General features: G+C 43.9%; 3 protein-coding genes and 2 pseudogenes across 3 annotated transcripts in view; 4 read left to right on the plus strand and 1 right to left on the minus strand.

Moving 5' to 3' along the window:
• The window catches only part of S100A11 (S100 calcium binding protein A11), a 5,732-nt gene extending 980 nt beyond the window's left edge, over positions 1-4,752 (plus strand). The window contains exons 2-3 of the mRNA XM_019432997.2: positions 3,115-3,267; positions 4,423-4,752. Of these exons, the coding sequence (XP_019288542.1) occupies positions 3,115-3,267; positions 4,423-4,578 (309 nt within the window). The 3' untranslated portion in view covers positions 4,579-4,752. The remainder of the gene's footprint in view (positions 1-3,114; positions 3,268-4,422) is intronic.
• Positions 4,753-26,178: 21,426 nt separating this feature from the next.
• LOC109257031 (phospholipid hydroperoxide glutathione peroxidase-like) lies at positions 26,179-94,581 on the minus strand (annotated as a pseudogene).
• Positions 31,092-41,171, plus strand: S100A10 (S100 calcium binding protein A10). Its single transcript, XM_053889498.1, has 3 exons — positions 31,092-31,223; positions 37,581-37,733; positions 40,750-41,171. Exons 2-3 carry the CDS (start codon positions 37,602-37,604, stop codon positions 40,909-40,911), a joined length of 294 nt encoding a protein of 97 aa, XP_053745473.1. The 5' UTR covers positions 31,092-31,223; positions 37,581-37,601; the 3' UTR covers positions 40,912-41,171.
• Positions 94,582-94,672: 91 nt separating the features above from the next.
• On the plus strand, positions 94,673-119,866 carry THEM4 (thioesterase superfamily member 4). Its single transcript, XM_019432891.2, has 6 exons — positions 94,673-94,993; positions 102,750-102,933; positions 109,349-109,505; positions 110,104-110,214; positions 116,084-116,208; positions 119,254-119,866. Exons 1-6 carry the CDS (start codon positions 94,832-94,834, stop codon positions 119,292-119,294), a joined length of 780 nt encoding a protein of 259 aa, XP_019288436.1. The 5' UTR covers positions 94,673-94,831; the 3' UTR covers positions 119,295-119,866.
• A 20,330-nt stretch (positions 119,867-140,196) lies between these two features.
• LOC109257032 (golgin subfamily A member 7-like) overlaps positions 140,197-142,214 on the plus strand; it is a 3,081-nt pseudogene continuing 1,063 nt past the window's right edge.

Genomic DNA, 142,214 nt, shown 5'->3' on the forward strand with positions numbered 1-142,214 from the left:
GAATAATACTTTGTGACACCTGAAGTGATACGAAAATCAGACTTAATTGACCATAAATAAAATTTTATTGGCACACGGCCACGCCCGTTCACTTATGAGCTGTCTGTGTAGTTGCTGTCCCGCTACAAAAGAGTGACAGAGACAACATGGACCACAGTGGCCTAAGATATCTACCATCTGACCCTTTACACAACACATTTGCCAGCCTTTATCCCTGCCCACTCTTCCCTCCTTCCTTTCCATGCAAGAAGGGAGTAACAATGTCCCAAGGAACCTTGAAAAGGCAGACCCAGCACCAATAGGTGGTGAAGACTGGGAAGGACTGCCCTGAAGGAAGGTGGATGCCTCCTTGGATCCTCGCTGGGGTGGGGCTGGGGGAAGCACTTTGGTTAAGAATGACAACAGCAATGCTGGAATCTTTCAAGTGTTACTTCTTTTTCACATTCCTTTTTCTTCCCCCTTTCCTCAAATGTTGAGTATTCGGAATGCATTTTTAAAATTCTTTCACTGTATCCATTTACCTCACACCATTTTCTCCTTCCTATCATGGTGCCAAATACAACTGTGAGGGTGCAGTGAGCTGTGGGGAGTGCTGGCCTCCAGGCAGGAGATCTTGTTCTCCTCTCTTCAGCCTCTCTGCTTCACCTTGAGCAAAGCTTTCCTGTCTCTGGGCCTCCCTTCTCTGGAACCATCTCCCAAACTCCCTCCAGCTTTACAAATTTTACAATTCCATTTTAGTAGTAATTCGGTAATTGTGTTTCTTTCTTTCACTCTGGAAAATTACTTCTGAGAAGAAATACAGAGGTTTTAATTTTTTCCATGTGTGGCTGATAGCAACAGTTTTCAAGAAGGGGAAAAAAATGGTCTAAATTATAGTCCTGGTGTTAAGGAGGAAAAAAAAAATAAAGCAGAAAGCCACTTTGAAACTAGAGAAGCAAAGCAATCAGAATTCCCCAAGGTAAAGGGGCAGAGGAGCATCTGTAGGCCTAGAAAAAGGTCACAAAGCCCTTAATCCTCAGCCTGGAATCTTTTACCCTATATGGCATGTCCTTCCAGCTGACCTTCTTCCTGTCATCTGACACATTAGGACAGTGAAATTTTAGTCCTGATAAGGAAGACTGTTGTGCAAAAACCTCTGTTTCTAGATTATGGTATTCTATTTCACTCCCAAACCCCGGACATTTTTCTTTCCTTAAAAAAAAAAAAAAAAAAAAAAAAAAAAAAAAGTTCTCTCTGAGAAAAAAGAAAGCATTCCAACAACATGACTGTTGGGAAAGAATCCATCTCCAGAAGAGTTCACTAGAACCCACCTCTGGACAGGGCTTTACAGATGCTCCCACCTGCAAAGGGCAGCAGTGAGCTCAGCTAGGCTGGTAAAACACATCGTGGAGACACTGCAGATGAAAAGCCTGGGGCGGCCGGGGCAGTGGGGAGGAAGGAAGGAGCCCAAAGCTGTGCCCCTAAGGGCTCGGATCAATCCGAAGCATGTTAATTATGGGTCCCAGCTCTGAGCTCCAGGAAGTCCATGCAAAGACCAAATTAAGGGGTAAAAGCTAATTGTAAATGTCACCATCCAAGCAAAGATCATTATTAATACCTGAAGTTTAGTAAAGCCCGAGAGGAAGGGTGTGGCTGGCAACTTTTCCAGAAAGCCTGTAGTTGATGTCTGAACCACCAGGGGGCCCTAGATGAAGGCAGAAATGACCTGAAGACTCTGCAAAATAGAAAATTTCCCTCAAGAATTCTGTTGTAAGGAAGGCAGAGGCCAGCACAGAATTTGACCCTCCAGCTCCTCCTGGTGCAACCACCGATGAGGTCCAGCTCTGTAGATGCCAGGGGAACTGATGAGTGGCAACCTGAGAGCTCCCTTCCTGAGATCAACCTTTGTGGTTTGACGTGACCAGAGAAGTTCCTCTGGCCATTCCTGTAAGAATTAGTGGCATCTGGAAGAAGGAACAAAGACCAAGGATTGCAGATAGGGACCTGGAGGCTGAAATTCTAGGGGTGGCTCTACTGTGTCAATTCCCTTCTCGTGGCTCTTGTTTCCTCCCATGTAAAATTAATGGTTCTTAACCTTCAATATGAAAGCTGCTTTTGAACATCCAAAAAGCTCCCAAATCTCCTACCCCACACACAATAATAACTATGCATTTAGTTTTCTTCTAGAAAATGCAGGAGTCCCAGGAATTCGGTATTGCTTTAAAAAGAACTGAATTTCATTTATCACAGTAGCCTCTATATTTGCTTAGAAAACAGGAAATTGTTGGGGCACCTGGGTGGTTCAGTTGGTTGAGCATCCGACTTCGGCCCAGGTCATGATCTCAAGGTTCACGTGTTTGAGCCTCGCATGAGGCTCTGTGCTGAGAGCTCAGAGCCTGAGCCTGTTTCAGATTCTGTGTCTCCCTCTCTCTCTGCCCCTCCCCAACTCATGCTCTGTCTCTCTCTGTCTCTCAAAAATGAATAAATGTTAAAAATTTTAAAAATATATATTAAAAAAAGAAAATGGGAAATTATTTAATCTCCAAATAGTGCTTGGTGCACATATGGATTTGTGGGTGTATAGTTATACATGTTTACCCACAGATTCTAGAAACATCAGTAAACCCTGCCGCAGTCACACTCATCCAGACAGTCTACTGCTTTAAAAAAAAAAATTTTTTTTTAATGTTTGTTTATTTTTGAGAGACAGAGACAGAGCATGAGCAGAGGAGGGACAGAGAGAGAGGGAGACACAGAATTGGAAGCAGGCTCCAGGCTCTGAGCTGTCAGCACAGAACCCACTGTGGGGCTCGAACCCACAAACTGTGAGATCATGACCTGAGCCGAAGTCGGGTGCTTGACCGACTGAGCCACCCAGGCGCCCAGTCTACTGCTTTTAGACACACCCATGTGCTCCATGTGTACCCTCACTATATTTCACCCAGAATAAACATGTGATATGGGAGGGAAGCTCATGGAATGTGACCTTCAGTGTTTGTCTTGGGCTCTTCTGCCCCCTAAAAAACAGCCTAGTCTTTTAGTAAACTCCTTTAGCCCAAAATGAAGGTATGAGATTCTCTGGAGTGTTCTCCAGCATCCAGCCCTTGTCTGAACCCTGACTTTTCTTCTCTCAAGGCAAAAATGTCCAGCCCTACTGAGACTGAGCGGTGCATCGAGTCTCTGATTGCTGTTTTCCAGAGGTATGCTGGAAAGGATGGTAATAGCTGCAAACTCTCCAAGACAGAGTTCCTAACCTTCATGAATACAGAGCTGGCTGCCTTCACAAAGGTACTGCTCCCAGCCCCTCCCCCCAGACTACCCATAGCTCAAAACAAAGACCCTGACAAAATGGCTGGGAGTGAGGACCCAGCAGCTGACTCCCCCACCCCTGCCTCCTCTTCATTCACTCCAAGCCAGGGACCTGCACGGCAGAGGCGGAGCCCTCAGGCCTCAAGTGAGCTCTGAGTAACCTTTCAAGGACCTTTCCTTCTTTTCTTTGAACACGGTGTTTTTTTTTGTTTTTTTTTTTTTTATTTTTGGGACAGAGAGAGACAGAGCATGAACGGGGGAGGGGCAGAGAGAGAGGGAGACACAGAATCGGAAACAGGCTCCAGGCTCCGAGCCATCAGCCCAGAGCCTGACGCGGGGCTCGAACTCACGGGCCGCGAGATCGTGACCTGGCTGAAGTCGGACGCTTAACCGACTGCGCCACCCAGGCGCCCCAAACACGGTGTGTTTTAAAGATCAAAGTTCTCAAACTACATGACCCAAGGAATGTTGATTTGTTTCTTTCATTTAGGGAAGGAGCATATGAAACGGTAAGTGGTGTAAAAGGATAGTTTTCAAATTTGATTTCTCCATCCCAAAGCTTCTAGGGAAGCCCTGTCCCATAGAACTTTCTGTGATGTTGGAAATAATGTTTTGTATCTATCTGCACAGTCCGGTGTGGTAGCCACCAGACACAGGTGCCACTCAAGGACAGATTTCTAAGTCCCTAATTTAAACAGCCAGTGTAGCTAGTGGCTGTAAGTGTGTATATGTGTGGGGAGCTCAGAGGAGAAGATGAGGCAGATCAGGACCTGCGTCTTCTTTCCACTTCAAATCGCTTCACTTCTGTGCAGTTTGTATACTGGAGTGGCAGGTGACACTTGAAAAAGTGTGCCACTACTTTTATACCACTGAATAACCCCTGACTGTCACAGAGGAACCCGGGAATGGGAGCCAGAAAACTTGGGGTCCAGGCACAGGTCTTCCTCTTAGGCGAGTCACTTCCCTGTTTGAGTCTGTCACTGTGTCTGGGAAGTGGGAGTGTTACTAACCCCTAGCCTGTACCTCACACTCTTGTGAGAATGAGATGTGGCAACATAACTGAAAGTATCTTAGAAAGTGCAAGGTCAGGTACCATTAATAGTATCATTATTATGGTTATTATTACCTTTGCAGAACCAGAAGGACCCTGGTGTCCTTGACCGCATGATGAAGAAACTTGACACCAACTCCGATGGGCAACTGGACTTCCAAGAATTTCTTAATCTTATTGGCGGCTTGGCCATAGCTTGCCACGACTCCTTTTTAAGGTCTACCCATTTCCAGAAGTAAATCTGAGGGGGGCTCTTGGGCCTGGCCTGCAGACCACCCCCTTTCCTTCAAAACAGCCTCCCAGTCATCATCTCCTCATCACATCCTACACGTCCTTGAGCCCAGAGCATCCACTGCCCCGTGCAGGCCAGTCCTGCTGGTGGTAAATAAAGAAATGGCGTTTTTTAAAATTTACGCTAGAGAGTCAGTACATTTGTGCCAGGGAGGAAGCAGCGTGGGAGGGATTAGCCTGATGGAAGCAGTTCCCAGAACTGCACAGTAAATAGTGAAAATACACCTTGGGTGTATTTGTAAGTATGACTCACGGTACCAACAGAATCATTCCAGATCACTCAGACTGATGGAGAAATGTCACTTGTTACTCAATAAGTGTCTATTCACCCCTCCTACAGGCACTACCACAGGCTCTGAGGATACAGTCGGCAAGACAGACAAGGTCCCTCATTCACCGAGCTGACTTTCTGGGGCAGGGGGGAGAGGGGAGAGGCAATGAATAAGCAAACAAGACAACTAGATAAATCCTATGGAGGAAAGACTACAAGGTGGTATGTTACAGGTTACAGGGGCTGGGGAGGGCATTCTTCTGAGATCTCATGTGTGCTGACATCTGAAGGATGAGACAAAGCAAGCAGTTGGAAAGATGGAGGAGGGACTTCCACAAGAAGGAACAGTGAGGTTCTGAGGTGAGAAAGAGCAGGACGCTGGAGGAATGAAAAGGAGGCCAATGTGGTCAAGGTCTTTGTATTGGGATGTGGGTTTCCTTATTTACATCGGACTTGAGCCAGTGTCAACATTAGTCTTCATTTTCTAAGCCCTCTGATAAAGCAGCAGGGAAAGAGCCTAGAAAAAGGGACCAGAAGGCTGACCCAGGGTTAAAAATAATATGGGGCGCCTGGGTAGCTCAGTTGGTTAAGTGCCCAACTTCAGCTCGTGTCATGATCTTGTGGTTCATAGGTTCAAGCCCTGCATCGGGCTCTGTATTGACAGCTCAGAGCCTGAAACTTGCTTTGGATGCGGTGTCCCCCTCTCTCTCTACCCCTCCCCCGCTCAAGAGAAGTGTGTTTTTGCATCCCTAAGCAGCACAGGTGAAAGCAATTGTTTCCAGAGGCCTTCAGATTCCTTATCCATCTGTGTGAGTTTTCTTAGTAAAAATCTCTCTGGATTGCAGTTTCTTCCCTCATAAATTAATAGAATGAATCAGACCATTTCTGGGACTGCTTGTTTGGTTCTGACATTCCAGAATGAAGACCAGTGCCTAGGCTGGCAAGTCCCTAAATTTTTCGAGTAGAATTTGTAACTACTTCTTGGATAAGTTCCTTAATTCATTAAAAAGTGTTATTATCCCAAAGAACACTGAGCCAGGGAAGAGATGGAAAAACATCAGGCACCCTAAGTTTACTGGCTGATTTGCTGTTCTACCAAGAAATCACTAGCCGTGGCTTTAGGACATCAGGTTGAGGGAACTAACTGAGAAATCTTTACTTGCTTGGCTCCTTCGAGTTTTGAAAGAAGACAGACCCAATCTGTACCAAGCTTCCAATTCAAGATTGAAAACAACTACCTGAAGTGTCTGTTTGGAAGGTGAGTGATGGAGAGAGACCTCACTCCACATCATGGAGAGAGACAGAAGGCACTGGTTGGGGGAAGTGGTGATGAGCTCAGTGAGGGTTGCTGTATTTAAACTGCCCTTAGTAGGTCCAGTTGGCATCTGCATTTGAAGTCTGGGGAGAAGACCTGTCTTGAGAAACAGGAGGGCTTGGCGGCGTTCCCTCGGTTAAGGGTAGGAGGAAGTAAGAGGAAGAAGACTGAGCAAAGGAGAACAGAGGAGAGTCTGAGAGGTCGGGGAAGAGGAGCAGGACAAGATTACGGTTAGGAGCCACATCAATCACAGTCCTTCAAAGCTGCTGCTTCTCCACACCGTGTGCAGAGCCTCCCCCCCAGGCCTCACACTCTGCCTGCGCATCTCGCCTCCTCTGGTCTTCATTTACTAGTAGAGGCCAATGACCACGCGAATCTGTTTCCTCAACCCACTTCTAGCTCCTGAGCTCCAATGCTGCCTCCTAGATTTCTCCATATAAAATAATACAGGTTTGGGAGCGCCTGGGTGGCTCAGTCGGTTGAGTGCCCGACTCTGGCTCAGGTCATGATCTCAAGGTTCATGAGTTCGAACCCCACATCAGGCTCACTGCTGTCAGTGCAGAGCCCACTTCAGATCCTCTGTCCCCCCTTCCCTCTATCTGCCCCTCCCCCACTCACACTCTCTCAAAAATAAACATTTAAGATTAATAATACATGGGGCACTTGGGTTGGCTCAGTTAAGTGTCCAACTTCAGCTCAGGTCATGACCTCATGGTCCATGGGTTTGAGCCCTGGGTCGGGCTCTGTGCTGACAGCTCAGGGCCTGGTGCCTGCTTCAGGTCCTGTGTGTGTCTCTCTCTCTCTGCCCCCTGCCCCCAATCACACTCTGTCTCTCAAAAAGAAACAAACATTAAAAAAAAATTTTTTTAATAAAATAATACAGGTATCTTTCACGTACTCAAGTATTAAAGATTTACTTAAAATGTGTAAGACTGTTCTGTGTATCTGTGTATTCATTCCCAGAGTGAATAAGGCAGAGAAGAGTCTTGTCTTCAAGAAACTTGCACTCTGGTTCATTGTACCCCAAACTGAACTCACCGTGCTCCCAAGCCCCCAACAGGCCCCTCCTCCACTGCCCCCATCTCAGGAAATGGCACCTCCGTCCACCTAGCCACCCTGGCCAGAAACATGGAAGTCACTCCTCACATTCACCCAAGCCCTCAAGCTCATCGAATGCACCAAGATAGCCCTCAAACCCGCTCCAGCCTCCCCCTGACCCCAGGCACCACAGCCTCTGTCTGGATACAGCAGCGCCTTCCTCTGCGGCCCTGCCCCTCTCCAGACCCTCCTTCCTGAAGCCTCTGATGCCGTTGCTCTCCAGCTTAAAGCCTTTTGGCAGACTCCCTGGGGCTCTTGGGCATGTAAGGGACACAATGCGCCCCCACTCAGCTTGCTGCGCATTGGACCTCCCCTGCTTTGCCCTCACAGGGGCACCCTCTACATTCCAGCCATCAGGACCCTTACTTTTCTCAACACACTGGGCTGCACTCACATCCTGGCCTGAGCTCTCTGCCTGGAGCTGTCCTACCCTCCCCACACCCATTCCCAGGTATGGTTCCACTTACCCTGGCTTCTCAGCCTACATGTTTTTTTCCTCCAGGAAACCTCGCAATACGAGGTAGGGATGAGGGGGCCCTTCCACGTAGGATCATGCTGTGTGCTTCCCGTGTCATGGCACTCAAACTAACTGGCCTCTGTTTTTCCTGGTGACCTTCAAACTCATGGCATTGACCTATACGCTCATGACTTACATTTATATATCCCCAGCCCAAATCTATCTCTAGAATTCTCAAGTCATTGGTTGAACCCAACATCTCTACCTGGCTGTCCCACAGCCAGGATTCTTGTTGCAGCTGACAGGAAATTCAGTTTAAACTGTAAGCAGAGCAGGAATTTATTGACTCATATAACTGAACAGCCAAGGGACAGCTTTAGCTTCAGCACAGCCAAAAGGATGGTGTCTTTCTAAATTCCTGGGCTGTTTCCACCCCTAGGTGAATCAGTGGGTCTGCAGGCCTGCCATGCAGAGATCATTGGGAGCCTGAACCGTGTACCTGACCTTAGTTGGAACTGGGGTGGGGTCCCACCCAAAGTACAGAACCAAGAGTTGGGGAGAGTGGGTCAGGTGGGGGAGACGGATGCTACAAATACAAGGCGCACACCCACTAAGGAACACGTATCTCAAACAAACATGTTTGAAACTGGACTCTACGGTCAACTCCAGAACAACACAGGAGTCAGGGCACCAATGTGCACACAATCAGAAACCCACATGTAACTTTTTAAAACAATGTTTATTTATTTATTTTGAGAGAAAGACAGAGAGTGCACGTGTGTGAGCTGGGGAGGAGCAGAGAGACAGAGGGAGAGAGAATCCCAGGCAGGCTTGGTGTAGCCAGCCCAATGTGAGCTCGATCCCATGAACTGCAAGATCATGAGCTGAGCCAAAATCAAGGGTCAGACGCTCAACTGACTGAGCCACCCAGGCACCTCTGAAAATCCACATAATTTTTGACTCCCCATAAACTTAATTACTAATAGCAAGAACCACAAGAGATTACTTTTTACTACAATACACAATCTACCAGCCAGGCAACTGTTCAGGTGGTGGTATTAGCATCACACAGTGTTTTGTGCAGATACTGGGACACTCAAAACATTTGGGCTCTCTGCAATGACAACAACGGGTGGCTACAAAATTATTACAGTAGCGTATATACTACAATGAGTTCTATGACGTTTCATACTGCATTTTTACACTTTACATTTTACGCTTTACATTTCTCTTGGTGGTGCCACATACAGTCTGTAAGTGTGTGTAAGTTTTGATAAAATTCAACTTTTATAATAGATTTCTGTATACTTTATGCAGGAAGTAATAAAATAGACTAGTATTTACATATATTTTATGCACTTATGACATACCTCTTTCTTAACATTTTTGATATTTCGGCTATGCAGTTCATGAGTTTTTTCAAATTGTTACAAATCTCTAAAAAAAATTTCCAATATATTTACTGAAAAAGATTCACATGTAAGTGGACCCCGCCCAGTTCAAACCTGTGTTGTTCAAGGCTCAACTCTACATCTTTCTCCCGGAACCCGCTCTTGTTTCATTCCTGGTTTCAGTGAGTTACACCACCATCACCCAGCTGTCCAAACGAGGCACCTGGAGATAATCCTAGGCGTCTCATGCTCACAACCACATCCAGTCATCACATCTTGGGTTTTACTTCTGGCACATGCATCTCCTCCTCTCCACCCTTGTTGCCTTCTTTCAGACTTTCTTGTAACTGATTCATTTAACCATCTCCCCATTCTTTCTAAAAAAACTGCTGACTGATGACCAAAGAACCACAAATGTCCAAGGGTAATGGATAACTCTAGGGGAGCCCCCATCAGTGAAATCATGTGTTCGCTAAGAACGTATTTGTGGTTGTTCCGAAACCTGTTTATATCAGTTGTACTTATTCTTTATAACCTGAAATTTAATTAGTCTATAAACCAATAAAATATGGGTATAGATAGTTGTTTTATGAAAGTCAAATTGAATTCTTTTCAAAGACTTGATTAGGGAATTTCACTGAAGATCACTGTAGTTGATGTAGTTGTATCTGAGACAACCATGAACAAATGAGGAAGAAACTGGTAAAAATCTAGAAGCATCTTTCACTCAGATTGCCCCATAAGTATCTTTAAATTTTCCATTAAAAAAAAACTAAAAATCATTATGAATATGATTTACACTAGAAAGATAACATAGCAAAATCCTGGTAAACGTACTTTTTTTTTAATGTTTATTTATTTTTGAGAGAGACAGAGACAGAATGCGAGTGGGTTGAGGCAGAGAGGAAGGGAGGCACAGAATCTGAAGCAGGCTCCAGGTTCTGAGCTGTCAGCACAGAGCCGACGCGGGGCTTGAACTCACAAGCTATGAGATCATGACCTGAGCTGAAGTCAGACGCTCAACCCATGGAGCCAACCAGGTGCCCCCATACATGTTTTAAGTAAATGTTTGAAATATTGTTACTTTTATAAATACCCATTTGAACTGATTTCTTTTTTCTTTTTCTTAATTTTTTTTTTAATGTTTATTTTTGAGAGAGAGAGGGAGGGGAGGGAGGGGCAGAGAGAAAGGGAGACACAGAATCCAAAGCAGGCTCCAGGCTCTGAGCTGTCAGCACAGAGCCCGATGCAGGGCTCGAACTCACGAACTGTGAGATCATGACCTAAGCTGAAGTCGGACGCTTAACCTACTGAGCCACCCAGGCACCCCTGAACTGATTTCTTTTAATTAATCAGCTAATTACTGGTCCCTCTCCTTTGGAAAAGATAGCCTCTACTATTTTGCAATAAGCTCTCTTACTCTTCTCCCTGTCCCCAGTTTGACCTCTTCCACTCCTTTCTCCACCCTGTGATCAAAGAGGTTTTAAAGGCAGACTTGATGGGGTCACTCCCGTGGTAGAACAGCATTGGTTCCTCTCAACATGCAGGATAGAAACCAGACTTGTCCTGGGGCACTCAAGAGTCATCGCGGTCTGGTCACTGCCTGCCCTCCAGTCTCGCGAAGCTTTATGCCTCTATGCCTTCATAACTTCTTCTTGCTGCCCTGCAGGCCCACTGTCCCCTTTCCACCTCTTCCTGCTCATCCTCTAGAGCAGCACAAGTGTCATCCGCCTTGAGAAGTCTTCCCTACACCCACCTGCAGCCAAGACTGGTTTCAATGTTCTTATTCTATGTTGTCACAGCACTCTTGTTTACCTCTCTCATAAGCACTTACCACTCTATTGCAATGGTGCTTTTACTTGTCTGTCTTCCCAGACTTGCCTGAGAACTCAAGAACAAGAACCTTGTTAAATGCACCCTGACATCACTAGTACTTAATGTGGTGCCCAGCATTTACAGTAGCCCTCTTTATCCACGGTTTCAGTTACCTGCGGTCCAGAAGCACATGATCCTCCTTCTGACACACCACCAGAAGGTCAATGGCAGCCCAACACTATGTCACAAGGCCTGCATCATTCACCTCACTGCATCTCCTCATGCAGGCATTTTATCATCTCACATCATCACACGAAAGGCGAGGACAGTATAAGAAGATATTTTGAGAGATTACATTCACATAATTTTTATTACTGTATATTATTGCAACCTTCCTATTTTATTATTGTTGTTAATATCTTACTGTGCCTTGTTTATAAGTTTAGCCTTATCAAAGATACGTATGCTTGGAAAAAACATAGTATATATAGGGTTTGGTACTACCCCTTGGGGTCTTGGAACATATCCCTCACAGATAAGAGGGGACTACTGTAGTAGATCGGGAAAAAAAAAATAGATAACGCTATAAAATCAGATTTGGTGTGCTTTATCAGTCAGGGTCCCCATAGAAAACACAGGCACACTCAAAGGGTCACTAAAGAAAGTTTAATAAACTATCACAGAGGTGTGGGCAGGGATAAGAGAGGCAACGATGGATAGCAAAGCACCAGAACTAGCAAAGTTAAGAAGCTGTTTCCACCACCAGGCCTGACTGGGAAAGGCAAGGGAGCAGTCACTGGAAGCCAGCAAGAGCCACAGGTAAGAGAGAGGGGTCCCTCCCAGATGTTGTGGCCTTAGGTACAGAAATGCATCCACTGTCAGAGTACACGAAGCAGGAAGGAGCCAAGGGAATAAACATCAATTTCTTTCTCTTCCCACCTTCTGATCTCCTGCCAGTGTCTTCCATAGGACAACCCAGGCTGAAGACTAAGCAGGACAGAGAAGCATAGAAAGTGAATCTGGAAGGACAGGGAGGATATCCGATACATTGTAGAGTGGGGACATCAGTATTTCCCTACCACATGGCCATTCCTGCCGCAGAAAGAGGCAGAGGATAAAGTGCCACCACTAATGCACATAGATGATTTTTTTTTGGAAATTTTCTTAATTTATTGAATTCTTTTTTATTTTATATTGTGTTTAAATATATATAACATGAAATTAACATTTTAACCATTTTTAAATACACAGTTCAGAAGCATTAAGTACATTTTTCACATTGTTGAATGTGAATTCACCATCCATCTCCAAAATATTTTCATCTTCCTCAACTGAAACTCTGTACACATTAAATATTATCTCCTCATTCCCTGCTTCTCTCATTCCTGGAAACCAACATTCTACTTTTTATATCTATGAACTGACTACTGCAGATACCTCATATAAGCAAAATCATACAATATTTGTCCTTTTTATAACTGGCCTATTTTACTTAGTATAATGTCCTCAAGATTCATCCATATTGTGGGATATGTCAGAAGTTCCTTCCTTTTTAAGGCTAAATAATATTCCATTGTATGTGTATACCTCATTTTGTATATCCATTCATCCATCAACGGACACTTAGAATGTTTCCACCTTTTGGATATTGTGAATAGTGCTGTTATGAACATGGATATACAAATATCTGCTCAAGCCCGTTTTCAATTCCTTTGGATACATATCCGGAAGTAGAATTGCTGTATTTTTTTTGGAACCATCATACTTTTTTCCATAGCAGCTACACCATTTTACATGCTCACCAGCAATGCTCCAAGGTTCCTATTTCTCTACATGCTCACCAACACTTGTTATTTTTCTGTTTTGGGCATGAAGTGGTATTTCATTATTTTGATCTGCATTTCCCCAATAGTTATTGATGTTGAGCATCTTTTCATGTAATTCTTGGCCATGTACATATCTTCATTGGAAAAATATATCTGGGTCCTTTACCCATTTTTTTCCAGCTTTATTGAGGTACAATTAATATAGAAAAACTGTATATGGTTTATGTATATAATTTGGTGACTTTGCCCAGTTTTTAATCAGATAATTTTATTGTTATTGAGTTGAATTTGTAAATAATAATCCCTTATCAAATTCATGATTTGCAAAATTGCTCACATTTTGTGGGTTGCCTTTTCACTCTATCGATAATGTCCTTTGATGTACAAAAGTTTTTAATTTTGATGAAGTCCAGTTTCTTTATTTTTTCTTTTATTGCCTGTGATTTTGCTGTCATATCCAAGAAATCATTGCCAAATTCAATGTTCTTCTTTTTTAATTTTAAAGTTTATATATTTTTGAGAGACAGAGAGAATGAGTGAGGGAGGGACAGAGAGAGAGGGAAAGAGAGTATCCCAAGCAGGCTCTGCGCTGTCAGCCGGGAGACCAATGTGGGGCTCGAACTCACAAACCATAAGATCATGACCTGAGCTGAAATCAAGAGCTGGACACTTAACCGACTGAGCCACCCAGGCACCCCAATGTTGATTCTTTTTTTAATGAAAAGAAAAAAAGAAAAAAATTCAGCCCAAAGCCATTCCTTTTGATAAAGATCTGGACCATGATGCTAGGACTTCTGTCAAGATTGAAGATGGAGCAGATACAGCAAGACCTACTGCAGACAATGCTAGATAAAATGGAAGCTATTCCCTGCAGAAGTTCAAATATTTGGTCAACCAAAAGGCAGAAAGAGCAATATCCAGATGCCAAAAGCAAAAAGGGAACTCAGAGCTGTAACAGTACCCCAGAGTGGAGGCCATGTGACCCAGAGCTGCAGTGGAGAACAGGAAGTGAGCCCTTACCTGAAGGAGACAACTACTAAAAAGTTGCACTGTCCCTGATAGAGACCGGAAAACTCATCCTACCATCCTAGACAGAGCTCAGAATAAGCTCCAGGGTCTGGGGAACAAAGTCATCAGAGAAATCAGAGTCCCACACCTGTGCTTCCTGAAGCTATAGGGCTCTCACACACACTGCTCCCTAGTACCAAATCCCTAGGCTAAGAAGTTATCTAAAAAGTGCTCTGGGGCAGTAAGAAACACAAAAGTCAAAGCAAACCACCGCGTGAAGACAACCCAACCACTTGGAGGATTTCTACAGAAGACAAATCCTGCTCAAATGGGCTCACAGACAAACATTATATTGCCCATGAGGGACAACCATCAGTTTATCCAAGAGGAGAGACTTTGCACCCAAGAAATGAGAGAGACAGAGAGTGAGCAAGCTGGACAGGACTTTAACATGAGGATGTTTAAAATGTTTATAAAAATAAAGCAAAAAATTGCACACATAAAACAAGAACACATGAAGAAAAAAAGAACCAAAGAGAGCTTCTATAAATGAAATATATAGTCATGCAAATATATAAAGATGGTGAAGCTGGGCGTCCCACCAACAATTCATGGCCCAGCTCCAGTGTTGGGGGAGAGGCTCTTTCCCCGCCCACTGCACCTCAAGAAGACTTCAGTGCCTCACCGCCCCACCCACCTCACAACGACCCTATTGTACTGTCCACCAAGCGAACCGGTGAGAGAGATACTGGGAATTCAGGCAGAAAGACAGCGGGCAGGGACCACACCTGTGCTGGGACAGTGATAATTCATGCTTTGTTTCTCTGCCCTCTCTAATCCACTAAATCTCCCCAAGTCACCGTGAAGAAAGCATTGCTGCACGACTGCAGCCAAGAAAGAAAACCCTGGATGAAAAGACAAGTCTGCACTGGCTGGGAACTAGTTTCTGTGATCCCGGGCCCCGGTGAACAGAGGCTGTGAGAGCAGAGAGAAGCAACGGTAATCCTGAACCCAAGCCCTACCTCTCTCAGCTAAGAACTTTCCCAAAGAGAAATGCTCCGGTTACCAGATTCGTATTTTATGCCCACAGCAACTGAGTGTCAACACTGTCGTTACCCATGATCTGTGGAGTCATCACGGCTCCTGGAAGGAACGCAAAACAAAGACAATGACACAGGAACGTTGCAAGTCCAGTCCATAAAGAGATTAACTTCTGGAAGAGGAAGAAAACCAAATATGCAAGTCAGGGAGGGTGTAAATTAATAACCAGGCAGCAGGGACTGCTTCATCAATGCTAGTTCCCCTGCTCCCCATTTTCTCACCACTAAACCTCCTCAAGCCGCTTACAATCTGCTCTCTCCTCCCCATGCCTCAAATTGCTTTCCCCCAGGGCCAGACAAGTCCTTACTGTATTAGCAAATCCAGTAGCCAGTGTTCTAACTCTGCAGTCCTCAACTTGCAGCACTGTGGGACACTGGCGACTGCTCCAATGTCAACAGAAGCCAGACCCTCCCTGGATCCTCACTGCACCACACAGTCTTCCCCAGGTCCAAGAACGCGCGGAGTCTGGTCTTGGACACCACACACCAGTTGTGTGATCTTCAGTAAGTTCTCCAAGTCTCTCCTTCTTTAGCAATAAAGTAGAGATGACAGCACCTACCCTACCTCCCGACAGGGTGGTTGTAACACTGGAGGGAAATAATGAGTGTGAAAGTGTGTTTAAAAGGGAATGCTAGGCACAAATGATTGTTTTTACCTCCTGTCCCATTTTTCTCTTTATCACGGAAAAGATCCACAAAAATAGAACAGTATAATCTGACTCCTGGGTGCTGTCCTGTTTAATTTATAGCCCTATAAGCTGCCACCCCAATGCTGGATTGTTCTTAAGTAAATCACAGACAACGTATTTTATCCATAAATATTTCAATATAGATCTCTAAAGGACAAGGACTCTTTTATTATTAAAATATAATTGAGATGTACCTAAAAAATTAGTAAGAATTCCATAGTATCCAATGTTCAAATGTCCCCCAATTATCTCATAAAGGTATCTTTTTAGTTTGCACAAATTAGAATAAAATAAGGTCCCCTTAGTGCAACTGATTGATCTGTATCTTACAGCTCTTTTAATCTGTAGTCTCTCTCTCTCCCTTTTCCTCCCTGTCCCTTGTTATTTTTTTATCGAAGAAGCAAGATCATTTGTCTTGTAGGATCCTCATAGTCTTTTTCTAATATATTTCTGTGATCATATGTTTTTTTAATGTTTACTTATTTTTGAGAGAGAGAGAGAGAGAGAGACACAGAGCATGAGCGGGGGAGGGGCAGAGAGGGAGACACAGAATCTGAGGCAGGCTCCAGGCTCTGAGCTGTCAGCACAGAGCCAGACACAGGGCTTGAACTCACAAACCCCGAGATCATGACCTGAGTCGAAGTCTGATGCTCAACCGACTGAGCCACCCAGGTATCCCTTGCTGTGTTCGTATTTAACGTGTTCCTCTTTTCCTATACTTTCTAGGAATTGGAGTCAGATCTGAAGCTTGATCAGACTCGGGTTTGAATTTTTTGGTAAGAATACTTTAGAGCTGATGTGTCTTTCTTCAGGATACACATAACATGTTTGCTTTTCCTTTTGTGAGGTCATTGATGTTCACTGATGCTCATTATCCCAATCCGTTATTTCATTAGTTGCAAAACCAAAATAATTTTATTCTATTTTCTTCATTGTTAGTTATAATGCTTTTGTAAAGAGAAACTTTTTGGTTATGCTAAAGAACAGTTTACACAGGAAAAGTAGGGCAAATCTTGATTCTTTCCCTTTATTTACTAGTTTTCAAAGTAACCATTGGTTCCCAACTGTGATATTGTGATTTATAATGAGAAATATATATTTGGTCTTTGTCTCCATTTCTGGCACAGAGTTCCTAAAACTCTTGGGACTAGTCCTTTGTTATGTTAATGAGGCGACTTTTGGAAAGACCCTGAGGTTGGGGCTGGTTACCAGGGGAACAAACCGCGTGATCAACAATTGGAATTTTTCATCCAAATCCCTGACCTCCAGAGATGGACAGGGGCTAGAGATGTTCAGTCACCAAAGGCCAACAGTTTAATCAGTCCTGCCTCTGTAATGAAGCCTCCACAAAACCCCAGAAAGACAGGGTTCAGAGAGCTTCTGGGTTGCTGAACACGTACAGATTAGGGGAGAATGGCACTCCCAGAGGGCGTGGAAGCTCCACGCCTCTTCCCACATACTTTACTGAATACATCCCTGCCATCTAGCTGTTCTTGATTTATATCGTTTTATAATAAACCAGTAATCTAGTGAATAAAATGTTTCTCTGAGTTTTGTGAGCCACTCTACACTCTAGAGAATTAATCAAACATGGGGAGGGGGCTGTTGGAACTTCCAATCTATAGCCGGTTGGTCAGAAGCGCAGGCGCACCCTGGACTGTCAACTGGCTTTGAAGTTGGGGTTGGGCAGTCTTGTAGGACTGAGCCATTAATCTGTGGGGTCCCATGCCACCTCCAGGGAGGCAGGGTTAGAATTCAATTAAATTGTAGGACACTCAGCTGGTGTCAGAGAATTCCTCGGTGGTATGGGAGAAAAAACCCACACACTAGTTGGGTGTGTGGCATCAGCATCAGAATCACTGATCAGAATCAGAATCAGCATCAGAATCACTACCTAGCATTCTCTAAAAGTGAGCAATGAAACCACTTTGTTTAGTTTCATTGTTACTCGTGGATTTAGGCATATTTAATGTGTTTCGGTTATGTTCTTGGTGCTCATATCATCCCATGTTTGGCCAATGGAAGCTCTGCTGAGTTGGGTCCTAAACCCTTCTGACAAGACCCCGGTAGTCTTTGGTAACTTCCATGCTTTCTGGTAGATGTTCCTGGCTCACCTGGTACATTTCCTGCACCAGAGCTTTCTTCAGGGACCCCTTTTTCACTTTAGCAACCGCTCTCATTCTTTGTTTCCTTCACCAGCTCTTCTCCCTGTGCTTTAACTATGGTCATTGTCAGACTCAGTCTTTGACCACCTCCTCTTGTGTCCCTATCATCTCTCCCATCAGCGGAAGTCTAACCAGTCATGCTTCAACTAGAGCTCCATGCTGGTCTCTATTTCTACATTCCCAGCAAGAATAAGCTCTTCAACCTGGTTTGAAGGCCTTCCACTGCCTCTGTACCTTTGATATTCCTCCCTTCACACGGAACTCAATTTGACATAATTCAACTTCAATTTATTGAGTGTCTTCTAATGTCCTAGGTGTTGTACCCTTACTGTTGATATTGGTAGTAACACTGGTAATAGTTAATAACTTATGGAGTACTTATTACATGCCATACACCACCTAAGAGTTTCAAATACATTATCTATTGTATTCCTTTAATAATCCTGTAATATAAGCTCAATTATTAACACCTATCTTACAGAGACAGAAACTAAGTCACAGAGAAAATCAGAACTGTTTCCAGGTCTCAAAGCAAATAGGGGAGAGACAAGGTCAGGTTGGCCTGACTCAAGGTGGTGGTTAATATTATGTGTCAACTTAACTGGGCAAAGGGATGCCCAGAGAGCTGGTAATACATGATTTCTGGGTGTCTGTGAGTATATTCCCAGAAGAGATTAGCATTTGAATTGATTGAATGAGTAAAGCAAATGATCCTCCCCAATGTGGGGTGGGAATCATCCAGTCTGTCGAGATCCTGAATAGAACAAAAAGGCAGAGGAGGGGTGAATCTATCCTGAGCCGAAACCGCCATCTTCTCCTGCCCTCGGACATCGACGTCTGCTTCTTGAGCTTTCGGACTCAGACCAGGGCTTATATCATCAGCCCTCCAGATTCTCAGGCCTTTGGGTTTGGCCTGAATTATACCCTGGCATTCCTGGTTCCCCAGCTAGCGGACAGCAGGTGGTGGGACTGCTCACCTCCATTACCTCGTGAGCCGATTCCTACAATAAACCTATTCTGTTTCTCGGGAGAACCCCAAATCCGATCTTGACCACTACACCATCCATCATTTCTCACCTCTCTGTTTGGCCAAATCTCACATATTCTACAGACTCTACCTCAGGCCTCATGTCTTCCAAAAGCCCCTGCACCCGCTCTGAGCAGCATGGCTCTCCCTCTCCTCAAACTCCTGCACCACCAAGAAGCACTTCACAACACGCTGCCACACATCTTTGTTTCACTCCAGCTGCGGATTTAGATTCCCTGGGCCCGGGGTGCAGCCTGAGGTTCTGCATTTCTAACAAGCTCCCTGCTGCTGGTCCATGGACCGCACTTTATGTAGCCAGGATTTAGTAGACATGTCCATATACCTTAATCAAGTATATTTACCAAAATATGATTAATGGTTACCTCTGGTTGGTCCTCTTTTTCTTTATATTTCTGTATTTTCCTTTTTTTTCTATCAATGGTTACAGTTCACTTTTATAATCCAAAAAACATAGTGTTAAACTTTCAATATTCTTTACAGTATTCAAAGTAAAGTTCAAGTTTCTTCTCTCAGCACTGGAGGCTGTTTGTGATCTGGCTCTTCAAGGATTCCATATCCTGATCTCCAGCAACCTCCAAACACACACCACACACAACCACCAAACCTTCCAAATCATCTGTTATTTCTATTATAGATGCCTCTTCCTTACTCCCTCATTCCCCAACCTTCCTCACCTGGACAGCTCAGACTCGTCCTTCAGATGAGCCTGAAGGGCTCCCTCTGCAAGAAGCCTCCCCTAACTCCCCTCTGCTCTCTGCTCTGCACTCCAGCAATGACCAGGGGCACCTGGCCATGACGTCTTTCACCTTTCCATGCGGTTTTGTCTGCCTGTCCTGCTAGACCGGGATTCCCAAAGGCAGAGACACTGGATCCACAGTATTTAGATAGTGTTGGGCATAAAATTGATGTTCAGTAAGTATCTGAATGAATATACCAAGTGATCTATAAAATGGGTTTTCCAAATATTGGTTATTGTTATCCTCACTTTGAAGATAAAGAAACAGCTTCAGAGAGGTTAAGTGACTTGCCATAGGTCTCAAAGCTAATAAATGGGAAAACCTGAATTCAAACCTTGATTTTCTGATCTGCTTTCTACTTCACCACAGCTGCCACCATTAAATACTAACAAGGAAAAACAGGTATCATGAGTTGGGTCAAGTTGATGGACAGCTGTCTCACACTGGAAGATTTTCTGTCATTCATAGACCTTGATGACACATGTGGCTAATGCATCTACTGTTAACTTTTAAGAACAAATGGACGGGGCACCTGGGGGGGCTCTGTCAATTGAGGTCTGACTTTGGGCCAGGTCACGATCTTGCAGTTCATAAGTTCGAGCCCCATGTTGGGCTCTGTGCTGACAGCTCAGAGCCTGGAGCCTGCTTCGGATTCTGTGTGTCCCTCTTTTTCTGCCCCTCTCCCGCTCTGTCTCTCTCTCAAAAATAAATAAACATTTTTAAAAATTTTAAAAAAAACTAGATGAAGCTGAGAAGCATGAATGTGTTTTAAAACATGAAGGGCTTTAACTCTTTTATGTGCTAGGAGACAGAATTTTTTTTTTTAAGTTTGTGTATTTATTTGAGAGAGAGAAAGAACATGTGCATGCAAGCAGGGGAGGAGCAGAGAGAGAGAGTGAGAGAGAGAATCCCAAGCAGGCTCCATGCTGTCAGCACAGAGCCCAATGCAGGGCTCCAACTCACGAATCATGAGATCATGACCTGAGCTGAAACCAAGACCCAGGAGCCCCTAGGTGACAGATTTTAAATTACATTTTTCACAGAGAGGAACTGGGCATGCTCAGCTGAGATGGGCTACAGGGGTTTTCCCATCGACCCCTTCTCAGATGCCCTGGCAGGGTTCGTAAGCAAAGGGCACGAAGCTCCAAGCCAGGGCCCCTGTCCTCGGCAGCCCGTGCTGACCCGATTTACACTCCCTGCCAACATCCACCGTGTTCTGCTAAGAACACACAATACATCAGGACAAATCTCTGTCCCCAAGGATCCTACAGGCACTGAGGGAGACAGGTGCACAGGCAATTTCTACACCCTGGGATGAGGGCCATGAAGTGCTAAGGGAGGCCTGAGGACCAGCACCCAACCCTAGGCTGGGGGGATTCAGGGAGGCTTTATGGTGGAAATGACATCCGACCAGAACCTTGAGGGTACCCAGTTCTGTAATCAGCCAATAAGGCCACCTTCTTATCGCTCCTCACTTCTTTCCATCACGCCTGTGTCCTCACCCACAGCACTAATTCCTCCACACAAGGAACATGTCCCCTTCATCCCTGCATTCCCAGAAGCACCTGGCCCAGCAGCTGTGTCCTGCTTTCCAAATCCCAGTCTGAAGCTCCCATCAATAGATGCCTGAGCCTGGCCAGGAAAATCTCTGTGGGCACCGGGCATCCTGCCACGACCCCAGCCTGACCACGAGCCTGTGCAGGAAGCCATGGGGCCTTGTCCAGGGAAGCGTTCTCTGTACAGCGACAACTGGGAGAGCCTGCGTCTACACACTCTCCCAGGTCACCATACCAGGGGTGGATCTGACGATTTGGGACTAATCACAAAGCAGGTCGTTTCCACCTGGAATCCCACCAGCAGCTTGTTCAGCACCCTCCTTCCCAAACCAGTGTCTCTTCCTTGCATTTGGCAGGCACCTCAATGACACAGGTGCCGGGCTGGAAAATTCCAGTGGTTGGGCTCCTTCCTCTCCCTTGGGCCCCCAGCTCAGTAGTGGCAGCCCCACAGATTGTTCCTGAAGATTTTTCTCAAATCTGCGTCCTCCTGGCCACTATCACAGCTGTCATTCCAATTCAGGCCTGCATCATCCCCGCCGTCATCTCCTAGCTCCTGTTCTCCTGCGCCTCCAGTTGGTGACTCCACCTTCTGTGATTAAATTATGTCTGCAATTTAAATCTTTAGCCTGGAGTTCAATCTTGAGAAACTTGCTGTTTCTGCAAATGCATCCTGATGTTTGACCCTGTGATTCTATTCCTCTTACTCCCTCTGGATCACCCTCCTCTCCATGCCCGTTCCACATGCCCCATCAATGCCTGTCAGATGGGACAGCACCCAACCCTCAAGGCTCACTTCAAACTCTGTGTCTCCCATGAAGTTATTCCTAAGGGTCCTAGCCAAAAGGGAGCCTACTGTTCTGAATCCCACTGGTCTTACTGTCTACACTTGTGCAACACTGGCCACACACACGACTTCCATCAGGTCTACTTGTGAACACTGCTTATGTTCCTGCCTAGATTCTGGTTACATCCCAAAGCAGCTGTGGTTGATCACCGAGAGGGGTGGTGGCAAGACAGAGGCTTTGAGACTAGTCTTGTGTGGGTTCTGATGGGGCCACAATATGCCTGTAGGTAAGTACATCATACGGGGTGTCTTGTGACACTAGAGATCATCTATGCAAACCTCGAGAACTTACCATGACCACAACATTAATCAGTCTAAAATACTTCTTGAGGTGACTACACAGAACAAATAAGTCAGAGTATTGTAGACTATAAAATTATGTTAATTTTTAATATGCAAAACTTGGATTACATTTCTGTTCTTACAATATGATCCATATAGACCTCAAAGATGCCCCCACTGATTACCAGCAAGCACATTCTCCAATAACTAGGCACTCTGGACTTGAAAATGTCTTGCTCAAAACCATGAGAATGAATTTACTTAGGGGCACCTGGGTGGCTCAGTCTGTTAAGTGTCCAACTTCGACTCAGGTCATGATCTCTGCAGATTGTGAGTTCGAGCTCTACATTGGGCTCTCTGCTGTCCCTGTCAGCATGGAGGCCACTTCAGATCCTCTGTTCCCCTGTCCCTGCCTCTCCCCAACTTGTGCTCTCCCCAAAATAAATAAATACTAGGAAAAAAAATGAATTTACATAAAAGCCAACCAATAAAACTGGTTGAATTCTATGCCCTAATTGGGTTCTGATCCATATGGCACCAAGCACTACTTTAACCTAAATCTCTATTTTCATTTTTTGTTTTGCTGGTTTCTTGCACCTTGTACATGGAAGATTACTGTTCCCACTGCCCAAGCCCTGAGAAACGCTACCAAAGGCATGAGCAAATAGGGGAGGGCGCCAACCTATATCACAGCCTCCATGTCAAGCCAAATGGGGAAAACTTCCCAGCTCCATATTCACTCCACGGCTTCCTGTCCCTTTTCTACCAGAGCCACACAGGAAAAAGCCAACACCACAGCAGAGCTACTCACTCCACAGCCACCAGAGGGTCCCACAGCACTAGCTAGGAAGCAAGGACACACCCTCTCCCTGTGCAAATCCAGGAGGGCTCGTCACAGCAACCTCCCCTTGCTTCCAGGCTGGAATCGGATTGCCAGGAAACCCCAGGGCTAGCTGCCGGCTGACTGACGCTGTTGAGGCTTCAGCTCTTACCAAGCAGCCAGCTTTTCACAAAGAGTCGGAGTCCCCAGGGCTCCATGGGCCTGAGCCCTCCCCAGCCACATTCTTTCTTGCATCACCAAAGAACACAGTACCTGTGGCTTAAACAGCATTTTTCAGACAGCCCCCAGAATTGCTGCCTGAAGTACCACTTGCTGTCAAGTGTTAATAAAGGAAAAGGAACAGCATGTCTGACAGGCAGGTTACAGCCCATGAGAAACAGGTCCTATCTTGCCCCCAACACCAAGCATTCTTGGGGTTCAGACAAGCTGGTGTTCTATTACTTAACTCAAAGTATGAGGTCTTTCTTTCTTCCTTCTTGCAAGAGACCAGGGAAATCAGGGATCCTCATGATGAGAAAAAGGGAAAGGAAGGCTAAAATGCCCAGGTTTTTCTCTGGCAGCTACCTCAATCCATAATACAAGCAGTCACAAACTTATAACAGATGCTCATTCAGGTTTTGATTGTCTCTTTTGGGGTATTTACAAAGAGGCTGGAATATTCAGACAAATATGTTTTTTTAATGTTTATTTATTTTTGAGAGAGAAAAAGAGAGAGAGAGACATAGCATGAGTGAGGAGGAGCAGAAAGAGAGGGAGACACAGAATCCGAAGCAGGCTCCAGGCTCCAAGCTGTCAGCACAGAGCCTGACGTGGGGCTCGAACTCACTAACTGTGAGATCATGACCTGAGCTGAAGTCAGAAGCTCAACCGACTGAGCCACCCAGGCGCCCCTTGGGACTATGCAGGAAAATATTTTTAAATAATTATGACCTTAAGGGCTTGGTTCCTCCCTTCAGGATGACTGCACATAAATCATCTCATATAATTCCCATAATAATCACCCCGCAGGATAGGGATTGGAGGAATTTTATAGATGAGGAGACAGAAGGCATGGAGACTTACCTGCCCATGGCACAAAGCAATGCTGTAGCAGAGCCAGGATTCAACACGGGTCCATCTGGCTCCACCCCACCCTCCACTTAATAATAATTATAGTTAACAGAGTGTGGCACTTACTATGTGCCAGACACCCTGCTAAGCACTTACATGCTTTTTCTCATTTATATTCCAAACATCCCTAGGAGGCAGGTACGACGATCAAGTTCAAGTCCCTTTTCCAAATGAGAAAACTAAAATTTGAAACAGCTGGGTGACATGTGCCACATCACATGGTTAATGAGAGGCAAGGAAATTGGATTCACCCCAACCTTGTGCTCTTAACCACTATGTTGAGACACAGCGGACTGCATCTCCTACCTCATCTCCTGTCACTCTCCGCTCGGCTGCAGGCACCTTGCTGCAGGCACACTGATGGCTTTTCAATCCCACCCCCCACCCCCAACCCACCCCCCCCAAGCCCAAGCCCCTCCCTGCTTCCTAGCCTCTGCACCTGCTTTTCCCTCCACCAGGAAAGCTTCCCCCTAGTCCCTGCTGTATTTACAACCTTAGTTCCTTCTCTTCCTCTAAGTCTAGGTTTAAATGTCCTCTCTTCAGCGCCTGGTGGCTCAGTGGGTTAAGCATCCGACTTTGGCTCAGGACATGATCTTGTGGTTATGGGTTCGAGCCCCGTGTCGGGCTCTGTGCTGACAGCTCAGAGCCTGGAGCCTGCTCCAGATTCTGTGTCTTCCTCTCTCTCTGCCCCTCCCCTGCTTGCACTCTGTGCTCTCTCTCTCTCAAAAATAAATAAAGATTAAAAAATTTTTTTAATGTCCCTTCTTCAGTGTACTCTTCTCTGACTTTTTACCTAAAATGTGTCCCCTTCAATTCTCTCATTCAGACCCTTGTTCTTCCCATCATGGCACTCATTACAATCTACAAAAATTGTACAATCTACAAAAATTTTTATTAGTTTAGTTTTCCCCTTCTATTTTATTTGTCTTCCCCCTAGAATGTAAGGCCTGGGAAATCTGTCTGTCTTGGTCACTGATATATCCCCATTACCCAGAACATGCCAGATATTAGAAGGTACTCAGTAAATATTTGCTAGATTATAATCATTAGAATTTGCAGCTCACCTATGGTTTCCAAACCAAAGCTAAGAGTTCTGCATTTAAAAGGAAGGAATGTTGGGGGGAGGGGGGGACACTGGATGGCTCAGTTGGTTAAGCATCCAGCTCTTGGTTTCGCTCAGCTCATGATCTCACGAGTTCGTGAGTTCAAGCCCCGTGTTGGGCTCTGCACGGGCAGCGTGGAGCCTGCTTGGGCTTCTCTGTCAATCCTCTCTCTGCCCCTCCCCCCCACACACTGTCTCTGTCTCTCTCAAAATAAATAAATAAACTTAAAACAAAAGAAGTAAAAGGAAGGAAGGCAAGCTATAGTCCTTCAGCTTTTGCTGCCCCAAGAGATAAATGGGCACAGTGAGCATAGCCTCTACGAAACCCTCCAGCACTCCAGAAGGAACATGCTCAAAGGCATTTAACCACAAATCACACAGACCTTGAGCCATGGAAGGGCCCCGCTTGGCCTCCCCAGAGCTTCTGCTCCACAGAGGGAGGGACCACACAGAAGCTGGTTCTCCCGAGTAGAACCTGCTGCCTGCTGGGCAAGGCTGGGTGCCTTCACGGTCATGACCTGCCCAGAGCCTGGCAGCTAGTAAGTGGGACAGCCACTCACTCTCCTTTAAAATTCTTCAGTGGCTCTGTGTTACCTTCAGAAACACACTCCAGACTCCTCGGTAGAGTATCTCAGGCACCCCAGGAAAGGTACCTCCTCTCAGGACCAGGGCAATTCCTGGGATGGAGGTGCTACCTCACAATTCCACGCTCTGGCACATGCTTTTCCTTCCTTTCTGCCCCCACTCAATCTAATCCCTAGTTGTCCTTTAAGATTCCTGATAGGAATCCATCCTAAGAAAATAAATATGTGGGCAGAGATGTTTATTCAAAAGTAGTCCTACTGTATATCATTATTAAGTATGGCAGTAACAAAAACTGCTAACAACCTCAATGTTCAAAAAATATGGCAAAGGTTTAATAAACTATATTTCCCTTAAACTTAGGGTTACTAGTTGAGCCACACTTGGGGGTTTGCTGTTTTGTTTTGTTTTCTGGATCGCCAGCACTAGTCTTGACCAGGCAACTGTAAATCTGTGGTCTCCACCTGAAGTGCCATGGAGGACCGCTGCAACTCCTTGTGAGGGGCGCGAACTTGCGGTGCTAGAGGTAGCAGGGCAAGCCTTTCTCTGCTTCCAGGGGCTCTTCCAAGGGACCGTGCCGCTCCAGCACACAGCCCTTTTGCCAGCGAGGAACCTGGTGAAGTTCGGTTTGATGGCATTTCCCAGGATGCCCCTCCCCTCGGGCTGGACTTTCATCCACTTCCACAGCAGGTGAGCATTGTCCCATTCACACAGATCTTGCAGAACTAATCGAGTGTGACATTATGGCCAGCAGAGAGCTGCCTGATCTCCACATTGCTCCCTGGCTGCTGCCTCCAAACTGGTTGCAAGGGAAGGCCAGGATCCGTAAACCGCATGCAGCAAGCATATCGGGCATGCAGGTCGACAAGCTGAGTATAGTTGACGTCTGTTTTGCCTCACCGCGAGGCCACACTGGTGACGATGCACAGGAAGCCCTGGTACTTGCCCAGGTGAACCGTGTGCCCACCGATGACCTCGTCTGAGAACTCCTGCAGAGACTGAGCACAGAGTCAGTGGTCTGGGGACACGCACATGGTGCGGGGCGGGCTGGGCTTGGCCAGGGCCCTGCACAGCAGCGCCGGCTTCAGCAGGCAGCATGGGTGGCTGAGGTTCACATCCACAACCGCATCTTTCTGAGTCTGCTGCCAAATTACCAGCACTCGAAAGAACGCCATTCTATTTGTTAGGATTATGCTGTAACAAATAACCCCCAAATTTCAGAGTTTTTTTTCCTCACCCACATAAGTATTCCAGTGAAGGTGTGCCCGGCTAGCAGGTAGTTTTCCTCCACTCAGTGATTCAGGAACTCGGACCCCTTCCAGCTGTGATTCTTCCAACCCTAAAGCCTCAGAGTCTAGCAGATGGAATGAAAAAGTGTGGTAAAGTCGCCTCTTAACCAATTTGGTCTGCAAGTGACACACATCGCTGCCAGTCCCATTCAGTTGGTGACTAGTCAGAGTCCCACCTACGTGTAAGGGCTGCCAGGAACGTAATTCTCAGCTGATCGGCCACAGCCCAGCTGAACCTCTACACTCGGATGGGAAGAAAGCATCTTTCTGGCAGACAGGCTGCCCTCCACGCTACAGCTACAAACCCCAGAAGTTAAGTACCACTGGGTACCAGGTTTTGCTTCCACACGGAGAAGACGGACTACTGCCTGAGCAGTGGAACAATGCCCCCTGTCCCTAGCATTTAGTGCACTAGAACATACCAGAGGCCTGGTGGCTTAAACATGGCCTTCACTTTGCTCCAGGGACCACACTGCCTCAGGTTCCCATTCCTTGGATGGCTGTTAACCTAAAAATAAAAGGGCCAATTTTATTACCAGCAAAAATGGGTTTATTTGGGAACAGCAGAGAATTACAAACCAGGACAAGCAAACAGTAGGCAAGTCAGGAGAACAAAGGAGAGGACCACTCTTTTATAAAGGAAATTAGAAGTTCAGAAGGGCTGTTATAAACATCAAGTCCCTTGGAGTAAACTGGAGTTTGAAGCGTAGTGGCTTTTCGTTAGCTGAGTTGTGACAGTCTCTCACTGGCTGGGCTGTTGCTGGGGGAGGAAGAAAACCTTCCTCTCTCCTGCCTGGATGGTGAAGTGGTATCCACCTGCGGGTCCCTCTCCCTGTTCCATCTGCAATCGATGAATGCTAGGGCATGAACACTCCTCCTGCTGGCCTCCCTACTCCGTTTTCAACACGATATCTTTTTATTAATTTTCACATGCCCATTCTATCTGTTCTCTTCCCACAACTCCCCTTCCCCCTACGGCCCCACCATCCTTGCTGGGCAGCTCCAGCTCAGGCACTGCTGCCTGATCTGATTGGTTGTCACTAGTGACACAGAGTTGACTCCACTGTATGCATGTGGTTTACAAGGCACAAGTACGTTCTCAAGAAAGAACTGCCAGGGACCACTTCTTCTAGAAGGAGATTTATAGCCATGGTAGATATTTAGGATTTTACCAGTACAAAGTCACAAAAAACTGCACAAAGGCAGAGATAGCAGCCATCCTACTGACCATTTTCACCACTGTATCCTCAGCACTTAGCAGTGTTTCAGAAACCCAGGTTCTTCTGTCTTTGGAGCTGCAGCTACTAGGACCTGGGAGCCCTCAGAGTCTGGCACCAGCTGGAAGAAGAAGAGAATAAAGAAGCTACCGTGTAGTTGAATAGTTACTTGTTGAATGGGGAAAAAAGAATGAGTGAATAAATAAGCATGTTCTTGATAAATATTTAATGACAAAAGAGTAAAGTATTATGAGACAAAAATAGAAAATGTAATTCTATAATCATAGTGATCACAATTTAGAAATCTCACATCAAAAGCAAAAGTATATATATTTACTTTTTTTTTTTTTTTTTTTTTTTTTTTTACAGTCTTCAGCACTTCTTACCCCTTCACTAAATAAATACTATCCAGCCCACCAAAGGACTAAATAGCAGTTGTCACATGGCTGTTTGCCAGTTCAGGCTCATGTGTGACAATTCTTCAAGGAAAAGTGGATGTACTCCATTAGGATAGAGAAGGCTTCTGAGTTCATTCTTCCTACTGCATTGCATCTGGAACTTTTTCTTTGCTGCCCACTTTTCTAGTGAGCAAGTTTTATGTTTGGGGAAAGGTGAGAGAGACAGCCTGGATCCAACTCATTCTTTCTGAAATCACTTTAGGGATCAACTTCAAGAATAACCCTGGGTTCAAGTTTTAAAATCCAAATCCACCCCACTCACCGCAAATCCCCAACTTATATATAATAGATGTATAAAAAGACTAGAAAAAAAGACATAAAAAGTACTTATCTTTGGTTAATAGGTTTACAAATAATTGTATTTTCTTTTTCATACATTGCTATATTTTCTAAACCTTTTATAAGAATGTAACCTTTTTGCAATTAGATTTCAAAGTCACAATAAGTGTCTTTTTTTTTTTTTTAGGTTTATTTCTTTTGAGAGAAAGAGTGCGCACACACCTGTGCAAGCAAGGAGAGTGGCAGAGAGAGATGGCGAGAATCTCAAGCAGGCTCCGCACTCAATTTCACATGCCCTGAGCCAAAATCAAGAGTTGGACGCTTAACCGACTGAGCCACCCAGCTGCCCCAAGTCATTGTTATTTTTAAAATTTTTTTTTAACGTTTATTCATTTTTTGATAGAGACAGAGCATACGTGGGGGAGGGGCAGAGAGAGAGGGAGACACTTCTGTGAAGCAGGCTCCAGGCTCTGAGCTGTCAGCACAGAGCCTGACTCGGGGCTTGAACTCACAGACCGCGAGATCATGACCTGAGCTGAAGTCGGATGCTCAACTGACTGAGCCACCCAGGCGCCCCCATCATTGTTATTTTTTAAATGGCTGTCAAATGTTGCCTCCTCCAGGAATTGTTCTGTGACTACTCCAAGGGTTAACATTCTCAAAGTATCCCCTAGTGTCCTCTACCATTCACTGGGAACACTGGATTTTGACTGCTTATCTATCTCCTGACAAGACTTGAAGTTCTTTAAGGGAAGAAACTGAGTCTTTAATGTCTGAGTCCTCAGGGCCTACCTAGCACAGAAACTAAGCATTTGTAAAGGTTTGTGGATCAAATGAAGAACTCAAGTAAGTGGGAGTGTAGAAACAGGTTGTTCTCATACTAAATTCAGTTGCATCTTCCCTGGGACTAACAGATCCAGGATTTTCTCACTCTTGACTGTGCCCTGGGGCCTGGGAAAAACTTGGGAAGCATACAGCAAGATTTTGAAGAACAGCCTCCCTAAACAGTCAGCACCAGGGTTGCATGAACCTAGCGTGAGCGAGAGCTGAAATTCAAATTGGGGTTTCCTAGCAAGAGCCAAGATCAGTCACATGGTGGCACTTAAAGGATTCCCTGAGTCTGCTCATTCCTTTGGGATCACTCACTCCTCCCAGGACCTCCCCTGGGAACAAAGGAAAACCCAGGACTTGGGACTTTTATAGCTGCTAGTAGTTTGCATTTAACCCTAACCACAATTAAAATAAATGGGGGCGGGGGAACACTATCCATCCAGTAGGAGACACTTGGGTTTTCTCTAAATTTCTTCCAGAAATTTCTCCTAAAGGGCTTTGAGAACCAAACAAGCCAATTACAGGACAAAAAGGAGACTTAGAAACTTTGGTCTTAACAATGTCAAGCTGAGTTTTCCACCACGTAAAGCCATCCCCAAGGAGGGGTAAATCCCTTGTTGAACAAAGGGTTTGTATCCACGGGGACAGGGGACAACAAGCCGAGCGGCACTCTTCATACCCCACCCAGAGAGACGGGCACCAGGAGTAGGTGGAGCGGGGCGCAGGCCACGAAGACCCTCGGGACTGAAATCCTGGGCCTAACACGAGAACTACGACCATCCTGTGGCGGTTAGGACTCCACGTGCCCCTCCCAGCAGTGTTGTCTAGAAATTAATTCCTGGACCTGTAGGTTACACCGGTTGTGGGGCAGCGCGCCCCACCCGCAGAACGTCTGGATTGAGGACTGCGCCTTCCCTCTCTAAAACCAGACCCGAGAGGAAGGGCACGGCCCAGGGCGGGGGTGTCCTGAACCATCCGAGAGCCCTGGAGCGGGGACGGACGTGCACAAGAACGCTCTCCGCCGAGGTGACAGCGGGCGGAGGCTGGGCGTGAGGCCCACGGCATCGCCTCGGAGGGTGTGTGCCCGCTCGGGGCGCGGGGGGACAGGAAGAGGAGGGCGGGGAAGGGGTGGGGTGAGCAGGGACCGGGACACCGGCCCAGGCTCCTCCTGCCTCCCCTCCCCACCCCCACTCCCCATACTAAGGCTCCCAGCCCGCCACGCTCTGCTCACTAGCCCGCGCGTCCCAGCCGAGCGAGCGTCCCCGCCGCGCCTCCAGCCAAGGTGAGTTCAGCCCGCTGCTCCCGAGCTGCCCCCGCCCCGCCTCCCCGGCCGCGACCCCGCGCGCGGGGAAGCCCCCCCATCGGCTGCCCCAGCGCCGGGGTCCGCTGGGCGCCCGCCGCTCCGCGCCCTGGGCCACACCCCGGCGAGACCGGCAGCGCCCCTGCCGCGATCCTCGCGGAGTGGAGGAGGGGCGCTCGTCCTCCGTACCGGGACCTCCGTGTCCACGCCTGGGGCCTCTGCGCTCTCCTCCCTTTCCGTCGATCTCTCCTCACTCCCACTTTCCTGCTTTTCCACTCGTCACCCGAGCTATTCGTCCCGTCCTGGCCGGCATATGCGCTCGCTCTGGCTGCAGGCTGACCTCTGTCCAGATGTGTGCGGCCTCCTCCGAGCTGGACTGCCCGGCAGCCGGCAGATCCCTTCCTAAAGGGCACTGCTCAGTCCCTCGCCCTGATGTTTCAGGTTGGGCTTCCTGTTGTTTGTATGCCAGACAGGAGAGGGGGAGGTCTATTTGTTTTCTTTATAAGCCTGGCTAGCGAGATTTGGGGGGGAGGGGAATATATGAAGGGATTTTTCTACTCAAAGGATTCCCTTCTTGTGATCTTAATTACACAAGTGGAACTATAAAGAGGGGGAAGAGTAGGTTTGATGAAGGACCTCCCAACCCAGATTAATCTGGCCCAGTGCAAAGAGACAGATAGACCTGCCCTTGGTACCTGGTCACCACTTTGAGCTTGGCCAAAGGAATGCAGCTTCCTCCAGCCCTGGACGCTGCTAACTGTCCATCTAGATTCCAGCTAACTGAAACAGGGACTCTGGCGTGTTGGGTGGGGCTGGGGAGGAAAGTAGAGCGGCTACAAGCTGGGCAGAGCCCTTAGCCCAGACTCTGGAACACATTAAGCCTACACCCCCTTCCCTCCCCAGGGGAGCTGAGAGCATTGCACAGGGCGTGGTTAGCACAAAGGGCTCCCAGATCCCCTTAGTGCAGGCGGGTGACTCAGCTGTGAGACCATGTGGGTGTGGTCGGAGATGGTTCCAGATACTCTCTGCAGATGGCCGGACAGAACACTCCCTAAAGGAAAAGGGGAACTGTGCCATCTCAGAGGGCATTTTCCAAGAGGAAGTGAGTCACACCAGGACTGGCTGGCAATCTGAAGGAGAGGTTTCTTGACTGATCCGTGGGTGAGGGCAGCAATTAGACTGGCAGAGCCATGGTAAGACACAGCACTGTCGGATGATTGGCCCGAGTGCCTGCTGGCAGGTGGCCTAAGCTTCACTAGTGAGGTAGCTCTTCCCGTCAAGAGGTTTGCGGTAATTGCTGCAGATTTTTTCCCCCTGCAGCTTGAGATTCAACCTGCAGTAGCGGATCTTTACATCCTGAACTTCAGGTGAGGCCAGGCTCATGGAAACACGCCGACGGACAGAGATCTTTGCCTCCAACATGTTTCGGCAGATTGCAAAAGATAATACCAGAGGCTGGGGCAGAAATGAGTTCATATAACTCATTTGAAATGTCTTCATGCATTCTGCCCCTACAGATTCCTATCCCATTTCTATTTAATTGTCTCTCCTAAATGGTATATGCCTTCCTTGACAGCCAGAAGCTACTTTCTTCATCTGACCTATTATTTAGAGTTTATTTCAGGTCTTCAAATTTTCTTAAAGGTGCACTGGACATAAATAAAGTACACTGATTTCTAGGTGATGTTTTTCCCTGGTTTCTCTTGCAAACAATGTCAGATGGGCCCTCTTCCTCCCGTGCTTGGCCTCTAACCTTAGTCTCTTAAGCAGCCACCCCAGTGAGGTCAGGCCTTGGGCTGGGTGGAGCTGAAACTGGGTGCCTTCCTGCTTTCCAATGACAGTTCCAAAAATGTGGCTTTTTAAGAGCACTACCCACTTGGTATGCCCTTGGACACAGTACAGTCTTTCAAAGTTGAGGGAAACAATGGAATCCTTTCAGGTTATGATGTATAAATTAGCACTCTGAGTGCAGGGAAAGCTGAAATGAAGTTTTAGCATCTTTCTTAAGCTTCTCATTTTCCTGGGGACTTAACGATTTAGGAATCTCGTATCAAAAGTAAAAAGAATGAACTCACTTATTTTTTTAAACAATTTTCAACACTTCCTACCCTTTCACTAAATAACTACCACCCAACCCACCAATGGATTTGATAGCAGTTGTCACAATGGCTATTGTTTGCCAATTCATGCTGATTGTCTGACAATTCTTCAAAGAAACATGGTTGTACTCCACTGGGGTAGAGAAGGCTTTGAGGTTCTTTCTTCCTATTGCATTACATCTGGAATTTTCCCTCTGCTACCTCCTTTTTTTTAGTGAGCAAGCTTTATGCTTGGGGAAAGGTGGGAGAGACAGCCTGGATCCAGATCCATTGCCTCAACTCATTTTTTATGAATTCTCTTTAGGGATCAAATTTAGGAACACTTTCTGTGTTCAATTAAAAAAATTTCTTTTCTTTTCAAAATCTCCACAGCAAAAGAAAGGAAACCCTAAACACATTTTAAATAACAGATGTTTGTTTTTACTGACACCCTGCCAATTATTTTCTGGGTGGGCTGCAAGAAAACTAGGGTATGGACAAGACACAGAAGAGCAAAGTAAATCAGGCCTCTTGCTCTTTAGAAGTATCCTTTTTGAAATTACGGTCTGGATCTGGGCATGGATCCAGAGCAAACATTTGGGATTGCTCAGGAGCAGACACGTTTCTAAGGAGGCTCCCTGCTACTCCCAGGAGAATCAAAATGTACATTGCTGTCAATTTCATTCTTACCAATTCATTGAGCAGGCTGTGATGGCAGGTTGCTACCTACTAGGACCCTGATCAAGGAGCTCACAATCTAGTAGGAGAAGAAACAGAAACACAATTAACTAGACTTTTTAAATAGTATGCCATTAGCTGGTGAACTCCCCCAAAGGCAAGCACCATGGAGAGAGAGAGAGAGAGAGAGAGAGAGAGTGTGTGGGAACGCACCAGCCTAACACCAGACATGCACAGTAGGTGCTCATTTTAAGAGGACAAGAAATGGAAAGTTTAATTCCCATCACTGTGACTAAATCTGTGGAGTCCAGAATTCTTTTCTATAAAGAAAAGTACACTTGGGGCGCCTGGGTAACTCAGTTGGTTAAGCCTCCGACCTCACCTCAGGTGAGATCATATCTCACAGTTAGTGAGCTCCACCCCCACGTCTGGCTGTGTGCTGACAGCTCAGAGACTGGAGCTAACTTTGGATTCTGCATCTCCATCTCTCTCTGCCCCTCCCCTACTTGCCCTCTGTCTCTCTCAAAAATAAACATTAAAAAAAATTAAAAAAAAAAAAAAAAGAGAGAAAACTACACAGAGAAAGACTACAGAGTTCTGAGCCCCCATCTTACCAAGGCAAACAAGTAGGGAGGTTACACAGACATCAGAATAAAATGGTTCAATAAAAAATGAGAAAATGATGAGGTAGTTATAGCCTGTGGGGCTCACAGTGAGAAACAAAACACAAGAAAACAGCAGGAGTCAGAAAAGAAAGAAGTCCTGTTCAGGGTCTGGCCAGACCTGTTTAGCAGGACAGTTTTTCCCTGCACTCCTGGAATGCGCTTCCCTCTGAATCTACTGATGCATTCACAGGGCCCCTGGGCCCCTTCCCCAGCTCTTCCCAGCCTCACGTCCTTCTGCTGGGCTCTGAGCTACACAGTTTTCAGTCCAGACCTGAGTGGTCACACAGGTACTTCGGGCCCTGCCAAGGGGTTTGTCTGACTTATTCATTTAGCAGATGCTTATTTTGTGGTTCATAGACAGAAAAATTCACAGTTCTTGACCTAGAGGATCTTAAATCTGAGAGGCCAACAGGAAACCGATTAAAGGGTGTTTCAAATACAGGAGTAGCTTGTCTCAGGCACAGAGAGGACACTGCCATCCTCTTGCCATCCTCTCAGCTGCAGGCCCAGGCCCCCATGAGAGCTTATCAAGCTCTTGCCCAGGAGTGGAGCATGTCAGGCAGCTGGGAAGATCCAAGTGCCAGATTCAGGTCCCTGGGCTTGCAACTTTAGCAGCCAATGGTCAGCCCTACAGTCTGCCCCACCAAGACCAGAGGGCTGCCAACTCCGTGGGAGAGCTCTGTGACTCCTCCACTGGCCAAGAGAACACTTCTAATCCTCACTGTCCCCGCTTTTCCTTCGTCTTACTTTAAAACCAGTGCACTGGCTCCTCCTTCAGAACAATAAGTTGCTCGTTGCCCTTTTCAGTGCTCTATGGGCACTGGTCCCCGATGAGACCATGGGCATCTCCTCTGGTGTCCAAAGTCAGTTATTTCACCTTCATGAACTTAGATTCCTGGCTAGTCACTGTTCTGCATTCTCATTTCAAAAGGTCTACCTGACAAATAGGGAGTCAGCTGGGTGCCTGTCATACTCACATACTCACGGCCCACGTGCTGAATAAAACAGCAAGTGGGCAAGGAGGGGTAGGACTGGAAGGACCCAGGGCGGGGGACTGGAAGGACCGGAGACCTGAGCATTCACTCAGGGAAGACCGGCCTCATTTTCTTGAAGAAGATACTCTAGGGTGGCCAAGATTTCTTCCTGCTTACAACTTGTGTTTCTTACAAGTTCCTAAATCGGCCTGTTCCCCTATTATAGTGGTCCTTACTCTACTACTGCGTCCCCTTTCTTTGTCCTCTGGCTTTGCAGTGCACTTTCCTTCTGCTCTGTTCTGTGAAGAAGGTGAACAGGGTGTCTGGCAGCCAGTGCAGTTTCTGGCATCTTTGGGAACTGGTTGTGAAATACCCTCCCGCTCTGAGCTTAGACACAGGTATTTTTACACCTCTGGTCTCCGACTTCTTTCCTGAGTTACTTCAGAACTAGGGTGGGTTCCCACGTCTTTCTTCCGTAGGTGGCTCATTTGGTTCAGATCTCTTACACTGCTGGACTTCCAGAACAATCCAGGCAAGGGCAATTCCATCTCAGCACTGTGGACTGCCCTCTGAAACCACAAGGGCTGTGTAGGAAGAGAGGGGAAAAGGGTGTGTCTCCCCTGGAATTCATCTCACAGCAAACGCTGAAGCATTAATTTGCTGATCTCTCCAAGAGAACTGACTTTCAGATGAATCATCCCAGATCCTGGCATATAGCAATCTCTAGAGTAGCACATTCTTTGGCATGCTGGTTCCTGCATTTTTCTGGGGATTAAGGGGGTAGAATTTACAATTCCCTAAGTATAATTACTCAATCCCTGGGGTCACCAACTAACTCCACCTTCTCTGTAAAAGGCAGCATTTAGGAATCTGTGTTGAACACAGATCTGTCAGCAGCAGGAACCAGACTGAAATCAGCAGGGAAAGGTACGAGCCTCTCCTTCAGCCTGTGCTCAAAACCTATTCTTGTGAGGTGTTTTTGTTGTTTTGTTCTATTGTAAGTGGTATACTACAGTCTCTATTCAAGTTAAACTGTTATCTATCCACTAGTGATCTTAGGTGGTGTTAGCCAACAGTGCTCTGTTCTGGCCATAGCATTCCTTCCAATTAAGCCAAAACTCACCGAGTTCCTATTAAGTACCGGGTGTATGCCCCCAGATCATTATACATGACTATAGTGATCTGATATGCTTCCCTTCCCTCCTTTCAAACACTTTCTGATGGAAAGCTCTTGCTCTCTGTCCTTCCTGCCAAAAACCAGGTCCCCAAAGGAGTCCTGACTCCTGTTACCTGTTCCTTTTCAAGAAACTAGATAATGAGCTTTGGGTAGCTTTGAGTAACAGCATTTTACTGCCGGAGATGCAAATATCTGTACTGCAATCAATAACAAGTTCACACCTTTGGTAAAAAATACACGCCCAGCAGACAAAATTCATTTGTAAACGGGTTGCTAAACCTAGACTTACACCGAACCAGGTTACCTACTTAACCGTGGAGGGTTGAAGTTTTCAGTATTAACCAGGCTTGACTGTGTGGGTGGTTGGTATCAGCCATGTCTAAGAGTCCCATCTGCCAGTGCCAGGAGAAAAGATGAAACGCCTGCTCTTTCTGCAGATGCTTTGTCTGTTAAACAGAGGGACGCGGACCTTGCTTTTCCAAATGATCCAAATGATTAGAGTTTTTATTCCTCATTAGGTGATTTATGCAGAATTAGTGGGCAACTAGACAAATTCCTCATTCAGAGCACCAATACCTGAGGTACCTGCTTCCATCAGCAGGGGGGCCCACCTGGGGTGAACTGGGCCTCAGAGTCATTGAACTTTAGAGCCGAAAAGGGTCTGATGGATGATCTACTACTTATCTTCCTTCTAGTTACCTACAGAAGACTGATAGTACGTGTGGCTTAAAAGTTAATGTAAACTCTTTCTTTACATCTTTTAAAAGGTTTCAACAGACCTCATCAAAATGCCATCTCAAATGGAACACGCCATGGAAACGATGATGTTCACGTTCCACAAGTTTGCTGGGGACAAAGGCTACCTAACAAAGGAGGACCTGAGAGTACTCATGGAAAAGGAGTTCCCTGGATTTTTGGAAGTAAGTGCTGAAAGGCTCAGAAAGAACCAGACACGAAAACCAGTGCTTCTAGCCCCTGGTTGCTTTTCCTTCCTCTTCCCATCCCTTCCCTGTGGAAGCCACTAGTAGAAAGGTGTCCTTGTTCATTTATTTATTAAACATTATTGAGTGCCTCCTGTTTGTAAGGTACTGTAGGGGAAACGGAAGGTAGAGAAGACGCAGTCCTTGCCCTCAAGGGGCTTACAATATGGAGCTGAAATAAAGTTGCACATGAATCGCCACAAGACAAGGTGGAGTCACCTGCGTCCACTGAGACAGAGTCACCGAAGAAAAGCCTCTTACCAGAGAGTCATCAGCTAGGAAATGGCCACCTCAGGTCATAAACCTGGCACTGGCATTGCCACATTCTGGTCATATCCACTCTGAGCAACTTTGCATCTCTTAAATCCCTTCAGATAAGGACTTTTTAAAAATATTATTCCTACTCTATAAAGGAACAGTGTTAAGCATCTGCTGACTGAAAGCCAAGCGTCACTCCAGAAATAACTGCTTTTCACATTGAAAATGCTATGAGATTTAAAAAAAAAAAAAAAAAGCTATGAGAACACAGGAGCGCAACTTGAGTTTGAAAGACCGACGGCTCCATCAAGACTGGAAGAAGACTCTGCCATCAGCTCTGACACCTCACTCAAGACATTAGGCTGCAAGGCACAGTTGTCCTTTTACATCATAGGCCCTCAAGACATGGTTGTTGCATTTAACGGAAGGTGAAACATTATTTGACAAAATATGAGCATGAAATGCAAGTCCCTCTTTCCTTGCACTACTGTGCTTGGTGCAGAAAATGACTTCAGCCTCTAAAGGGTGAAGGGAGATGATGGTAAAAGGCTGGGTCCTGTCTCCTGTCATGTGCCTGGTGGATAGCACGTTAGTCAAGCCCCGACTCCTGGCTCAGTAAACAGGGTTTTACAGTACATTCTGATTTACACGTCGTCAATACCAGTTAAGTAAACAGGTATAAAGCCTAATGACAGTCTCATAGCTGCAGTTACCACAATGCCATCCCAGAAAGAGCTAGAATATGCTGTTGCTCTGCTTTTGCACACCCTCTGGTATAGCCCCAGACCAGAAGTCTGTCTCTGCCCTCATACTGGGCAGGCAACTTTGGCTTTCTGGGCCTCAGTTCCTGCCCCTGAAAAATGAGAGGGCTGAGCATGATTACCTCCATGCTTCCACTTTCTGTGATCCTTCCAGGCAAGCATAAAATGCAAGGACATGTGTTCATTTTAAGCCTGCCCACCACACAAAGGCATTCCCCACGTATTAAACCCTTGTGCTTTCTTTGGTTTTTCTGGTTTTTTTTAAATGTTTATTTATTTTTGAGAGAGAGACAGAGCATGAGTCAGGGAGGGGCAGAGAGAGAGGGAGGCACAGGATATGAAGCAGGCTCCAGGCTCTGAGCTGTCAGCACAGAACCTGACACAGGGCTTGAACTCTGAACCGTGAGATCATGACTTGAGCCAAAGTCAGATGCTCAACCGACTGAGCACCTAGACACCCCCTAAACCCTTGTTAATTGTGCTGTTGCATATGTTAGAAGCCAAGATGAATATCACATGAGACACAGACCCTTGCTCCCTAAAGGCTTTGTAGCAGAAGAAACATAAAGGGTGTGTATAGTACTGAGTACTGAACATGGTAGTGTAATTTATTCCAGGCACGGGTCATAATTCTGGGCACACCCACACTCGCTGAACTGACAAGAGTATTTTGTTTCTAAAGTTGACCCCTTGTGTCATCCAAATTTCACTCCTTCAGACCACAACCAGGAAGCTGGGGGTGAAGCCAGAATTAGCTGAAACCCACCCAAAGTGAAGACAGCCACACAGAGGGGGTTGTAGTTGATGGCTTAGGATGGAGTCTACCATCCACGAGTAGGAAACATGCCTGCTTTACTGTAGGGGATTTCTGAGTGCAGGATGTACACATCCGGCATACCTGAGACACTGAGTGTGCGATTCCTCACTCATGTACGCGATCGATGGGATTACACAGACTTTCCCTGAACACTTGCACACCTCTAGGAGGCCATATTTCCCCCCCCCCCCCGGTTGATGGTCTGGACCCTGTGGCAGCAGCCACACTTTCCCACCTCACTAGGTAGGACAAGGAGTGATCTGAAACTTACTCCCTAAACTATCTTCTGAGATCTTTTTGTTTTTTTAATTTTTTAAATGTTGTTTTTTTAATTTTTTATTTTTGAGAAAGCGACAGAACATGAGTGAGTGAGGGACAGAGAAAGAGGGAAACACAGAATCCAAAGTAGGCTCCAGGCTCTGAGCTGTCAGCACAGAGTCTGACGTGGGGCTCGAACTTACAAACTGCGAAATCATGACCCAAGCTGAAGTTGGACACTCAACTGACTGAGCCACCCAAGTGCCCCCCACCCCACTTTTGGTAATTAAAAAAAAAATTTTTTTTAATTTTTTCTTTTTTAATGTTTAGAGATTTTTTTCCTTAAGGAGTTTCCTTTTTCAAGGATTTGACCACGCCATTGGGAATAAACACGTGTTAAGAGAATGTAGGCTCACACTACAAAATGGGAAGTTTAGGGTGGTTCTTAGGCAGACTCCTGTGATACTGAAAATTGTGGAAACAGCTGAACTAGGAGCAGAGCAGTTCACAAGGTCATACCAGGGTCACGGTGGCAAGCACGGTGGACTGAGAATTAAAAGGCTTGGGTTTAGCTTGTCTGACGTGAATCTCCTCTTTCTAGAAATAGGCAGTTCCTAAGATCCCTGTAGTTCTACGAAAGAATGCCACGGAAAACCTCTTTCTGAGTTTAAAATATCCATTTACTGAAATGCTCTCTCAAGGCAGAAAAACACATGTAGGGGACGTCCAAAGACCACTTACAACCTAAAACAAGAGTTCAGGTAATGGGAAGACTCTATTACTGGTTGTCAGTGGGACAAACCAGAGAAGCTGGCCACTGCAGCCACTGACTGATAGTTCTTGCCTTTGTTCTTCTTTGCAGAATCAAAAAGACCCCCTGGCTGTGGACAAGATAATGAAGGACCTAGACCAGTGCCGGGACGGCAGAGTGGGTTTCCAGAGCTTCTTTTCGCTGATTGCTGGGCTCACCATCGCATGCAATGACTATTTTGTAGTTCACATGAAGCAGAAAGGAAAGAAGTAGGTAGGCAGCACTGAGCCACACTCCCACCCAGAGAGTTCTCCTGAGGGCCTCTCAAGGAGTCTGCCCCGCAGCTGCCCCCCTCCACCCAGTATAAAGGATTCCATGAGCAGATTGGGACCCTCAGAAAATGTATACATAAAATGCAACCCCCATTTGAGAAGCAGAGAAAGTAAAGTCAGTGAAAGCCAGATAAGCTTTTGATTTTTATATTGCCTGCATCCTCTTGCCCTCAATAAACAAATTCTTTTTTTAGTTCCTCAGTTGGGACAAATGTTTGTTTCTCCTTCAGAAATGCTGGGTCCCCACTTTATTCACAAGAAGTCTGCATGCCCGTGGGCAGAGGGCACACCATAGAGCCAGCAGGGTAGGAAAGCCTTCTCCACTGAGGCCTGGGGTCTGACTTCTCTGATCCATCTGCCCTTGTAGTTATGACCTACCAGCACTTCCAGAAAATACCCTGATTTCATAATTATGGAGCCCAGTCTTGTCTAGTTAAGTCAGAGCCTTCCCAACAAGTACCTGGAACACCTGAGATGTCAGAGTCCAGTTTTCAGACAAAGTTTCAGCAAATTCTCAGGTAGAAATAAGTCCATAAGACAAGATCAAGACACAGAGTGTGATGCTTCAGTAACAGCTCATTAACATACACTGAGTTGGCACGAGAGGTCATGATTATATTGAGATGGCAGGAAACAGGCCAGCAAAACTTACACAGTGGGGCGGTCCTTTCCTATTGAAAATGAAGTGCCAGGGGCGCCTGGGTGGCTCAGTCGGTTAAGCATCCGACTTTGGCTCAGGTCATGATCTCGCGATCTGTGGGTTCGAGCCCCGCGTCAGGCTCTGTGCTGACAGCTCAGAGCCTGGAGCCTGTTTCAGATTCTGTGTCTCCCTCTTTCTCTGACCCTCCCCTGTTCATGCTCTCTCTCTCCGTCTCAAAAATAAATAAATGTTAAAAAAAAGAAAAAAAGAAAATGAAGTGCCAGTACTGATGTCTTAAAAGCCAGCAAAATATTTCCCCCAGCCCTGTCTGTCCCTATTTCAAGCTCCAGCATATGTGCAGTACATGCTGTATGCTTAATAATAACACAATATTCTGTTTTATGGAGAGATGATGTAGGAATTGGCACATGAAATTGTTCCAATTAAATAGGTCAGTGAAGATGGAAACCTTTGTTTTTATGATTGGACATATCAGCATAATTCTCGGGAAAAGTTCAGTAGAAGGAAAAGCATGCAAAAGGGAACAGGGTAGTCCAAAACTAGCTTTGGGAAAAAGAAATCTGTAATAAAATCAAGGTCAAAGATAAAACTCCAACCATTTTATTTTGTCTCAGGCATCACATGAACAAGGTAAGACAACTTGCAGCTTTGCAGCTATGGGATTCCATCTGGTTTACAAAGAGATTTATTACAAGATATTAAATGGAGGAGGGGAGTTGGCAATTGAAGAAACTGACCCCAGGAAGTCATCCTGTCACAGAACTCGGCCCCCAAGGGGGCTGCTGAACTGGGAAGCCCTGGCTACAACTGGCAGGTCCAGAACCACACAACCCAGACACCCATTCCCCTGCCTCCTTCCACACAGCACTAGGCTCCACATCCAAGGCTCAAAGAAGAGCATCTGGTTAGCAGAACCACAACCCTATCAGAGCCCTAGCTTCAAGGGAGCCTTGAACGTTAGCAGTTGGACGATCTACATCTGCCACACTGGTGATTCTTAATTCTAAGGGAAGTCTTCCAACCTGTAGGTTAAAGAAACCATGGTTCTCCAGAAAGGAGGCTCTAAAAGATAAACTCTGACAGGTACAGGGAACGGAGAAGAAACTGACCCATCACAGTCAAGCAAACCATCTCTTTGTCTACAGGAACGTGTATCAGCCCGTATTTACCCGTTAGTGTTCACCACCGGCCTCCTGGGGCAAATGTGTTTACTGGGGCATGATAAAATTGGAGTTCAGGGCGCCTGGGTGGCTCAGTCAGTTAAGTGTTCAAATCTTGATTTTGGTTCAGGTCATAATCTCAACCCAAATGATCTCATGATCTCACCTTGTGAGATGGAACCCCAGGTCGGGCTCTGCACCGACCGTGCGGAGCCTGCTTAGGATTCTCTCTCTTTCTCTCTGCTCCTCCCCTGCTAGTGCACATGTGTGAAATAAATAATAAGAGAAATTGGTGTTCAATTCACAAATGGGCAAGTGAAACTGTAACACGGAGATACTACTGTGGGCTCAGATGTCCCCAGATCCACAGCAAGCTTTCACACTCTAAACCTCTTTAGCCCAGGAGAGAGGATTCTGGGGGATAGGGCAGAGGAAGTATCCACTCATGTTCATAGTGGGTATGGAGATTCCAAAGAAACTCTCAAGCAATGTGTTATTCCTAGGAGATGACCCCAGACTCTCTGGCATTTCAAAAAGTACCAAGTGCCAGGGAATCATCTGGGCCACTGTGTTCAGCATATGTGTGTACATGTTGGAGCTGGTAGGGGAAGGGGAGAGTAACACACTTCGTTATGTTAGCCCCATGGCTCAAAACATATAGTTTTGAGCTAGTATAAGGAAAATAAAAACAACATTTATGGTTCAAAACCCTACAGGACTCTCCATGCCAACATAAACACACAGATCCCACAATCTGACCTACTAAAACAGCCGTCTAGGCTTCAAGAGCCGCAGCCTAATGACTCCCAGAGGGCAAAGCTGCGATTATGCCAACAGCCATCAAGAGGAACCTCTGGAAAATTCCACTCATTCTGCTACACAGCTGAGTTGTAAAAACAGATCCTGCCCCTCTCCACACCTAGTCATGAAGAAAGAATGGGTGACAGTGTGGAAAGTCAGTTTCCAGCATGCTGCAGAGCTGACCCTGAAACATAGCTCACTTTCTTGTACCCCATGCCCCTCTCCAAGCCCCCTGAACATGAGCCAATTACCTGTGATTTAATACTTTTCCAGCCAAGCCATCTCCATGGGAGACCAAGGGCAAGTATATAAACCTCTCTCTCAACGTGACCAACTTGAAAGTGACTGTTCAAGTATATTCCCCAGCTCTTAACCCCAGAGGGATACTTGTAAAGAGAAATTCATTCTTTTGGCAGATATTTACGAAGGCTATCTATGTGAATGACACTGAGCAAAGTTTTGTGTTGGATACACAGACGCCCACAGTGCCTGTTCAAGATTACAATCTGTTGAAAGATGACAAAGCAGACAAAAAATTAAGTAACAACACAACAGATCATCAGCAACAGTGAGATGTGACAGGCACCCATGGTCACTGTTGACAGGAATGTAATTTACACAGTCTTTGTGGGAGGCAAAATTTGGCAATGTGTACCAGCATCCTTTAATGTGTTTTCTTTGACCCAATGTCTCTCTTCCCAGGAGAATTTATCTTAACAAAGTAGCAAAAGATCGTTACAAAGATTCATACACAAAGATATTTGATGCAGCAATCCTTAGAATAGCTAAAATATAAATACAACTTCAAGGTCCAATAAGTTAAGTATAAATGTATCTGGGATGCTATATAACTCATGAAAACCATGACTTTGAAAAATATTAAATAGATGGGGAAATGTCTATGTAAAGTAAAGCAGGTTGCAAAATTGGTGTATAATGTGATTCCTTTCTTTTTAAAATATGTGTGTCTACCCACAGGCCAAAGACTAAAGGAAATATGCCCAGCTGTATTTTAGTTTCTAAAGTAGGAGTTACTGTTGGGGAAACTTGTCTCCAGGAAGAAGTTTATGAGATTATTTTAATTCCACCCCCCCCCCTTTTTTTTTAAAGTAGGCTTCATGCCCAGCAAAGAACCCAGTGCAGGGTTCAAACTCACGACCCTGAAATTAAGACCTGAGCCAAATCCAACTCTTGTTTTTGGCTCAGGTCATGATGTCAAGGTTCATGACTTCGAGCCCCAGGTCTGGCTCTGCTTAACCAACTGAACCACCCAGGAGCCCCTGTATGAGATACTTCTTAAGCGTTATCTTACTTAGCTCTCACAATAAACTTGTTAAGTTTTATAACATACATTTTTTTACAAAGGGCAAAACCAAGACACTAGTAACTACCCCAAAGCACCATAGAAAGTGATAATGTCAAAATGTGCTCAGTTGTTTTTCTTTCTATTGTGCAACTGTCTCAGAATGCTGTCTGCGTAAATTAAGTATCAAATAAGTTATACTATCAAAAGAGTAAGTGATCATTATGCGCGGGGCAAGACTAGGCAGAGAAGATTACAGGTAAGAGGTAGGATGCTATCTGGTCTTTGAAGATTAGAAAAAAAATCAGATAACAGTTAACATTTATTAAGCTCTTACTATGTTCTAGTGCCATACAAGTACTAACTCCTTCGTTCCTCCCAATAACCAGTGCTGTTACCGTTCCTACCTTGCAGGTGATTTGACCAAGGTATGGAGCTAATAAGTGGTGGAGGCAGAATCTGAACCTAGACCATCAACAGTTTTAGCCACTCTTCCCTGCCACCTCCCTGGACATAGTAATGATGGCATAAAGGAATGCCCATGACACAGTTCCTGGGAGGTTAGAATGGAGTATATTCATGTGAGAAATTACATGTGGATGAGATAGAAAAGGTAGGTGATAAATGAATGACAACTGGGAAATAGTAAATGATATGTGAAATGTGGTGAGTGAGGTCACTGGATTAAAAACTCTACAAATCTAAGGTTTGGATTATCTCTATTCCTTTGGGAGACAGAAATAATCCCCTTGTCTAATAGGGGGTGATTGACAATAAATATGTTCTTGTGAATGTTCTTCCCACTTTCCTCCAGCACTCACATTCCAATCACATTCCAGCTTACAAAAGATAAATAAGGGTAGGGACTTATATTTATCTTTCTAAGAAACAATGAAAACAAAGAAGAAAGGAAAAAAAAAACAGACCTCTGGCAAGTCAGGTCAAAATGAAGAGAGGGAGAAAATCAAGATAGAGCCACAAGATCTGGGTGAGGAAGATGCCTTCATGGAACACTAATTCTTGTTTCCTATCAAGATTCCCACTTGGCTGAAAAACGATATGTTCACTCTGACTATAACTACCCTATATATTTTTTATGCATGAAAGTGGGCAAAGTCTGGAAGGAGTTATGTAAAAGTAAAAATGGTGATGTCACTGGGGCACCTGGGTGGCTATCCAACTCTTGATTTCAGCTCAGGTCATGATCCCAGGGTCATGGGATCAAGCCCTGCACTGGGCTCTGTGTTGAGCTTGGAGCCTGCTTGGGATTCATTCTCTCTCTCTCTCTCTCTCTCTCTCTCTAATAAATAAACAAATAAAAATGTTTAAATGGTGACGTCATTAACACTTTCTTTAATATTGTTATGCATCCTTCCTTTAAATAAGATTGACCAAAGGAGGAAAAATCATTTCAGCTAGCTCTCTGGACCACAGAACTTGTACTGTTGAATCTAAAAATCTTATCTGTCATGTTTCCTGAGCAGCTAATCAATGATCAGCCCTGCACTGAGGCTTCCTCCTGCAAAGGTTCAACCTATTCATTTCAACCTCTTCTAGGCACATCCATCAAGGCTCTGAAGAGCATTAACAGTATTTAGCCTCAAGCCAGTTTCTATACAAGGAGCAGGATTCAGCTTGGGTCTCTGTGGGGAAGACTCTGTTCTGTCCTACCCTCAATCTGGGTGAGTCAGCACTCAGAGCCAGGTTTCTTGGCCTTCTTACAAATTTTTCAACTTATGAGGTAGGTACTGTTACTGTTCCCACTTTACAGGTGATTTCCTGTAGTGAAATTTCCTTTCCACTATGTGATTTAAAAGCACCGAGGAAGTAGCAAACAACTTAGAAAATGTGGTCGCTGGTCTGCACAGGGTTTACGGTCAGGTGGAACAAGAGCTACACATATCAACAGTGCGTGGGTGACAATGTGAGGCAAAGACACAGCCTGAGTGATGAGTGGTAAATGCCGCCATTAGCACCGAGTTGGGGGTGTCATGGAGAGAGAGGATCCAGGAGAAAAGAACAGACAGGAAGATCCACTTTGGGCACGGCAGGGTGGGAAGAGCAGAGAGGAACAGAAAACATGGAAAAGGCAAGAAAGAGCAAAGAGGCCTGGCTCGGCTGGGATGGGTGTGCTATCAGATGCAGGAAGAGAAGGACCTTGTCATTCCTGGAGGCGGGGGTGGGGGGGGAAGCAGGTAGGTTTGAGCAAGGGAGGGACATTTCAGCACAATTAATCTGACACACTATGACAGACCCGGGAGACACTGGAGAGATGCCGACCAATGAAGAGCCTGCTGCTTCCCCGGGCAATAGTGACAAACAACCCACCTCAATATGCTGATCTGCAAAATTCACAAGATACACGTTAAAGCAAAAAATAAAGCTCAGGACAGTGTGTGTCTCTCTGTGTGTTGTCAATTAAGCCACCATTTGGGGGGCGCCTGGGTGGCTCAGTCGGTTGGGTGTCCGACTTCGGCTCGGGTCATGATCTCACAGTCTGTGAGTTTGAGCCCCACGTCGGGCTCTGTGCTGACAGCTCAGAGCCTGGAGCCTGCTTCGGATTCTGTGTCTCCCTCTCTCTCTGCCCCTCCCCCGTTCATGCTCTGTCTCTCTCTGTCTCAAAAATAAATAAACATTAAAAAAAAATCTAAAAAAAAGCCACCATTTGGGGGGAAATGATAGTGGAGAATACATGTCCATAATTAAACAAGAAACTGATAAAACGGGATGCTTCCAAGAAAAAACAGGATAGCAGGGGAACAGGAAGTAGGAAGGAGAATATTTATGTGTCCTTCCATATCATTAGAATTTGAATCCATGATACAAAAAATTTAATAAAATTTTACTTTAAAAATTAATTGGTTGTGGGGCACCTGGGTGGCTCACTCAGTTAAGCATCTGACTCTTGATTTCAACTCAGGTCATGATCTCACTGTTAGTGGATTTAAGCCCCACATTGGGCTCTGTGCTGACAACACAGAGCCTGCTTGGGATTCTCCCTCTCTCTCTGCCCCTCCCCCTGCTTGCATGTGTGTGTGTGTGTGTGTGTGTGTGTGTGTGTGTGTGCACGCACACACACGCACACACTCGCTCTCTCTCAAAATAAAGAAAAAATACCTTTATAAAAAATAATTCATTGCTTTTTAAATGTTCTTGAGAACTATCCTGTCTTTAGTAAATATGTATTGTTTTAATAATTACATCACAATGTTGTGGGCTTTTTTTAAGGATTTTAAGTGCACATCATAATAACCCAAGTTAAGAGAAGCTGAGATCTGGGGGCGCCTGGGTGGCTCAGTTGGTTGAGCGTCCAATTTCAGCTCAGATCATGATCTCGCAGTCTGTGAGTTCGAGCCCCGCGTCAGGCTCTGTGCTGACAGCTTGGAGCCTGGAGCCTGCTTCGGGTTCTGTGTCTCCCTGTCTCTCTGCCCCTCCCTCGCTCATGCTCTGTCTCTCTCTCTCTGTTAAAAATAAATAAACATTAAAAAAAAAGAGAGAGAGAAGCTGAGATCTGGACCAGAGTACAAGAGATGGGAAGGTAAGAATAGGATGGAACAAAATACCCCAACTCCAGGTCCCTGAGCTGTGTTTCTCACACTGTGTCTTTGGGGGCTGGGGTGAGGGGCAGTGACAGACTACTCAAGTTACAGCATAAGCAGGGAACACCCACTTTACTTGATGCTGTCCTTTCAAACAGTTTTATGTTAAAATAAACAGATCTCCAGTATAAAACATAAGACCTCAAAGAAAATTCTCTCCTACAGGGTATTAGTTTTGGCTGAACTTTTCAGATACCCCCTCCCCCACATGTACACACACACACACACACACACACACACACACACACACACACATACGTGTTCACTTTCTTCTGCCGGGAGCCACTCTTTAGGGGACCTGGTTGAGAAGCCTGCATTAGGCAGTGAGGCTCACCCCATGCCATGCCAACAACCCCATGTGGCAAGTGCCCAGAGTCCTCATGCTCTGCCCTTGGACTCCCACCATTTACCCCACCTTCTGGGCTCTCACTCTCAGAGCTGCCCCCATTCAGCCAGCATCTAATCACACTTTAATTTATGGCCCTATTTCCCCTTAGGGCCTGAAGCACACCCACAGTTTACCTGTAACAATCCCGACTTCTCTCCTTAACACAGATTCTCTCTAATCTATGATTTCTCAGACCACCCTGAGAAATCTAGAACCTTCTACACTCCTGCAGCCTTCTGAGGAGCAGCACTGCTACCGGGAATTCTCAGGTCACAAAAAGAAGGGCCAGGACACAATAACAGAAATGTAACAGGACTTGGGGCGCCTGGCTGGCTCAGTCGGTAGAACATGAGACTCTTGATCTCAGGGTTGTGAGTTAGAGCCCCAGGCTGGGTGTGGAGATTACTTAAATAAGTAAACTTATAAAAAAAAAATAAAAAAAAAAAAGTAACAGGACTCAAACTGATTAAAAATGGATGAAAAATAGAAGTATTAGATGCACCTTCAAAATCTATGCAAAATCATCAAAATCTAGCCTCTAGGGCTGGGGGCTAGGATGGCAGACTTCCAAAAGACTGCCTGTGATGAATCATTATATACAAGGATTTGTCTAAACCAGACCCAAGGTGGACCTGACATTAGCCCATAGACTTTGCACATTCCTGCAGGGAGGGGCCAGCAACACTGTGGGTTAGGTGTGTGACCCTGGCCATGCCTGTGGCCTTGACTTATACTCCATGGACCAGGTCTTGACTCCTTATCCCTACTCCTCTGGTCTCCGACTCCCAGTCTGGTCCTGCTGCTGCCTTCTCTGCATTGATTGCTATCACAGTCGGACAGGAGGAGGGAGAGCCAATGGAGCCACCTGAGTGGACAGAACACTGACAGGTCCACTGACAGCATCCGGGAAGTCTACAAGCAGGGCCTGCTGAGCACCAGGATGAGGACGCTCAGGAGGTAATTGATATGGTAGAGGACGGGGGCTGAGGGGGGGGGGGAGGGAGTCAAGCAGACCCATGCTCCAATCCAGCTGGTTACTGACAACTTCAAGATACATTGATAACAACTACTGCCCATTATCCAATGCCCTGCATTCCTGCTGAGCTCTTAATAGGCTTTATCTCATTCAATCCTCACAAAGACTCTGAGTTGAGTATTGTCAGTGTCTCTATATTACAGATGAAGAAACTGAGCAGGTAGAGAAGAGAAGTAATTTGTCCAAGGTCATACCACGGTAAGTGATAGAGCTGGGATTCATACCCAGGTCTGACTCCAAAGTCTATGCCTCTAGTCAAATCACTAAACTGAGTGAACAGGGAAGAAGTCACAGAATCAGCTTTGAGAACCCAGTGTCGTCATTCTCCTGGTCAGAGAGCAACAGTGCCTCCCTGAGAGGCAACAGCCCAGACTCTGGGTTCTAATCCTGGCTTTGCTACTTACAGGCTGTGTGACCTTGAGTAAGCTTGGGCCTCTTTGTGCCTCAGTATCTCCTACATAAAATGGAGACAATAATAGAGCCTACCTCATAGTTTGCTCTGGGATTAACTTACTACACCTACAGCACCTGGAACAATGCTCAGTATGTAGTCGGCACTATATAAATATTGACTAGTATCAGTCCTGTAACACTTTCTCAGTTTAAGTTAAACAAGCTGAAAGGAGAAAGTCAAAATCCTGGTAGACAGGTTCTATGCCACGGCATATTACAGTCTTATAATTCATCCTCCAACTAGAAAGTCCCTCCCTACCTCTCAAACTACATGAAGCAATGCTTTGTTGAAAGAGCAAGAGATTCAGAGTCAGAGAGACTTGGGTTCAAACTCTTGCTTTGCCACCTACTCTGTGGCCTCAAGCAAGCTACTTGACCTCTCTGAGCCTCAGTTTTCTCATCTATAACACAGATCCCATTGTACCCACATGGTGGCAATTCAACATTGGGAAGAATGAAGAAGATAAGCCATGTAAGATATGCATGTTGGTGTTGCTCAGCCACACAAAGAGGCAGAAGCAAGGTTGTTTATTCTAGCAGTCTCGCTCAGAAAGAAAAGTCAGACCTTTGATACGGAGTTGGTCAAACATTAATCAAACATAACCTCTTTAGCTAGATCTCTACCAAACGGAATTGCATGTTTGTTGCAGTAAAAGCTCTTTGCATCCTAGCTTATCAAATCGTAAAACAAGGACCCGACTAGATTTCACTCATTTTCAGGGCACTTCCTTATAGGGAATTAAGCTTTTACACTATCACAGGCAAATGAGTATTACAGTTCGGGTTCAAAGCAACCTTGGGGTCAGAAGACCTAGGTTCTCCTGTGAGACTCTGGGCAGATTACCAAACTTTTCCAGACCTTCATTACATCATTTGAAAATTGGGGAAAACAACATCCAGCCCCAGAGAGTTCTGTAAAGATTAAAGGACATAATACATAACCTATAGCAATCTTATGCGCTTTCCTCCTGTTAAAATGGACTAGACATCCCTCTTCTCCTGAAGGGTTAATCCCTCCTCCTGTGCTCTCATTCTCACCACCTGCCTGCCTTCTTTGAGATTTCCTTCCATCCACCACCTACCCTCCTCTGTCTCTTCTTTCCATCACTCCCTCTTCCAGCTCACTCCACTCATTCCCATCAACATTTCTATTAGGAGGAAAAGCACTCCCTCAAATCCATATCTCACAAATTTCTTGAAAAAATTAATCTCACCTGCTCTCTCCATCGCCTCACCTTTTCCTTCTCAATTCTTTCTGATCTGTATTATACCCATACCATGTCGCTCAAAATGCTTTCATCCAAACTACCAGAAAGCTCCCTCCAAGAGACAGTTTTTAGCCCTTGATTTATTTGACCTTTCGGCAGCATTCACTCTTGTTGGCTATTCCCTCTTTTAAAACATTCTTCCCCTAGGTTCCATAAGCTCTCATTCTTCTGATTTTCCTCCTGCCTCTCAGGTTCATCCTTTTTTTAAAGATTTTATTTATTTATGGGAATGAAGGCTGGTGCAGCCACTCTGGAAAACAGTATGGAGTTTCCTCAAAAAACTAAAAATAGAACTACCCTACAACCCAGCAATTGCACTACTAGGTATTTATCCACGGGATACAGGTATGCTGTTTCGAAGGGATACATGCACCCCCATGTTTATAGCAGCATTATCAACAATAGCCAAAGTATGGAAAGACCCCAAATGTCCATCGATTGATGAATGGATAAAGAAGATGTGGTATATATATACAATGGGGTATTACTCGGCAATCAAAAATAATGAAATCTTGCCATTTGCAACTACGTGGATGGAACTGGAGGGTATTATGCTAAGTGAAATTAGTCAGTCAGAGAAAGACAAAAAAATCATATGACTTCACTCATATGAGGACTTTAAGAAACAAAACAGATGAACATAAGGGAAAGGAAACAAAAATAATATAAAAACAGGGAGGGGGACAAAACATAAAAGACTCTTAAATATGGAGAACAGAGGGTTACTGGAGGGGTTGTGGGAGGGGGGATGGGCTAAATGGGTAAGGGGCATTAAGGAACCTACTCCTGAAATCATTGTTTCACTGTATGCTAACTAATTTGAATGTAAATTTTAAAAAATAAAAAATAAAATAAAAAAGATTTTATTTATTTATTTTTAAATAGGCTTCATGCCCAGTGTGACGCCCAACACAGGGCTTGAACTCACAACTCTGAGATCAAGACTTGAGTTGAACACTAACTGACTGAGCCACCCAGGTGCCCCATCTCAGGTTCATTCTTATTCTGCCTTGTTAGCATCTCTTTTCTTTCCTTAAATGGTGGTCATTCTCAAGGACATGGCCTGGGTCCTCTTCTCTTCCCACATGAACCATATCCCTGGCTAATCTCATTTACCCCCTTCCCCATTCAGGCATCATTCATAGAGTAATAACTGCACTTGGATGTTCCACAAGCTTCTCGAACTAAGCGTAAAAACCACAGTCATGGGGTTTGGGTCCAGCAAGTAAGAAGCATGCAAGTCACTGCTTCACCCCAACAACAAGTAAAAAACCAAACAAACTAAAAACCAACAACCCTTCTTCTTTTTTTTTTTTAAAGTTGTTTGTTTGTTTTCAGAGAGAGAGAGTGAGAGCACAAGCAAGTAAAGCACAGAGCAGAGAGAGAGGGGAGAGAGAATCCCTAAGCTGGCTCCTCACCATCAGTGCAGAGCCCAATGCAGGGCTTGAACTCATGAACCATGAGATCATGACCTGAGCCAAAACCAACAATCAAACACTTAACCGAATGAGCCACGCAGGTGCCCCAACAACCTTCTTAATGTCCATATCCACCAGCGAAGTGAGGCCACAAGTCAAACTGCTGCCTCCACAACTGGAGAAAATCACCAGGAGGATACAGAGAACCACAACTGGAGCAAAACCCTCATGAGTGCCACAGCAGGGCAACCTCAACTGTAACTGACCAAGTGTGGGAGGCTCAGGGTGGACAAGTCTGAGAGAAAAAGTCCAGGGAGATTCAGTTACTGGGAACCCTCACACTTCTGAAAGTTTTACCTCCTGAGCTCTTCCAGGTTCTCACAGTGAACACTGTGTTTCCAGCAGTGGGAAGAGAGAGGGAACCATGTGGAAATACTCCAAGCATTCTGTTCTTAACAAGGTCTGCCCTCAGGAGAAGCTGTTAACCAGAGCCTGGGGTTCTGTCAGGGCCTTACTGACCTCTCTACCAAAGAACCAAAGAGAGAAGGGAAATACCCAATTCTAGCCCATTATAGCCATCCCGTCCCACGTAAAGCGGGGGGGGGGGGGGGGGGGGGGGGGGGGGGGGGGGGGGGGTTGACAGCCTGCAGCAAGTTCAGGAGCCTAGAGGCACAGGCTCACTGAAACTGATCACAGGCCTACAGAACACTCCTCCTCCCCTCATACCTCACCACTGTTACTAAAAGGCCTACTCACAGCAGTGCCTTTTACCCAATACATCATGTCTGGCTGCCAAAAAGAAATTAAGACACATACTAAAAGGCAAAAAAACACAGTTTAAAGAAACAGAGCAAGCATCAGAACCAGATTCAGACATGGCAGGGACATCAGAATTACCAGACTGAGACTTTAAAACAACTGTGATTAGTATGCTAAGAGCTCTAATGGATAAAATAGACAGCATGCAAGAACAGATGGGCAAAGTAAGCAGGGAGACGGAAATTCTAAGAAAGAACCCAAGAGAAATTCTAGAGATCAAAAACACGGTAGTAACAGAAATGGAAAAACCTCTGACGTGCTTAGTAGTAGACTAGACACAGCTGAGAAAGAATCTCTGAGCTTGAGGATAAGAATTACATTCAAATTCTCCTCAGAAACCAGGTAACCAAGAAGAGAGTAGAGCAAAATATTCAGTGTTCAGAGAAAAAAAAAATACCATCCTAAAATTCTGTACCCTGTGAAATTACTCTTCAAAAGTGTAGGAGAGGGACACCTGGGTGACTCAGTCAGTTAAACATCTGACTCTTGATTTTGGCTCAGGTCATGATCTCACAGTCGTGAGACTGAGCCCCACAGTAGAGCTCTTTGCTACCAGCACAGACAAGCCTGCTTGGGATTCTCTCTCTCTCTCCTCTTCATGCACACATGCTCTCTCTCTCAAAATAAATAAATAAACATTAAAAAAAAAGTGCAGGAGAAAGAGTTCTCAAACAAAAACTGAGGAAATTTGTTGCCAGTAGACCTGTCTTGCAAGAAATGTTATAAGAAATTCTTCAGAGAGAAGGAAAATTATATAGGTCAGAAATGTGGATCTACATAAAGAAAGGAAGAGTTTCTGAAAAGGAATAAGTAAAGGTAAAATTAAAGCTTTTTTTAAAAAATGTGTATTTATTTTTGAAAGCACAAGCAGGGGAGGCGGGGGGGGTGGGGGACAGAGGATCTGAAGCACGCTCTATGCTGACGGCAGCAAGTCTGATGTGGGACTCAAATTCACCAACTGCAAGATCATGACCTGAGCTGAAGTCCAATGTTCAACCAACTGAGCCATCCAGGTGCCCCAAAATTTTTATTTTTCTTATTTTTGGTTGATCTAACAGATAATAAGTTGCTCAAAATAATAACAGTAATATTGTATTGAATTATGCAACAGAAAGAAAATCAGTAAGGACATAGCTGAACTCAACAGCACCAACAATCAACTGGATATAATTGATATCTACAGACCATTTCATCCCATAACAGCAGAGTACATATTATACTCAAGATCACAGGAAGCATTCACCAAGACAGACCATATAAAAAACACCTTAACAAATTTAAAAGAATAGGAATCATACAATGTCTGCTCTCAGACCACAGTGGAATTAAACTAGAAACCAAAAACAGAAAGATAACTGGAAAATCTCCAAATACATGGAGATTAAACAACATACTTTTAACTAACACATGGATCAAAAAAGAAATCTGAAGCAAAATCTTGAAGTATTTTCAACTAAATGAAAATAAAACCCCTGTTTATTAAAATTTGTGGGATGCAACAAAAGTAGTGCTTTGAGGGAAATTCATAGCATTAAATGCATATATTTAAAAAGAAGGAAGATCTAAAATCAATCATCTAAGCTTTCCAAACTGAGCCTGGCAGAATGGCTCCCACAAAGAAGGGTGGCCAAATGAAGGGCTGTTCTGCCATCAACGAGGTAGTGACCAGAGAATACACCACCATCAACAGTCACAAGCACATCCATGGCATGGGTTCCAAGAAGCGTGCCCCTCGGGCACTCAGAGATCTGAAAATTTACCATGAGAGAAAGGGAAACTCCAGATGTGCAGACTAACACCAGGCTCAACAAAGCTGTCTGGGCAAAAGGAATAGGGAATGCTCCATACCATATCTGTGTGCGGTTGTCCAGAAAAACTTAAGAAGGATGAAGATTCACTAAACAAGCTCTATACACTGGTTACCTATGTACCTGTCACCACTTTCAAACATTTATAGTTAATGTGGATGAGAACCAACTGCTCACTGTCAAATAAAGGTATAAAACAGAAAATAAATAAATAAATATAATCAAATCAAATCAATTATCTAAGCTTTCACTTTAGGAAACTGGAAAAAAGAGAAGCAAATTAAATCCAAGGTAAGCAGGAGAAAAGAAATAATAAGAATTAGAGTAGAAAGCAATAAAACTGAAAACAGTATATCAACAGAAAAAGTCAATGAAACCAAAAGTTGGTTCTTTGAAAATATCAATAAAATAAAAAGGAAAATACAAATTACTAATATCAGAAATGAAATGGGAGATATCACTATAGATCCTAAACATCAAAAGGATAATGTAAGAATACTACAAAGAACTCTATGCCCACAAATTTTATAACTTAGATGAAATGGACCAATTCCTTGAAAGATACAATCTGCCAAAACTCACCTAGGCAAAGAGACAGACAATCTGAGTAGGCCTATATCTATGAATGAAACTGAATCAATAACTAATAAGCTTTCAAAACAGAAAGCACTAGGCCAAGATGGGTTCACTGGTAAATTCTACCAAATTAATTTAAGGAGAAATTATACCAAGTTCTATATAATCTCCTTCAGAAGATAGAAGCAGAAGAAATACTTCTCAACTCATTCTATGACCAGTATTACCCTAATACCAAAACCAGACAAAGGCGTTACAAGAAAAAGAAAAAACTACAGTTCAATATCTCTCATGAACATAGATGCAAAAATCCTCAACAATACGTTAGCAAATCAAATCGAACAATGTATGAAAAGAATTGTATACCATGACCAAGTGATTTTATCCCACATATGCAAGGCTGATTCAACATTCCAAAATCAATTAATGTCATCCATCAAATCATCAGGCTAATGAAGAAAAATCACATGACCATATCAATAAATGCATAAAAAACATTTGACAAAGTCCAACATTCATTCATGATAAAAATTCTCAGTGAACTAGCAATAGAGGGGAACTTCCTCAACTTGATAAAGAATATCTACCAAAAATCTATAGCTAATATCATAGTTAATTGTAAGAAACTAAAACCTTTTCCCACTAAGAGCAGGAAAAAGGGAAGGATGTCCCCTCTCACCACTGCTTTTCAGCATCATACTGGAATAGCTAATGCAATAAGACAAGATAAGGAAATAAACAGGGGCACTTGGGTGGCTCAGTCAGTTAAGCGTCCAACTCTTAATTTCAGCTCAGGTCATGATCTCATGGTTGGTGAATTTGAGCCCCACATTGGGCTCTGAGCAGGCAATGCAGAGCCTGCTTGAGATTGTCTCTCTGTCCCTCCCCAACTCGTGCATGTGTGCACGCTCTCTTTCTCTCTCAAAAAATAAATAAACTTTTAAAAAATAAAAAATAGGGATGCCTGGGTGGCTCAGTCAGTTAAGCGCCAGACGTTAGCTCAAGTCATGATCTCATGGTTCATGGGTTCACGTGGGGCTCTGTGCTGACAGCTCAGAGCCTGGAGCCTGCTTCGGATTCCGTGTCTCCCTCTCTCTCTGCCCCACCCCCACTCACGCTCTGTCTCTCTCTCTCAAAAATAAATAAACATTAAAAAATTTTTAATAAAAAATAAAATAAAAAGGAAATAAACAATATAGATTGGACAGGGAAATAAAATTGTATTCACAGATGACATGATCATCAATGTAGAAAATTCTAAAGAATTGACAAAAACTACCTAGAACTAATAAGTGATTATAGTAAGGTTGTCAGATACACTGTTTTGTTTTATTTGTTTCTATTTTGAGAGAGAGAGAGAGAGAAAGAGAGAGAGAGAGAGGGAGGGAGAAGCTCATGTGCAAGCAGGGGAGAGGTAAAGAGAAAGGGAGAGAGAGAATTGCAAACAGGCTCTGTGCTGACATGGGGCTCCATCTCATGAACTGTGAGATCATGACCTGGGCTGAAATCAAGAGTCTGATGCTTAACTGACTGAGCCACGTAAGCAACTGTCAGGTACAAGTTTAATATACAAAAGTCAACTGCTTTCATATACCAGCAATAAACAAGAGAAATTTGAAATTAAAAATATAATACCTAGGGGTGCCTGGGTGGCTCAGTCAGTTAAGCGTTCGCCTTCAGCTCAGGTCATGATCTCACACTCCGTGGGTTTGAGCTCCATGTCAGGCTCTGTGCTGACAGTTCAGAGCCTGGAGCCTGCTTCAGATTCTTGTCTCTCTCTATCTCTGCCCCTCCCCTGCTCATGCTCTCTCTCTCTCTGTCTCAAAAATAAATAAAAACATTAAAAAAAATTTTTAATAAAAAAATAAGAAAAAATACATATATAATACCACAATAGCATCCCCCCAAAATGAAATACTTAATTATAAATTTACCAAATATGTATAAGCTGTATACAAGTAAAACTACAAAGCTCTGCTGAAAAATCAAAGAACTAAATAAATAGAGAGATGTTCCATGTTTGTGAATAAGAAGACTGGCTATTGTCAAGATGGCAGTTCCTCCCAACTTGATCTATAGATTCAATGCAATCCCAGTCAAAATCCCAACAAGTTGTTTTGTGGATAGCAACAAACTGATTCTGACGTTTATATGGAGAGACAGACTCAGAATAACCAACATAATATTGAAGGAGAAGAATAAAGTTGGAGGACTGACACTACCCAACTTCAAGACTTTTCTATAAAGCTACAGTAATCAAAAGTAATCAAAATTTCAGGGCACCTGGGTGACTCAGTTGGTTGAGTGTCCAACTTTGGCTCAGGTCATGATCTCATGGTTTGCGAGCTCAAGCCCCACATCAGGCTCTGTGCTGACAGAAATAGACCCATGTAAATAATATAGTCAACTGATCTTGACAAAGGAGCAAAGGCAACAAATGAAGACTGTCGTTTTAACAAACACAGCTGCAACAACTATACATCTATAATGCACAAAATAATCCACACACAGACCCTACGCCTTTTGCAAAAATCAACTCAAGATGGATCGCAGACCTAAATATAAAATGCAAAACTATAAAACTCCTAGAAGATAACATAGAAGAAAATCTAGGTAAACCTTAAGTCTAGCAGTGACTTTTCACAACGCAGAGTACTAACCACTATACGATCACGGCCAGCAGAGACTTTTCAGATACAACACCAAAGTCATGATCCATGAAGTAAAGAATTGATAGGCAACACTTTATTAAAATTAAAATCTTCTGCCTGGCGTGGAAACACTGTCAAGGAAAGGAAAAGACAGGGGAGCCTGGCTGGCTCAGTCAGTAGAGCATGTGACTCTTTTTTTTTTTTAATTTTTTTTTAAATGTTTATTTATTTTTGAGCAGGGGAAGGCCAGAGAGAGAGAGAAGACACAGAATCTGAAGCAGGCTCCAGGCTCCAAGCTGTCAGCACAGAGCCTGACACGGGGCTCAAACTCATGAACCATGAGATCATGACCTGAGCTGAAGCTGGACACTCAACTGACTGAGCCAGCCAGGTGCCCTGAGCGTGTGACTCTTAATCTGGAGGTTGTGAGTTCAAGTCCCATGTTGAGTTAGAGATTACTTAAAAATCTGGAGGTTGTGAGTTCAAGTCCCATGTTGAGTTAGAGATTACTTAAAAATAAAACTTTAGAAAAAAAAAGAAAGAAAGAAAACGGGGGCACCTGGCTGGCTCAGGCAGTTAAACGTCCGACTTTGGCTCAGGTCATGATCTCACGTTCATGGGTTCGAGCCCCATGTCTGGCTCCATAATGACAGCTCCAGAGCCTGGAGTGTGCTTTGGATTCTTCATCTCCCTCTCTCTCTGCCTCTCCCCTGCTCATGCTCTGTCTCTCAAAAATAAATAAACATTTAAAAAAAAGGGGGGGAAAGACAAGACACACACTGGGGAAAAAATAACTCCAAAAGACATATTTGATAAAGGACTATTATCCAAAATACGCAAAGAACTTTTAAAACTCAACAGTAAGAAAACAAACAACTCATTGAAAAATGAGCTAACGATATTAACAAGTATCTCACTAAAGAAGATACAGAGACGGTGGGGCACCTGGGTGACTCAGTCGGTTGAACATCTGACTCTTGATTTTGGCTCAGGTCATGATTCCAGGGTCATGGTATCAAGTCCCACATCGGGCTCTGCACTGAGCATGGGGCCTGCTTGAGGTTCTCTCTCTCTCCCCCCCACCTCTGTCCCTTTCCCCTGCTTGTGCTCTGTCATAAATAAATAAATAAATAAATAAATAAATAAATAAATAAATAAATAAAATTTAAAAATTAAAAATAAAATAGGTCTTAATTCCTCTGCCTACTTCAGTTTCGCCCCAATCTAATCCACCCTCTCCATTCAGCCAAGATGAGCTTTTCTAAAATGCATTCTTGAAGGGGCACCTGGGTGGCTCAGTTGGTTAAGTGTCCAACTCTTGATTTTGGCCTGGGTCGTGATCTCACTGTTCTTGAGTTCAAGCCCCACACTGGGCTCTGCGCTGACGGTATGGAGCCTGCTTGGGATTCTCTCTCTCCCTTTCCCCTGCTTGCACTGTCTCTCTCTCAAAATAAATAAATTAAACATCAAAAAGATTATAAAATGCATTCTTGAAAACCCTGTAACAGATCCCATGTGTTCTTAGGACGAAGTCTAGACTTCTGGGAGATGCTGTAGGAGCCGTGCCCACATCCCCATGACCCACCCTAGATATCACCTACAGACTGTCCCATACACACAATGGCCTCCAGCAGCTCTGTCTCTCAGCCTGCCCCAGGTCATTCTCTGAGGAACCTGGGACTGGCCAGAAGTGGAAGGCGTTAAGGTTCCCAGATGCAACCTCCAACCAATGAGGGACGAGAGCACTGGATAAACGCCTGCCTTCCTGGACCAATGTGACAATTCAGAGGCATGTCCAACAGGCTCTCAGGTGTCTCTGGTGGTGCTGGCCTTCAGTTGCCTGCTGGTTAATACAGCCTTTGCGGGCTTCCTTCCCTTCCGCTTACTTTCCCATTCCTTCATCATGCTTCCTGGAACCAACCTGCAAATAAACTACTTCTACTTGCCTGTTTTTGCTTTTGGGGTACTCCAACAGAAGACAGTCCCCTTACATGGCTCATCACCCCTTCATCATCAGGTCCCTGTTTCCTTTTTCAACATTAGTCTTTGCCACTTCCCAATTTGTACTCTGTCGTCAACAGGCAAACAACTTCTTTTAGCTCCTCTAGGCCTTGGCACATACTATCTTTCCCCTCTTAGAACACTCTTCATCTAACTCCCATTCAACCCTGCTTTATCTGCTTAAATGTCACTTCCTCCAGGAAGGCTTCCAGAATTTCCAAGTTCAGGTTTTGTATTACTTCCATCTGTTTTCAAGACATCCCATTCTCCCCCCAAACACAGCACTTATCATATCATTTGGAATAGTTTCCTTAATTCTCTCCTGCCACCCATACTCTATGTTTCAGGAGAGCAGAGACCATGTCTTCCTTGTTCATTGTTGCACCAGAAAAATCTAGCACAGTCCCAGGCACAGAGTAAAACTTTCTGAATAGGTCTGGCACATGACAGGTGCCAAAAAATATTTGTGGAAATGAAAAGGAAAGAAGAACCAAAACAGTGCTCAAAACAAGGTGCAGTGTAACTTGTCTAAACTGACAGGACACAGTCCAGAGAGGGAACGAGTGACCAGGTTTGACATTCTTCAGCTTCCCGCCTGAGCCACCCTGTGGAACACAGAATGGACCCACCTCCAAACTCCAGAAACCATGGAGACAGCTTTCAATAAAAAGAACACAAACTACTATATGGGTAGTGTCACTGTGAAAATAATTCATAATCCATGAACTGACTCAGAGTTATCCTGAATAATTTAGCAGCAAGCCCACCAAGTCTAGTAACAAATTTCTACGATTTGGCTACAGTACAGACAGGCTGTATCAGGACAGGTTAACTGCAGAGTCAAACAGCACAATAAAGTCCAGTCAGGTCTGGCAGCTCTCCTTCAAGTGGTGACTCAGGGACTTCTAGTCATCAGGGGGAGAAGGTATGCAGGGAGGACAGAGAGAATACGGGAGCTCACACCTGATATTTAACCACCTCAGCCCTGAAGTGAACACATCCCTCCCTCTGCTGATAACTCGTCTTGTCACACGAGACCCACAGAGCTCCAGGGCAGGGGGCTTGCTAATGGAGCTCCCGGCTGGGTATCTGTTTCCCAACCCTGCTCTACACCATGGAAGGGGCCCACGGGTCTTTGGGGGTCAGCTAGCAGCCTCTGCCACACTGCCATAAGGGTTATTTTGTTTTAGGAAACTGAAGTGATCTGACAAGCGTTGGGGATCCTATCAGTACAGCTACAGTACCTTCATCATGTCAAATGGAGATAGAGTCAAAGATGGACATTGCTATCCCTTCTCACAGGCACCTCTACAATATTCTCGGCCCTCGCTGGTTTCCCTTTCTCCAAATTCACCCTGCTCCACCCTTAGCCTTCACTTCCAATTGATCATACTGAGTAACTGCTCTAAATTCAAACCTGCCCCCTTTAAGGCACCTTAGTGGCCTCTGGCACCTTTAGGATGAAGTGTAGACTCCTCAGCAGGGCATAAAAGGCCCACCAGGTTCTGGCTTCCACCTCCCCCCAGCCTCATCTCCCTACATTCCCTTCTCCTGCTCTATGCTCCACACTACCTGCAGCCCCACAAGGCACTAGGCCCCTTCATGCCTATGCTTGGGCCATGACCCTTTCTGGGACACTCTCTCCCCTTCTCCCGGGGAGCACCTGTGCTGTCCTTCCAGATCCAGCTCAAGTGTCTCTTCCTCTGTGAAGACTTCTTTGAATCCACCTCCCCCACAACCACAGTTAGACATTTTGTCCTTTGAGCCACCACCTGTCTTTATACATACATTGAGTATCACACTTGTCACATGACACTACACTAACTTGCTTCTATATCTGTCTTACCTATTCTATGAGACCACAAACTCCTTCAGTTCAGGGACCAACTCTTTTCATCACCATTTTCAGAGGCTGACGTGATACCCAACATGTACTAGGAACTCAATATATGTTTGATGAATGAATTACCAGATACATGCAAAGGAATCACAAGTCATGTAGAGCGAATCTTGAGAGGCAACATTCTTTTGTTGCTTATGGAAGCCAACAGATAAAGATAATATTTCCAAGCTAAGAAATATGCCTCTGGGGCCTCTAATTTCAATGCAGCTTGTGACCAGAAAAATTCATGACCAAGTTCATTCGGATTTCAGATTGGGCTTAGGAATCAAAACAGTACTTTCTCATTTATGCTGATCCTTTTTTACATGTTCATAAACTTAAAACCAAGCATGTGGAACTGACTCAGACACCCAAATGGGATAGCAAGCAGGAGCAAGCTCCTGTCCAATGAGAAATCATCCCAGTAGGGCACAGATGCCAAGCTGAACAACTTTTTATGGATGAAGATGAATTCAAATTAAAAAAAAATTTTTAATGTTTACTTATTTTTAAGAGAGACAGAGCATGAACGGGGGAGGGTCGGGGGGGGGGGGGACACAGAATCCGAAGCAGTCTCCAGGCTCTGAGCTGTCAGCACAGAGCCCAACGCGGGGCTCAAACCCAGAAACCATGAAATTATAACCTGAGCCAAAGTCAGATGCTTAACTGACTGAGCCACACAGGCACCCCCAATTTTTTTAATTTCCTCTTTATAATAAGAACCAGATAAAAACAGGTAAGCTGGTTTTATTAAAGAACTTTTTAGAAAATAAGCTGAATAGTAACACTTTTTCTCAATTAAAAAGTTAATACTTACACCAAAAATAAAAATTTCTAAGTATCAGATGATAATGAATTAATATAACTTTTCCTAGCCTGCCTATTAAATCTTTTATCTAAATCCTATGTCAAATTTCAATGCTTGCGTTTAACTATGTATTTGCAGTCTCGTCCTTTCATGGCTCAGACCTGGCAATTTTATAACCAGGAAGATGTAGGAAATACCATTGATTGGGATGTAATAATATGTAGCAGGTACTATGTGAGATGCTTTACATACATATCATCTTTTTAAATGTCCCTAACAACCAGATCCCTGAGTGGCTCAGTTGGTTAACCATCTGACTCTGGCTCAGGTCATGGTTTCACGGTTTGTGAGTTTGAGCCCCGTGTTGGGTTCTGTGCTGACAGCTCTGAGCCTGGAGCCTGCTTTGGATTCTGTGTCTCCCTCTCTGTCTGCCCCTCCCCTGCTCATGCTCTGTCTCTCTCTCTCTCAAAAATAAATCAATGTTAAAAAAAATTTTTAAATAAATAAAAAATGTCCCTAACAGCCTCCTAAGGAAGTGCACTGGACCCTCGATGGGTTTTACCCTGCCCAACATCCGGCCTCCTGTACACATTTAAGGAATTCCCTGTCCTGTGAGTCTCTCACTGCAGGCACTCTGTCTCCCTCTACAAAGACTGGAAAGCCAGGTACTCACTTTCCAAGACCCCCTTACAACTGGAAGTTAGCAAGAGGCCCTGGGCCAGACTATCAGACAGACTGACCCAGACTTGAGTCAGAAGCTAGTAACCCAGAGAGGCAGGGACTTATAAAGAATCGCTAATTAAATTCTTACCTATGGTCACATGGAATCGGGAACCCCCTAAAGGGAAGATCTGAGGGACAAAGAGCCACAGACCAATAGGAACAGTATACAGAATTCAAGACTGTGGAATGCAGTGGTTTCTTCTAATGTCCCTGCACAGAACAAAGACAAATTCTTACCTTTTACCCCTACAACATGCACTGAAATCCAAGACTTTATATAACTTAAAAAAATAAAGCTCTCTTATGTATATTCTCTCTCTCTCTCTCTCTCTCTCTCACACACACACACACACACCCTCAAAAGTTTGATTCTGTGGGTCACCAAATTAACTGTTAAATCCACACCCTCGCAGGATCTTTTGTGTGAAATTTAGGGTACTGAGGAGAAAGAATTTAACCCCGAGTACTGGAACTGGGAAACACGCCAGCATTTGGCTGACTCAGAACACTCAAAACCTCACTGAGTCTTATCAGCCACTCCCTCCTTGTCCCTTGAAATGCTTTCAGCGTCCCTGACGACCTGCACCTGGAGGGAGGCACAGCAAGGGAAGCCAGTTCATCACCCACTCCACCCACAAACAACACTCCTTGTCTCTGAGCCTCTAATGAGGGCAGATCTCAGATGCCCTAAAAGAGCCCATTCTAAGGCCAGTCTCCTGCGCTGCCAGGGAAACTAGCTTTATGCTTGGTCCAGTGTTGTTTGTGATGATCGGTCCCGAATATCGACAGGAAAGAGGGATGCGGCCACGTAATGAGGCTGGGAACAGGCCGGCTAGATCCCGGAGATCTTGGGGTAACTTCCAGTCCTCCCTGGGGTAGGAGTGAGATCATTTAAAATTATAGAAAGTATGGTTGCATTAGGTTGTGTGGGAGGAACTTATTCCTTCAAAAGGGTAAATACAGGAAAAAGGACTTAGGTGGAAGTTGGACCACCGAAGGCATGGACTCAAGCGGCTGCTTTTGTTTGGCCACCTGGCATCTGAGCCCCCTTCTCATGTTTGGAAATTTCCCATTTCCCAGTCTTAAAAAGAGTTTTGGTGGATGGAAGAACCCACCTCTCACTATAGCAGCTGAAATACTACACAGACTTCCCCTGACTCCTTCACCCCTAGGGAACAGCAGATGACCTAAGTTCTGGAAGCAGACACACCTTACCCCACTGAATGAGAAACCAGAAACAGACTGTAGAGAATCCACTGTATCACCAGGCAGGAGCAGCGCTGAGTTCCAGCAGCTAGTGGCGCCAACTAGCGGCCAGCACCCAACCGCCGGACACTGTTACTCCCAGTCCATGGGACCAGCTGTGTGACTCTGGCTGTGCTTCCACTTTGGTCCCAGCAGCTGCCTGACCTGCCTTGTTCATGTGTATTGTCCTTTCTTGAGATGAGGTTAGCTCTCCAATACCTTTCTAGCAAATTCTTTTTCTGCTTAAGTGTACAAGTAAATGTGTAGTTGGTTTGTTGTTAGACACTAAGAACTCTGGCTGAGACAAGTGGATGTTATCGCATTATAGAAATCAAAACTTAGAGAGGTTCAGTGACCCACAAAACAAGACATCCAAATAGTGGCAGGATTCTGTCTCTCATCTGTTTTCCATTCTGGCACACAGCAATACCCAGAACTGGAATGTTTCCCTCTGCGGAGGAACACCACTCCAATCAGAGATGCTGTTATACTAACGTGGAGAAAAGTCATTCACAACATTTTAATGGGACATTAGGAAAAATCATTTTTTTCCAGAAACATTTCCCAAATTCTGCTTATCAGAATCCACCACAAGAGTGGAACGCATTGAAATACAACACTTCCACCTTCTTTAAAACAAAATCTGTTTCCTTTCTCTGCCACAGCATGCCAGAAAAGTCCCCAAGAAAGCTAAAAGAAAGTCAAGGGAAAGCATCTTTTTCCTCCTGCTATACAGTGGAAACAATCTTTTGAATAATTAATTGACTAAAGGTACAGAGCTCCGGGAGGCTCAGGTTCCTGTCTATCATTAAACAATTGTGGGCGGGGCACCAGCTCCAAATCAACAGGCCCAGCCCTTTCACAAGAACTTGGAGTTGGCCTGATGATGGTTTTTGAATAAACAGCAGCCTGCCTCTTCCTCCCAGAGATCTCTGGACAGCTGGTGCCTGGCACAGAGTGGGCACCCAATAAACACCTACTAAATGAATTCATCTTCGTCATTCCTATACTAAGAGTTCAAAGCCATCTAACTTGGAGTTCAGACCCTAAGGACATAGAGGATCTGAAAAACAAATTCTTTTTTTGTTTTGTTTTCTGTCTTCCTTCATTTCTTTGCCCAATTTCCATTCCCTGATGTTCATTAGTGCTGAAGACAAGCTGGGAGCAAATTAAACATGACCAACAGAGCCAGACTTTCTAAAGTATCCCTAGAAAAGCAGAGAATTCCATGGGACAGGGATGAAAAGTTCTGGCCCAGAAGGGAGGGTGTTGTCACCGCTGCTGAGGGCTCTCAGAGAACAAATACTAATAGAATTAAACATGCTCTTTTCTCATCCCTGAAATAAAAGAAAGGCAAGATCCTACATCCTCAGTTCCAGGACTCCCCTCTACCTACTGTGGGGGGTGGTGGTGGTGGTGGTGGTGGTGGTAATAGTTTATATTAGATAAATATTCTCATCCTGTCCAGGATCAGTATTTAGTGACTCTGAAGAGAAACCAAAGCACCACTTTGCACCACAAGCTCCCACTTCGGCTTCTTATCTTTTTTTTTTAAGCTTTTTTTTTTGAGACAGAGAAAGAGACAGAAAAAGACAGAGTGAGAGAGTGGGGGAGAGCAGAGAGAGAGGGAGAGAGAATCCCAAGCAGGCTCCACGCTATGAGCACAGAGCTCAATGTGGGGCTGGAACCCACAAACCATGAGATAATGACCTGAGCCAAGATCAACAGTCTGACTGACACTCAACCGACCAGAGCCACCCAGATGACCCAGTTCAGCTTCTTACCTTTAAAAAACAACAACAGGGGCGCCTGGGTGGCTCAGTCGGTTAAGCGGCCGACTTCAGCTCAGGTCACGATCTCGCGGTCCGTGAGTTCGAGCCCCGCGTCGGGCTCTGTGCTGACAGCTCGGAGCCTGGAGCCTGTTTCAGATTCTGTGTCTCCCTCTCTCTGACCCTCCCCCATTCATGCTCTGTCTCTCTCTGTCTTAAAAATAAATAAAAACGTTAAAAAAAAATTTAAAAAACAACAACAACAACAAAAAACTACCTGGAGGCACAGGGTAGGCAGAGTAATCCCTTTCTCCCCTGTGCCCCCAGGTTCTCACCCTAATCCTTGGAACCTGTGAATCCTATGTGGCAAGAGACTTTGCAGATGGGATTAAGGGCCTCAAATTGGGGAGATTATCCTGGATTGTCTGGGTGGGCCCAATCTTATCACGTTAGTCCTTAAAAGCAGAGAAATTGCCCTGGCATTGGAGAAGACTTGTGAGACTACATCCGACTTCTGACCTCCAGAACGGTAAGATCTACAACACCCAAGCCTCCACTTGAGAGTTGTCACTCTCTGCCTGTTCACGTTCATTTTAGGAACAAGTACACAGACAACCCAAGGGAAGTGAGCCTGCTTTTGTTGTTGCTATTTGTTTTCTCATTTGTTTCCCTGACCAACTATAAAAGTCCCTGCCTGACTCTCTGGAGTGACTGCTAGCATCTTCTTTCCTGTGTGAAATTCCTCCGGACTGAGTGGGCCACTGAACTGCGGTGGCGGGCAGGTCAGTATCTGAACTAATAATGAATGGCCCGGCAGTTTCTCCTCCACGAATCACAGAATGTTGGAGCTAGTTGGAGCCTTGAGATCATCTATTCCAGTCTTATTTTACAGTAGGAAACAGATGCCCAGAGAGTTAAAAAGACTTCCCGAGAAAACAAAAAAACACTGATGCCCGGCCCCTGCCCCCAGAGATGCTGATTCGATTGTTCTGTGGTAGGGCCTAAGTGTCCATTATTTTTCAAAGCCCTCCTTTCTCATGGGACTTTGAAATTTGGCCTACTCTCAACACATACTGAATTCTACTTAAAGGTCCAGACTAACGATAATTAATTTCCAGTATCACAGAGACCAATACCTGTTTTATTCCTGGTCACTATAAGCTTTCATTCGATGCAAAGCAAAAACATTTCTGCATGTTCTTCCCTGAAAGTTCTCATTTTCCCTGTCCTTGTTTACCTTCTGAGAGAGAACCTTATGTGACTCCATTTCCTTCCCTGGGTCCTACGCTGTCAGTGTTTCTTTTTCCTCTCCATGCCTTGGGAACTGAAGTCTCCCCTCAGACCTCAATCCCAACAGTCGACAGACCTCTCCATGGTGCTCCCCACATGCCTTCATGAACCACCTTGGGCCTGGCGTGTGGACAGCCCCCTTGCCTCCATGCTGTGCTCAGGCCAACAGGAAGTTGCTGGTTCCTCCAAATCAGCAGTCATGCACGGAAAAAATGCTATTTGCAGATGCTTTGATTTTTAAGATTAATACTTCTTTTATTAAAGTTCAATTTAAAGGGTACCTGGGTGGCTCAATCAGTTAGGTGTCTGACTTCGGTTCAGGTCATGATCTCACAGTTCATGGGTTCAAGCCCCACATCGGGCTCTGTGCTGACAGCTCAGAGCCTGGAGCCTGCTTCAGATTCTGTGTCTCCCTCTCTATGCCCCTCCCTGGCTCACACTCTCTCCATCTCTCTCTCAAAAATAAATGAACATTAAAAAAAATTTTTTTAAGTTAAATTAAAAAATCCAGTATTTCCAGTGTAAATCTAGTTATTAACCAAGTGCAATTCAACAATCACTTTTCGAAGTGCCTTCACAAATTAATTTATTGCTATTAAATATTTAAATACTGACTTTGAAGATTTAGTATATTATAATTCTCTTTTTAATTCTTTTTCTGATTAAGACCTTCCATTTGGGTCTCAAGTCACATTCTTGATGGTATCATGATGCCAATTCATCAGATCCTGCTCACAACATGGAATCACACTGTAAACTTTTATACTATTGCATGATTTGGGTTGACCAAATTCTGTATCTCTCTCATCATTTCCTTCCTTGGCAGGGCCGTAACTCACATTTTTAAATAGCACCCAATTTTACATGGTTCTCCTGTTTTTTTGTTTTTTTGTTTTTTTGTTTTTGGCTCCACAGTTTTCAGGCTCTGTGCTAATGACCCCCCACCATATACTAATAGCACCCCACACCAATGCCTGATCTCTTCCCCAGTTTCTGACCTCCTTGGCCTGTCCTAACATCCCTACATGGACCAAATTCCAGTGCTGAGACCCGACCTCTGCACTGTTGCTCTTGTCTTCTCCCCTTCCTGAATGTTCTCTCCCCTTCTCCACCCATCCTTCAAGGCTCAAGTCAAATCCCATCTTCCTTCACCACAGCCCCTCAGGATTTCTCTCTTCTCCACACATGTACTGCCCATTGCTGCTGCCTCATGTTATTGCCTGTTAGTTTTTCCTGCTTTTTGTTTTCCCTCATCTATATCAGAAACTCTTAGAAAACAAGAGTTGTGTTTTAGAGGGTTTGTATCCCTGTTTATAGCCTAGCATAGGCATGATAGCATGGGCATGACAGCAACTCAATAAATGATTGCAAGGGTAGGTGACTTTCATTAGCATGTGATTCCCAGGTGTCTAATTCTGCTCCTGCCCAGTGTGCTGTGGGTAGTCAGTGATGACTGAGCAGTAGTAATCCAGGCTAACCACTTGAGGCTATGGCACATTCTATCAGCATGTAATTGTGCTTCTCAGCTTGCTTGATGCAGAATTACTGACTTCAACCAGCTAGTAAAGTCCAGAGAAGTCATATCTGGTTCAGATTTTCCATCCTGAAATCATGATGCCTATAGTTATCCGAACACTTCTATCTGAAAAATATACCCCTGTGTGTTTAACTCTTGCTAAAAAGAAAATGCTGCATAATATCCTTCAGCAAACCTTACTTATGGACAATGAGTATGTGGAAACAGGGAACAGGAGAAGCAGCTCATAAAAACCCTTTTGCTAGCTTTAGTTGTGTCAAGACATACAGGAAGACAGACCTTATTTTTACAAGAACTAAGTTTGCGGTTTCTTGATATATAGAGATAGATAGATAGATAGATAGATAGATAGATATGCAAAGGGGTATCCATAGCTCCTTGTATCCAGAGGAAGGAAATCAGAAAAAAATGTCCACATGACAAATGAACCAAGTACAACCAAACCGCAGACCCGAGATGTCTCTCTGATTTATTGCAGGAACCAGGGGAGTCTCCCAACCCAACTATTGGTCTGACAGTTTCAATTGACAGCAGTTGCCCTCTCCCCACCCAGCCAAGAGGATGACTCATCCCCCGTTCCCTGGGCCAAGTGTTTGACAAAATACTCTACATCGCCATGGGAACAGCCCAGTATCTGCTTTCACGTGGGTGTGGTTAGACTAAGTACCGCTGCCCTCCCCCTCTTTTTTGTACCTCTTTGACCAGTTATAAATTTGAAACATTAATCACAGGAAAAGGCCATTTGACACATGCCAGAAGAGAGCTGTCACACAGCAGTGCAAGAAGCAAAGAGGAAAAGAGAGATCCAAAATGACACAATTAACTTTTTAACTGCCACTCTTCATCATATGTCTCTGATGTCACTTTAGTTACACACAATACTGAACTACCTGTGGATCATGATGGTAGGTACTGAGGTCTGACAATGAGGTACTCTTAATGCTCACACATCACTTATTATTATTCCTATTTTACAGATGAAGTAAAGAAGACTGCACAACTGGTAAGTAGCAGAGCCAGGATTCACTCAGGCAATCTGACTCCAGGGACCCACACTCGACTGCTGTATCTGATTGCATCAGGTTAAAGACAGAAAGATCCTCCTACATTGTTTGCATGGGGGTTTTGTTTGTTTTTGCCAACTGAAGTTAGACCATATCAAGGCTTTAAAAACTAAAACAGGAGGGATTTCTAATTTAACAGCTAACTGCTAAGTAAGCAAAAAACTGACGAAGTGCCATAGGAGAGACCCAGCTACTAGGATAGAGATGCCCCACTCACAGATTCATGGAGAAAGTTCCGTGTTTGGTGCCAATCAGCCCCAATTCCTCCTTACAGCTGACTGCTTTACTCTCCTTCACAGCCACACATTCTGCCCACTTAGGTCAGGGGACTCACAGATCCTACCCCCCCGCCCCCAACAAGGGGCCGGTGGGGGTAGGGAGGGTTCTGCCAGGGATGGGTCAACACAAGTGTACCACCATTGCTAGAAACACAATTCACAGACCCTATCCCCCTGACAGAGGGCCATCAGGGACACCCAGGACAGCCTCATGCCCTGAAGAAGTGTCCCCATTTTCCAGAACACCCTCTCAGTTGTCTGAACTCAAAGAGGGCTATCAGCTCTGGGTCCAGAGCCATTATTTGAGAGGAAGATGAAAATGGAGGCAATGACTACAGTCATTTAATGCAAAGCTGAGAGTGGAGGTTTGGATGCACATAAATTCAAAAGCAAACTGAGAATTACAAGTAACCACTTTTTTGGGCACTGGAGTTAAGTATCATGCTGGCTAGCAGTTTTCTTAGGTCTAATTCAGGTCATTAAAGGTAATATGAAATTCCTCTGGGCTTATAGCATTATGCTGTCGTGATACTGTAGGGCCAAGGCAGGCCGCCCCAAAATGAGCCACTTTGGCACAAAGGTTATTTGGAGTTAAAAAGCAATCAAAACCCAGCAGGCTCAGGAAAAGCTCTTCACCTCCCCCACAACTGTCTGAAAAGAATTTGGACGGAGGACCTGCTCCAGGAAGAGAGCTGTCACCATAGATAACTACACCGTACCACGAACTAGGTACAGGGAGGAACCTGGCAAGGCCTGTCTGATCCAAGTCTTCTGTGTCCCATTGTTTCTGAGTGGCCCAGCAAACATCTACTCTTTTCTTTCTTTTTTTTTTTTTTAATGTTTATTTATTTTTGAGAGAGAGAGAGAGAGAGAGAGAGACAGAGGGCAAGCAGGGGAGGGACAGACAGAGAGGGAGACACAGAATCCGAAGCAAGCTCCAGGCTCTGAACTGTCAGTAAAGAGCCTGACACGGGGCTCGAACTCACAAACCGTGAGATCATGACCTGAGCCGAAGTCAGATGCTCAACCAACTGAGCCACCCAGGCACCCCAATGTTTACTCTTTTTTACCTTCCTGGGAATTGCATTCCTTCCCTTTGAAGTTCAAGACCCTACCTCCAGCTCCTTAACTCTGGACAATATATGTATCTCCTTTTGCCTGTTTTTAGAATTTCCATGTCTGTGTGGATTTCCTATAGCTACAAGATTAAATTTGATTTTTTTTTTTCTGTTAATCTGTATCATGTCAATTTGATTCTTAGTCCATCGAGAAGGACCTAGAAGGGGACAGGAATTTCTTGCTCCCAACACTACAAAAATTTCGTGCCACAATAAGCCAGTGTTGCAAGTATGGCCAACGTGTTAGGCCTGCCTCGGAGAGGTCAGCAAAATGTGATTGTCAGAAACCCATCTCATCCTCAGAGGAGTGTGGAGCATGCAGGAAGGCTGCCTGGGACTATCCCTCACCTCTGTGGTTGACTAGCTGTGGAACTGGGCAAGTTACTTTCCTTCTCTGTCCCTCAGTAGGCCCACTCATAAAAAGGGGACAGTAATAGCTCCTACCTCTTAGGGTTGTTACGAAGATCAAAGAAACTAATTCATGCCAAATGCCTGTAACAGTTCCTGGGACATCCTGCCACATATTTCAGCCTTGGCCATTCCTGTGGTGCCTGGCTGGCTCAGTCATAAGAGCGGCAGTTCTTGATCTCGGGGTAGTGAGTTCAAGCCCCACACTGGTGTAGCAATTATGTAAATACATAAACTTAAAAAAAAATCTGTCATTCAGTTGAGCTCACTGTATTTCCACATGAGCTCAGCCTGCCTGCTGAAATATGGTATGCAGGGAAGTCAATTTGCTTGCTAATTGGGAGGCTACTATGTAAAAAAGCCTTATTTACCTAACTGAAGAGTTTCGAGTAACTTATCCAAGGTCAAAGATCAAGTACATGGCGGGGAATTGTTCTGGGGCAGCCAGGCACTCCAGCTGAGGGGTGGGACTCCACTGACCCCTCAGACCTAATACACTAGGATCCTACCGAGTCCACGTCTCAGACTACGGGTTCTAACACATACAATTCAGAGTGGTCACACTGTATGTTGACCGTTTAGTGAAGGACAGCAGTGATAGAATTTTGCCAATAAATATCTAAAAGGAGCAATGTCTGGGGCACCTGGATGGCTCAGTTGGTTGATCGTCCAGCTTCAGCTCAGGTCATGGTCTCATGGTTCATGAGTTTGAGACCCGCGTCGGGCTCTCATTTGCAGAGTCTGCTTTGGATCCTCGGTCTCCCTCTCTCTGTGTCCCTCCCTCACTCTCTCTCTCTCTCAAAAATAAGATATAAACATACATACATACATACATACATATATACATACATGGAGCGACTTCAAAGCTACTGTGAAGCAATTTCATGCCATGGATTCAAATGATTGCAAATTTTGCAAAATTTGGCAAAAAGAATGTTATGAGTGGATGCCAAACATTAGGGAAGAGTGAGGGAAAGGTAAAGCACAGAGGACTACTGGATTTTTGTTTATCTGTGATAGTAGTGAGAACTACAGACTGTAAAAGAGGTGAAAAAATCTGTATGGACTTTTACCAAAGCCAGTTTTAATTTTTTAAAAAGTGCTTACAACAGTGCATAGTTACCAGGCAACTGTAACCAAGTTACAACATCAGTGGTGAAAATATGACACACACACATACTCATGATCTTTCCAACAAAGGGCCCCTGACTCATTTTCACCAGTCCTCAATATCATTGCTCACAGATCTGCAGCAGCCATGATATCATCATTTCTTCCAGTGAGCCAGAGGGAAAGAAGCAGCGTGTGTGTATGTGTGCGTGTGTGCGTGTGTGTGTGTGTGTGTGTGTGTGTGTGCGCGCGCGCATGAGAGAGAGAGACAGAGAGACAGAGAGAGAGAAATGGGGCGGGGCAGGGCAGCAAGAAAGAGAGTCAAATGATCTTCATCACTTTCCCCAGCAGCAGGCTTAGTTTAGGACACTGATAAATTTTAGGAGAATCATGATGTACTTTGAGGGAACTGATTGAAGACTACCTTCAACCATAAGGCAGTGTGGGTGCAGTGTTTACTCACACGGACTCTGGCACCAGACTGCCTAAGTTTGAATTCCAATTTCTTTACTTCCTTGCTATGTTTTCATGGATGAGTTGTCTAACCTTGATAAGTTTCAATTCCTCCATCTGTAAATGGGGGATAATAATAGACCCTACACTGTAAAGTTGTTGTAAGGATTAAATCAGTTAAAACAGATTGAATGTTTAGAACAGGGGGGTGGCACATAATTAGTACTCAACAAATGTCAACTTTATTATCTCTCCCAATGAAAATCAGAGGTAACTCAAAAATGCTAACCCTTTTGACCAGTGATTCTCAACAAGGATGAGTCACCTCTAAAAAGTGGGGGAATTTACAAGTGTGTTTTGGTTGTCACAAGAATTGGCAGGCACAGGGAGCACTCCATGGGTGGGGTCAGGGTTAAGGTTAGATGTTCTACAACCCATAGGTCAGTGCAACGGTGAGCTGCCTCAGGTCCTACACAACATTATGTATCCTCCCAGCCTTCATGTAGGTCAAAATTTTGTCTATGACTATCTGAACCTAGAGCCCAATTCCATTTTATGTCTAAATGCAAAGCAGTTTTCCCACACCTTGAACATTACTGAATTTTACAGGAATGCAACTGGCATGTAAATCAAGTAAACTTCAGTTGTTTAGAACCTTTCCAAGAATTGTTCACATTTTGTAAAATGAGGTTAACTAACAACAAATTTGAGTCACCAACATAACATACCTGTATCAGCCAGTAACTGTGCTATTGCCATCACGGTGATTTCTACGTGTACTTGCAAGATTCTTATTCCATCATATGTCTTCCAAGGTAGCTATGCCTGAGCAATCAGATGCTGGAATCGGTATATTTTATTATAAATTACTACCCTGTCATTTCCCCTTTATACGACTGTTTGGGTATTAGATTGGTTTTTTAAATTATATAACTAGACCATAATCAAGGGTCAGGAGACCCCTCACTCCACAAAAGACTTGCTGTACGATGTTATAAGAATCAGTAATCTTTCTGGGCCTCCAGTGTCCTCATTCAGATAACAAATATTTACGGAACACCTGCTACTAACCAGAGTGTGGGCTGAGCTTTATCAGGTCAATGGAACATTGTCCTTGGTCTCAAGGAGATTCTCGGTCACTCTGAAAGAGAAGAGAGGTGACTAGATGCTGAGGTCTCATTCAGCTTTAACAGTCTACGAATCTATGAATCTAAATAGAATTTAATGTTTACTACCTTTTAGGTACATGAGTGAGGTTCCCTGAGCTCACAAATTTTGTTATATCGCAGGAAACAGTTATTTGAAAAGTTTCTCCAAAACAGTAAATCACAATCTTTATTTATCTCAGTTCAAAGCATGTCTGTGAAACTTTCCTTTTTTCCCCCCAAACTAAGGTACAAGTATTGTTATCACTTTCAATTCCATTTAATTTTAATTCAGTGTCCCCTCCCTCTAAAAAGTCAGTGAGCACCTACTGGCCCTCTCTTCTCTCAGCAGTAATTATTTATTTTATCATACTGATGCTGCTGTTATCTTTACATGTACAGAGGCAATTTTAAATGAGTATATTTTAAGGCAAATTTAAGGTTTTTAAAAATAAGAGAGGGGCGCCTGGGTGGCTCAGTCGGTTAAGCGGCCGACTTCAGCTCAGGTCACGATCCCGCGGTCCGTGAGTTTGAGCCCCGCGTCAGGCTCTGGGCTGATGGCTCAGAGCCTGGAGCCTGCTTCCGATTCTGTGTCTCCCTCTCTCTCTGCCCCTCCCCCGTTCATGCTCTGTCTCTCTCTGTCTCAAAAATAAATAAAACGTTAAAAAAAAAATTAAAAAAAAAATAAGAGAAATAATCTTAAGGGAGGGATAGAAGCATAGGGAAGAGAGTCACAAAGAATACGGAACTTAGGTAAGAAGCACAATGTAATTATGGTGGACAGGATCAGGAAGAAAGTTAAAAGACAACACAAAAACAAAACAATTTTTAAAGAAAAGGAAGAGCAACGTGGTAGGAAAACAGCAGGGAGGAGAGCGAGACACATCCTCTTTGTTTTATTCTTGCCCCCAACAGCTGATACAGTGCCCCTTGGCTTCTCTCTGAACTGTGCCAAAGGCAAAGGAGCACCAGGGTCAATGGGCCTCTGATGCCCCCTGCAGGTCCTCAAAGCAACTTGCTTTCCCTTTTTTAAAATAGGACTGATGGCCCGTTATTTAACCTGTATAGAGAAACCTAGGTCCGACAAGGAGACAGAGCAAAGCCAAGTTTCCACAGTGTATATTTCTGCGATGACATCAAGATTATGCTGTGGCATTCCTCGTATTAATGAAATGAGAGATTTCACCTGGATTTATCCAAGACCTGTAGTGTAGTTAGTTGTGATTTAGTTAAAATGCATGAAATTTGTCAGAAAGACTGGGTTTGAATTCCTGCTCTATAACTTATTAATTTTGTAATCCTGGGAAAGCTAATTGATCCCTTAGAGCTGCCTCCTCACCTTTAGAATGGACATATCAAGGCAGACCTCATAGGGTTGCTGTGAAGAATTAAATGTGGCATTATGGGTATAAAGTGCCTCATTCAGTGTCTAGTACCTGGTAGCTCTCATCACCTCATTCCAAAGAGAAAAAATACATTAAGAGCTCTAGATCTCTGGTGATACCAGAAGTCAAGGAAACGTAAATAACTGTCATGTTCTTTATATTCTCTCTCTCTCTCCCTTTCTCCCCTATTCCTCCACGCTGAAGCTCATTGCAGCTCCTGTGGTTTCTGATCCGGAGTGAGAAATCCCACAGGCAGAGCCCATGTTTCCTGAGCTGCCGCTCCCCTGTGAGGACTATCCTCACTGTAACTCGAACCTCATTTCCCAGGAGGATCCTTAGAACTCCCAGTACTTCATTCTCGTAGCCCTAGAAACTTGGAGGAGCGTGCACCTACAGACTTGTCCCACAACAGATGTTTGTGCCTAGAAACCTGCTGTCTCCGACCTTAATCTCACTCAGGGGAGGACACAGACACTGTTCATTAGCTGACGCTCTTACCGTGTCTGCTGTACAGTACTACTTGGCAGAGCACCAAACAGCAACAATCCAAAAGCCATCCGCTCTTCTATGCCGTACGATTTGATGGCGACAAATTTTGCAGGCCAGGTTTCCAGATCTAGGACGGGTATTCCTAGCGGTCAATTTTGAGCTAGTCTGCATCACTAAACATACTTCATTGCCCTCCAGGCACATTTAGTCCTGCTATGGATGTAAGAACTGGAGAAAGAGGAAGGGAGTATCTTATCCTTCTTTTCACAGAAGAAGAAACAGTCCCAAGATCTCATTTTATAGATCTGTTGCCTCTTCTGTACCCAATTCGGAAACCAAAAAGGTTTAACAATTTATCACTGTGTAAGGCTCAGCAGACTAAGTTTTAAAGTTTTGCTAAGCCCTTAATAAGACAGTAGTCATCAGTTAAAGGGACAAACTATTAGGTACTGAGACAGACAATACTGATCAGCTAATTGAGGAAAATTAGTCACAAGTATATAGGGAAATAAAGATGTATAAAATCTTCCTAATGACTCAAAAGATGTTTATAAATAACCAAAAATTTTACCTACTGACCACAAATTGAGAAGATTTAGGATAAAAGTCAATGGAAGGTACAGATAATTGTCTAAAAACACTTGTAGGCAGAACAGAAGGTCCCCCAAAATGTCCACATTGTAGTCTCCAGAATCTATGAATGCTACCTCATGGGGCAAAAGGGATTTTGCCAGATGTGATTAAATTAAGGAACTTTAAATGAGATTATCCTCAATTGTCTGTGTCGGCCCAACGTACTCACAAGGGTCCTTAAATGTGAAGAGGGAGGCGGAAGAATCCAAGGTGGTATCAGGACAGAAGCAGAGGCTGGAGTGATACCGTTGCAGGCTGGGGCCTAGAACCAAGAACTGAGGGTGCCCTCTAGAGGCTGGAAAAAGCAAGGAAACCGACTCTGTCCTAAATCCTCCAACCCTGCTGACACCTCAGATTTTAGCCCCATGAGATCCATTTTGAGCTTCTGACCTCCAGAACTATGTTTGCACTATTTTAAGCCACTAAGTTTGTGGTGATTTGTCAGAAGCAATAGGAAACTAATACATGTTATTTTGGCTATTTCAGGTTAATGTGCAGTTTTGGTGAGAACATACTCAACAAAATTGTCAACAAATTCTATGATGTTCCTTTTGTGTGTACTCAATGTATCACAAGGTATTTTCAGAAGACATGAAAGGAAAAAAAAATTAATACATAAATGGAAGGCAGAGTTACTACAGCCTAATTGGACGTATTAAAACCACAAACTTTATGGAACGTATACCTGCAAACAGTTCCACACAAAGGCACAAAAAGGGGTAATAAACTACAGAAATCTGGTGTTTATTCTTAATGCATTCTTCACAAGCTGGCAAGATGTCAGTGGACTATTAACTATGCTTAAAGCCCACCTCTCCTCATCCAGAACAGTAGCCTAAAAACTGAGATTTTTAATTTCTCAAACGAAAGAAAGTGGCATACATCTGACAATGTCTAAGAAGCAAACAGAGCCACAATGTTGGTGTTACTTCTCAGTATCTATCAAAAATTTTTTTAACGTTTATTTACTTTTGAGGGACTGAGAGAGACAGAGCACCAGCAGGGGAGGGGCAGAGACAGAGAAGGAGACACAGAATCTGAAGCAGGCTCCGGGCTCTGAGCTGTCAGCACAGAGCCCGATGCAGGGCTTGAACCCACAAGCTGTGAGATCACGACCTGAGCCGAGGTCAGACGCTTAACCAACTGAGCCACCCAGGCGCCCCTCTATCAAAATTTTTTTGGAGGATTATCTGAAGTATATGTAAGTTGCAGTACATTTTTCTCTGAAATAGGCCAGACTGTCAGAAAGCTATATACCTGTATTTTATTTTTTTGCCTCCCCTACTGGGTCTCTCTGTTACCCTTGAATTTCTTTCCTTGGACTAGGGTACCATCAGCTTATGTTGAGGGACATTACATGGTAGAGCCCTGTGAGGCTTTTTCCTATCCATACAGTCAGGATGTCATCGAGAGTGTTATTCACTGCATTATATAGAATTCCCTCTGAGAACCCCTGTATACATCCATGCCTTAACATCTCAGTACCAGAAACAGGTGAACTGTTTCTAAGCAGAAAGTGGTTCTTTTGAACTTTTACAGAAATATAATATATATGACATTATACATTTGTCAAAAACCATGGAACTATACAACACAAAGAGCAAGCTCTAATGTAAATTATGGACTTTAGGTATGGCATTACTACTGGTTCATCAACTGTAACGAAGGCAAGGTATTAATAATAAGGGAAACTGTTTGGGGGAGAAGGGGTACATGGAACTCTCTGTACTTCCTGTTTAACTTTTCTGTGAACCTAAAATGCTCTAAAATGGAAAGTCTATCTAAAATATCTATACAGCAAAGGGCATGTATCTGCAGCATAGAGGATTCTGGAAGGATGGGGGCAGGGGTGACAGCAGCTATTTTTCAATCTCTGAATCTCACCTAAAACCAGACAAGCGAGTAGATAGCAAAACCAACACCTTATGGACATTCACAGTGTTGGGAGCAAGAATTTCCTGTCCCCTTCAAGGTCCTTCTGGCTGGACTAAGAATCAAATTGACATGAGACAGATTAACAGGAAAAATTCAAATTTAATTTTGTAGGCACAGGGAATCCCCAAAACGGTCAGGCAACATGAGGTGTATATGTGGTCCTGAGCTAAGGGGCAAGAGGTAGGGTCTAGAACTTCAAAGGGAAGGAATGCAATTCCCAGGAAGATACAAAAGAGTAAATGTTTGCCAGGCCACTCAGAAACAATGGGACACAGAGGACTTGGATCAAACAGGCCTTGCCAGGTTCCTCCCTGTACCTAGTTCATGGTACCATGTAGTTATCTATGGTGACAGCTCTCTTCCTGGAGCAGGTCCTCCATCCAAATTCTTTTTAGGCAATTGTCAGAGAGGTAAAGAGCTTTTCCTGAGTCTGCTGAATTGTCTTGCTGAATTTGATTCCTTTTTAACTCAAAATAACCAGACTGCTGTGTGAGGCACAGTCCATTCTTTATCAAGGTATTAAAGAAGCTGTATGAGTTTGCCACAACTTACCTGTTCTACTGCTGATGGCTATCGAGTGGTTTCCATCTCGGTACTGTTACCAAAGAAGCCACTATGGACATTCTTTCCCTCACTTCTGTTGGGTATAAGCCTAGGAGGGGAACCGCTGGGTCACAGAGAATGCGTATGTTCAGCCTTAGTAGATCCTGCCCAACAGTTTGCCAAAGTGATTTTTATCAATTTATACTCTTACTAGTGGAGAATGAGAATTCCAGTTGCTCCTCCAAAACTTGGTACAAATACAAAACTTGGTATTGTCAGGGTTTTTTTAGTAGCCATTCTGATAGGCATATATTGGTTAATCTGCATTTCCCTAGTGATGAATAAAGCTGGTACCCTTTCATTTGCTTATTGACCATTTGGATATCTTCTCTTCTGATGTGCTTGATCCAGGCACGTGGGGGAGGGGGTGTGGGTGTGTTGTTAGACCTTTTCTTATTACATAAAGGTGTTCTTCGTATACACAAAGCCCTCTGTCAGATGCATTTTGCAAGTATCTTCTTCTCTGAGGCCTGTCTTTTTACTCTTATTGGTTATCTTTGGATTAATAAAAGTTCTTAACTATAATGAAGTTCAACTTATCAATATATTTCATTTATGGTTAGAGATTTTTGTATCTTAAGAAATATTATTTCTCCTCTAAGGTCATCTTTATGACCTCTACTTCCATGTACTCTTTTAGAAGTTTTATTGTTCTACCTTTCCTGTGTACGCCTATAATCCATATGGAACTGATTTTTGTGCATGGTATGAAAGAGGGTCAAGGCTCATTTTTTCCCATCAGCTACCCAATGGATCCAGCACCATTTATTAAAAAGAACGTATCTAACCTGCTCTACTGCAATGACACCTTGGTTGTAAAGCAGGCGTCCATATATATGGAGTCTGTGTCTGCATGCTCTTTCCTATTCTGTGGGAAATAGGTTTAAGAATCCTGTAGGCTTGCTCCAATGGGTTAACAAGGCTTTGGGCGGAAAGCCGCCACAGGGTGAAAGCGCCCAAGGCCAGTCATTAAATAAGACAAAGCATAGAACCCCCCAACAGTTAGAGGCCATTAAGAGCCAAAACACCCAAGGTTAGCTAATGAAAAGGTGCCTTGTTAGCCTTAAGGCAGCATGCTCCAGCAATCTGACACTTTGGAGATAACAGCTACTTGACTGTATCCCCCACAGAGAAACACTGTCCATCTGGCATCTGGCACCAATATATCATTGTGCTTTAATCTCAACTTCTACTGCCACTCACCCCCCAAACCCTTTGCTTCTTACATACACAAATTAACGGTCACTACCTTATTGGTTTCTTCTGCACATTCATCACATGTGTAAAACCTTGAGAGCTCAATAAGTACAGAGACAAAACCCTTGTTTGGGTCTCTTGTCTCCTCCTGGACACTAGCCTCTCTCATATTCAATTCTGCATCCACTCTCTTGCTGGACAAGAGGGAGCTCCAGACTCAAAGTCTGTGACACTATTCTATGGATCTGTTTGTCTATCTCAAACCTAATACATCCAAAACTGAATTCCTGATCTTTCCCCCTTAAAACCTGCTCTAAGTCTTACTGTCTGCCTCGTCTCAGTTGCTGGCGGTTCCATACTTCCAGTTGCCCAGGCCCAAACCCTTGGTATCATCCTGATGCAATTCATCAGTGAATCTTGTTACCTTTACCGTCAAACTATATCTAGAGTCACTACCTCCATCACTCCCACCCTGGTCCAAGAGACCATCCTCTCTCATCTGGATGACCACATTAACTTTCTAACTGGTCTCCTTGACTGGTAGTAACTGGTTGGATGTGAGGCATGGGAAAGAAGGAGGAATCAGGATGCCATCTAGATCTTTTGCCATGAACGTTGGAAATTGCTTTTCAAAATGGGCTAGGGAAGAAACTGGTTTGGGAGCAGAGGGAAGAAAGTCCCCTGCTTCTGTTGACTATCTACCTAGTGGCCAGGGAAATACTTAAATTAGCTCACACGAGTTACATCATGCCCCTGCTACACAGAAAAGACTCCAGTGATGGTAGGAGTAAGAGTCAGAGTCTTTACAATCTCTCATAGCTTAGAGCTCTCATAGAGCTTAGATCTACAAAGCTCTATGTAATTTGGCTTTCATTAATTAGCTCTTTCCTTTTTTTTTTTTTTTTTTTTTTTTAATGTTTATGAGAGAGAAAGAAACAGAGAGAGAGAGTGTGTGCAGGGGAGGTGCAGAGACAGAGGGAGACACAGAATCCAAAGCAGGCTGCAGGCTCTGAGCTGTCAACACAGAGCCTTCCTTGGGGCTCAATCTCATGGACCATGAGCTCTTGACTTGAGTGAAGTCAGATGCTTAACTGAACCACCCAAGGCACCCCTAATAGCTCTCTCTATATTATTCTATCCTTTATTCACTGTGATATGGCCATAGTGGCCTCTTTGCTATTCCTTTAAAAACCAGGCAAATTCCCACCTCAGGGCCTTTACACTTGTCATTTTCTCCAAAACCTCATTTTCACCAAGCCTTTGCTCAAGTATCATGTTTTCAGGGAGTCCTTTCCCTGATTACTCCCTTTCTAGTACTCCCTATCTGCTTTTCCTTTTTTTTCGCCTTAGTTCTGATCACCTTGTAACTCTAAAGTCAACAAAATCAATGTTGAGAAAGACCAATGTTAAAGAAACACTTTAATGAAAACCATACACTACAGACTTCTGAGGAATGCATCAGAACATTCATAAAGGACTTCAAAAACTTTTTTTTGTATATTTTGTTTACTGCTATTTCTCCAGCACTTAGAAGAGAACTTAATATATATAGATGTTTAATAAACATTTTATAGTTTAAGCTAATGAAATAACTCAAGGCAGAGCCCTAGATATCTTCAGGACTGGAGAGCCTACCTTGTGATTGGAGGGCTAGAACTTTCTGTTGCACCCCGTGAGCTCTGGAGAAGGGAAAGGGGCTGGAGACCGCTCAAACACCAGTGGCCAGTGATTTAATCAATTGTGCCTACATAATGAAGTCTCAATTTTAAAAACTCAGACAGGGTCTAGGAGAGATTCCAAGTTGGTGAACCTGATGTGCTGGGCAGGTAGCACACTCAGAAAGCCTGATGTGCTGGATGGGTAGCACACTCAGAGAGGCAGGGAAGCTCTGAACCACCCCCTCCACCCACCCCCTGCCTTTATAATAAAATTGCCATGGTAACTATGGGCTGAGTTCTGCAAGTTGTTGAACTGGGTGGGGAGAGGGGTACAAGAACCTCAGGATTTATAGTCAGCTGGCAGAAGTGAAGGTAGCCTGAGTGCCCGGATCTGCAGGTGGTATCTGAAGTGGGGGCAGCCGTGTGGGATGGAGCCTTCATCCACCAGGTCTGAAAAAGAACAGTCACTCAGCCAGATTTGAACCCACGCTTTTTAGCAGAATATGGTTGAAGAATAGCCAAGGTTGCCAGATTGCACTCTGTAAAAACAGAGAAAGCAGGATAACATGTCCCAAGATGTAATGAGAAAGTTGATGACTCCACATAAAAGGAACTTTGCAGAGATTCAGGAGTTAAAACCTGGATGAGATGAAGTTAAGAGAACCAGAGACAAGGCACTTTAAAGAAAAGAGATCAATACTTTTAACTGCTGAGAAGACACCAAGTAGGATGAAGCCTGACAAATCCCCACTGAATCCAGCAGTGAATGACAATTCAGTATTACCTGGGGATAGAATACACAGGCTGAGAAGTGTGGGGTTTCAGAATTGTGGCTGTGGTGGAAGAGAGGAGGCAGCACTGGGAGTGAGGGCATCTGCCAGCATTATGGCATTTCATTTCGGGTGAACGAGCAGGTGGGGTGTGGGGTGTGTGCGTGCGTGCGTGTGTGTGTGCGTGTGTGTGTGTGTAGAGACAGAGAGAAAACGAGTTGGGGAGGGGCAGAGAGAAAGTGAGAGAGAAGATCCCAAGCAGACTCCGTAGAGCCTGAGGTGGGGCTGGATCTCACGACCATGAGATTGTGACCTGAGCTGAAACCAAGAGTGGACACTTAGCCGACTGAGCCACCCAGGCGCCCCAAAAGAGCAGGTTTAAACCAAAAGGGGCCAGATGTAGAAAGTGCCAAAGGGTAGGTGCCAGGCCCCCAGCTCAGAAGTCTGGTCACAAAGCAGGCTGACAAGTTGTTAGTTTTACTTTTATAACTTGTGTTGTTTGAATGTTCTTAGCTTGTAGAGTTGGTATTTTCTCTGCATTTAAAAAAAAAAAAGAAGAAGAAAGAAAAAAATGAATCTCATTTTTGAGAACAAACAATCCTCTCTAGTGCTACAGCTGCTGCCCCCCCCCCTCCTCACAGGGAGGCTTCCAAGGGGCAGTCAGCCCATTCCTACAGCATCCTGTCTACTCGCTCCCACCCCTGCCACCCACCCCTGCCACCTACCCCTCCAGTCCAGCCGCTGGCCCCGCTTCACCCCAGCAGCTCTAGTAGGGGCCTCCCATGTGTTCTATGAGAATAATTCAAAAGACACTTTCAGGTCTTCTCTCAAGCTTTTTCTATTTGCCAGTTGGACATCTCCATGGGTATCCCCAACTCAACAGATATTCCTTCTTCCCTTTGTCCCCAAACACACTTCTTTTTCCCACTCTGATGAGTACCTCCTACCATACCCCACCCAAGCCAGAAACATGGCATCCTGACTTCTCCTTTTCTTCAGGCCCTGGGTCGCATCCATCGCTAACCCCCCTCACTGACACCCAGCCCCCAGACAGCTCTCAAGCATATCCCTGATTCAAATGCAATTTCCACATAGCCTCCGTGGTGATCATTTTCTTTTTTAAATCTAGGCCAGATAATGTCATTCCTCTGCTAACAGGCCTCTTGTGGCTCCCCACTGCCTAGGGTAAGCACCACCACATTAGTGTGGGTGGTGATGGTTCTTTAGGATCCTGAAAGCCCCACCTGCTGCCCCACCCTCATCTCTTCCTACATCCCCTTCCTAACCGATGTCCAACCCCCACAGAAACCACTGATGGTTCCCTGGACTTGCCAAGTGATTCCATGCTGTCCTCTGGCATTGGGAACTGCTCCTGGAGACCCTGCACCTGCACCTGCCCTCTCCTGCTTCACCTACTGGGCCAACTCCCATTGGCCCCACAAGACTTACCTCAGACTTCACCTGCTCAGGGACTTAGTGACTTACACAGGGACAGTTTCATTATTAACCTATTGCAGCTTCCCTTTTCAAGACTCTTAAGGCATTTGGGCTAGTGTCTAATCCTAAATGGTTTCATACTGTAGCAAAGAAAGTATGGCCTACAGTAATCCCACAACTACGGAAGTAGATTTGTTTCTTTAGTCACATGTTGGTGCCTCAAAATCAATCCGTATTGAGTATTTATAAGTATTTATAAATGGTGCTTTTAATTAGTCATGGCATACCAAGCAATTTTAAGCTTTCTTAAAATACAATTCTGTAAAGAACACTGTTTATCCAGAGTAGTCGACCCCACTCACTACCAGAATCTTCATCTAAAAGCTTGGGTGGATCCATCAATCCAGGTGTCTTTACCATAACAAATCTTATGGGAGCCTTTAATTCTGAAATTGACAAAAGCAATGTTGAAAAAGACTGACCCAGCACTCTGTGAAAAGAACGACATGGCAGAACCTTTTTAGGAGTGCATCCTAACATCTAAGAAACCCTCTCTTTGATGATAGCACCAGGACATATAATTTTCTCTGTGTTTCATCTGTAAAATAGGGGTAATAATGGTTATCCCACACAATTATCCTAATGACTAAGTGAAGAGAGCTTTGAATCAGAGATAAAAAGTTGGAAGCATCAGCATATATATAGACAGTGTTTAAGTCCATGGGAATTGATGAGATAATCTAGAGAGGTGGGTTGAGAGAGGAAGAGTCCCCAGCCTCTTTCCAAATGTTTCCTGTTTATTTGTTCATCCAACAACTATTTTCTGAGTGCCATGATCTATCAGTAACTGTGCCAGGCGCTGGAGATGCAGGGCTGAGCTTGGAGACGGAGAGAAAGCACGGCCTCCTGAGGGAGGCAGAGGGCACACGAATATCTACTTAATTACAAACTATACTAAGTGCTTGAAAGGAAAAATCAGAGCTACTGTGGGAGAACATCATGAGGACCTAATTCAGATTAAATACTGACTGTAAAGCACCTAGCGTTGCCTCTGACACACTTGGTCAAGGAAGGTGTCACTAAGTGACAATTATGCTGACACCAGAGGATTAGCTGGAGTTAGCAAGGTGAAGAGTTGGGGGTAAGAGCACTGCCAGCAGAGGAACAACATACAAGAAGGCCTGAGGCAGGAAAGAACCTAGGGTAGTCCCCGAAAGGGGACCCAATATGACCAGAGCATATGACAGTTAGAAAATGGCAATAAAAAAAAAAAAAATACAATAGAAAGACAGAGTCCTGGCCACTGAGGACAGAACTCTTTCCCTTGCCACTTGGTTAAAATGACTATGAAAACCACCCAACACCTCTAGATACCACATCAACATAGTAATAACGCAACGTGAATTGCATCTGCCTGGAGTGGTCCTCTTTCTAACCACCCCTTTCTTCACCCCCTGTCTCCCCCCCCCCCCCATCAACGTGCACCCTTTGCCATCCAGAATCTCACTTTGGTGCACTGCCCTGGGGAAAACAATTCAAGAATGCATCCTTCCTAGGCAGGATATATTCAAAGTGCTGAAAGGGAAAAAGGTGCAGCAAAGAATACTCATCCAGCAACGCTGTCACTCAGAATAGGAGAGGTAAAGAGTTTCTCAGACAAACAAAAACTTAAGGAATTCATGACTACTAAACCAGACCCACAAGAAATATTAAGGGGATCCCTGAGTAGAAACGAAGACCATAAGTGAGAGGATGAAAAATAGGAAGCACAAAAGCAGTAAAAATAAAAAATTTGTAAAAATCAGTCAAGGGATTCACAAAATAAAAGGATGTAAATGACACCATATACCTAAGGAGTAAAGGTAAAGGAAAGGAGTAACGATGGGTTTAAACTTAAGCAACCATCAACTTCATATAGCATACTATATGCAGAAGATGGTTAACCAAATGGTTAACCAAAAATCAAAAACCTAATGGTTAACCAAAAATCAAAAACCTAATGGTTAACCAAAAATCAAAAATCAGTGATATGCAAAGAATAAGGAGAAAAGAATCCAAGTATATGACTAAAAAAGCCAGCAAACCATGAGAGCAAGAAAATTATCAGAGAAAACCTATAAAAACAACCACAAAAGAAGTAACAAAATGGCAATAAATACATATTATCAGTAATTACTTTGAATATAAAAGGATTAAATGCCCCAATCAAAAGGCATGTGGTGACAGAGTGGATAAAAAAACAAGACCCATCTATATGTTGCCAGAAGAGACTCATTTCAGACCCAAAGACACCTGCAGCTGTGAGGGGATGGAAAAACATTTCTCACGCAAATATGTGTCAAAAGAAAGCCAGGATAGCAATATTTATATTGGACAAAATAGAGTTAAAACAAAACTGTAACAAGAGACAAAGGATACTATATAATAATAAAGGGGACCATCCAACAAACTATACATACAACTGTAAATATTTATGCCCCCAACATGAAACCACCCAAATACATAAAGCAGTTAATAACAAAAATAAAGGAACTAATCAATAGTAATATAATAATAGCAGGGGATTTTAACATGCTACTTACATCAGTGGACAGATCATGCAAACAGAAAATCAACAAGGAAAGAGTGGTTTTGAATGACCCATTAGACCAGATGGATCTAACAGATATATTCAGAACATTCCATACTAAAACAGCAGAAAACACATTCTTTTTGAGTGCACATGGAACAGTCTCCAGACTAGATCACAGGTCACAGATATCAGGCCACAAAACAAGTTTCAACATATTCAAAAATATTGAAGTCATACCATACCATCTTTTCTGACCACATTATGAAACTAGAAATGAACCACAGGAAAAAAAAAACCTGGAAAGAGCACAAATACATGGAGGTAAAATAACATGCTAAGCAAACAATGAATGGGTCAACCAAGAAATCAAAGAAGAAATAAAAAATGACATGGTTAAAAAATAAATTAAAAAAAATTTTTTTAACTAAAGAAATAAAAAATTACATGAAAACAAACGTAAACAAAAAAATGGTCCCAAATCTTTGGGATGCAGCAAAAGGAGTTCTAAAAGGGAAGTTTAGAGGCTCCTGGGTGGCTCAGTCAGTTGAGCATCCAACTTCAGTTCAGGTCATGATCTCATGGTTCATGAGTTTGAGCCCTGAATCAGGCTTGTGGCTGTCAGTGCAGAGCCTGCTTCAGATCCTCTGTCCCCCTCTCACACTCATGCTCTCTCTCTCAAAAGTAAATGAACATTTTTTCATAAGTGAAGTTTATAGCAATACAGGTCTACTTCAGAAAGCAAGAAAAATCTCAAATAAACAACACAATCATACCTAAAGGAGCTAGAAAAACAAGAAACAAAACTCAAAACCAGCAGAAGGAAGGAAATAATAAAATTAGAGCAAAAATAAATGATATAGAAACTGAAAAAAAAATAGATCTGTTCAATGAAACCACAAGCTGGTTCTTTGAAAAGATCAACAAAATTGATAAGCCTCTAGCCAGACTCATCAATTAAAAAAAAAAAAAGGAAGAGAGAAGTCAAATAAACAAAATCACTAATTGTGGGGAATAAGCTTAGGAATCCCCTGGGCTTACACCAATGGGTTAACAAGGCATAAAGAAGTACAAAGCCATAGGATGCTCACACCTGAGTTTGGGTAAACAAGATCAAGACCCCAAGAGAGAGCAGGGGGTTGCAAAGGCACCCAAGATATAGAGGGGATGCAAAGGCCCCCAATACAAAGCTATATGAGGTAAGCAAGATCAGCCCTTCCAGGTGAAAATTACCCCCAATTTAGTACTACAGCAGAAAGCTGCTTTCACAGGAGGGAAGAACCAAGTTAGGTAAACAGTTAAATAGGGCTATAGACCACTGCACTGCGCTGTGGGTGATGCTGCCCACAGTAGAGATGATTAACAAAAGAAAGGTGTCTTGGGGCGCCTGGGTGGCTCAGTCGGTTGAGCGACCGACTTCGGCTCAGGTCATGATCTCGCAGTCTGTGAGTTCGAGCCCCACATCGGGCTCTGCGCTGACAACTCAGAGCCTGGAGCCTGCTTCTGATTCTGTGTCTCCCTCTCCCTCTGCCCCTCCCCTGCTCATGCTCTGTCTCTCTCGGTCTCAGAAATAAATAAACATTTAAAAAATTTAAAAAAAAATAAAAAAAAAAAGAAACGTGTCTTGTTAACCCTGAAGTCATGTGTCCTATCTGTCTCATCCCCTAGGCTAGCTAAGATAAACTGAGGTGGTGCCTCATGTCCACTGTAAACAACCCTATGCCCGGCTGCCTGGTGCCAAGATTTTGTTTTGTATTAACCCACACCCCTAATCCTGAATATCTTCAAAACCCCCTTTTTCCTCATGCCCATGAGTTAATTTTCACTGATTCATTGTCTCTTTGTGCATGTCCATCACCATGTTTGTAAGCCTTCCAATCCTAATAAAAATGGGGCAAGGACACATATTCCAGGCTGTTGTCTTTTCCCAGACAAGATTCTCACTTTTCATCCTGCGTCCTGCTCTCTTACTAGACCAGAGAGAAATTTAGACCCAGAGTCTATGACAACTAATGAAAGAAGAGAAATAACCAACACCACAGAAAGACAAACTATTTTAAGAGAATATTATGAAAAATTATACGCCAACAAATTGGACAACCTAGAAGAAATGGATAAATTCCTAGAATTACACAACCTACCACAATTGAATCAAGAAGAAACAAAACTTGAACTGACCAATAGCTAGTAAAGAAATTAAATCAGAAATCAAAAAAAACTTCCAGGAAACAAAAGTCCAGGGCCAGACGGCTTCACAGGAGAATTCTAGCAAACCTTTAAAGAAGAGTTAAAGTGTGCTTGGGTGGCTCAGTCAGTTGAGTGTCTGACTCTTGATTTTGGCTCAGGTCATGATCTCATAGTACATGGGATCAAGCCCAGAACCAGGCTCCACGCTATCAGCCCAGGGATGCTCTCTCCTCTCTCTCTACCCCTCCCCTGGGTCGTGTGTGCATACATGTTCTCTCTCAAAATAAATAAATAGTAAAAAAAATTAAAGAAAATAGAATTACTATCTATTCTTATCAAACTATTCCAAAAAATAGACGAGGAAGGAAACATTCCAAATTTGTTCTATGAGCCCAGCATTATCCTGATACCAAAACTAGAGAAAGACATCACCAAAAAAGAGAAGTACAGGCCAAATATCTCTGATGCAAAAATCCTCAACAAAATACTAGCAAATCAAATCCAACAATACGTTAAAAAAAATCATTCACAACAATCAAGTAGGATTTATTCCCAGGATGCAAGTGTGGTTCAATATTTGTAAATCAATCAATGTGATTCATCAACAAGAGAAAGGATAAAAACCATATGATCATTTCAGTAGATGCAAAAAAAGCATTTGACTAAGTACAACATAGTCAACCATCCATGATACCCATTCATGATAAACCCTCAACAGAGCAGGTCTAGATGGAATATACTTCAACATAATAAAGACCTTATATAAAAAAATCACAGTGAACATCATACACAATGGGGAAAAACTGAAAGCCTTTCTTTACCCTAAGGTCAGGAACAAGTCAAGGATGTCCACTCTTACCACTGTTAGTTAACATAGTACTGGAAGTCCTAGCCACAGCAATCAGACAACACAAAGAAATAAAAGATAAAGATAACTGGATTACAAGGTAAACTCAAGAGTATACGCTATATATACTCAAGAGTATATGCTAACTGGATGGGGAGAGGGGTTGTGGAACAAGGAGAGGTCAAAGGTGACTCCCAAATTTCTAACCAGGAAATGGTGCCTCATGTAGAGGCACCTGGGTGGCTCAGTCGGGTAAGCGACAGACTTTGGCTCGGGTCAAGATCTCGAGATTCGTGAGTTCCAGCCCTCTGTTGGGCTCTGTGCTGACAGCTCGGAGCCTGGAGCCTGCTTCAGATTCTGTGTCTCCCTCCCTCTCTGTCCCTCCCCTGTGCCGCTCTCTCACTCTCTCTCAGAAATAAATAAAATTAAAAAATTTTAACAGCAGATTAAATATTTCAGAAGAAAAAAGATTAGTGAACTTGAAGGCATAGCAATAAAAACTATAGAAAACAAAACAAAGAAAAGGGATTTTTAATAATGAGATTTGGAAAGAATAAGAGAGCATCAATAAGCTCAGAGACAATGTAAAGTGGCCTAATATACAAGTATTTGGAGTCCTTAAAAGAAGGGAAGAGGGGGGAGAACTGAAAATATACTTGAAGAAGTAACAGCTTACGATTCTCCAAACTTGATGAAAATTATAAATCCACAGATCCAAGAATCTCAATGAACCCCAAACACAAGAAATATGAAAACATTACATCAAGGCAAATCATAACCAATTTGCTAAAAAAAACAAACAAACAAACAAAAAACAGTGATAAAGAGAAAATCTTAAAAGCACCAATAGGCTTGCTCGATGTAGGATGGCCACAAAACTTCAATCTGTAAAAACACATCTACAAAGCCCAATAAAGAGAATCACAAAAAAAACAAGGTATGCCTGTATGGCAAAAGATGTACAAGACCCACATTACAAAACATTGCTGAGAGAAATTACATGAGTTAAATAAATGGGAAGATATAACTTTGTTCATAAGAAGACCTGCTGATGAAATACAACTTATTCATAAGAAGACTTCATTTGCTGAGACATCAAGTCAAAATCACAGCAGGTTTTTCTTTTTTGTAGATATTGACAAGCTGATTCTAAAATTCATATGGAAATGCAAAATATCTCTAGAATAGCCAAAACAACTTTGAAAAAGAACAAAGTTCAAAATAATTTTGAGACTAATTATGAAGCCATAGAAATAAACACAGTATGGTATTAGCATCGAGAAAGAACTGGCTTGGGGCACCTGGGTGGCTCAGTTCGTTAATGGTCCAACGCTTGGTTTCAGTTCCGGTCATGATCTCAACGGTTCCTGGGATGGAGCCCGCGTTGGGCTCTGCGCTGACAACATGGAAACTGCTGGGAATCTCTCTCTTCCTCTCTCTCAAAATAAATAAATAAACTTAAAACACACACACACACACACACACACACACACACACACAGAAAGTTAACTAGCTCAATGGCACAGAATACAGAGTCCAGCAATAGACCCAAAGGTATATGATAATCAATTTTTTATCCAAGTGCAAAGAATTAAATGAGGAGAGCTTTTCAACAAAGGGTACTGAAATAATGGGAAATTAGTGTCATAGATACCAATCACTCACCAAAAAAATGTAGAATGGGGGAGGGGTCTCTCAACTTAGCGCCAAGCTCAAAGCCAAGTTTATTTATCTCTGATAAATCTTTCCCCGTAATGGTCCCTCGAGTTCCACCTTTACTATGTGAGTAGTGACAGAAGTGTGTTGGTGGGAAAACACTATGTAATGAGCATGTGCTGGCTGTTCAGCAATTTTAATAACTATTACGAGTAACTTTTAGAGTCTTAAGTAACTTTTAGAGCCTTAAGACTTCAGGATGTAGGAGGACTGTCGTATATTGGTAAATGTTTAATAAAAGGGAGAGAAGAGGCCCTCATGTGCAGTGAGTGAATACTCCCAGGCAGTGGATTTCAAGCCGCCAGGTGATGTGACTGAAAGTGGATGTTAGGAAGATTTGTGCCTACTATTCCCCCCACACAAATAGGATAGAGGTGAACAACCCCAAGAGCAGATAGTAGTAAAATAATTAGGAAGTTACAGTTTTCAGTACCGAAAACCTTCGTTTAAAAAATAATTTATTTAGTGGAGTGCCTAGGTGGCTCAGTTGGTTGAGCATCTGACATCAGCTCAGGTCATGATCTCGCAGTTCCTGAGTTTGAGTCCTGAGTCAGGCTCTGTGCAGACAGCTTAGAGCCCGGAGCCTGCTTTGGATTCTGGGTCTCCCTCTCTCTTGGCCCCTCCCCTGCCTGCACTCTGTGTCTCTCCCTCTCAAAAATAAATATACATTTAAAAAAAATTTTTTTTTAATTATTTAATTGTAAGGCGACATAACTTAAGTTTTGATAATGGCAGTATTTAAGGATCGTCTAGCCAAACTCTGAATTTTTAAGTCTGGTCCCATGAGCCAGCGCCAGCACACCACTGGCCCGGGGCAGTTTCCTAAGGAAAGTACAAGGTAACTCCAGGTAACTTCTAACTTCGTGACTCCCAATTAAAGAGAAAGTTCTTCGGTGCACTTTTTTCAGTACGCGCAACAAACAGATGACGAAACAGAGGCCAGGTGCAACTGAAGAGTCCATACATGGTGTCAGGTGGGAAGGGGTTTGAGCTCAGGTCTGTTTCCAAAGCTAGCGACGAACACATCCTACGAGTTCCTCCATTTGAAAACAGCCTGACTTCAACTTTTAGTTCTGCCCCGGGATTTAAGGCGGCGCGGAACGAGGGGCAGCGGAAGAGGCAGAAAAGGAGCATTTTAAACGTATAAATGCCCTTTTAGCAGCCGGAAGGCTCTCTACAAATCAGTACCAACCCGATCCCAGGTACGTGTCTGTGGCCTACAAGCCCTTATTCCTACACTTCTCGTGTGCGCTCCTACCTGCCAAGAGTCCTAAGTCTTCTTAAGAGGAGGAGGCTGCTTGGGAACACGATTGCGCAAAGCGCCAAAGCGCGAAGCCGGAGGGCGCGGAAGCTGCAGGGGGATGGGCTGCAACCGCGGTGGAGGAGGGGCGGGGTGGGGCGGGGCCGCCCGTTCTCCCCGCCTCCCGGGCCTAGCGCGGGAGGCCGGCCTACCTCCTCTGCGCCCCAGCGGTCTGGCGGGCGGGGGAAGTGGTTAAGGCTGGCTGCCCCCTTGGGGGCGCCGAGTCTAACGAGATCAAAAGCCGCTGCCCCGCCCGCCTCTAGGCGCGCGCCGGGGTCACGTGCCCCTTCGGTGAATGGGGAGGAGCGGGCGTGAGGGGGCCCAGCACTAATCCGGACCCGAGCCTTGATCGCTGTCGGAGCCATGCTGCGGAGCTGCGTCTCACGACTGCGCACGCTTGCGGTTCAGCGCGGCCTGCCCGGAGGCGCGCCTCTGCCGGCGAAGGACCCGTGGTCGCCGCGGGTGAATCCCGGAGCCGGGCGGCGGGAGCGGGCGGCCAAGCCAGGCTGCGTCAGGGGTGACCCGGTGAGGACGACTGCGCCGGAATGTTGATCAGCCCGCTGACCGTAGAGTAAACGCTAACGTCAGCCCCAGAGGCGTCGGTTTTAGCAGGGGTCGCTTACTTACAGTCCTGAGGTTCAAAGACGGAGAGGGACAGGGAGGGGACTCCGGTATGAAGCAGCGTGCTGGATGCTGGATTCTGGCCATTAGGTCGGGAAATCCCGCTGCTACTGATGACCAATAAAGAAGGGGTCATGGTTCGGGCGAGGTCACAGCAGGCGCCTGGTGGAGCTGGAGTCTGACTTAGCACTCCGGCTCTTGACCATCACATTGTAGGGTCGCAAGAAGAGCAGTGTTTCTCCCTAGAGGTTCATCCTAATCGTCTCTGCTTGACGGAAAATTGTATCCTCAAACCAGTTTGTCACTTTTGGTGAGGTTGTTGTAAGATTAAAATGAGGTAATATTGCTTGTTCTGGTGTTCCTATGTTTTGCTTCACTGACATAGTCAATTAATATTAATTAAGCCCCAACAATATGCAAGGCATTAGTCTCTGATGATGTCTTTATGACAAGTAAGAAAACTCTCAGTTGAGTTTGGGAGAAAAAGATGAGATTGTAAAATTAAAAAAAAAAAATGTACTGGCGCAACTGGGTGGCTCAGTAGGTTGAGCCTCTGTTCAGCTCAGGTCATGATCTAACGGTTTGTGAGTTCAAGCCCCAAGTGGGGCTCACTGCTGTCACGGGGAGCCCGCTTGGGGTCCTCTGTCTCCCTCTCTCTCTGCCCCGCCGCTGCTCGCAACTCTCTTTGTGAGCTCTCTCCCAAAAATAAATAAAACATTTTTTAAAAATGTACTGTATGCTAAAATGAAGTACTAAAGGAACATAGAGGAGGGAACAGCTCTGTATTGAGCTCTTTCTTGTACCTTTTAAAGAATAACGTGGGCGAAGGTGCCTGGGTGGCTCAGTGGTTGAGTGTGGGACTCTTGATTTTTGCTCAGGTAATGATCCCAGGGTGTGGTATCAAGCTCTGCATAGGGCTCCATGCTGGGCATGAAGCCTGCTTAGGATTCTCTGTCTCTCCCTCTGCCTGTCTCCCCTGTTCATGTGCACTCTCTCACTCTCTCTCAAATTAACAAACAAACCCAAAAAAAGGAATAATGTGCAGATTGGTTATTAACCCAATACCATCTTTCACTTGGGAAAAGATAATGTCCAGTGCCCCTCTCACAACAACAAAGATAATTCCTTTCTTTAATTAGTCGGTGCCTTGTAATCTGTGTTGAGAATATTTAATAGTAGTATTTATAGGCTTTGTGAGTCTTTTCTTTCTGTTCAGTAACTGAATCTTAAAAGGAGACATATTAAAAAGAAGTCATAACTTGGGGCACCAGGCTGGCTCAATCAGTAGAGCATGCAACTCTTGATCTTGGGTGGTGAACTCTAGCTCTATGTTGGGTGTAGAGATTACTTTAAAAAAAAAGTCATAACTGCAGTTAACGAGCCCCACCTGAAAAATATATTACCAAAGATCAAGTAAGACTTTTCCTCTTCCAAGGGCTACAAAAGGTAATGTTTGTCCCTAACATTTATCCCTCATGTAATACAGTCTGTGCTGAAAATTTACAAGTGACTTTACATCAGGTATCTCTTAGTTTTCACCCCCTTGAACTGAAACTTTCATTGTTTTTATTTCTCACATCACACTGTTCATCTGAGAACCTAAACTCAACATGCCTGTAACTAAAATTAATAGATCCACTTCTACACTTCCCCCTCCTAACACACACAAACACTAACAAAAACCTCCTTTCTTCTTCCCACCCTAATCTGCAAAGCAGATTGCATCATCCAAGGCTCTCCTACTTCTCTTTCCCCATGATCAGTCTCTCTCCACGTTCCTTGTTCCCAGTATCTTAAATGTTTTTTAAATCTTTTTTTTTTTTTTTCATTTCTCTCCACCTAGTTCAACTTCTAATCATATCTCACCTGGATCTTGGCGTCAGTCTTTTAACTGCTTTCCGGGCCATTCTTCTCACCTTGGAATTCATCCTTTACAACAGAGAGAGGTTTTTGAAACCTAAATTCATGTTACTGCTTTGCTTAAAACTTTGTAAGGCTCCCCATAGTGGAAAAAAGTGTTTTATCATTCAAATGCCACCTTCATGATTTTTTAAAGACTACCTTTCTTTTCTTTTTCTTATTTATTTTTTATTTTACATCCAAATTAGCATATAGTGCAACAATGATTTCAGGAGTAGGTTCCTTAGTGCCCTTACCCATTTAGCCCATCCCCCCTCCCACAACCCCTCCAGTGCCCCTCAGTTTGTTCTCCATATTTATGAGTCTCTTATGTTTTGTCCCCCTCCCTGTTTTTATATTATTTTTGTTTCCCTTCCCTCATGTTAATCTGTTTTGTCTCTTAAACTCCTCATACGAGTGAAGTCATATGATTTTTGTCTTTCTCTAATTTCTCCTAGCATAATATCCTCCGGTTCCATCCATGTAGTTGCAAATGGCAAGATTTCATTCTTTTTGATTGCCAGGTAATACTCCATTGTACATATATACCACATATTCTTTATGCATTCATCTATCGATGGACATTTGGGCTCTTTGCATGCTTTGGCTATTGTTGATAGTGCTGCTATAAACATGGGGGTGCATGTGTCCCTTCAAAACAGCACACCTGTATCCTATGGGTAAAAGCCTAGTAGTGCAATTGCTGGGTTGTAGGGTAGTTCTATTTTTAGTTTTTTGAGGAACCTCCATACTGTTTTTCAGAGTGGCTGCACCAGCTTGCATTCCCATAAAGACTACCTTTCTTTAATGAGCTTTATCCTGAGGAATAACTTATGAAGTCACAAGTGTGATGTGTTATTTATGTCCTTTGATAATATGCATTTAAAAATACATAAGTCATTGTCCTTGTGCCACCTAAAATCATCTTTCATTTTGGCCTTTGGAAAACATTGACCTAGCAGATGAAATCTAAACCCTGTGTTAAGGCCAAAGAGCCTCTGCGGTGTGTTTCATCTTCCACGTTGCAGTCCACATCTGGCTGCTATTCTCTTTGCGCCTTACATCCATGAAGACTGAAATCCTGGCAGTGCCCCCAAGGTGTCACACGGTTGTTTGGTGCAACATTCTCTTTCTCTTTAGTGAACTTTGTATCCTTTAGAAATCACTCCATCAGTCCTCATCTTTTTGAAGTTTTCCCTGAGTGTCCCTCCTATGTCTGTATGTACCTCTGTTAGGGTATTTTTCACATCCGAGGCTGCAAGCACTTGAGGGCAGAGCCTAAGTCTTCTCTCTTTGTCTTAACCAGTTGCTGGCATAGAGCCAAGTGTATAGCAGATTTTAAAAAGTTACTGCATTTAGTTGAATCCCACACTTTCAAAGTTGAAATCAGGTAGGAGAGCCCACAGCCAACGGAGTCATTCTTGAGTTATCTCTATCACCCTGGTCCTTAAAAGGATGCTGGGACTGATCCATCCTACAGTTGCCTATTTAAGATGAGACCTAGGGATGGGCCAAATCCTACACATTCTATTCTACCTTTCAACTGATATATGTTGGTCAGTCCATATTTTATCTGTGATTACTTGTATCTGTTAGTTATTACCAGAATTCATGTGCTTTAATTTTTTTGAGAGAGAGAGAGAAAGAGAGAGAGAGAGTGTGTGTGTGTGTGCGCCCTTGCAAGCAGGGGAGGGACAGAAAAAGGAGAAAGAGAATCTCAAGCAGGCCCTGTCCTGTCAGCACAGAGCCCAACATGGGGCTCGAACTAAGGAACCTTGAGATCATGTCCTGAGCCAAAATCAAGAGTTGGTTGCTTAACCAACCAATTGAGCCACCCAGATGCCCCAGAATTCATGTACTTTAAAAGCCACGTGATTGAGACTGGATTCTAAGGAAATAATCCAAAATAGAGAAAAAGCTATTTTCATAATGTTCTAATGAACATTTTCATTTAAAGCAGCAAAAAATTGGAAAGTTTTATTTTTGTTTGTTTTTAAATGTTTTTAATGTTTGTTTATTTTTGAGAAAGAGAAAGAGAGAGTGTGAGCAGGGAAGGGTCAGAGAGAGACACACACACAGAATCTGAAGCAGGCTCCAAGCTGTCAGCACAGAGCCCAACAAGATCATGACCTGAGCCGAACTGAAGTCCGATGCTTAACCAAGTGAGCCACCCAGGTGCCCCTGGTAACACTTTAAATGGCTAAGTTAATTAGTTTAAAGGATTATATTCTGTTGAAAATGGTGATAGTTGAGATTAAGGACATGAGAAAGTGGGCACTAAATACTTTTAAGTGGTGAGGCAGAAAAAAAAATCTCTTACTGAAATTACAAGTTTATTAAGAAAGATTACATTTAACAAAAGTTGGTAGAGAGACATCAAAATTTTAACATTGTTTTTCTTAAGATAGATAATAGATAATGGGTGGATTTTTTAAAATTGTTTTTTCTTTCCCAAATTTTCTGAGCTGGGTTCTAAAGATGAGTGAATTCAAAGCCATAAGGAAAAAATAAGGGTACACATTTTGGGCCAGGGAGTGGAGCAGTCTGATCCTGCTCACATTTCCTCTGTGAAGTTGATGCTTTTTCTGTTCAGCCAAGACATTTTTAATTCTGTAGAGTTTTTGAGACAGGCCACCTATAGTGTCCCCATCCAGCCAGGATGAGAGCCAGCGAGGTGTCAGCAGAAGTCTGGTGGGCTGCTTCTGCCGTCATAGCACAGCCTTGCTGTTTTGGTTTCAGGGTGTTGTCCTAGTGTTGTAGATCCATTCAATCTGAATTGACATAGGTGGCTGGAAGTCTAATGCCACAGAGCTGATAGCTTCTGTGATCTTAAATGTTCCAAGATTTCTGCCAAAGTCAAAAGAACCAATTTCCCTTTCTGGTGCCTTTGCTTTGTCCTGCTCCTCTTAGTTAAGTCACACTTTGTCCCCTTCCAGGGCCTCTGCACCATTCCACTTGCTTCCTGGGCACAGGAGTGTTAGTGTTGCTCAGTGCTGCAGAGAAATAGCATGGGTGGAAGCTGTGGTTACTATGAACCCAAGCACCTGTCCCCCCAACCTCCTCCTCCTCTTTATATCTCTTTCTTGGTAATTGGTTCTGTCACTCACTGTGTTGCACAATTCAGAAACCTGGGGTGGGTGCTTGTGTTTTTCCTCTTCCCTTTCTCATCAAAATGACCACCAAGTTCTGCTTCATGCAGTCATAATTTTTCACTTGGGTTACCTCTAAAATCCTCCACGCAGGGTCTCAGATCCAGTCTTGGTCCTTCTCACTATTTGTCATATGATGACCAGATCACATCTTGTCATTTTGGAGTACTGCAGATACAGATCAGTTCAGGCCAACTAGCTTAGTGTGGAAGTTTCTCACAGCCAAGCCTGTTTCTGTCGTAGACTCTAAGGCTAAAGTTCTCTCTTGTCTAGCAAGTGAGTGGGACACAGGATTAAAATGCGAGAGATGGCTAATGTCCGGGAAAAGACAAGAGCCCCGAATAAGTGTCCTTGCCCCATTTTTATTAGGATCAGAAGGCTTACAAACATGGTGATGGACGTGCACAAAGAAACAATGAAACTGAACATTAACTGGAGGACGTGAGGGAAAGGGGGTCTTGAAGGTATTCGGGGTTAGGGGTTTGGGTTAATACAAAACAAAATCCTGACACCAGGCAGAAGGTTGTTTACAGTGGACATGAGGCACCACCTCTGTTTATCTTAGCTTGCCGGAGTCCAGCTCTAGCAGGTCCAGGGATTCCCGAAGGATGAACGGCATCAGCGAAAAAGTGAAAATAAAACTAAAATAAAAAAACAAAAATAATGGACACAAACAACAGCAGTGTGTTGAACTGGCTGATTTATTGTGGCAAACATAGCATTATATTTGCTAGTGATTTCCTTGTAGCATACGTCATCTATGTTTTTCTAACATTACCTAATTCTAAAAATGTTCCTATGTCTAATCAACCTTTAAGAAATAACATGGTTATTTTCTCATAATGTTCCCTCCTGCCCTTTAAGATTAATGTCTTACATTAGTTTCATTATGTATCTACATTTATCTATAATCTGTAAAGCATTTGCTTTGCTGTTTTCATGAAAGGTCATCTATCTCTCAACACCTCAAGTGGAAGAGTTACAGGGACATGACCCCTTAGTTGTTTCCCTGAACCTTTTGTGGTTTGAGGAACAAAAGTGTTCGCCTTGGTCCAAGGTGCCAGGAGGGGGCCAAAAGGGCCTTAGGAACCCATGCCTTATGCATTCTCAGAGGGACAGTGTACCTAGGAACTAATGAACCATTCTGTACTTTAACTGACTAGGTTCAATCAGCATCTGAAATGCCTCCTGGGGGCCAAGTGGGCCTAGGGGTTAGAGTAACTCGTGCCCGTAGATACACTCCTTAGTTGCTGGAGTGGGGCTTTTAAATTCATATGTCCCTATGCTGGCAAATGTATGAGGCTATTCTTCCTTTAGGTAGAGGAGTCTTCACAAGGAGTAGCAAGGGCTAAATGTGGGGCTGCACAATTTCCTTGAGGAACCTATTTTTCTTTTCTAATGGTTCTTTTCCCAGGGGGCCTGTCGAGGGCAATTCCCCCACAGACAATACCCCAGGTACTTTTATTAAGGCCAAATTACCTAAAAGCGGGAGTACAAGAAGCTTCACTGTCAGTGGGCTGCCTTACAGTCCCAATCCATCCACAGCAAGGGCCTTGCCATCAGGCTAGGATAGCTCGGCTTCCAGCATTAGCTAGCCTTAGGGGATGAGACAGGTAGGACAAGTGACCTCAGAGTTAACGAGGCACCTTTCTTTTGTTAATCATCTCTGCTCTGGGCAGCTTCACCTACAGCATAGCAGTCTATAGCCCAATTTACCTGTTTACCTAGCTTGGTCCTTTCCTCCTGTGAAAGCAGCTTTCTGCTATAGTACTAAATTGGGGGACATTTTTGCCCTGAACGCCTAATCTTGCTTACCTCATATACCTTTGTACTGGGGGCCTAGTCTGGGTGCCTTTGCACTCCCCTGTCTCTCTTGGGGTCCTAGTCTTATTTACCCAAGCATCCTTTGGCTTTGTACTTCTTTATGCCTTGTTAACGCATTGGTATAAGTCCAGGAAATTTCTAAGCTTATTCCCCACACGTTTCTGTAGCCATGCTCCTCCCCTTGAACTGAAACAAAGCCAGGCTTCTTTTAGGCCTTAGTTTCATCATCTGTAAAATGAGGATAATAATTAGTACCTACTTCATATGGTTGTCCTAAGGCCCCACAAAACTATGTCATGCCTCCTTGATTTTGCATACAGTTTTCCCTTGCCTACAATACCCTTTCTAGTTTACTAATTTCTGCTTGTCTAATCAAGATTCAAGTCCCTGAACCATGCCCCCCCCCCTGCCATCTGAGATAAACGCTTTTCCTGTGCTCTGGCTCCCCGCATACCCTACTGATGACACTTTTTACATGGAGGATGTGTGTCCTTCATCACTTTATCTCCAGTTCCTGGCTCACTTGTGCTTAAGGTTTTTTTAAAAAAGGAATCCACAGACCTGGGAATAATGCTGCTCTGCTAGTAGGTAGTTGGGTGATATTGAGCACATCATTCACCCTCAGTCACCTTCTCTCAAGGAGGTTGGGCCAGGTGATACTTGAAATATGATTTCACTCTAAAATGACAGTTTTCTGGGAAGAGGAGAAGCAACAGTTACAATCTCAGAAAATACAATATGTTATGGCACCTCCCATTGTTCTTCATTTTCTCCTCTCTCTTTTTTAGAGGTCATTTTCTTCTGAGGTCATGCATATGGACCTTTCTCTCCCCAACCCCAGTTGGAGCGAGGACATGAGACTTCTCTTTGACCAGTTCATGAAAAAAAGTGAAGACGGCTCTTGGAAACATTTGCCTTCATATAAAAGTAAATTTACTCAAGAGACTGAAGACATCAAAATCTATTTTCCTGGTAGGAACAGCCACTCTCTCATAAAGAATATTTAAGTGTCAGTATAAAACAGAACAGAAGGCACTGGTTACTGATGTGAAAATGTTGGGGTTCAGGAGTGAACAGTCAAGAAAGAATTCTTAAGGCATCTTTGGTGCAAAAAGGGTGGTTTTATTTATTTATTTTTTTTTTTAAGTTTATTTTTGAGAGAGAGAGAGCACAAGCTGAGGAGGGGCAGAGAGACAGAGGGAGATACAGAATCCAAAGCAGGCTCCAGTGAGATCATGACCTGAGCCAAAGTTGGACACTTAACTCATTGAGCCACACAGGTGCCCCCAAAAAGGGTGGTTTTATTAAAGCACAGGGCCGGACCCATGGGCAGAAAGAGCTTCATTGGGGTTTCGAGGAATGGCTGATTGTATACTTTCAAGTTGGGAAGGGGTTAGGGATAGCAGTAAATCTCTAAGGAATTTGGGGGCGCCTGGGTGGCGCAGTCGGTTAAGCGTCCGACTTCAGCCAGGTCACGATCTCGCGGTCCGTGAGTTCGAGCCCCGCGTCGGGCTCTGGGCTGATGGCTCAGAGCCTGGAGCCTGTTTCCGATTCTGTGTCTCCCTCTCTCTGCCCCTCCCCCGTTCATGCTCTGTCTGTCTCTCTCTGTCCCAAAAATAAATAAAAAAAAAAACGTTGAAAAAAAAAAAAAAGAAATCTCTAAGGAATTTGGAAGCAAGGTTTCCAAGACCTTGAGGGGCTAGCTGCTGTTAGGAGAAGGTCATTTATTACTGTCTAATAAAAACTCTGTCATGAGACCCTTCAGATGTATATCAGGGGGTCATATGCTTGGAGGATGATTGCTAACATATATCTTGGGGGACAGGGGGGAAGCGGAAAGAAAGGAAATTTCCTAAGGAACTTTTACAGGACCCTGGAGGTCAGACTAATGTCAAGCTAAGGTTGCCTTTTGCCTCTAGCAAAGTATTAATTAACATCAAGGCAGCTAAGCTTCTTGAGGAAGGTCACTCTGCCTGTCTCAAGTACTTGTCAATGGGCTATAACTTTTTTTATGACCTGCTAACTTTTAAGAGTCAACCTAAAACCCAAAATGGCTTTATGTTGGTCAGCTTCTCTTCTGAACCTTCAGGTACATGCCTGTGGGCAGTAAAGGTCAGATGTCATTATCTTGGGGTCAATCACAGATTGGGGGGGGGGGTGGTTCTGGCTGCCTCAGGGCAGTCCTTATTGCTTGAGGGGATAGTTTTGGTTCCCATTATGGGATACTTTGCCCAGAGGGCTTTTTGCCTGAGTTCAAAGATGAGCTGGAAAGAACTTAATCAATTAGGAAGGTTGAGGTGGTTGAAAGTCCTTCAGCAGTCTCATTTTCCTGGTTTGCAGTTTGACTATCTCTGGTGATGTCATCAGGTGTGAACCCTCTGAGTAGCCAAACTGCAACAGGCAAAGCACTATCCACAGGTGAGCCATTGTGATTTCTGTGAAGTTTCTATCAAAGCAGTTCAGCTTCAGTTTGCAGGGCTTCAGGAAAAGTAGTTTTGTTCTTAGTGATTCCAAGTCAGAAGGGTGGGAGAAAATTAGAAACATTAGTTTGGAGGGTCGGAATTGGATATTTGAGGAAACTAGAAGAATTTAGAATCCAAGTAAATTTGCAGATAGATAACAGAACCGCAAAGACAGTTAATAGCACTGGGACCTGATATCCGCAAAAGTGCGATATGGAAATATACTTTTTCTCTCTACAGTCACCCATTTGGTTTTTGTTTGTTTGTTTGTTTTAAAGTTTATTTATTTTTGAAAAAGACAGAGTGCAAGTTGGGGAGGGGCAGAGAGAGAGGGAGACACAGAATCCGAAGCAGGCTCCAGGCTCTGAGCTGTCAGCACAGAGCCCGACGGGGGGGGCGGGGGCAGAACCCATGAACCACGAGACCATGACCTGAGCTGAAGTCGGACACTTAACGCCCCTACAGTCACCCATTTGTATCAGAAATAATCACAGTAAGACTAGTTTGATTGCAAAATAAATCTAGTCTCTATGACCTGATTATTTACACAGGTGCTGTAAGAATTGTGATTGGCCACATAGGTTTTTTTGGAGTGTTTACTTTTAATAAGGAATCCCAGATCGGGCTTTTAAAAGCCACTCACTGTCTTTGCCTATAATATGTATGATTTTGAGTGGATTCTTCTTTCAGGGTCCCCCAAATATTCTGCAGTTCCTCAGGCTGCCAGGAAGCAACCATCTTTGCCCACCTGTAATGCTAGGAACCCAGTAAGCAAAATACCAGGCAGTTTTCTGAAGGAGGTTTTATTGACTCCATAAATTCAGCCTTAATCCTTGAAGCTGTTTGGTCTTATCTGTTTCTATTATAAGGAACAGATTATCTCCAAATAAATAGATTACTGTGAAAATAAGAACACTCAATAAGAGTTTCCAAATTCTGGTGGGATCAGATAGGAGAAAGATAAATATTTCAATTCTATATATCTTTATCAACTCATTCAGTCCCATGTAATTAATTCTTGTTTTGCTTGATCTTGACAGCTTTATGAAATGAATTTTCCACTAGAGTTCTGGAAATTCTTACCCAGTTCAGTGGTGTGATCTTAAAGTTATCAGAAACCTGTACTTGTCAGAGTCTTTTTCTTGAATCTCTTAGAAGACAAAGCACTTTTACAAAATCATCAGAATAAAACAACTGTCTGTAAATGACGAAAAGACTAAAAAATAGCCATGGTTAAAGATCTAATGAGAGTTCGTTCTAATGCAAATGACAAGGAAATGTGGTTATTTCTGTGACATAGATTTTAAGATAACTAGAATTATGACTGATAACATTATGCCAGGACATACCAGATTATTAGAAATTTCATACACTTGAAATAGTTCAACATCTCTTCTTTAGAAGGTGTTCTGGGGACCTGCTGGGAAATCCCAGAGTTCGTCTGAGTTCAAAGACTTGATTTGAACTTTGGTTTGGTTTGGTCAAATATCAAAAGTTTTAGAGTATCTTATCAAATAGATCAATGTGGAACAATACTTATTCATTTAGCCAGAGTGATGATTAAAAGTTATCAAAGGCAAACCAGAAAAGTACATAGTTGTAAAAACAAAACAAAAACTTAGATCTTTTAATAGAGAAGAAGACTCCATATCTTAAGTGATCAAAGACCTGAAAAAGACAACACAAAACACAGGAAATTATTTTGGTAAGATAAAAAATTTTTACTTTCTGGGCAGATTACTTAAAAGTAAAGAAAAACATGGGGCGCCTGGGTGGCGCAGTCGGTTAAGCGTCCGACTTCAACCAGGTCACGATCTCGCGGTCTGTGAGTTCGAGCCCCGAGTCAGGCTCTGGGCTGATGGCTCGGAGCCTGGAGCCTGTTTCCGATTCTGTGTCTCCCTCTCTCTCTGCCCCTCCCCCGTTCATGCTCTGTCTCTCTCTGTCCCAAAAATAAATAAAAAACGTTGAAAAAAAAATTAAAAAAAAAAAAGTAAAGAAAAACTTTTCACAATGTCTTATCAAGAGTGGAATGAGGCACCTGAGTGGCTCATTCAGTTGAGCATCTGGCTTCGGCTCAGGACATGAACTTACTGCTTGGCTCATGGGTTTGGGCCAGAGTCAGGCTCTGTGCTGACAGCTCAGAGCCTGGAGCCTGCCTCAGATTCTGTCTCCCTCTGTCTCTGACCCTCCCCAACTCATGCTCTGTCTCTCTCTCTCTCAAAAATAAATAAACCTTCAAAAAAATTTTAAAAACGTCCTTTTAACAGGTGAAAGATTGTTAAATTTTAATTTTGTACTGATATTCTATTAAAACTTATATTAGGGGCGCCCAGGTAGCTCAGTCGGTTAAGCATCTGCCTTCAGCTCAGGTCATGACCTCACGGTTCGGTTCGTGAGTTAAAGCCTCACATCAGGCTCTCTGCTACCCATTGCAGAGCCACTTCAGACCCTCCCCTCCCTGACCCCTCCCCTGCTCCTCTCCCACCTGTGCACACATGCTCTCTGTCTGTCTCTCTCTCTCCCAAAGATAAATAAGCAGGTAAGTAAGTAAAACTTATTTAAAAAAACTTTTATAAAAATTCATTCAGTGTTAGCCACCTTGATCACACAGGTAAGATTCTTCCTCTCTCCTCTCCAACTTTATCTTAGTTTGCCCTTTATTCTCCTCTTATCATTCTGAAAGAACTAGTTATTCTGCTTGCGGACAAAATTATTCTTTTGTTTCCTTAACAAAAACCCATCTCCATACATCATAACCATTTCTTACCAAAAATACATCCTACTTTCTTTGCATACAGTTATTTCCCTTATTATTTCTAGTATTTTTAAGGACATTAAAATTAAAAAAAAATTTTTTTTTAATGTTTATTTATTTTGAGAGAGACAGAGACAGAGTGTGAGAGGGGGAAGGGCAGAGAGAGAAGGAAACAGAATCCAAAGCAGGCTCCAGGCTCTGAGCTGTCAGCACAGAGCCCAACATGGGGCTTGAATTCACGAACCATGAGATCATGACCTGAGCCAAAGTCAGACACTTAACTGACTGAGTCACCGTAGGCGCCCCTATGTTAGAATTCTCAACCTATTAAAACCTTAATTTCTAGTGAAAATGAAGAAGTAAGCAATTGTGAACTGTGTGATGCCAGCATGGTGTAGATTGGCAAATTTATGAATACATTTTATGATTTCTATAAGCATATGCTTCCTCATAGTGCAGTTTTTCAGTGTGGCACAGGACATGTTTACTAACAGACTCCAATATGTTTGGCTAACTCTGTAATAAGAGGCCACAAGTAGGTAAACTTGGACTTATTAGCAATTAATGTTTTGGTATTTTTTTCTTTTTTTTGTTTTGTTTTTTTTTTTATGAATGTTTATTCATTTTTTAGAGCATTAGTGGAGGAACGGCAGAGAGAGGGAGACAGAGGATCTGAAGCAGCCTCTGTGCTGACAGCTGAGATCCCGATGCCACTCCTCTGCTGTCATCATTGTTGTCCCATGTTGTAAACGGCCAGTGCCTCAGATTTGAACATGAATGTGATGCACCTGAGAGTCTTGTTAAAATGCAGACTGCTTCAGTAGTTCAGGAGTAGAGTCTAAGAGTCTGCATTTCTAACAAACTTATTTCACCACCTTTATTTTTCTCATTTTTTATGAGATAACCTCAAGGTTTAGTAATCTAGATCAGGAATTTTGAATGCCTGTGTAAAAAATTAGAAAGTTTTGGTGCTTATCTGGAAGTTCCAGAATGTCAGAGCTGGAAAGATCTCGGAGGTCATTGAGGTTTATCTCCTCACTGTATGGCTAAAGTGTGGAGGAAGGAACAAGTTCAAGGCCAAAACTAAATTCTCCCATCTCCTGTGATACTGGTCCTCACTTGTAACTCTTTCTCCCTTAATTTTCTCAGGAATCCCTAGAGTGCATAGAGTGTGCGCATATGCAGTGTATGCCTCTTATTGAGTGTACAGAGTCTAGAAGACCAGGCACCTTCCCCGCCCCTGGGATGTTCATGGCCTAAATAAAAGCCATTCTCCCCACTTCTCCTAGATGTTCACATCTCCTATCTTTTTCCAAGTTGGTAAATGTAAATTCAGTAACAATAAAAGAAACTTAGTGTTATGTGTGGCAAATCATGATGAACCAAGAAAGAAAGCTAAGAGTTGGGGGAATTAAATCTTAACATAGATGTGTAAGGATAAACACACCCTACCTTTAGAACAGCTTTCAGGGGCACCTGGGTGGCTCAGTCTGTTAAGTGTCTGGCTCTTGATTTCAGCTCAGGTCATGATCTCACAGTTCGTGGGTTCAAGCCCCGTGTCAGAGCCTGCTTGGGATTCTCTCTGCCCCTCCCCTGCTTGTTTTCTCTAAGTCTGATTACAACTCACAAATTTGATTTCATGAACTTTAAAGGTTCTAACCCTGAATTTTGGGGCTTAGAGTCCTAGTCACACAGAATATTGGGCTGAACTGGATCTGAGTTTGATTCAGTATGGTAACTTTCCTTTACTGAAGATGAACTCCCATCTGCAAGGAAAACCTCCCTACTGTTACACTATTCATTTTCTTTAAATCCTATTTAAGCCATACTTATTCTAGGAAGACTTTTTGTCTATATCTTATTTACTGTTTCATTTAGTATACCCTCAGCATTTATATACTGTTTTTCCTGATTGCCATGTGTAAGTGTTTGGTTTTGATTTCATTTATGTTTACTGTGTCCCCAGTTAGACTGTTAATTCCACATGGGCAAAGATCCTATATTCTGTTTCTATGGGACACTCCCATTTCCTTATAATTTTGTACCCGGTTGACATTGTAATCAGTCCTCCATTAACCTGTGGTTCTTGCAAGGTACAGGTGCTTAGCTCTGCCATGGCATCTTCCTTATACCTGTTTCTCATATGCCCATCCACTTCGTTTCCCTACAGACGCAAAGCTAATGAAAGAAAAACTGTCACAGGCCCAGCTCTTTCCCAGAAGCCTTGAGGAAGGCCTGGGCTTTGAATATGCAATGTTCCATAATTGTGTTGAAGACAGGACAGTTTGCATATTTCAAGGAGGTCCCTACCTGCAAGGAGTACCTGGGTAAGAATGACAGATAACATCCCATAGATCAGTAGAAGTCTCGATCTGAAAGATTACTAACTTATAGTATCCACATATATCCATAGACTACACTAAAGACATTATAGTGGCAATGTAGATACATATTTATTGACATGGAAAGGTGTTTATAATTATTAAATCACAAACTCATGGGACAGAACAATAGAGTATAATTTGAGAGTATCGTTAACATGTTAACAGCAGTTTGTCACTAGATGGTGGGATTATAGGCCTTCAATTTTTTATTTTTCTTTGTTTCTGTTTATCTACCTTTCTTACATTGTTAAACAGTGATGTGTGCAGTTAAATAAAAACATAAATTTCTTACATTATAATTTAGCTTTCTGCTTGATTGTGCTCTGATTACCATTAAGTTCTGGTGTATTACCAATACTATGCTATTATGTTATGACCAAAAATGCTGGGGACATGGATATTATTTGACATTCAGTTCATTGAACATGGACGAAGTGAACCTTTCATAAGTAAATTATATGGAGATGTTCTTGGATAATTTCTCCTGAGAGGCTCTGTTTTTAGACCTTTTGAGAACTTTCTCTTTCTCTGTTGTAACTAGATTCCTTCACGGAGGTGCCATTGCAACCATGATTGATGCTACTCTTGGTACGTGTGCTGTAGTAGCCATAGGAGTTGCCATGACTGCCAGCCTCAACATCAGTTTTAAAAGGTAAATTCCTGCATATTCTCTGCTTTTTAGATGTCATGGGTCAGGCTCCCCAGTGGCAGACCCTGAGACAAAGATTTGTGTGCAATGATAAAAGTGGTCCCAGGGGAGACTAGCACAGGAGTGGGAGGAACAGAACAAACAGGGTAAAGGAAGAAGCCAACCAGGCTGGGCTGTCGTCAAAGTCCTGCAAAGGGCAGCTTCAGCCTGATCATCCAAGGGGCTCTGGAGTGAACTGTGTGCCTCTGAATTGTTCCTACCTCGAGGGAACTCTGTCACACATCAGTCCTACGATGAGGGCTGTCCTGGGGACCAAAATTCCAAGCACTTCGGGCTTTCTGTGTTTGAGCAAAGCAGTTTCTAGGCAAAAATAACCAAACAACAAAAACAAAGGTGAGAAAAGGATCGAAGGGGATCTGAGTGGAGCACCAGGATCCACTGCCTAACAGAACATCCAAGCTGTATAACTTCACACAGAAATAAAAGGGCAGGCAACAGGATGAGTTTGGTATCCATCAGAAATAAAGCCCAGCATGGTCTTCCTTAATTCTTTGTTCCTACAGCGACACATCTACAGTTAACAAAACAGTGTGGAAACTTGCATAGGAAGAGCGAAAGAGCAACAAGGCAAAACAGAGTTTAAGAACAATTCAGTAGATGAGGTCTCCAAATGAGGTTTTATGGGTTATTGCTTTGCACAGTGGGGGGCATTTAAGATACAGAACATCTCCGTTTTCTACCCCAGAGGGTTGTCTGGTTTGTGTGGCCATCATCCGGAAGCCATGCCTTGTAGACTATGGATTTATTTAATATAAGTAATCCTTAGTGAGGCATTCTACAGACAAGGGCACTTCCTCCTAGGTGCTTTTTTCACTTAATTTCTGGGGCAGCAAAAGTTTTTCTGTAAATATTTTGTTTTGCAGTCTGTACTGTCTCTAACATAACTTCTCAACTGTGCCATTGCAAAACAAAAACAGCCATAGACAATACATAAATACATAAATGAATATAGCTGTGTTCCAGTAAAACTATTTACAGGGGCGCCTGGGTGGCTCAGTCGGTTAGGCGTCTGATTCTTGATCTCAGTTCAGGTCATGATCTCACAGTCTGTAAGATCGAGCCCTGCATCAGTCTCTGTGCTGACAGCAGGAGCCTACTTGGGATTCTCTCAGTCTCTCTGTCTCTCTGTCTCTCTGTCTCTCTCTCTCTGTCTCTCTCTCTCTCTCTCTCTCTCTCTCTCTGTCTCTCTCAATAAGCATGCTCTCTCAAAATAAATAAACATCTAAAAAAATAAAATGTGTGCGATCTCTCTCTCGCTCTCTCCCTCTCTCTAAAACATTTTTTTAAAAATTAAAAAAAAGAAAACCCTTTATTTACAAAAACAGGCAGCTGGCCAGTGGGGCTATAGTTTGCCAGTTTCCTGGAGGCCCAGTTGAAAAAACTAGACAATGTCATTTATCGCCTTTTCCCTGGAGGGTTTCTGTCTGCTCCCCATCTCACACATACACATACACATACACATACACAGGCCTGCATGTGCACACACATACACATATGTGAAAGAATTGGAGGCCAGCTGCTTTAATTTCTCCCTCCTCAGCTGCCATAATAGTAACTTCAAAATAAAAATGACTTAAACAAGGTAGAAATGTATCATATAAAGGAGTCCAGAGGAAGGCTTTCTGGGCTGGTATGGCCATCTCCCTGGTTCCCAGAGACGCAGGCTCCTTCCAGCTCACCTTTTCACATTACAGAGTGGCACCAAGAGTCATCACATGTCCTGACAGCAGGATTGAGGGAGGGCAGAAGAGCCATCTCCTTTTTTAGGAGACTCCCTGGACGTTCCACACAACACTTCCATTTAAAGTCAGTAGTGGGGCGCCTGGGTGGCTCAGTGGATTGAATGTCCATGCTGACAGCTCAGAGCCTGCTTGGGATTCTTTTTCCCTCTCTGCCCCTTCCTCCCCTGCTTGCTCACTCTCTCTCTCTCTCAAAATAAATAAATAAACAAAATTTGGGGGGGCACCTGGATGGCTCGGTCGGTTAAGTGTCCAACTTTGGCTGAGGTCATGATCTTGCGGCTCTTTGAGTTTGAGCCCCACATTGGGCTCTCTGCTGTCATCATGGAGCCCGCTTTGGATCCTGTCTCCCTCTCTCTCTCTCTCTGCCCTTCCCCCGCTCGCACATACACACTATCTCTCAAAAATAAATAAACATTAAAAAAATAATAATAAAATAATCAGGGGGACCTGGGTGGCTCAGTTGGTTAAGCATCTGACTCTTGATCTCAGCTCAGTCATGATCTCAGGATTTGTGAGTTCGAGCTCCACGTCGGGCTCTGCTGACAGCAGGGAGCCTGCTTGGGATTCTCTCTCTCTCCCTCTCTTCTCCTCTCCCACCCTCGGAAGGAAGGAAGGAAGGAAGGAAGGAAGGAAGGAAGGAAGGAAGGAAGGAAGGAAGGAAGGAAGGAAGGACAGACAATCAAATTTTACTAAATACCTCAGTAAATAAAATAACAAGCCCGGTATTGGGGTTTTCCCTTAATGTGGGTTTTTTGCCATGAACACAATTATCTCAGTGATCATAAAACTTATTATTTCACCTATACTTATTCAAAATTTTTCATTGTGAGCTTAATTAATTTCTTTAGGATGTCAACATTTCTATTTCCCTCAGGTTAGTATACTTATTAAGCTCATTAGGCATCCAGTAATGGTGTCAGACCCTGGCAGAACCATTTCAATTAACTGAACTTGTAGGTTCTGGGCAGTCATCCTGGACATTCTTGGTGGGTCAGGATTTTTCCTTTGAAGGCAATCGGTGTACATGCCTGAGTTCATGAAGCCAAGCCCCTGTTGGCGTCAAGATTTCCTTACCATGTCAGAGGACTTTGCGGACCTACACTTTTTCTTGTAACCTACTACTTCTCCTTTTTGGTATCCAAGTCCATTGTATCTTCATTGTATTTTTTTCTGCTTTGGTTTATGGCTTACCTACAATTAAGTGCATCTCATTTAATTGGCAGGCTCCATCTCCCAGGAGACAAGGACATGAGTTTTCTTCCAGCTGGGCAAGACATTTGCCTTCCTTCTAGCTGGTTATTTTCTGTCATCAGTCCTTTCTGTTAAGGGTACAATTCCTGCATTTTCTTCAATTGTTTGGCTTCCTGACAGTTCTCTGACTGTAGGGGAAAGGGTTAGTGAGGGTTCTTACGGAGATTGTCTGAAATGGCATTTGTCCCTGAATGTAAATCTACCGAACGTATATAGATGTTTTCGCATGTCAGCTTACCTGCATGTCACACACTTTGAGGGAACATAAGACGTAGTAGCTCTGATGGGCATGATGAGGGCTGTCCAAGTCTTCGCCTGCCCTCAGTTCATGCAGATTTGTAAGTACCTTCAACTAAGGCACTTGTTGAATGTAGGAATCCTTTATAGATCTTCCCGTACAGCTCAGAAAAACTACCAGATTGTTTATGCCGTGAGTGTGTAAACATAATTCTTTGAATGCAGCCTCTCCAAACCTGACCTATATACACCCCTTACTCTGTGTCTGCAATGTCCTTTCATAGAGTAAAATACATGTGAGACAGACATATACTGTGTAAAAGAAACACTTGTCAGCACTGTTCTCTGTATGCTTAAAAAGTTAAACTTATCCTCTCATAACCATCCTTATTTTTGAATTATAGCTATAGTTTTATAATTCTTTCATTAACTTTTCCCTCTTTTGAGAATCATTAGGGACTCCTGGCTTTCCATAACATAGTTAGTTATAATTATCACCCTCTTTTCTGTGCTTAAATTGCATTTGGCCTGTTAGGAGTCTCTTTAGACGGACTCCTGTCCATTCATTTCTATCCAGATATATTTTTAAGTACTTTTGTCTCCAGAGAGACCATATAATGTACTGGTTAAGAGGACAGACTTTGGAGCAGGTTCAAATGCCCATTTTGCCACTTACTAGCTGTGTGACCTTGGACAGGTGACTTAGAGGTTGATAATATACTATATAGGGTCATTATGAGCCATCAACTAATTCATGTAAAGCACCTAGGACAGTATCTGGTGATATAACAAATAGTAAATGTTGGCTGCTTCTTATTTTTAACGTTGTTACTATCATTACTTTTGTAACAACAAGGCATGTCTGTGTCAAGACATGGAATAGCTGCTCTACAAAGATTCCTGATTTCTTTTTAATGGAGAATAGTGCTAAAGACTAGGAAAATATTAGATGTGTTCTCATGGTGGGCAGGATAACCTTGCTGCTGGGCCATTTCTGTGTCACAGCTGGAAAGTATTTAATGTTTAATAAAGGATAGGAGTTCATAGTGGTATTTTAGATTGAACAGGTTTTGTGCCTTACATTTTTAAAATACTTTTTTGAGGGGTGCCTGGGTGGCTCAGTCAGTTAAGCGTCCGACTTCGGCTCAGGTCATGATCTCGTGGTTTGTGGGTTCGAGCCCCACATCGGGCTCTGTGCTGACAAATCAGCCTGGAGCCTACTTAGGATTCTGTGTCTCCCTCTCTTTCTGCTGCTCTCCAGCTCATGCTCTGTTTCTCTCTCTCTCTTTCTCCCTCTCTCTCTCTTTCTCCCTCTCTCTCTCTCTCAAAAATAAAACATTTTAAAAAAATAAAATTTAAAAATAAAATTAAAAAAAATACATTTTTGAGTAGTGTGAAGTATATTCATATTGTTGTGAAACAAATCTTAAGAACTTTTCCGTCTTACAAAACTGAGACTCTATACCCATTAAATAGTAACTCCCTATTTTCCCATCCCCACACCCCCTGGCAACCACCATTCTGTTTCTATAAATTTGACTACTTTAGTTACTTCATGTAAGTGGAATCATACAGTATTTCTCTTCTTATGACTGGCTTGTTTCACTTAGCAAAATGTCCTCAGGGTTCGTCCACGTTGTAGCATGTGACAGATTTTTTTTCTTTTTTTCTTTTTTTTTTTTGATTTTTTTTTTTTTAACATTTATTTATTTTTGAGACAGAGAGAGACAGCATGAACAGGGGAGGGGCAGAGAGAGAGGGAGACACAGAATCTGAAGCAGGCTCCAGGCTCTGAGCTGTCAGCACAGAGCCTGACGCGGGGCTCGAACTCACGGACTGCGAGATCGTGACCTGAGCCGAAGTCGGCCACTTAACCGACTGAGCCACCCAGGCGCCCCCAGATTTTTTTCTTTTTTAAGGCTAAATAATATTCCATTGTATGTATATGCCACATTTTGTTTATCCATTCATCCACTAGTGGATATTTGGTTTTTTTCCACCACTTGGCTATTGGAAATGATGAACATGGTTCATCGCAGTAGCTGTGGCTGCTCTATTAACAGCTCAGAGGTGGAACACGTCTATCACCACAGAAAGTTCTCTTGTACAGCGCTGGCTTAGTTACATTAGGCTGTTACTGGCAATTTTTTATTGGATGTCTTTCCAGTGATAGTCACTCTAAAGGGAATTGGGTGAAAATGTTTTATTACAGAAAATGAGAGAAGCTGATGGGACCATCCCATGGTCCCACTTTCACTTCTTTAAAGGATTTCAGCTCCCTTCAGACTTTGCTCTGGGTCTTCAGAAGGGACAGCCTGAATCCCTGGTGGCCTCTCTGAATCTAACCTCGAGAACAGCTTAGACCCAGGTGCCCAGTCGCCACCTGAAGTCAGTGACACTCAGGAGGGAGGGGCTGTGGATAGCCGCTGGGGTCATCTCAGGTAAAGGGGTGTTTTATCTGACGTGGTTGGTCGCACATGATACCAGTTATTACAGACTGCCACCCTTCACAAGCACTTGGTCATCTCAGTGTTACATAAATCTGATAAAAACTAATTTTGTCTCCGTTTTTTCTTCTGCAGGCCTATCCCCCTCGGTTCTGTTGTTGTGATAAATAGTCAAGTTGATAAAGTTGAAGGAAGGAAATTGTTTCTTTCTTGTAATATCCGAAGTGTGGATGAGAAGACCGTGTACTCAGAGGCAACAAGTAAGAAGCTATCATTATCTCTTTTTTGGGTTTGGTTCAGTTTGGTTTGGACTATTTTGGGTTTTGTGTTTGAGGTTTTGGAGGCTGTTTTTATTTTTGCTTTGCTTTGGTTTTATAATCCACAAATGCTCAGAAATTCTCAAGTCCCTGTCATGCAAAACATAAGTTAAAGGTATTCTTATACACTACTGGTAGAAAGCTACTTATCAAAATGTATCCAGACTACAAAGTCATGTACTCTCTCACCCATTTCCAGGACTTTATGCCACTAAAGTGTGCAAAATTACAATGTAGAAATTGCTGTGCTGTCACAGTAATTACATTACTCGTGTAAAGTTATTTGGAGTAGCAAGATTGGCCAAACAGATATCCATCAATATGAGACTGGTTAAACAACCATATTGAGTATGCCATAAAAAATTCTGTGGAATATCGTGATGCCATAAATAAGAATAAGGAAATTCCTTAATTATGGAGCTATCTCAACATATGTTGAATGAAAACCACAAATGTAGGACAGTGAATGTTGTATGTTATCATTAGTATGAAAACTGTAAAGAGACCCTTTCATTCTCGTCCCCTTTTCTTCCTCTTTCCCTTTTGCCCTTTCCTTTTTTCCTTCCTGAATAATTTACCTCAAAACCAATTAGGTAGAGTAGGCATGGTAGGCTTGGGATTGACCTGGAGGCCACAGCGACCCATGGCTGTGATGGCCCAAGTACCATGTCAGAGCCTGAGTGGAGTGAGGAGGGTGTCCACATAGGCAAGTGTCTGGTGGAGGATGTCAGAGCCCAAGTAGGGTAAGGCACAGCTCCACATGGGGTGTCAGAGCCCACGGGGGACAGTGGCATCTATATAGGCTGGCAGCTGAGATGGGAGCTAGGTTCCTCACTGTCAGAGAAGGCATTTCCAGATATGGAAGGAGAGAAAACTAGAATGAGCTCTGTGGGTTGGAATTGGAAATCTTGGACATGAATGTTTTCCCAGTCTTTTGCTCTTAGATATAATATGAATAACTTCATATATCATCATTTTACCCACATTTTGACAAGTTAGTCTCCAGTGGTTCCGGAGGAGACCATTCTTTGTACTAGTCTCACAGTTTTTCTGTCAGCTTGCCATTTCAAGATAAAAAGTAATACATGGCAGTGAGGGGAAAAGATCTGTATACACCTGTGCTGCATAAATCTTCAGGAATGCCACACAGACAGTGGTTCCCTCTGGGAAGGAGGCCAAGTAGGTTGGAGGGAGAGACCACCATAGGCCCTTGTACCTTGTGACGTGCTTATGTCAGTGGATTACCAGCACAGGAGCTAGGTTTTGTGGTACCTAAAGCTTGCACAATTTAAGAAATTTAAGCAAAAGGATGTAAAATTGGGTACAAACCTGAATTTTTATTTCAAATGGGGAAGGAAACCCCAACATGCTGCTGCTGTCTGGGAAATGCACGTCCCTTCCCTCTGAGATCTCTACAGGCAGTTTACCAGAAGAGCTTCCAGATTGTGTCCTTGAGCACTCGCAGCCCCTGCTCTCACAGGGCCTTCGCAAGGGAAGAGCCATTGAAGCCTTACATCTGTAGCTTCGGATTTAGACAAGTTCATGTAGATATCCATTAATTTTTCCTTGCTTCTATTCTGTTTTATCTTATTGGACCTCAAATGCCCAGGTTTGGGTTCATCAGAATCTTTGAGTTAGGACACACAGGCTCATTGGTACGTGAAAAACACTCATCTTTTATTTATTCATTCACTAATGTGTTTATTTTTTAATTTAATAATAAACACCCTGAAGCCTACCACCAACTAAGAACCAGAATCTTAATATTATATCCCTACCTAATTTCTTTCCCATCTCATCCTCCTGCTTTCCCCGCCCCCCCCCCGAGGTTTAGTAAAGTATAATTAACATACAATATTATATTTGTCCACACCTTATTATTTTTTTGTTGAGTTTTATCATCCTTATATGTGTATACCTCAGGAATATACAGTTTAGTTGTTTGTTTTGAACTTTGTGAAAAAGAGATCATACTATTTGTACATTTCTGGGAGTTGATTTTCTTTTCATTTAGTTTCATGTTGCTGAAGTTCACCCTGTTGTTGGCCTGTAGTTTCCTCATTTTTCCTGCTGTATGATATTCCATTGTGTGACTAAACCACAGTGGATTTGTTTCCTCTCATCACGTTGGGCCCCAGATTCCTATGAATGGGCTCTGTGAACATTCTGTGGTGCACACGGGCAAGAGATTGGCAAATAGTTAGGAGTAGAGTAGGGGAGTGTTCAGCTCCACAGGGGAACACCAGCTTGTTTTCTAAAGCTATACCAAATTATACTCCCACTAGCAAATACATGAGATCCCTATCTTCTCTGGCAATTGGTAAAGTTAGACTTCTGGATTTTTGCCAATCAAATGGTTATAAAATGTTATCTCTGTGTGATCTTTTTATTTTTCTGATCACCTATAAAGATGAGCATTTCTTCATATATTTGTTGACCATATTTGTTCCCATTCTGTGAAATTCCTGTTTGTTCATGTTTTTTGTATTTTTCCTTTTTTCCTTTGTTTTTTAACTGATTTATAGGAGTTCTTTCTATATTTTGTATTAAACTAATGTTTCCATTGGATATGTAAGCTGCACATTTCACTTTCCAGTATATAAGTTGTCTTTTATTTGCTTTAATGTATCTTTTTCTATGAACAGAAGGTTTTCTTCATGGTAATATAGTTGCATCTATTAAGTTTTCTTCCTTATGGTTAATGCTTTTTGTGTCTTCTATTCCTCCACACCTACCCCACCCCCCAAGTATCAGCTGTTTGCAGAAATGATGGATAAAAGAAGCAGGAGGAAGATCCTGAACACTTGGAATCCACAGTCAATTTAAAAACTCCATTCCAGGCTGTGGTTTAGGTGTCCTATCTCCCTAAACCTTTCAATATCAAAGGTTCCAAATAGCTTAGTTGTAATTTCACTTCCTTGTGTATACATTTCTACTCGGAGAAGTCCCATCCAATGGCAGTCACCTTCTGTTATTTTGTTTGTTTAGGTTTATTTGTAAAGCTGGATCCTAAAACAAGGTTGACATAAACGAGCTTCTGGTACATTCTACACCAGTCTGTGTTAGGGTCCCCTTCCCTCAGAAGAAGCTGTTGTGCCACTCCTGCTCTAATTACCTGCCATTGAGTCCCCCAGAGGGTGAAGCCTGCTAACACACCTTCCTGAACAGATCTTCAGAATACAACTCCAGGGACTCTGGTGCCATCTTCTAAACTCTTCAACACAGAAGTACTCCTTGTGAGAGTGGCAGCAATTATTTGTGTCTCCTTAGGATAAGTGTCTGGTTCACATGACTTTGAATGGGTTCCTTAAGGCTGCACAAGCATGCCTTGTGCACAAGCACAAGCACATGCACAAGCATGTCTGCCCCGTTGCTGCCTAGAGAGAAAACTCATACTGAAACTCTTACCACAAACTTGGATATGCCAGAAAACCAAAGGAAGTAATGAGGTATGTGTGCGTGTGTGTGTGTGTTATAAATTACAAAGCTAGCTTTATTGTATCCAAACAAATTTTTTTGGCTACAGTAGGAAGTGCAGCTAGTTCCTATTGGAATGAATAACTCAACTCTGGATCCTAGAATAAACAGCTGTACGATTTTTTTTTTATGTTTATTTATTTTTGAGAGACAGAGAATGAGCATGGGAGGGACAGAGAGAGAGGGAGACACAGAATCCGAAGCAGGCTCCAGGCTCTAAACTGTCAGCACAGAGCCCGATGCAGGGCTCGAACCCACGAACCATGAGATCATGACCTGAGCAGAAGTCCGACGCTCAACCGACTGAGCCACCCAGGCGCCCAACACCTGTACCATTTTTAATATAAACTGTCCCTTGTGTCTTACCAACAACATAGTTTATCATCACTGGAAGAAGCCCATATTTATTTCCTAGATATCTTAATCCATTCAGTCTGCTATAACAAAACACCACAGACCTGGTAACTTATATACAACAGAAATTTATTGCTCACAGGTTTGGAGCCTGGAAAGTCCAGGATCAAGTTACAGCACAGTCACCCTCTGGTGAGGGCTAGCTTATGGGCTCATAACTGGTACTTCCTCACTGTGTCCTCACTTGGTGGAAGGGGCTAGAGATCTCTCTAGATCTTCTCTTATTAGGGCATTAATCCCATTCATGAGGACTCCATTTCATTATTTATAATTCTTAAAGGACTACCTACTAATACCATCACATGGGCATTAGAATTTTAACATAAGAAAGGTTTGGGGGGGTGGGGCACAAACATGCAGACCATAGCATTAGCACTGTCATATCCAAGTTAATACAGTGGGTGATTTGAAACAACAGGAACTCTTTGCCTCACGGTTCTGCAAAGAGAAGTTCAGAGTCAAGGTTTCTACAAGGCCCAGCTCCCTCTCAAACCTATAGGGAAGGAATTGCTCAAGCCTCTCTTCTAGCTACTGGTAGCTTCAAACATTGCTTGACTTGTACATTCATCATTCATGTCTTCACATGGTGTTCTCTGTGTGTCCTTACATCATCTTCTCTCTGGGCATATCTGTCCACATTTCCCCTAAGGACACCACTCATTGGTAGGACCCACGTCAATGACCTCACTTTAACCTGATTACCTCTATAAAGACCCCATTTCCAAATAAGCTCACATTATCAGGTGGGGGGATGTGGACTTCCAAAACACCTTTTGAAGGACACAATTCAACTCCTAACAGAACCTTACACAAGATGAAAAATGAATTGGGAGACTAGTATTCTAGGAAACATATTCTGTTTCTAATAGAGTGAATAGAATCTATTGCAGACAAGAGTCTGGGCTTCATTTCTTGTCTTTTTTTTCCCCCCCTTATTAAAAGTTTAGGTCGAACCCATGTGAAATAGCCATTTTTGAAGGTCTCAGTGGTCAAATATTGGCCATTTCCTGTGGCTCAACTGAATGATTTAGGGATAGCCTTGTGGTAACCTACCCAGTCATCCTTGCACAGCTGAAAGATCAGCTGGACTCCTCCACTGCCAGACCCAGGTGACCTTGGGATGGCCCAGCCCATGGAGGACTCCCATCCCTAGGGCCTACCTGTAGTTCCCCAGCCGTAAGAAAGGCCTCAGCAGAGGGTCAGGGTCACAGCGATAGTGAGGCTAGCAGTTCCCTCTCCCTGGAAACCCTGGTAGAGCTTGGGGAGGTGCCTGGCCCAGAGCTGTGCAGTTGCATGTCTGCCTAGTCTTCTGTTTAATGAAACTAAAGACTGGGCTCCTGGGAGAGCCCTCTCAGCTTGCTTCATGGATAGTAGGCATGTGTAAAAATGGGATGCTGAAGGGAGCCGGCACTGCTGTCTAGTTTCACTCTGGTAGAAAGGAGTTTAGACACAGAAAGTACTTAAACATTTCATTTATTTGAACAGGCTTGCCAAACTCCTGAAGCACACCAGACCTTCATGTAAGGCAAAAAGAACCTAATAGAAAGAATGCCAAAAGAACCATTTTTCTTCTTTCTATTACATATGTGCACACCTCCCTTCTGCCCACATCAAAGGTTTTAGTTCTCACACTGGTTCGATGGCGTCCGGGCTGCATTGCAGCATGTGGGGGCCCTGGCTGATGCAAAGGTTGGCTAAGGGGAAAGCTAGGTTGCTAATACAGGGGTTCCCCACATCAACCGAGAGCAAAATGGTTTCCCTGCTTTGCAGCAGACTGTTCCTGGGCTCGACAGAGCCTGCATTCTTGCCTTCATCATATTGTATTTTGATAAATATGCAAGATTGGCAGAAGATGACTAAACAGAAGGAGGGAGGTGTGTGAGAATTGTGCTGGCCCCACTCCGTCACCAGCTTGCTGAGTAGCTGCTGCTGTGCAGCCCTTCCTGCCTGGCCCGCTCTTTACCCTGGGGGTTAGGGGGCACTTTGAGTGAAGATTATGAACTGTTGGGGGTCAGTGTTAAAATATCCTTGAACTATCAGACCAAACAGAATTAGGAAGTAAGCTTTTGCTCTTAACCCCAAATTTAAGTTTCTAAATGCCTAGGAAATATAATAGATACTCATGTGCAGAAATATGTTGTTGGGGGAATTTAAAGGACAAACAGAAAATAAGATTAATTTTTTTATCTAATGGGAAATGAGTCAAGAAAAACCATTTTTCTGAATTAAGAAACTTCTGTCCTTCACGTTCCTACGTTTCACTTCCCATTACCTTCTCGAGACCCTGACTTTCCCTCTATCCCAGGGAATCATGAGGCCAAATTTATTATTCTATTTAATAGCCATCATGGAACCCTAGACAGACATCTCTTTCAATGCCAAGTATACAACATTCTTTATGGTAGAGATAAGAAAATCTCTTTCAAATTTGAATCATTGAAAGTCATGGATTTTAGGGGCACCTAGGTGGCTCAGTTGCTTAAGCATCTATCTGACTCTTGTTTTGGCTCAGGTCATGATCTCATGATTTGTGAGTTTGAGTCCCACTTTGGGCTGTGTGCTGACCGCTCTGAGCCTGCTTGGGATGCTCTCCCTCTCCCTCTGCCCCTCCCCAACGCCTGTGCTCTCTCAGAATAAATTAAAAAAAAAAAAAAGTAATGGATTTTATGTCTCAGGAAGGTTTAAAAACATTTTTTTTAATTTTATTTTTAAGAATTATCTACACCCAACATGGGGCTTGAACTCACAACCTTTTTTTTTTTTTTACGTTTATTTATTTTTGAAGGGGAGAGAGAGCATGAGCAGGGGAGAGGCAAAGAGAGAGGGAGATACAGAATCCAAAACAGGCTCCAGGCTCCAGGCTCCGAGTTGTCAGCACAGAGCTCGGTGCAGGGCTCAAACTCAAGAGTCTTGAGATCATGACCTGAGCTGAGGTCAGACACTTAACGAACGGAGTCAGCCAACCAGGTGCGCCACAACCTTGAGATTAAAAGTTACATGCTTTACAGACTGAGACAGCCAGGCGCCCCCAAGGAAGGTTTAAAAAGTTTTTTTCGATAATCCCTACCATGATCAGCTCAGAATTACAGAATTGGCTTATTTCTCATCTTAGTTATTGATTTAAAGTTAAGTGGACTAACCACAAAGATAAGAAGAAAAAAAACTATAGATCAATATCCTTGAAATATCTATTGAAAACCCGCGGCTAATATTATATTCAGTAGTGAAAGACTGACCACGTCCTTACTAAGATCAAGAACAAGATTCGGATTCACAAGGTCACTACTACTATTTAACACAGTACTAGAAGTCCTAAGCAGAGCAATTGAGCAAGAAAAAGAAATAAAAGGTACCCAAATTAGAAAGAAGTAAAACTATTTGCGGATGACATAATTCTATGTATGGAAAATCCTAAAGAATCATCCAAATCCTTCCCATCCTCCACACCTTCACACCTACTAGAGCTAATGAATGAATTGAGCAAAGTTGCAGGCTACAAGACTTCATAAAAATTAAGAACTTTTGTCCATCAAAAGACATTATCAGGAAAGTGAAAAGATGACCTAAGAATTGGAGAAAATATTTGCAAATCATATATGTGATAAGGGTTTAGTATCCAGAATATATAAAGAGTTCTTAAAACTTAACAACAAAAAACAACCCAACTTAAAACGAGCAAAGGATTTGAACAGGTCTTTCTCCAGACAAGAGGTACAGAATGCCAATCAGCACATGAGAGGATGTTCAACATCACTGGTTATGAAGGAAGTGGATATCAAAACCACAATGGAATACCACTTCATACTCACTAATATGGAGATACAGATATAGAGATATATTTTTATGGAAATAACAAGTGTCAGTAAGGAGGTGGAGAAATGGGAACACTCACACATTGCTAGTCATAATTATAAAGTGGTACAGTTGCTGTGGAAAACAGTTTGGTGATTCCACAAAAGGCTAAACATAGAATTACCATATGACTGAGCAATTCTACACCTAGGTATATGTCCAAGAAAAATGAAAACATACATCCACACAGAAACTTATACACAGATATTTATAGTAACATTATTCATAATAGCCAAAAGGTGGAAACATCCTAAATGTCCATCAATGGATGAATGGATAAACAAATTGTGGTATATCCATATACTGGAATATTATTTAGCCATAAAAAGGGATAAAATACTGGTACATGCTACAACTTGGATGAACCTAAAAAACATTATATTAAATGCAAGAAGTTAATATCCAGAACAGGCAAATCCATAAAGACAGAAAATAAATTAATGGTTGCCAGGGAATGAGGGGAGGAGAGAACTGAGTGTGATTACTTATGGGGTGGTCTTCTGGGGTGATGAAAAATGTTTGAAACTAAAGAGGTGGTGATAGTACAACATTGTGAATTACGAAATGCCCTGAGTCATACATTTTTAAATTGTTAATTGTATGCTATGTGAATTTCACCTTAAAGACACATGCACACACATGCACAATGAGATATCGCTTCACACCTACCAGGATGGCTTTTGTTAAAAAAAGAAGGAAGGGAGAAGTGTTGGCAAAGATGTGAAGAAATTGTAACCCTCGTATGATGCTGGTGGGGATGTAAAATGGGGCAACCACTATGGAAAACAATTGGCAGTTCCTCAAAAAGCTAAACAGAATTACATATGAACCACCAATATATACCCACCGAATTAAAAAGAGAGACTCAGGGGCACCAGGGTGGCTCAGTCTGTTGAGCGTCCAACTTCAGCTCAGGTCATGATCTCGCGGTCTGTGAGTTCGAGCCCTGCGTCAGGCTCTGTGCTGACAGCTCAGAGCCTGGAGCCTGCTTCAGATTCTGTCTCCCTCTATCTTCACCCCTCTCCCACTCATGCTCTGTCTCTCTCTCTCTCTCTCTCTCTCTCTCAAAAATAAACATTAAAAAAAAGAGAGAGAGACTCAGATACTTGGATGCCAATGTTCCTTGCCACATTATTCATAATAGCCAAAAGGTAGCAACAACCCAAATGTCCATCAACAGATGAATTGATGAACAGATGAGTGGTGTGTGTGTATATATGTGTGTGTGTGTGTGTGTGTGTGTGTGTGTGTGTGTGTGTGTGTATTTAAGAATATTATTCAGCCATAAAAAGGTAATTCTGACACACACTACAACATGGATGAACCTTGAAAATATTATGCTAAGTGAAATAAGTCAGACAAAAAGACAAATATTGTGTGATTCCACTTGTATGAAATATCTAGAATAAGCAAAGTCATTCAGAAAATAGATTAAAGGTTACCAGAGTCTTAAGGAGAGCTGAGAATGCGGAGTTACTACATAATGGATATGGTTTCTGTTTGGGTGATAAAAAATTTTAGGAATAGATAATGATGATGGTGGTACAATATTATGAATGTGATTCATGCCACTGAATGGTACACTTGAAAGTGGTTAAAATGGCTAATTCTATGTTACATGTTTTTTCCCACAACTTTTTTTATGAAAGTGGTTTTATTTATTTTTTTAAATTTTTATTTAAATTCCAGTCAGTTAATGTACAGTGTAATATTAGTTTCAGGTGTACAATTTAATGATTCAACACTTCCATACAATACCCAGTGCTTATCACAACAAAGGCACTCCTTAATCCCCATTACCCATTTAACTCCTTAATCCCCTCACTCCCTCCCCTCTGGTAACCATCAGTTTGTTCTCAATAGTTAAGAACCTGTTTCTTGGTTTGCCTCTTTTTTTTCCTCTGTGTTCATTTCTTTTGTTTCTTAAATTCCATATATGAGTGAAATCAATATGGTATTTGTCTTTCTCTACATTATTTCACTTAATATTATATTCTCTAGCTCCATTCATGTCATTGCAAATGGCAAGATTTCATTGTTTTTTTTTTATGGCTGAGTAATATTCCATTATATATATAGGTATAAAATTGCCCACATCTTTATCCAGTCACTAGTCCATGGACATTTGGGCTTCTTCCATAATTTGACTACTGTAGATAATGCTGTAAACATCAGGATACACGTATCCCTTTGAATTGGTATTTTTGTATCTTTTGGGGTAAATACCTAGTAATGCAATTGCAGGATTGCAGGGTAGTTTTATTTTCAACTTTTTGAGAAACCTCCATACTGTTTTCCAGAGTGGCTGCACCAGTTTGCATTCCCACCAACTTGCAGGAGAGTTCCCCTTTCTCCACATCCTCACCAACACCCGTTGTTTCTTGTGTTGTTGATTTTAGCCATTCTGACAGGTGTGAGGTAATGTCTCATTGTAGTTTTGATTTTTATTTCCCTGATGATGAATGATGTTGAGCATCTTTTCATCTGTCTGTTGGCCAGATGTTGGCTGTTTTCTTTGGAAAAATGTCTATGTCTTCTGCCCATTTTTAATTGGATTATTTGGTTTTTGGGCGTTGAGTTGTATCAGTTCTTTATAGATTTTGGATACTAACCCTTTATCAGATATGTCATTTGCAAATATGTTCTCCCATTCTGTAGGTTGCCTTTTAGTTTTGTTGACTGTTTCCTTGGCTATGCAGAAGTTTTTTATCTTGATGTAGTCCCAATAGTTTATTTTTGCTTTTGCTTCCTTGCCTTCAGAGACATACCTAGTAAGTAGTTGTATGGCCGATTTCAAAGAGGCCACTGCCTGTGTTCTCTAGGATTTTGATGTTTTCATGTCTCACTATTAGATCTTTTGAATTTCTTTTTGCGTATGGTGTGAAAAAGTGGTCCAGGTTCATTCTTCCCGCATGTTGCTGTCTAGTTTTCCCAACACCATTTGTTGAAAAGACTGTCTTTTTCCCATTGGATATTCTTTCCTGCTTTGTTGAAAATTGATTGAGCATATATTTTCCCCACAACTTTTAAAAGTCAATGTAATATGCAAAAAAAAATTGAACTGTACACTTTAAATGTGTGAATAATATTTTATATAATTTCTATCTCAATAAAACTGTTCTTTAAATAACACAATGCAAATACAAGCAAAGCACAAGAAAGTGGCAGAGCTGTTATTGGTACTACCAGAAGTCCTTTATTAGCCATGTTACAAGGACAAAACCACGTCTACATTTCATTAATCTCCCTAAAAATACTATTATAATAAGGTTTTTCTGATGAAAGCAAAACTAGGATTTTTACTGATACTAAAAAATTACTTCAATTGTTAAAAAAAAAAGTAAGTGGGCTAGAAAAAGTATCAATCTTGTGTCTGTGATAAATGTTTACCTGGTAGATCTTGTTTATTTTACTGCTTTGGAGAAATTAAAATTGCCGAGGTAAGTGACTATGAAGTTTTCATTTTCTTCCACTCCTGCCTTCTCAATCCAGACAACTAGGCATTCTAGACAGCTTCCATTCCCGCCAGCAAAACTTTTTCAACCTCATTCAACTTATCTTTAACTCTTAAAAAGCTTTCAGTACAATGATCTGAATCTTACCTAATTGCCTAATTATCTAACAAACTGATAAGAAGCCAGAAAGTTCCTTCACTGATGTCTTAACTTCAATTTTTTTTTTAATTTTTAATTTTTGAGAGAGAGAGAGAGAGAGAGAAAGAGAGCATGTGCAAGCAGGGAAGGGGCAGAGAGAGAGGGAGAGGCTCTTAAGGAGGCTCCACACTGAGCACAGAGCCTGACTCGGGGGTTCGATCTCACAACCATGAGATCATGACCCGATTCGAAATCAAGAGTTGGACACTTAACCTACTGTGCCAGGTGCCCCTTAACTTCAAATTCTTTTTTTTTTTTTAAGTTTATTTATTTATTTTGAGAGAGAGAGAGAGACAGAGTGTGTACAGGGAGAGAGCGCAAGCAGGGAAGGGGCAGAGAGCGATGGAGAGAGAGAATCCCCAAGCAGGCTCCTCACTGTCAGCACAGAGCCCAATGCTGGGCTCGAACTCACCACCATGAGATCATGACCTGAGACGAAATCAAGAATCGGACGCTTAACCGACTGAGCCACCCAGGCGCCCTGAGAATTAGGTAATTTAAATGCTAGTGGCACAGATGATCCCAAGCTAGATAATGGTAGGAAGATTTTTATGAAGCAAGATTTTTAGGAGAATTTTTATGTAGCAAGTTTTCAGATCTAATTAATGGACTGATATCAGAGTGGTATTTCCTGAGTAGACACTGTACTTACTTGTGATAAAAGCCTGGGGGTGATGTTGAAACAAAAACAGGGGTTACCATTTGCAACTATGTGCATGGAACTAGAGGGTATTATGCTAAACAAAATTAGTCAGAAAGACAAGTATCATATGACTTCACTCATATGAGGACTTTAGAATACAAAACAGATGAACATAAGGGAAGGAAAGCAAAAGTAATACAAAAACAGGGAGGGGAACAAAACATAAGACTCTTAAATATGGAGAACAAACAGAAAGTTACTGGAGGGATTGTGGAAGGGGGGGATGGGCTAAATGGGTAAGGGGCATTAAGGAATCTACTCCTGAAATCATTGTTGTACTATATGCTAACTTGGATGTAAATTAAAAAATAAATTGAAAAAGTAATAAAAATTTAAAAAAGGAAAAAAAGGGTTAAATATTGGCAGCAAATAAATCACAGAGTAGACCAAGAGTTTGTGATATTTTATTTTTTATTTACTTATTTTTTTTAATTTTTTTAATGTTTATTTTTGAGAGCGAGCGATAAGAGTGCAGCAGGGGAGAGGCGGAGAGAGAGGAGAGAGAGAGGGAGACACAGAATCCGAAGCAGGCTCCAGGCTCCGAGCTGTCAGCACAGAGCCCAACGTGGGGCTCGAACTCACAAACCACGAGGTCATGACCTGAGCTGAAGTCGGACGCTTAACCAACTGAGCCACCCAGGCCACCCTGAGGTGGCTATTATTCTTGAATCTTGTTTCCAGTTCCTTTTCTTTGTCACATGTATCCTTACCTGTGGTAGTAGATTTATTTTTCCTGAGAACAATAAGCCACCTCAGAAAGGGAATCAACAGCCTGAGTGTTGTCTACTTAGAACACTTATTAAGTTCGTGCTCCTGACTCAGCGAAGGTACACAGCTAATTACAGCTTTATAACATCCACCCCCAGCCCTTGACATTTACTTACTTGGTATTGTTATTTTTTCAGAGGGCTTTTTTTTCCTGACCCTAAAATGGACACTAACAATACACTACTATCAAAATTTGCCTTATGATGAAAACTTTACCAATTTCATGACTGGGGTATCATTCTTTATAAAATATAAAGTTTACAAAATTCAAGTTTGAAAACCCTGGCCTTGAATCAGTGATCAAGGAAATGTCCATCCTCCTCTGCCTTCTTCCAGATCTCCATCCATCACACTTATACACTTCTGTGCCTGGGTTTGGAACGACAGGAGGACAGTAAATCCTGGTGTTGGAGGCTTGGGATCTGGAGTCAGGATGACCCAGATGCAAATCCCAGGTTTGCCTCAGCTTCCTCATCTATGAAATGGTAATAATCAGAGTACCTACTTCATGGGGTGGCTCTGTGATTTCAGGAAATTTATTTAACCAGTTTGCTTACTGGTAAAATATGGCCATCAGTAGTATCTAAGAAATAAAGGAGGTAAGGCAATCATGTGTTTATACAGTGTCTGGAAAATTATGATTTTAAGTAATACCTATCACTGTCTTTGTATTCCTTGTACTGCTGTAGGCTTGAACCACTCTAGATAAGTCTTATGGGCCAATTTGTGTCCCTTTGATTCATGAAAGGATATAGACTCTGCATATCATCTTTAACACTGCTTCTCCCGGGGACAACTCAAGATGCCATCAGCCAATGAGGGCAAAAGCCTTACATTAAAATCTATTGCACAGGTGCTGAGAAAGAAGGTACTTTTTTTTTTTTTTTTTAAGTAGGCTCCACACCCAGCATGGAGCCCAATGTGAGGCTTGAACTCATGACCCTGAGATCAAGAGTCCACTGAGCCACCCAGTTGCCCCAAGAAGGAAGATTCTTTTTTTTTTTTTTTTTTTTTTAAGAGACAGGGTGCAAGTGAGCAAGGGTGGAGAGAGAGGGAGAGAGAATCCCACAACCACAAGGGGCAGAAAGGGAGAGAGAGAGAGAGAGAGAGAGAGAAGCAGGGCTCACCTGAAGTGGGGCATGGGCCCACCCAATGCGGGACTTGAACTCATGTATGACCTGAGCTGAAGTCAGACACTTCACCGGCTGAGCCACCCAGTCACCCCAAGGAGGAAGATTCTTTTTTTATTTTTAATTTATTTTGAGAGAGACAGAGACAGTGTGAGTGGTGGAGGGGTAGGGAGGGAGAGAGAGAATCTCAAGCAGGCCCCACACTCTCAGCACAGAGCCCGACGTAGGCTTGAACCCACAAACAGCAAGATCATGATCTAAGCTGAAACTGAGAATCGAATGCTTAGCCGGCTGAGCCACCCAGTCACCCCAAGGAGGAAGATTCTTAAGGTCAGTGTAGATTGCTCCACTTGGAAGTTGGTAGCCCTCAGGTTTTGGCCCCTTCCTCCCCTGTCCCTTTTCTGCACTTGGCTAGATTGCCATTGTCTGGAAGCACAAGGCTGAGGGCAGGAAAGGGTTTACAGGAGGTGGGTGGGCTGCCACAGTTCAAGGCGGGCCACATTTTTCCAAGGGGAGCCAGCTGGGACCTTCATTTTCCTGAATGTCATTTGTAATTATGCACACAGCATTCCAAGTACTGAATGCTAGTCTAATGGAATGTGCCCTGAGTTCAACATATAAGATGCATATAAGTGGCCCCTAACCTGTGCAGGCGAGTGAGTCAGATTTTACCCACCCCAGGGTTGCTCCTCCTTCCTGCTGGAAGTCCAAGAAGCCAGGAGCCACCTGGGACCAAGGGGGCAGGCCTAGTTCCTAACATGGGAAACAATGGGCAGGGATGCTGAGGGACCCAGTCTCTGCAGCTGGTGTTCTGTTATTTCTCCAGTGGACCCTTAGTTCACTGTGGTGACTGAGGCCTGCCCCCCCACTGACCCTGTCTTTCTTCCACAGTTACTGTGGCTACCCAGGCACCACCTTCCTTCCATGGCAACAGCCACCACTGCTTTCTGGGGCATAGGGCAAGAAGAGGACATTCTTTTCCCAGAGTGAGGCTCACTTCTTTGTGCTACAGCGCTCTATGGATAGACAAAGCTCTTCAGCTGTGGTCATGCATGTGGCCACTTGTGGCCTGCAGATTCTGGCACCCAAAGGGCTGAGAGGAGCCAGCTTTAGAGTCCAGCCATCTTATGGCCCTGACTTTACACACCCCTTCTTCCCCTTCCTATTCTTGCCTACTACCTGCCCTTCTCTCCTCCTGCCTCCCCCTGCATCTCCCTCCTCCACCTGGGTACTTTCAGACATGATTCAAACACTTTGAATCTTAGAAAACTCCCAAGATCCTTATGCAAATTGCCTCCCTACCTCCACACTGACTCTCTAGGCTTCACATGACATTAGCTGCAGGGGAAGAGTGCGTGAGGGGGTGGAGAGAAGGGTGATTTGGCTGTGCCTGTCCCTCTGCCAGTCTGACAAGATTCCACTAGCAGAGATAGAAATGGGGTGATATGTCAACCAGAAATGGCTAATGTTTTGCTGTATTAACTCACCAGGCACTTCTCTGGTAATTGTATGTTGAGTTTATCTCATATAAGTTATATATATATATATATATATATATATATATATATATATATATATATATATATATGAGAGAGAGATTCCTTAACTATAGCTATCTATGCTTATTTAAGCTCCAAACACTTAACACATTACTGTGTCCTGTGGGCTCAGATGTGTATTGACAACCCATGACAACCAAGTCCCATGACAAGCAAGAACTAAGGACTAAGGTTACTCCATTTTACAGATGAGGAAATAGGGGCACACAGAGGCTACCTAACTTGCTCAAAGGCACACAGTCAGGATTCAAACCCAAGCTGTCAAGCTCTGAGGCCCAGGCTCTGACTTTCTTTCCCTGTGACAAACCCTGACAGATGGTAGGCTGCCAGAGGACTTCTCTTTTGAGGCAGCCTGGGCAAATGAGCTACAAGGAAAAGGACATATACTTACCAAGCTCTTCCACCAGCCAGAGGCTCTAAGTCATGGTGTAAGCATCTCCTTAGATGAGCATAGAGTCCAGTCCCAGCCAACAGAAGCCAAGTTTCAGCAGGTTTTGTCTTCTCTGTAAGGGCAAGAGTGTCCTATTTAAATCACTTCTCTACCTGGGGATCTGTACACATTTTTACTGAATACTTTCTCTGCATTGTGCTAAATTCTGTGTATGGATTTACTCTTTTAAACCCCATATCCTTGGGGCGCCTGGGTGGCGCAGGGTATGATCTTTCAGTTTGTGGGTTTGAGCCTCGCATGGGGCTCTCTGCTGTCAGCACGGAGCCTGCTTCGGATCCTCTGCCTCCCTCTGTCTCTACTCCTCCCTTGCTTGTGCTGTCTCTCTCTCTCAAAAATAAACAAACATTAAAAAAAATTTTTTTTAAACCTCACATCCTCATGAGGAATGCGCTATTTTAAAAATACAGCTTTGGGCCATTTGGGTGGCTCATTTGGTTAAGTGTCCCACTCTTGATTTCAGTTGGCTCAGGTCATGATCTCATGGTCCGTGAGATCAAACCCTGAGTCCAGCTATTTGCTGACATCGCAGAGCCTGCTTGGGATTCTCTCTCTCTCTCTCTCTCTCTCTCTCTCTCACTGCCCCTCTACCACTCATGCATGCTCTCTCACTCTCAAAGTAAAAAAAAAAGAGAGAGAGAAAGAGGAGCACCTGGATGGCGCAGACTTCTGTGTCTCTTCCTCTCTCTGCCCCTCCCATGCTCATGCTCTGTCTCTCTCTGTCTCTCAATAATAAATAAACATTAAAAAAAATTTTTTAAGAGAATATCCCCTTCAGTCATATCTAAAATATGGAAAAAAAAAAAAAACTTCCACAAAGTCACCCAAGTCCTCTATCCATTTGTAACATGCCACACCAACGTCCCCAAGTTTCTGAAGCGCTAACTCTAGAGTTAAAGACAATCTGAACTGTAACACATCTAATGAGCCTCAGCAGAGAGTGACCACCATTACCCCTCCTCTTACTTTGTCTGCACTCCATCCCTGCTCCCCCAAAACACAGTCCTCACACTGGGACTCGCCCCCTCGGCTGCCCCTCCCCCATCACGACTGACCTTTGTGTTTATTTCTGTTGGAAACTCTGAGGCCGAACATTCTAGACAATTGCTAAGATACAGTCATGGCCATCAGGTTTTTTGTTTTTTGTTTTTTGTTTTTTGTTTTTTTGGTGTGCTCACATCCCTGCCTCCTGGTCTCCTGCTAACAGAACCATGCTGACTAGGCAGGCAAACTTTTTAGGTTTCCTTTGATTCTATTGTGTGTGGAGGGCTCCCAGTCACAGCCTGGGGGCTGGGGGGCAGGCACCAGGCCAGCCCTAGTCTCTTCATCCCCTTGATCCCCTTGACTGCAGACATTGGCCTAAGGAAAGGGCACATAACCTAAGTAATCAGTCTTGCCCTGGAATAAAATCCAGGGCACGTGGATCATAGGGAAAAGACGTAGACAGATTCAGATCTATTTTGGAAACACAACCTAGGAGACTTGATTAACCACAATGAATTTGAGTTTCTCCCTCTCTAAGGTGAGGGACTTAGACCAAAAGCTTTTGGAGGCACCTCCAGAATCAGACAGTCTGAAGCTCTGTAGGAGTTCCACTTCAAAGAAGTCACTCTGTCTGGTCTAGCCATGCCCTTTCAGGGACAGGGTACCTGACAAAATTGTGCCTCCAGGGAAATGTTACTTCCATAATTTCAGACTCGGAGTTGTTGTCCCCCTTCTCCTCATCAAAACCTACTTTCAGGTTCCCAGTTAAACTAAGAAATAAAATAACTAATAACTGCTTCCAGTGTGACCCTTTACAGGAATATTTACTGTTTTTGGTTTTGGGGTTTTTTGTCAGGAATATTTAAAATATTTACATCTTAAAAGAGAAGCAAAACTTTAAACTATGATGAACAATGCATGGCACAATACCTCTCAATATGACAATATGTAAACAGGTGAGTGTGTATGCGTGTGTGTGAATATGTGCACATGTATGGTGTTTATGTGAGTGTGCGAGTGAGCATGTATGCATGGGAGTATGTATGCAAACGCCATGTGTGTCCATACATGTGCATTCGTATCTCTGAATGTATACATGTGTGTGGCCATATCTGTGTATGTGTTTGTGAGTGTGTGTACACCCATGTGTACATTGCATATACATGTGTACAGTATGATTTACATATGTGAATGGGTAGACATGCACACACAAACCCATGCATGTGTTGTGTGCATGTATATATACCCATATCTGTGTATACGTGAGTGCAGCTGTGTGAGCACATGTGCACATATATGAGCGTGTGTGGCCACGCATAGTACGTTTGTGAGGGTGGGCATGCCTGCCCCTGTGTATGTGTGCACTATAACAGCCAGGTGACTCTGGAGCTGCAGAAGGCAGGGGCAAGGAGTAAAGCACTGGCATTCACAGTGTCTAGGAACCAGGCCACCTCAGACTAGCAGAGGGCCCCAAGGAGGGAGCAAGGCTTTCTCTAAGCCAAGGAACTCTACACCAGAGCGGCTACAATATTGTTCTTTGCTGACAGGACCACCAAGGCACAGTGGTGATGCCATGTGCCCAGTGCCCAATGCCCAGCCATGGACAGGAGAGCTGCCCTCTAAAGAGCCCACGTCTCCTGAGCTCCCATGGCCCACTGAAAGCCAGCAGCCCCGGCCTCAGGAAAGGATCTTTCTACAGGTTCTTTACTAATTTTCATAGACAGAACCCAAGGCAGAGCCCCAACGCCAGACACTCCTGGACAGCCTGGCGTCGAAGAAGGAATCCAAGGTCAGGCTGGCTCAGTATGAAACTGAATCTTCACCTGACACTCAAAGAATGGAATGGTTCCTGTCATCTCCCAGAGATGTGTAGATGGAGCCCTACTAGTCCCCAGGAAAGGAAGAACTGGTTTTTTCAGATGCTAATCATCCAGGGTTTATGGGTTCTAGAACTCTAGTGACAGATGGGAAGCATTTGGAGAAGTGGGCCTCCCTCATGTGGACTAAGTGGAGGTCTGAGGCCCGGCTGGGGAGAAAGGGAGGTGGAGAAGGGTGGCTACAGGGGGTTAGCAGGGGAAGTTGCCCAAAAAAGAGAGGGTTCCTTGCTTGAGAAGCACAGAGGTGGGAGCTTGAGGTGGGAGAGCCTTAGGAGCCTACCCTGTGAGGGCACTGTTCAAGGCCTCCTCTGGGGCACTAGGCAGCTGAATCACCCAGTGAGCATGCTCCCAAGGCCTAGAGGAGGTTCCTCCTGGAGGCCTGAAGAAGACTTGCCTTCACATGTTACCTCACATGTCACCTCACCTTAGCCCCTGCTGTGACTGGTCAGTAGGAGTGCCACCCAGTCAGGGCCACAGGCCTTGGCTGCACACCCATGTGACTGACACGCTCTCTGCCACCAGGATGGCCATGACCTGAGGAAAGCAGAGCACTGGGCACCCCCCAGAAGCTGGTGAAGTCACCATCACCTATGTTTGGAGGGCTCACAGGCTTGGCCACGGAGCCAGTTCAACACACAGTGACACCCCTATTTCTGAGTTTTCAGGGGAGAAACAGTTCAGGATATCATGGGAGCAGTGTTAGCCATTTGATATGTTTTGGAAATGGAACGTGACCTTACTTCATGCCCCAAACTAGTAAGGCAGATTTGCCAGTGACACCATGTAGTCCCATTGATTTGAAGGTACCACCTCTCAAGTGACTGTCTAGGTTTGAAGAAGAAGGGATTTCAAGTACAGGCCTCGCCGGGAACTGTGAGCCCCACCCTGAGTGTGCCCACACACCCATTCAGGATTTGTCGCTTTCTGAGCTTCGAGGGCGTGGCTCTCTGCCTCTTGGTAGTTCACAAATAGGTAACTCCAGCTGAGCTGTGGGAGGGGCTCTCACATCTGGAGGGAGGGGAGCTCAGGTTCCATCAGTCCTGGCACATCCCCTACCTGTACTCTGTTGGGACCCCCACCATCAGTGCAGTGATCATACCGGGCAGTGGCACCTGGAGCCAGCCCCTGCTTGTCAGCCACTCAGCTCCCCTCGGCCCCGGGCCTTCCACCACAGCCCTGTTCACCCTCTGTTATTCTTCTCTGGGTGGCACCCGCTCAGGGCCCTTCTGGGCACAGCACTTAGCAACCGCTTCTTTTAGCTCCATCCTGTGCCCAGGTTTGGTGAGCACAGGGTTCCTCTTCACCACCCCCCCCATGTTGGCTAGTCTGAGGCTAAGCTTCTGCATTTCCCCAAGCCGCTCATTCACCCATCCCACCCGCAGGCCAAAACCCTTAACAACTGGATGAAGCAAAAACGCCAAGGCAACTGATTTATCACTTTCAATACGCGACACGTATTTTCCTTTCCGAAGGCCGGCTGTGGGAGTCCAGGGTGTACAATGAATCTCAGGATGATACCTCCCGGAGGAAACCATAAACAAAGGAATGCTCTGGGGGTAGTCAGAGAGACGGGATTTGGGCAGAAGAGCAGGAAGGGCGGGGAACGAGCTTATGACCAGGTGGCATGATCAGCAGCCTGCCAGACAAGATCCAGTCGGAGACGTCTAGTTTGGCTCCAGCAGTATGTTTATGAATTAGTTGCAACATTTAAAAGTTGGAAGGTTTCAGGGGCACCTGGGTTGCTCAGTCTAAGTGTCCAACTCTTGATTTTGCCTCAGGTCATGATCAAGGGTCATGGGAGGTCCACACTCAGCATGGAGCCGACTTAGGATTCTCTCTCTCTCTCTCTCTCTCTCTCTCTCTCTCTCTCTCTCCCTCCCTCCCCACCCCCAAAATAAACAAAATAAACTTTAAAAAGAAAAAGGTTTCACATAACATAAAAGCCTGGATTTGTCCTGGCTTTTCCGGAGAAATTAGGAAAGCTGGTAATTGGGCCTGTGTCCTTTCATAGCACCTCCTGAGTGGAGCAAGACCAGGATGGCCGCCTCTGAGTATCCTTCAGTTTCCCATCACTCAGCCTGGCCCCTGACCCTTGGCTCAGAAGAAGGTCAAGAAACCACCCTTCCCTGAGGTCAGGGCCAGCCTGAGCAGTCTGAAGATCAGTCACAAAGAGGGCATGAGCAGTCTGGGACCCCTCTAGAAATTGCAGGGGTGAGCCCAAGAGCCAAGTCTTCAGGAAGAAATGAGTTCATAGACCTCTAGGAAGTCCAGTACGGAAGTCCCTGCCTCATCCAGGAAGGCCAGATGGGGCCACCCTGACAAACCACTCCAAAGTGCTGGGAACCCACCATCACAGGAAGGAGCCCCCATCAAGGGAGCTCCACCACATGTCTGGAATGATCTGAGAGGGCTTCCAGGGCCCCCAAACTGAGGAGGACTTTGTAAGGTTTCTGGAAGTGTTGCTCTTTTTGTTTCCTCTTAGTGATTTACAGTTGTATCTCTAAGCAAAGAGTTCCTTGTGAGCTTGTTTAGCGGGAACAAGGGAGGAGGGCAGGCTGGGGAGACTAAGGGCTACTCCATGATGAAAGGGAACTCCCAAAGAGACAGAGGTGGCTATGAATTTAGATTTGGGAGCTGCTAAAAGGAAGAAAGGATCCTGAGACCAGGAAGTGATCCATGGAAACTACCAGGCCTTGGTTACCTCTGTTGCTTCGCACCACACCAGAGAAATTTCTAGATCAGTGGGTGCTGGAGCCAGTTCCTACCACCTTGCAGGAGCCAACTGTATACATCTTTCCCCTGCCTCACAGTCAGGGTAAGTGGTTTCACTGGTAGCTTGAAATCAGCCAGCTGTGGGAATATTTCTACCACAGAAGTTGGCAAAAGCTACCAGTTAGAGGTCCCCCCCACCACACCCCCGCAGGAAGTGGTTGTTAATTATTGATGGGCACACCACTGCTGGTTCTCCTGTGGACCACCTACCTGTCAGGTCTGGCCCAGGATATGCCTCTGGGGACAGGTCATATCGCAGTGAGAGAAACGCCCAGACTCCACATTCCCCCATGAGTCCCAAACAGAAAGTGAACCAAGCAGGCAAATAAGCTAAATCAAAATCCAACGGGAGTTCTGAATTATGCTGAATGTTCACTGACTTCTCTCTTTTTTCTAATTGCATCTCCAGGGGGTCCAGGTCTGGGGAGATGCTTTCTTTCCTCTGAGCTGAGTTTTCTTTGTTTTTCCTGAGCTGAGTTCACACAGAAGAAGGGTTGGGGCCAAAATTCATGCTGGGAAAAAAACCCATTCGAGGCACCGGCCAATACCTTTCCACCTCCCTGCATAGCTGACCTCCCAGCCCACATCTGCAAGGGTCCTAGTATTGCACGGGGAATCCATGACATGTGTGGAATGGTGGGGAAAGGAGTCAGAAGGGGAGAAAGTAGCGCTTTCTCCACATTCCAAGTCTTTCTCTCCCTAAATGGCCTAGAACAAACTCCTTCATTCTACTCCAGCCACTGACTGCAGGATCACACTTATGGTTTTGCCATCGGCATAAATGTTGTTCTCAGATATCTTTATTTCTAGTCACCTTTAATCTGTCATACCATTGATCCCATTGTACTGCTCTTAAATATCACAGACATTGCCAGGTCTTTATTTCTTTTCTTTTCTGTCTTCTGGATCTCTTCCCACCCAGCTGGGAGATGGAGGTTGACCCACTGGACAGCCCCTTCAGTTTTTCGTATTGCCCTGGACAGTAGCATCCAGCTGAACTTTGGTAATCATCAACTCAAGGAAAATAAAAGTTATACAAGAAAGGATGTATAACTGGTACTTGGCAAGTGTGAGAACAACACTTTCGTAATCATAATGATGTAAATATTTAACAGTTGATTTAACCAAAAATTGTGAAACAACTCAAGTGGGAGAAGGCCTACAGGAAAATTCTCCTGTGTTTCTCCTTCATGGTTGTACCTCACTTCTCACGCCAGATGCATGGCCTTGTCCCACACCGAGCAAGTCTCTGCAACACCACCTACATGTCCTATAATTAAGCTCTGACAGTAACCAGAGTTAGATGCAGACCCCACAGGTTCATGGCTTAGTTCCACGAGACTTCAGATGCCAATGGCAAGTGGTGGGTTCCTGGGTTGCTTACAATGTCTGTCTGACTCGGCTATAAATCAGAGGTTCCCATGACCATTTTGCTCGGATTCGATCATTGGCTGGAACCATTCACAGAACTCAGGGAAACACTTATGCTTACTGGTTTATTACATAATGAAGCATATGATAAAGGATACAGATGAACAGCCAGGTGAAGAGGTGTGGTCTGAGAGGGTCCTGAGCACAGGAACTGCCATCCCCATGGAGTTGGGGTGTGCCAACCTGGAAGCTCTCCAAACCCTGTACTTTTAGTGCTTTTATGGAGGCTTCATCACATAGGCATCATGGATCATTAACTCAGTCTTCAGCCCCTGTCCCCTTCCTGAAGAATGGAGGGTGGGACCTGTTGGGGAAGGTCATCAAGAAGACGGGACTGTTAGTTGACCCATAAGTTGGACCCCGGTGATCAGAGGTCCCCACCCCCTCCCCTGTCCTTGGAATGTGGGTTCCACTTGCCTTTACTACTCCTAGAGGCTGCTCCAAGGACACAGCTTTGAGTAATGATGTGGTTTTGAAAACGCCTGCATAGTATACATGACTGGCTCCAGTTAAGGACTTTCTCTCTCAACCTAAAATGTGGCAGGTGGGTGTGGGGATCCACTTGTCCTGCTGCTGCCCAAGACTAGCCTCTCCTATAAGTTCCCTTTGCTTCTTAAAACTGCCACCTGCTAACCTGGCGTGGCCTGCCTCTTTCTTGGGTCTCTCATTGCCCTTCCCTTATGGGCTGGTTTCAGATTACACCAGGGAAGCTCCCAAGGGTTTCTTTTTTTCTTTCTTTCTTTCTTTCTTTCTTTCTTTCTTTCTTTCTTTCTTTCTTTTTTAATGTTTATTTATTTTTGAGAGAGAGAGAGAGAGAGAGAGAGAGAGATATAGCTTGAGTGGGGGAGGGGCAGAGAGGGAGACACAGAATCTGAAGCAGGCTCTAGGCTCTGAGCTGTCAGCACAGAGCCCAATGCAGGGTTCAAACCCACGAACCATGAGATCATGACCTGAGCTGAAGTCTGGTGCTTAACCCACTAAGCCACCCAGGCACCCCTCCCAAAGGGTTTCAAAACCTACAGGGACTGGAAGTTCCAAGCTTTTAATTCTGGTTTGGTCTTTTTGGTGACTGGCCCCCATCCTGAAGCTATCAGAAGACTCATTATCCAGAGTTGCCTCATTAGAACAAAAGACACTCCTATCACCCAGAAAATTCCTATGGATTTAGGAGCTGTGTTCAGGAACCAGGGGCAGAGACCACCATATATATTTTCTATTAATTCACAGACGGTGTTACTTTTCTAGTCAGGCAACAAGAGATGCTGATCCCACTGGGGTGTACCATCTACAAGGGAAGTCTGGCTGTGCACAGGTGGTAAGCCAGGTCCCACGTAGCTTTCGGGCAATGAAACAAGGACTTCTTTTCTCAGGTTCAGCTATTGATTCTTCCTGGAATCAGGATAAACCTGCCAACCTGAGGCTCCTGATAACCTTCCTGGGATCAGGCCCCTCCTTCTTCCTACTCTCCTTTTCCTCCGATTCCTCTACAGTCCATGTACCCTCTTTAAGATTCCTCTTTTCTCTCCTGTTTCCTCCTCGAGTCCCATCCTCCCAATCAAGTATCACACATAGAGACTGGCAAGGGAATGGAGGGATGCCAGGTACCAGGGGAGGCCTGGGATGAGCCAGAGGGCATGATGTCTGGCTCCAGCCAACAGCTGCTGCATAGGCATAAAGGTGACTTGTTCCCAGATCCTTCTACTTATCTGGAGATCCTCGACCTGTTTTGTGTAAAAGTCTGCATTTTAAATGTTGACATTTTTGGCTAGACCCAGAGACTTGAAATGATGAGAAACCTGGTTTCCGCATCTTTGAAAAAATTTCATTCAAACAGTCACAGAACAGGACAACATAGGCAGTGTGACTGCCGCTGGAGGGCCGAGGAGGCGGCAGGCCCAGCCAGTCCTCGCCATGAGGTCGTGGCAGGCGCCAGTGTCTGGGAAGGTATTCATTCAGCAAGACGACAGCAGCACCACACACTGCCAGCTCCAGACCAAGGAGAGCCGGATTGATAGGCAGCAGTTTGAAAAAACAATTCGAACTCTAAGTAACCTTTATGCAGAAGCAGAGAAGCTTGGGGGCCAATCACATCTTAAAGGCTGTTTTGGCTTCCCCATATTCTTACACATGGAAACCCATTATGAGAAGGTTCTGGAGACAGCGTCCCAGTATGAGAGTGAGAAGATATATGCTTTCCAAGGCCTCCCCCGACAGATCCTATTGAGAGAGGACTTCGAGTTATTGACATCACCATTTATGAAGACAGAAGTGTGAGCAGTGGGAGATAAACCTAGAACTAAAGATCCCTCCTCCAGCTGGGACCCTCATCTATCCACTGGCCGATCACAGAGTGTCCCCTACCTCCTCTCTGCTGCCAGAGCAATGGCGCCATTTACCCCAAGGACTAACTTTCTAAAATTCCACACCTGGAGTGACCACTAGTCACTCAGCATCCACTTTGTGTCTCCAAACTGTGTAGGACTCTGTAATCTTTTTATTAGTTTCTGAGAAAACACAATGAAGCATTTCACTTTTTTTTTTATTCAAAGCCATTGAGGGGCACCTAGGTGGCTCCGTCGGTTGGGCGGCCAACTTCAGCTCGGGTCATGATCTCATGGCTTGTGAGTTTGAGCCCCGTGTCGGACTCTATGCTGACAGCTCATCACCTGGAGCCTGCTTCAGATTCTGTGTCTCCCTCTCTCTCTGCCCCTCCCCGACTTGTGCTCTCTCTCAAAAATAAATAAATGTAAAAAAATATATTTTTTACAGCTGTTAAAATAAGCCATTAGTCAGCTCAACACAAAGCTAATTTCTCATCTGCCACCAGGACGGTGGTTCTCTCATTCCTGGGGCCAGCTTCCCAGGTGGCTCAAGACTTCAG

Source organism: Panthera pardus, unplaced genomic scaffold (assembly GCF_024362965.1).
Source record: "Panthera pardus isolate Hobbes unplaced genomic scaffold, ASM2436296v1 HiC_scaffold_11, whole genome shotgun sequence".
In the NCBI taxonomy this organism is placed as follows: Eukaryota; Metazoa; Chordata; class Mammalia; order Carnivora; family Felidae; genus Panthera; species Panthera pardus.

Bases quoted from the DNA above. Each gene is read 5' to 3' on its own strand.
- THEM4 (XM_019432891.2), top strand. From the start codon at position 94,832: ATGCTGCGGAGCTGCGTCTCACGACTGCGCACGCTTGCGGTTCAGCGC. The intron at 94,994-102,749 runs GTGAGGACGACT...TCTCTTTTTTAG, and splicing joins GCTGCGTCAGGGGTGACCCG to AGGTCATTTTCTTCTGAGGT. The intron at 110,215-116,083 runs GTAAATTCCTGC...TTTCTTCTGCAG, and splicing joins CTCAACATCAGTTTTAAAAG to GCCTATCCCCCTCGGTTCTG.
- S100A10 (XM_053889498.1), top strand. From the start codon at position 37,602: ATGCCATCTCAAATGGAACACGCCATGGAAACGATGATGTTCACGTTC. The intron at 37,734-40,749 runs GTAAGTGCTGAA...TCTTCTTTGCAG, and splicing joins AGTTCCCTGGATTTTTGGAA to AATCAAAAAGACCCCCTGGC.